The sequence below is a fragment of the Bombina bombina genome, chromosome 3, assembly GCF_027579735.1.
Source record: "Bombina bombina isolate aBomBom1 chromosome 3, aBomBom1.pri, whole genome shotgun sequence".
Lineage (NCBI taxonomy): Eukaryota > Metazoa > Chordata > Amphibia > Anura > Bombinatoridae > Bombina > Bombina bombina.
The window spans coordinates 1,180,823,445-1,180,967,623 of NC_069501.1; positions in this window are offsets into that span (position 1 = coordinate 1,180,823,445).

Sequence of the window (144,179 nt, forward strand, 5' to 3'; positions counted from 1 at the left end):
AATCCAGACAATCACATTGTCTGATTTGGAAAGAATTTATTTGCAAACTATGGTGGAAAATAAGTATTTGGTCAATATCAAAAGTTCATCTCAATACTTTGTTATATATCCTTTGATGGCAATGACAGAGGTCAAACGTTTTCTGTAAGTCTTCACAAGGTTGTCACACACTGTTGCTGGTATGTTGGCCCATTCCTGCATGCAGATCTCCTCTAGAGCAGTGATGTTTTGGGGCTGTCGCTGGGCAACACAGACTTTCAACTCCCTCCAAAGGTTTTCTATGGGGTTGAGATCTGGAGACTGGCTAGGCCACTCCAGGACCTTGAAATGCTTCTTACAAAGCCACTCCTTCGTTGCCCGGGTGGTGTGTTTGGGATCATTGTCATGCTGAAAGACCCAGCCAAATTTCATCTTCAATGTCCTAGCTGATGGAAGGAGGTTTGCATGCAAAATCTCACGATACATGGCCCCATTCATTCTTTCATGTACACGGATCAGTCGTCCTGTTCCCTTTGCAGAGAAACAGCCCCAAAGCATGATGTTGCCACCCCCATGCTTCACAGTAGGTATGGTGTTCTCTCTCCTCCAAACACGACAAGTTGTGTTTCTACCAAACAGTTCTACTTTGGTTTCATCTGACCATATGACATTCTCCCATTCTGCTTCTGGATCATCCAAATGCTCTCTAGCATACTTCAGATGGGCCCGGACATGTACTGGCTTAAGCAGGGGGACACGTCTGGCACTGCAGGATCTGAGTCCCTGGCGGCGTAGTGTGTTACTGATGGTAGCCTTTGTTACGTTGGTCCCAGCTCTCTGCAGGTCATTCACTAAGTGCCCCCGTATGGTTCTGGGATGTTTGCTCACCATTCTTGTGATCATTTTGACCCCACAGGATGAGATCTTGCGTGGAGCCCCAGATCGAGGGAGATTATCAGTGGTCTTCCATTTTCTAATTATTGCTCCCACAGTTGATTTCTTCTCACCAAGCTGCTTGCCTATTGCAGATTCAGTCTTCCCAGCCTGGTGCAGGTCTACAATTTTGTTTCTGGTGTCCTTTGACAGCTCTTTGGTCTTCACCATAGTGGAGTTTTGAGTTTGACTGTTTGAGGTTGTGGACAGGTGTCTTTTATACTGATAACAAGTTCAAACAGGTGCCGTTAATACAGGTAATGAGTGGAGGACAGAGGAGTCTCTTAAAGAAGAAGATACAGGTCTGTGAGAGCCAGAAATCTTGCTTGTTTGTAGGTGACCAAATACTTATTTTCCACCATAAAATGCAAATAAATTCTTTCCAAATCAGACAATGTGATTGTCTGGATTTGTTTCCACATTTTGTCTCTCATAGTTGAGGTATACCTATGATGAAAATTACAGGCCTCTCTCACCTTCTTAAGAGGGAGAACTTGCACAATTGGTGGCTGACTAAATACTTTTTTTCCCCACTGTATATATATATATCCAATGGAGAATGAGAATATCCAGCCGTGAGTACAGTTTAAAAGTTCTTCCTTTATTTGTATGATCCTTAAAAGCAATAACACTCTGCAAACAACATATAAAAATAGGCGAAAAGATGAGGTCTTGCGCATTTCTGCCCGCAGACCACTGATCTGTCAATGTAACAGCTCAAATTTATACTTTAGTGATTAGGTCAATTAAAATCACATTTGCCTAATTATAGTACCGTGTTAACCCGTTGTTATCTACTGCTATGATCAGTGTATTTGCTGTTTGCTCTAAAACGGGTTATAGAGTGTATGTGCCATTTCTCCGGCAAATGGGAGTCTGTACTGGGTGTGCTACCTTATTCTCTATTCTGCGACTACTACTACTATATATACTGTATACCTAGTTTAACAGATAGCCTGAAATTTGGGGAATTATATTCTCTCTACCCCTACAAGTTATGCACATTTTATTCCCACATTTAGGACCCTATCTATAATCAACTGTCAGTGAATTTTATTACATATTAAATTTGTGGAATGATAATGAATTAATTGCAAATAAGAATTCACTAACTGTATTGTCTTGATGATGTTGAAGTGTAAAACCTATTATTTTAGTTTACAGGAATACTTCTAGAATAGTTGTGAAATAGTTATTTACATTTTTCATGCTTATATTTATTATATTTAAAAGAGATTTCTTTTTGAGTACCCCTATAGGTATAGGGTAGGCAATGTGGGGAGAAATAAAATGAAAGAGTTCGTTCCCAGAAGCTGATAAGGTCAAATCTGGAGTTGAACCCATAAGGTGTATTTGTTTTTAATCGAAACATCCAATATACTTCTCTTTTATTTAGGATTTTATCCATGTCTCCCCCCTAGAATTCAATGTCACTTTTTCTATAATAGTCCACCTCAATGACTTTGTGTTTCTACCATGTTCTTCTATAAAGTGTTTGGCCACTGGGAGGAGTTTGTCCTCTCTTTTTCTGCTTTTCTCTGTGTCTACAGTAATGCTGGAGAGATGCTCTCTTATGCGGGTTCTTATCTCTCTTAAGGTTTTTCCAACATACTGTAGATCACAGAGGTTGCATTCTAGGAGGTATACAACCCCTTTCTCTCTACAATTCAGACATCTTTTTATTTCAAAAATCTCCCCAGTCCTAACTGAGCAAAAAGTGTTCCCTGTATCTGCATGCTTACATGCTTTACATTCGCTAAAGACACATTTGTGTAGCCCTTTTATATGTAGCCAAGAAGATTACCTATTGGCGACTTTAGGAACTGTAGGAGATACGCTATTGCCTATTGTTCTGCCCCTTCTATATGAGAAGAGACATCTTTTTGTGCTATTTTCGCTAGGCTGTTGTCTGCTCTTAATATTGGTAAATGTTTTTTTATTTTTCCACAAATTTTATTATATTGTGGTGAGTATTGAGTGACAAAATTGATACTATCTTGGTCTTTAACACATTTTGATTTATTGTGAGGAGTTTTAGTTTTTATCAATTCTGTCTGGTCCATAGTGGACACTGCTAGACAGGCATTTTTTATAACTTGTCTATTGTATCCCCTATCATTCAAGTGACCATCTAAGCGTACAGCTTCTTTAATGTAATCTGACTGATCTGTACAATTTCGTTTTACTCTCATATGCTGGCCTTTTGCTATAGCTTTGAATGTTTCCTTAGGGTGGTTGCTGTTTGCATGCAAAATCGCATTTTTTCAAATGGGTTTTCTATATAGTGTAGTTTCCTGAAGACTCACCAGAAACACGGGCCCACAAGCTCTGTTTCGAGCTTGATAAATGGGCCCCATGGACTCCACAAGACCTCTGAACTTGTACTGTGGTATTTAGAATGAAGACATTAGCAGCAGATCCTTTAAGTCCTGCAAGTTGCGAGGTGGGGCCTCCATGGATCGGATTTTTGATTCCAGCACATCCCACAGATGCTCAATTGGATTGAGATCTGGGGAATTTGGAGGCCAAGGCAAAACCTTGAACCCTTTGTTATGTTCCTAAAACCATTCCTGAACAATTTTTGCAGTGTGGCAGGGTGCATTATCTGGCTGAAAGAGGCTGCTGTCATCACGGAACACCATTGCCATGAAGAGGTGTACGTGGTTTGCAACAATCTCTAGGTAGGTAGTACATGTCAAAGTAACATCCACATGAATGCCAGGACCCAAGTTTTCCCAGCAGAACATTGCCCAGAGCATAACACTGTCTCCTCCGGCCTGCCTTCTTCCCATAGTGCATACTGCTGCCATTTCTTCCCCAGGTAAATTACGCACATGCACCTGGTCCTCCACCTAATCTAAAAGAAAACATAATTCATCAGACCAGGCATCATTCTTCCATTGCTCCATGGTCCAGTTCTGATGCTCACGTCCCCATTGAAGGTGCTTTCAGCAGTGGACAGGGGTCATCATGGGCACTCTGACCGGTCTGCGGCTACGCAGCCCCATACGCAGCAAACTGCGATGCACTGTGTTGTGACACCTTTTATCATGGCCAGCATTACTTTTTTCAACAATTTCAGCTACAGTAGCTCTCCTGTGTGTTTAGACCAGAAGGGCTAGCCTTCTCTCCCCACATTCATCAATAAGCCTTGAGCGTCCATGACCCTGATGCCGGTTGACCAGTTGTCCTTCTTTGCACCACTTTTGGTAGGTACTAACCACTGCATACCGGGTACACCCCACAAAGCTTGCAATTTTAGTGATGCTCTGACCCAGTTGTCTAACCCAGTGTTTCTCATTCAAGTACCCCCAACATGCCAGGTTTTCATTATAGCTGAACCAGTGCACCAGGCATTGATTTTGTCTCTGTGGGCAGAAGAGGTGGTAACAGAGAGGACAAACTCAATGAAAAAGAGGTGTTTTGAATTTTGAATTTGTATACTAGAATTCCCAAAGGCTTAAACTCCCGTATGGATGTAGATTTGTTTATTAGAAACTAATTATTTGTTACTATAAGTATAACATTTCCTTTTGATACTTGTTTGCTTAAAAAAATCTATAATGTGTAATGTATTAGATAAAAAAAATGTTGCTGATCTGAATAGCTATAAACAGATTGTATACACTGTATCTTTATTAACACACTAGAATTAGTAACCAAAACAAATTACAAGGTGTTTCTCTTTAAAGTGAAGGTAAATTTTGATGAATTAGTGCCCAGTTTTTAATAATCCTATTAAAAACAAGGGTACTTTAATTAATCAAAATTGACATTTAACTTAAAATTTACCTTTTAATCCTGAGAGCCGCTCCAGCGATTCCTCCAATCATGGCTTTCGCCCAGGGGGATCATGGCCTGAGGCAACGCCGTGATTGGAGGAAGCCGGATTCGTCATTTTGGACCCGCAAAGAGGGCTTGCGACGGGCGGAGGAAGCGCTGCAGCTGCTCTCAGGATTAAAAGGTACGTTTTTGAAGAAAAGTATTATAAATTGTTGGATACAACAATGTTTATTCTGTCTGTAGAGAAAAAACAATATACTTGAGGGAGGATATTTTTAGATCAGAAAAAATAAAATAGATTTATTTTTGAAAAACAAATTTCAAAGATATGAAACACTTTGACATTGTAATATAAAATGTTTAATTATGCATAGCAAAAAAAATTATTATTTAAATGCCCCTATTCCCCTTATTTAAACCCTGAAATCTGTGGGAACTTCCTTCTCCTGACTTTATGAGCAGTACAAAAGCAGATTTATATTGCTTCCTTATATCATGAGTATATGCCCTGAAGCTAAATCTGCCAGGGACTCACCAAAAATGTGGTGTTCGAGCTATTAGTTATCTTACTCCATCTCTATGGAACACTCCCCAACACTGTGAAAGAAGCCCCTTCCTTGAACAATTTTAAACAAAAATGTTATTCACGCAATCCTTTCAAGACTAAAATCTCTAACTTAAAACCCTTGACCCTTATGTAGATGAACCATGTATATAGCAGGAGGAAAGCATTATATATGTTTTAAATTTTTAAATTTATATTTATATATATATAAGAAATTCCCACAAAGTGCACTTCAGAAATAAATCCACAGCAGCCTTGGGTGCTATTCAAAAGCCAATGTACAAAGAAGAACAGAAAACACTCCAAAGGTCTTGCATAAGATAGTCACTTTATTAGTGAACGTTTTCGGGCCCAAAATGACCCGTCCTCAGACTTACAAAGTCTTTGTAAGTCTGAGGACGGGTCATTTTGGGCCCGAAAACATTCACTAATAAAGTGACTATCTTATGCAAGACCTTTGGAGTGCTTTCTGTTCTTCTTTGTTTATATATATATATATATATATATATATATATATATATATATATATATATATATATATATATATATATTACTAATGGAGAATGAGAATATCCAGCCGTGAGTACAGTTTAAAAGAAACACGGGGCATCAAGCTCCATTCGGAGCTTGATAGATAGGCCCCTGTATGTGAGTCTACCTCTGTGGAGATGTCTTCTAACTGTTCCCTTTGTAGACTTAGTAGTGTTTCTCTAGTACATGAATCCAAAAAGTCTAGATGGACCTCTGGTATTGACTTAATGCTATCAACTTACACATCTAAAGTGTCCACTGTGTTTGTATATTGTGAGAAATGTTTCTTAAGGGTTAAATTTTGAACCATTCTATTTACATCAACTATCGTGTTGAAAAGATTAAAATTAGTTGTTGGTACAAAATTCAATCCATAACTCAGAACCCTTTCTTGTGGTATGGTTAATGGGGTGTCTGACAAGTTAATCACTAGTGATACCCCATCTACTTCATGTTCTTTTTTGCTCTTAGCTGGTATCTGTTTAGTTTCATGTAGTTGTTTCCCCCCCCCCCCCCCAAAGTCTTTGTTGTAATGGGTACTACCGGATTCTGTGCTTGTACTGGGGCTGGTACTAAAAAAGCCTGATCAAACTTGGTCCTAGCAGTGTCAACATCAGTATGTGTTTTTCGTGCGCTGTTGGTGGAGTATTTGTTAATATATTTATTTTGACTTGTTTTCTTTCTGGCTCCTTGAAACTCTATATATATATATACAGGGCTCAACATTTCTACTTGTCCACTAGCCATTGGCGAGTAGAAATTGCACTGTGGCGAGTAGTGAAAGATACTGAGGCCGAATTATCAAATGTCTGTCGGACCTGATCCGACAGTGCGGATCATGTCCGACAGACATCGCTGAATGCGGAGAGCAATACGCTCTCCATATTCAGCATTGCAACAACAGCTCACAAGAGCTGCTGGTGCAACGCCACCCCCTGCAGATTCGCAGCCAATGGGCCATCACCAGGGAGGTGTCAATCAACCCGATCTTACTCGATGCTCAGAGCAGGCAGACAGGGTTATGGAGCAGCGGTCTTTAGATCGCTGCTTCATAACTGCTGTTTCTGGCGAGTCTGAAGACTCGCCAGAAACACGGGCCCACAAGCTCCATCTGGAGCTTGATAAATGGGCCTCAATGAGTGAATGTTAAATCAGCATCTATACACTGCCAAAAGGACAGCAAATATATATTATGACTTAATTTGTTATAGTTTAAAATAATAAATATTAAACAATAATGTTTTTCAAAATGGCTAAATATATGCAAAGAGGAGGTTGAGTAGTGTGTGTGGTGTGAGCAGGTGATGGGTGGGATCAGTGGCAAGTAATATTTTGCCCTGGCTAGTAGCTTAGGATTTTAAATTTTGATATATATAAATAAGGACTGCACTCTCTGGATTTCAAAAAGTAAAAACCAGTTTAATATGTGACGTTTTGGGGACTTGCTCCCCTTCCTCAGGCAAATAAGTGAAACATTCTCACAAACATTTAAAACCCATAAACCCCTCTCCTTGTGCAAAATTGCACCAAACTGGTTGTCATGGTTACACAGTAACAACAAAGTACATCAAATCATATAACTGTGTTGTGTATAAAGTATAATGTGTATATATACAAATTAATCTCTATGTAGCAAAACCATTATCACTGTGTATAAAGATCTATAATTTAGCACATATTGAACATTGGATCTCATATCCGTAGTGAAATGCTGGGTCAATCATAAAGTGAGTGAAACAATCCATACCCTTAATTTAATGTACTATGTATCCTATTGTCTCATAACTATCTTTGTTACAAAATGAACTGCAGGATGTATCAAATAATAGCAAATAAATAAATAAAACAGTGTCAACTTACTTAAACAGACTGTATAGTATCTGTGCAGCCCTCTCACAGCTCCTACAGAAAGCACTTTATTGCAGTTGTTGTCTCTAAAGGCTGTGCTACAAAATATTTGTCCGTACCATTCTCATTTGATTCACTATTTAAAGTAACACGTGAAGTCAAAGTGAAGTTTCTGTTCTATTACATTTAAAATATAAAATGGTGAATACCAAATACTTTTGTCAATTTTCCTTTAGTTTAGTTTTCCTAAAAAAGTGATACCAATACTTACATCCACATCTGTATGTATGTATATACAGTACATATTTACATATATACACATTTATATACACATACACATTATTATTATTATTTATTATTGTCGGTTATTTGAAGAGCGCCAACAGATTCCGCAGCGCTAATACATATTTATACATCTATATATACATTATAGGGCTTTTCAGTCAAATACCTTGTGCTCGTTTTTTTTCAACCCTTACACTTTATGCGAACCTTTCCCTCGCGCTAACCTGACAAGCGCAAATTTAGTTTGCTCTCGAGAAAAAAACATTTACTTAAAACTTGTAATACTCACGCAAATTAGCGAAGTCAGGCTAATGCTTATCGTGTCCCGCCCTAACGATAGCTCGACACTTGTAATCTAGCCCTACTTTGGTTTATTAATATTACATTTCATTGGGCAGTTGTTGCATTTGCATTCAACAAATACAGATGTATATATAGATATTTTATATCTACACTACATGCCAGAGAGAGGAAATTATTATGAAATATTGGATATGACAATGTTTATTCTGTCTCAGGAGATTAAACTATATAATTGAGGAAGGATATTTTGAGATAAAAAAAAAATGTTTTGGAAAAACAAATTTCAAGGATATGAAACACTTTTACATTGTAATATAAAATGTTTAATTATCCATAGCAAAAAATGTATTATTTAATTGCTTTTAGTCCCCTTGATTAAACCATGAAATCTGTGGGAACTTCATTATCCTGACTTCATGAGCAGTACAAAAGTAGATTTATATTGCTTCCTCATATCGTGAGTATTTGTTCTGAAGCTAAATGTGCCAGGGACCCACCAAAAATGTGATGTTGGAGCTATTAGCTCTCTCACGCCATCTCTATGGAACACTCCCCAGCACTGCGAAAGAAGCCCCTTCCTTGAACAATTTTAACCGAAGGCATTATTCACGCAAGTCTTTCAAAACTGAAAATTCTAAATTAAATCACTTAACCGTTATGTAAATGTTATTAAAAGGGTCTAGCTTTAAGTACAAAAATGCATCTAGTTAGACTAAAATAGAGTGGCGTCTAAAAAGACTAAATATATAGTTATAGGCTGACAAGTTACCAAATGTGATACAAAACTAATGCTGGTTTAAAAAGGAGGCTAAAGATGCAGTATCAGATAACAAAAAGCTGGATTAATTACATATAATGTGCATGACAAAAATATAAATAAAAATTTACATTTAATCAAAAAATAAAAACATATAAATAATACACAAAAATAATACAAAAACTCCTATATCGTTGGTGATCACAATGGATAAAACAATATATAAAAAAATTCATATGCATATAATTTCTAAAAAGTCCATGTTCGTTAAGATTAAAACAGGTCCAAATGTTATCACCATAAAGTTGAATAAGTTAATTCAGGGTTGTTCCTAGTCGTGTGTGTAATCCGGTCCTTTGCCAGGTCTCAATCCGCTTTTCCTTCCCGCAGTCTTTGGTAGTGAGACCAAACAACGGATCGTCTCAATGGACACAAAAAGCGGTAAAGCGTTTCTTCTTCTTATCCCTGTAAGGCAAAACTACGGAACTCGCCCAGGAACAATTGCAGCACAAACAGAGTAACGCATTTTGGCTTTGATGCCTTTTTCAAAGTTTGAAAAAGGCATCAAAGCCGAAACGCGTTACACGTTACACGTTTTATTGTACAGTTCTCATGTGCCAATATATATACATAAAATAATGGTGCAGTTTAAATCTGCTTGGCCTGCATTTTTTTTTATATATGTTGGTTTGTCACTAAATAAGACCTATAGTAAGGGTTAAATGTGTAAAGCATCTGGAAACTCCCAAACAGCTATGAACAGGTAAGTAAATGGCTTAGCAGTTAAGGGGTTAAGCTATTTCTGTAAGGTATGCTAAACCAAACTTTGGATTTGTATTTAAAAAAGGAAGAATGACCATCTTCCATTGGTTAAAGCACCCCATCCAAACTTGAGTGTGCTTATGACAGTATATTTAAGTTGTATATAAAAGCCAGGGAGTCTCATTCTATTATAAAGAGAGAAGCAGGAATGATTCAGCCCATAAAGGCAAAGTATTATAGTGTTAGAAGTCCAAACCAGTCATCATTGGGACACCATGCAAGTTGATCACTGGCTATGCAGAATATGGATGTAAAGAAACAAAGGTTCTTCGCGGTTGATGAGCAAAACCAATTTTTTATTATGCCATGTTAAAACACGGGTACCGCAACCCCAGAACCCATCCAAACAAGCAGGCGCAGCATTGAATGGCTTACATGTTTCGACTTACATAACCGTAATCATAGCCTACAATGCATTGCCTCTCCTATGTTTAAAAAGACTTAATTTACTCCTGATAGGTTAAAATTATACACGCCTACTAATTTAGTGTCCAATCATATTCTAACATTCTACTCTTATGTCAAAACAACTGAGAAATATCATATACCATTTGATATTATTACAAAAGATAAAAGTGTATATAACTTGTCAAAATAAGAATTAGAAGCACATTTGTTGATTACAGACATAGAGCATAGTCAGAGGTACTATGGATAATATCTTAAATCCATGGTAGCGTTTTCTAAGATTAAAGCAAGCCTCGTAGTAGGGCTAACTATATATGACATAGGTAACTCATGAGTGTCCTATGCCACAATAATATTCCATGAGCTAGATAGATGAACATTAGATGAAATAGGATATTAAACAATAATAATGCATAATAAATAATATTAAACACTACTCCTAGATCTGATTAGGGTGGTGACAATACATACGTGTGGACTTAATCTGTAGGACAAACTATAGATGTATTTCCAAACAGTACTCACCATGTTCACATAAGGGGAACATACAGAATACATGATACAATATACAATATACAAATACTAATACTCAAAACTCCTATGTTGATAACCCAACACGTACAAAAATAGGTTTAACAGCACATTCCCATTGTACAATACATGAAGGGGCAAAAGTATATAATAAGCATACATGTTTTCTTGTGGTAAACCTACTATATAGGTCTCCTAAAGCTGAATGAAACACTTTAATTGCTACATACTGCCACTTCTGATGGTATCCTTAGTCACCTATAGTGCTTACAGTGACAGTACTGTGTATGAGACAAAGATACACCCATCATTTGAATTTGATGACATGACTGACATGGCAGATTGGAATACTGTTCTCACTGAGTGCTCTATTAGGCTGTTAAATATTTTAATTAGAGTTAAAGTAAAGGGCCAAACTCAAGCCTGACATTGTAACAAAACAGGAAGAACTGAAACCCTTTGAAAATAACTCTAAGTATCCCACTCACAAGAAAAAAATGGATGAGTTTATTGCAAAAGTAGATGGAGAACAGGCATCCATCAAGGGCAAAAAAATCATTAGGGATAAAGAAGATTATGACCAAAACAGGGTGTACAACTGGGTGTCGCCAACAACGTAAAAAAATAAAAATAAATATCAGAAGAATTTCAGCAAATTCCAGTTCCAACAAGGTCATAATATTGCTGAAAATATCTCTAAATCCATACTCAAAAAGAATAACAAAAGAGGAGTAGTTTTCAGCACATCAGAAGGAGATTCCACAGATGCTGAAAACGTCAACACCAGCTACTCTACAATTTCTACCTCTTCTCTCTCTTCTTCTTCTCCTCCTCCTTCTTCTCCCTCTTCTTGCTTGTCTACTTCTTTTTTACAGGAAAGTTTGGGGGAAGAGTCGGAGGAATGCATACCGGTGGTCCATCCAAAGACCCGCAAGACCCCCCAACAAGAAGAAGATGAAGATGGAGAAAAAAGAGGCAAAGAAAAACAAAAGAAGAAGAAAAAGGAACATTAACAGCCAACAATTGTCCACCATCAGACACTTTCAGCATTATTAATCTGTCAAAACATAAACTGACTGATTATGAAAGATCTGTATTGTCCAAAGGTTTGGGGTTTGCCCCCTCAAACACATTTTCCAGTTTTGTCAGTCTGCTGGATGTTAACAAATTCATCAGAAAACTAGCTTTAAAAAGGTCTTTTCCCCTTACTCCAAAAACAGATGATGAATTTGAGCATACAGAGAATGCTGACTCTGATAAAGATTTTCATATCACTCCCTACTTGCCTTTTTCTGCTGCTTGCGCTATAACTACTCTTAATCAATTGTATAGTGATGCCTCTGACCTTTCCCCTAAGCCACTACAAAAACCTAAAAAAACTAGATCTGACTTTTATCTCATTCAACATAGAGGTGCTATGTTAAATGCTTTTCAAAAAGCTGTACTGGATGACATCTTGACCTTAGAAGCTGACATTAGTGGCAGTGCTCCCGCCTTTAACCGGAAATATAAAGAATGCATGGTAATAAAGTATCTGCAAAATAATCATGACATTGTCATAAAAAATTCAGACAAGGGCGGCAGCATTGTCATTATGGACAAGAATTTTTATTTCAAAGAAGCCTATAGACAGCTCTCTGACAGTAACACTTACTGTAAATTACCTACTAACCCCACTTATACATTTAAAAAGGAACTCTTAACGCTGGTTTAAGAGGGCATATCTTTGGCTATTCTCAGCTCCAATTATCTCCATACCGGTTATCCCGATCTTCTATCATGTGACAAAAGTGCACAAGGACTGTGAGTGTCCTCCGGATAGACCAATAGTTCCTGGCATTGGCTCCCTATTTGGACCTATGGGAGCATGGCTAGATGCCATTTTACAACCCATTGCCAAGAAACAGTTGAACTACCTGGAGGACAGCTCACATTTACTCAGTAGCTTAGAACACATCAAATGGCAAGATCATTTCTCTTGGAGGGTAGTGGACATTTCTTCATTGTACACCTGTATCACACAGTCCTTGGGAGTCCAAATCATTGAATCTTTCTTAGTTAAGGAGTTTTATATGACATTATCATACACTACATAGGAGACACATTGAGGTATCTCCTTTCACATAACTTTTTGTTTAATCAAGAGTTTTACCAGCAAATCTGTGGCACGGCGATGGGGGCAAAATTTGCTCCATCGTTTGCCAACCTGTATGTAGCCTGGTGCGAGCTCACATACATTTGTAATCCGACGAATCCCTGGTGTGAGGATATTATATTTTTTGCTTGGTATATAGATGACTTGCTTTTTATAGCAAAAAAAAAACACTTAATGATTCCTCATACTAGGAATTCATGATATATTTAAATGATAACTATATCGGCCTCAAGTTCACGGGCACCTACAGTAGAACTGAGGTCAATTTCTTGGATTTGACTCTGCAAATACAGAACAATCTTGTATATGTACAAAAACCTACAGGAAACCAACCGCTGGAAATACAATTCTGCATGCCACATGACAGCATCCCAAACACCTTGTACCGGCTATACCCAAGGGACAGTTTATCAGACTCAGGAGGAACACTAAATCAGATGAAGTCTATGAACAACAGGCTATAGAACTTGAAAATAGACTAGTCAACAGGGGATATAACAAAAACAATCTAGCTAAGTGCCGTAAAGAGGTGAAAATGTCTAATATTTGTCCCAACCAAAGACAACATAAAGAGTTAAAAAACTATCGCCTAGATTTAGAGTTTTGTTGATAAAAACTTGCGGAGCTAACACTCCTTTTTTTTCCAGCGCACCCTTAAGCCAACGCTGGTATTACGAGTTTTCTGAATGGCTGCGTAAGCCTCAGAAAAGTGAGCGTTGAGACAAATTTAGCTCCACTTCAACCCTCAATACCAGCGTTGCTTACAGTAGCGGTAAGCTGGAAAAACGTGCTTGTGCACGATTTTCCCATAGGATACAATGGGGCTGAGCTGGCTGAAAAAAAACCTAACACCTGCAAAAAAGCAGCGTTCAGCTCCTAACGCAGCCCCATTGTTTCCTATGGGGAAACACTTTCAAAGTCTACACCTAACACCCTAACATGAACCCCTAGTCTAAACACCCCTAATATTACACTTATTAACCCATAATCTGCCGCCCCTACTATCGCTGACACCTGCATTATACTATTAACCCCTAATCTGCTGCCCCCAACATCGCTGACACCTACATTACATTTATTAACCCCTAATCTTCCGCCCCCCACGTCGCCGCCACCTACCTACACTTATTAACCCCTAATCTGCCGACCGGATATCGCCGCCACTATAATAAATGTATTAACCCCTAAACCACCGCAATCCCGCCTCGCAAACACTATAATTTTTTTATTAAGCCCTAATCTGCACCCCCCAACGTCGCCACTACTATAATAAAGTTATTAACCCCTAAACCTAAGTCTAACCCTAACACCCCCTAAGTTAAATATAATTTAAATCAATCTAAATAAATTTACTATAATTAAATAAATTATTCCTATTTAAAAATAAATACTTACCTATAAAATAAACCCTAATACAGGTGGCCCTCGTTTTACAACGGTTCAATTTACACCGTTTCAGAATAACAACCTTTTTTTCCAGTCATGTGACTGCTATTGAAAAGCATTGAGAAGCAGTGCATTTATTAAAATAGCCAGTAGGTGGAGCTGTCTGCTTGTGTTGCAGCAAAGCCAAGCAAGCTGAAATTAATCAGTTTAACCAGACCTGAGCTATCGAGCAGATTTCAAAGGAACAAGATCTTCCTGTCTATAAATCAGTCCAGATTGGAATGCATAGAAAGAACTGTTTGCAGAAAAATGCAAGTGAAGTCTGTGTTGTGTGATTATTTTATTAGGTTTATAATGCTGTTTAGCAAATGTTTTTGTTCATTTAACTTAGTTTAATTATATATTCTGTGTTGTGCGATTATTTTATTAGGTTTATAATGCTGTTTAGCATTTAAAGTCTTCATTTCAAAGCTTTAAAAAGAAATGTATTAGGTGTTACTTATGACAATTTTGAGAGGGGTCTGGAACCTATCTCCCTCACTTCCCATTGACTTACATTATAAACGGGGATTCAATTTACAACGGTTTTGATTTACAACCATTCCTTCTGGAACCTAACCCCGGCGTAAACTGAGGGCTACCTGTATAGCTACAATATAACTATTAGTTACATTGTAGCTATTTTAGGATTTATATTTATTTTACAGGCAACTTTGTATTTATTTTAACTAGGTTCAATAGCTATTAAATAGTTAATAACTATTTAATAGCTACCTAGCTAAAATAATTTCAAAATTACCTGTAAAATAAATCCTAACCTAAGTTACAAATACACCTAACACTACACTATCAATAAATTCATTAAATAAATTAACTACAATGATCTAAACTAAAATACAATTACATAAACTAAACTATATTACAAAAAACAAACAAACACTAAATTACAAAAAATAAAAAATTTTACAAGAATTTTAATCTAATTACACCTAATCTAAGCCCCCTAATAAAATAAAAAAGCCCCCCAAAATAATAAAATTCCCTACCCTATACTAAATTACAAAAGTAATCAGCTCTTTTACCAGCCCTTAAAAGGGCTTTTTGCGGGCATTGCCCCAAAGTTATCAGCTCTTTTACCTGTAAAATAAAATACAAAACCCCCCCAACATTACAACCCACCACCCACACACCCCTACTCTAAAACCCACCCGATCCCCCCTTAAAAAAACCTAACACTACCCCATTGAAGATCACCCTACCTTGAGCCGTGTTCACCCAGCCGGGCACCGATGGGCCACAAGAGGACATCCGGAGCGGCAGAAGTCTTCATCCGATCGGGGCAGAAGGAAAAATCCGATTGGCTGATGTAATCAGCCAATCGGATTGAAGTTCAATCCGATTGGATGATTTTATCAGCCAATAGAATTGACCTCGCATTCTATTGGTTGATCCAATCAGCCAATCGGATTGAACTTCAATCCGATTGGCTGATTACATCAGCCAATCAGATTTTTCCTACCTTAATTCTGATTGGCTGATAGAATTCGAGGGACGCCATCTTGGATGACGTCATTTAAAGGAACCTTCATTCGTCGTTAGTCCTCGGGAAGAAGAGGATGCTCCGCGTCGGATGTCTTGAAGATGGACCCGCTCCGCGCCGGATGGATGAAGATAGAAGATGCCGCTTGGATGAAGACTTCTGCTGGATGGAGGACCTCTTCTGCCCTGATCGGATGAAGACTTTTGCAGCTCCGGATGTCCTATTCTGGCCCATCAGTGCCCGGCTGGGTGAACACGGCTCAAGGTAGGGGGATCTTCAATGGAGTAGTGTTAGGTTTTTTTAAGGGGGATCGGGTGGGTTTTAGTAGGGGTGTGTGGGTGGTGGGTTGTAATGTTGGGGGGTATTTGTATTTTATTTTACAGGTAAAAGAGCTGATTACTTTGGGGCAATGCCCCGCAAAAAGCCCTTTTAAGGGCTGGTAAAAGAGCTGATTACTTTTTTAATTTAGTATAGGGTAGGGAATTTTATAATTTTGGGGGGCTTTTTTATTTTATTAGGGGGCTTAGATTAGGTGTAATTAGATTAAAATTCTTGTAATATTTTTTTAGTTTTTGTAATTTAGTGTTTGTTTTTTTTGTACTATAGTTTAGTTTATTTAATTGTATTTTAGTTTAGATCATTGTAGTTTATTTAATTCATTTATTGATAGTGTAGTGTTAGGTGTATTTGTAACTTAGGTTAGGATTTATTTTACAGGTAATTTTGTAATTATTTTAACTAGGTAGCTATTAAATAGTTATTAACTATTTAATAGCTATTGAACCTAGTTAAAATAAATACAAAGTTGCCTGTAAAATAAATATAAATCCTAAAATAGCTACAATGTAACTAATAGTTATATTGTAGCTATATTAGGGTTTATTTTATAGGTAAGTATTTATTTTTAAATAGGAATAATTTATTTAATTATAGTAAATTTATTTTGTTTTATTTAAATTATATTTAACTTATGGGTGTTATGGTTAGGGTTAGACTTAGGTTTAGGGGTTAATAACTTTATTATAGTAGCGGCGACGTTGGGGGTGGCAGATTAGGGGTTAATAATTGTAGGTAGGTTGCGGCAATGTTGGGGGGGGGGCAGATTAGGGGTTAATAAAATTTATTATAGTGTTTGCGAGGCGGGATTGAGGCGGTTTAGGGGTTAATACATTTATTATAGTGGCGTCGATGTCCGGTCGGCAGATTAGGGGTTAATAAGTGTAGGTAGGTGGCGGCGATGTTGGGGGGGCAGATTAGGGGTAAATAAATATAATATAGGTGTCGGCGATGTTAGGGACAGCAGATTAGGGGTTCATAGCTATAATGTAGGTGGTGGCAGTGTCCGGTCGGCAGATTAGGGGTTAAATAATTTTATTATAGTGTTTGCAATGTGGGGGGGGCCTCGGTTTAGGGGTTCATAGGTAGTTTATGGGTGTTAGTGTACTTTGTAGCACTGTAGTTAAGAGCTTTATGTTCCGGCGTTAGCCCATAAAACTCTTAACTACTGACTTTTTTATGCAGTTGGAGTCTTGGAGGTAGAGGCTGTACCGCTCACTTCTTCCAAGACTCATAATACCGGCGTTAGGCAAATCCCATTAAAAAAATAGGATACACAATTGACGTAAGGAGATTTGCGGTATGGAAAAGTCGCGGAAGAAAAGTGAGCGGTACGCCTGTACCTGCCATACTCGTAATAGCAGCGGGCGTTAAAAAGCAGCATTAGGACCCCTTAACGCTGCTTTTTAAGGCTAACGCAGAACTCTAAATCTAGTTGAATGATTTTACAGACTCAGTGGTTTTCACAACTGAGTACACCACTCAGTATGATAGAATCGTTAAGATACTTAAAAAACATATGCATAATTTGTTGGGGGATGATATTTTGAAACCTTTTGTTAAAAATTGCAGATTTGTCCCAAAAAATCCCAGAACCTTAGCTCAGTCACTATCTCCAAGTATGGTCAAAAACAACACTTCACTGACAGAATCTAAGTGGTTAACACACAAAGGTAATTTTGGATGTGGCAGTAGAAACTGCAACACTTGTACTACTATTTTAAGAGGTGATTCTTTTGAATCAAGTGTCACCAATCAAAAATTTGAGATTGGGTTCTATGCAAACTGTGGTACTCAATGGGTTGTCTACATGCTAACCTGCAATTTGTGCAAAAGTCAATATATAGGACAAACCTCTAGAGAGTTTAGAAAAAGAGTGGGGGAAAAACGTCAGAGATGTTAAAAACCATGTAAAAGAATCGGCAGTAGCAAGCCATTTTTATGGCAAACATTTTACGAACCAAGCTGACATATCTGCACAAGTTATAGACCTAGCTAGAGCACCTGTGAGGGGAGGGAACACAAGCAAAATACTTTATAAGAAATAATTATTTTGGATTCTTAAATTAAGAACAAGAATAAAAAAAATTCAAAACAAATATATGTAATTATAAAAAGAATGCTAAAGATGTCCAGTCTCTCTGTATGCGCTTTGTACTATCCGTCAGTACAAATAAGCGGGACAGGGCGTAGAACTCACACACACATAAAAGCTCTGCTCAATGCTTTTAACTTCATCCAGTTTTTATGTCATGCCTAATACCGAACCTTGAGTCTGACAAAAACTTAACTTTCACCAAGCTGCTTGATTTACATGCTATGGTATAATATAGTTAATGCTCCATTCACAATATGTATCTCTTCGTTCTCAAAAACATCCAGTCTGCCTGGTTAGCATAAGCTCTGTGTGGAAACCGGTCTGTGTAACGATTGGTGGATTTGGTGGGTGTGTGTGAGGACCGCCCCTCCAATCAGGATCAGGTTGTGATGCTGCAATGTTCCGTGCTCACTGCGTTCGGCCCCAAATATTAGAGAGTGGTAGAAAGAATGCGGAGTACCGGGGCAGCGTATTTTTAAAAAACTTAGCTTTATTGTATCCATTTAACAGTTCATATTCGGCAAACAGTAGAGACGTACCAGGGAACCAAACAAGCTCCCCAGCAATGTGCAAATAACGGCTGACGCATTTCGGCTTTATGCCATACACAAGCCAACTAAAAGTAACTTAGACACTGCACTCAATTAAAAACCCATAGCACTTGCTGATAGGACACTGGTCAACCAATCCCAATTGCTTAGGATAATTAACTGATTCATGACCAGCTATATGCACTATCCATTCATGTTCAAACCTAATGCATAGCCTTATAGATATCTCAGTACTTCTAAGCAATCCTTGTCAATTCTTTTTTGTAATATATAAACACTGCACAACATCTATCTAAATTTACCGCAGTCTATAAGTCAGCTGATGACCGTCTACATTTTTGCAAAGCCCTGAGAATCTCCATCATGCCTTCAGGACCAACAGCATCACTTCAGAGGGGCTTCCCCCAGACACCAGGAAGGTGGGACTCAGGCCCTTCGGAACCCCGTTGGATCAAGCTCACCTATCCATATGGGGGCAGATGGTGTTACACATGACACCAGGGACACTACATAGGGGCCTGCCCTCTCTCGCCTACTGAGATACTTGTTGATCTGCAAAGGACACAAGTCATATATTATCATTATTTGCATTTATAATTAAGGGCTTGGGAAATGGGTAACTTCCCTCACTGTTATTGTAACCCTTTTTTTCTCTGTTGCTGTTGTTTACCTGACAGGTTGCACCTGATCAGTCTAGCTTGGTTGGGGAACATTGTTAATTTTACTTGCACCTTAGCTCTGAATATAGCAATGGTTTTGTTTAACATACTACTAGAGGTAAAGAACTGTTCTTTCACCTTAATATTTTGTTGGTGCACTGTTTATTTTAAACAACTGTCCTTTTGCACATTGTATCTGACATACGTTGGTCTGCCACTATTAGAATATACAACGCCCTCCCTGGGGCATTAACTATAAATACCCCCACCTCATACGAATGTATTTGTACATTTTGTTCCTACCCTTACAGGGATAATGGATAGGCCCCAATCACGGCAACCACGCCCATTGACACTAATTACAATTAATGCTAAGGGCTTGAACAGCCCAGAGAAGCGATCGGTAGCTTTCAACCAACTACATGAAAACTCGGGGGATATTGTTTATGTGCAGGAAACTCACTTCAAAAAAGGAATACCTCCCGAATCAGGACCAACACACACTCCTAAAACTGATCTGTAGTAAATTATTGGAACATAACAGAGGTATCATATTTTTAGGAGGGGACCTGAATTTATCCTTAGACCTCTTGTTAGACACATCCTCAGGGAGGTCAAGTACATCAACAAGAGTCATCAGGGCTGCCAATACCCAGCTAAACCAGCTAAGGCTACACGACATATGGAGAACCCTGAACCCAGATTCCCGGGACTACACCTTTTATTCCTTCCCACATCACACCTACTCTAGAATCGACTATCTTTTTACGGACCAAATAGGTCTGTCATTGGTTAGTGATTCCACGATACTACCGACCACATGGTCAGACCATGCACCAGTGAAATGAACAATTGATTGCCCTGACACACCCATACTTCCATTCATATGGAAATTGGATGACTCCCTAATAGACAACCCTTTGATCAAGCAGGATATTGATAAAACACTGGGCCACTACTTCTTGGAGAATACCTCTGAGGACATATCTTCCACCACACTGTGGGAGGCACCTAAATGCCTAGTACGGGGGGAATTTGTCAAACACAAAGCCAGGGACCAGAAGAACGATAGGCAGTACCTAAACTTCAAACTTGCTCAAATTAAGTTCTGGGAATCGGAACACAAAAACCCCCCACTGTCATCTGATGTGCTGGGCTCATTAACACAAGCTAGGAACAATCTTCACACACATCTCACAAAGGAATACCAGCGCAAATCTGCATTATTGAATCAGAAATATTTTGACCTAAATGATAAAGCAGGCGCCTCATTAGCAAAAGCTCTGAGACGCAAACAATTAAGTACACATATACACGTTATATCGGACACGCAGGGACGGGGACACAAAGACAGCAAGAATATTGCAGAGACCCTTAGACAATTTTATGAGCAGCTGTACAACTTACAAAATGATAGTACCCAGGAAGACATACATAACTTCTTATCTGACTTACACTTACCTACCCTTGACATAGGAAGCTTGGAAGACATGGAGACCCCACTTACAGCGGGGGAAATTAAATCAGCCATTGGTAGCATGCCCAGCAGTAAGAGCCCCGGACCTGATGGACTGGGTATAAAATACTATAAAATTTACATGCATCATATAATACCCCCTCTACTGTCCTTATTTAATTCGCTTGTGAGACATGGAGGTTTTTCGGAGCAAATGCTTGAGGCACACATCACAGTGCTCCCCAAACAAGGGAAGACCCCCGATAGATCAGGGAACCTACGCCCTATCTCACTACTAAACACAGACATCAAGATATTTGCAAAGATATTGCCTACTAGAATCAATAGGTCTCTCCCAAAATTGATACATCCGAATAAGGTCGGCTTTGTGTCCGGAAGGGAGGCAAAAGATAACACCTTGAAAGCCCTACAATTAATTACATACACCCAACAGAATAAAATTCCCATGGCCCTCGTCTCTACGGATGCAGAAAAAGCTTTTGATAGGGTTCATTGGCAATTTTTAAGAGCGATTCTGGGTCAAATGAAATTCTGCAACACTATAATAAATCACATATTCTAACTTTAAAAACCCTCAGCTAGGGTCAAGGTGAATGGCCTCCTATCAGACAAATTTTACATTCAGAACGGGACCCGTCAGTGCTGTCCACTTTCCCCAATCCTTTTTTGCCCTCTCCATAGAAGCATTAACACAAAAAATACGTCTTGACAAGCAGGTCACGGGGATACACATTGGGTGTTCAGAACAAAAACTAGCCCTATACGCGGACAACATTCTGCTTACACTTACAAATATAGACACCTCAATACCTAGATCACTTGCTATACTCGGGGAATATGGGAGGGTCTCTAACTTCCACTTAAATGTCTCTAAGTCAGAGTTGTTAAACATTTCTTATGACCCAATTGTCCTCTCCCAGATGCTCCCTCAGTGCCTCCTGCAAAAACAAACCAAGATGAAGTATCTCAGGATCTACCTATCCCCAGATCCACAAGTAGTATTTCAGGATAACTACAAAGCACTTGAGGGAAGGAGAAGTGGCGGATCTCTCCAGCTGGAGGAACAAATCAATCTCCTGGCTGGGATGGATCAACGTAGTAAAAATGAACATTCTACCAAGACTCTTATACCTCTTACAAACAACTCCTATACCACTCCCAATAAACTACCTAAACAAAATACAGGCACTTATAGAACAATACATTTGGAGGGAGGTCAAACCCAGGGTGGCCAGGCGCACACTTTACTTACCCAGGGACAGAGGGGGTCTGTGAGTACCAGACATCAAGTCGTACAAGCAGGAAATTGTTCTGCATAGACTTCTAGACTGGTGTCATAATGACCCAAACAAGGAGTGCGCTCAAATAGGCCGCGCCTTCATAGGAACAAACAAAGCGGGGATGGCTGCATGGCTTAGCGCAGAACACAGACCCAAGGTCACTTCACAACACCCTTTGTTGCTAGACTTCTTCTTTCACTGGGACAGGATCTTAAACACTTCACCAAACATTTCAACCATACACTCGCCCCTGACACCGGTGTACAACAACCCCGACATACCATGGCACCTTAAAGACATAGAACGGAGCCAAACAGTACAAATTAAAGACAGTACATGTTTAACCTTACTACAAGATAGCAAATGAAAATCATTAAAAGCAATACAAGAAGAGACCTCTAATATCACCATAACTTGGTTTCAGCACAACCAACTTCTCCATTTTCTGAACACTCACAGACATAACCATTGCTTTACAAGACAGGTAGCACCTTTCGAAAAACTATGTGTACAGGAAACATGCACGAAACATACCATTTCCGTCCTATACAAACTATCATTATTGGAGGATTCATAAACACTTCCCTCTTATGCAAGAGCATGGGAAAAGGAACATCACACAGACATAACAATCCAAGACTGGCAGACAGCCTTCATGACCACTAAAAATGCCTCATATCTACAAGAGTACAAGAATCAAGTTATAAATTTCTGTCTAGATGGTACTTAACACCTAGCAGATTAAAACACATATATAAAACAACGTCTGGAAAATGTTGGAGGGAATTTGGGGGGGGAGGGATCCTGCACACACATATCGTGGGACTGCCCCAAATTGGACACCTTCTGGGTCGACACCCTTACTCACATTAAGAAAACAATAGGGGTGACTTTACTCAATGACCCCAAGACTCTGTTTTTCCTGTCTCTCCCCAGGGTCGAGAGCCGGTCACACAAGGCACTGATGCTAATTATGCTGAACAGTACCAAACTTCTAATCCCGAAACACTGGGAATCACAGACAGTCCCGACTCTGGCTGAGTTGGGACAGCAAGTGGACACCCTGTTACATCTGGAAAGATACCATCACTCACGGGTAGGGACTTTAGATATTCATGAATACATGGTAGAGGCTTAGTCACAGAGCAAAATCTAGATTACACAACCAAGAGCAGCACTGGGTCGTTTCATATGAGGTTAGGCCAAGAGGGATGACGCACGGAACAGGTTACACACATGATATCTCGTTCTGTTGTTTCCTTACCCCCTTTTGACATGACTGTTTGGCATGATCATGGCAACCCGATCAGTCTTATAATGCTCTATAATGTAATGTCGGAACTTTCCCTGCTCGCAATGCAAGGGGACACTGCAGTCGGACAACCTCTTTATTTCTTCTCGTTATCATTATTGTATGTATAATTTGTTAACAGACATTGCAAACATATAATCTGTTTATGAATGTATAGTCATTGAGCAATATTGTATCTGGAACTGTTCTTTGCATTTCTAATGGAATTGTTCTTTACAAACTATTTGCATTCAATAAAGCTTTTGAAACAATTCTTTTTTTATTTTTTATTTAGATCCCTTTTCACTGTGGTAAGCTAATATTATACTAATATTTCAATGTGCTTAAATTTTCTTAAGTACATGCTAACCTAACCACCTTATAGTTCTATATACTAGTGAAAAGATATTGTTTTATGAAGAGAGAGGAATTTATGATTTTTGCTGATGAATACTGATATAGATTACTCTGCTACCAAAAATTGATCAGATCAAACTCTGAGTTCAGTCCCATTGGGATCCTTGTTTTTAGACGAAATATCCAGAAAGTTTCTCTTTCTGCCAGAAGCTCATCCCTAATTCCACCCCTCTTTTTAGTTTTTACCTGTTCAATTATGGTCCATCTAAAGCTATCAGCTCTTTTATCATGGGCCATGTTAAAATGTTTAATAAGAGGTGTGGTGAGGGTACCCTGCTTTATATCTGAGAGATGTTCCTTCATTCTTGTCCTGGCCTCTCTGGAGGTGAGGCCTATATTCTGTAGTTGGCATTCCACACAGGTGATTAAGTACACCACATATGTGGAACGACAGTTTAAACAGAATTTTTTTGAGAACATCTCTCCTGTCACTGTCGATTGAAAATGATCCCCCAAAAGTACTTTTTTCACAAGCCTTGCAGGCTGTGTAGTTACATTTAAAAGTGCCATTGAACCTTAACCAAGTGGTACCACTTTCTGAAGGGGCTTGCCTTAATTCTGTGGGGCTGCTATGTTTCCTATAGACTTGCTCCTTCTATATGCAGACCTGCAACCTATTTTTGTTATATCTTTGAGGTCATCATCTGCTGTAAGCATGTCAAAATGTGATTTTACTACTCTGCACACTTCATGGTACTGTTTGGAGTAATCAGTTATAAACATGATGTTATTATTCCCCTCTTATATTTGTGAACCCGCCTTAGCTTTTTTAGCTTTTCCGAGGTTCTGTTTTCCAGCAGATCCTCCCTTTTTTTTTTTTAAATAATTTTTTTATTGAAGTTAAAGTATAGATCAACAAACAAGATTCGCCCTGAGGTCAATGTTACATCAGAGTAAGTAATACATTATCTATAAACTGACATTATTAGAAAAAGAAAGACAAAATACACATGTAACAAGATAATTACATATCAAATCTTAACACGAAGATAAACAAAAGTTTAGGCGAGGTGGAATATAACTTCATTTTATGTTATATTATTAACAAATGATCTCCACAGTACTGTAAAAAACAATCGATAGATTATCTGAGTAAAAGGTATCAGGCTGTGGAGAATTAGCTTATGTGTCAGTCACTCTTGGGCTGAGATATATAGGGGGGAGGGGATATTCAGCGGATAAGCACCGCTATACATATAGGGGAGATGGTGGAGAGGTGGAGGGCGGAGCCTTATATGAGTATAAGTAGTTTAAGGTACGTGATAGGAACTTAGCAGTGTTCAAGTGGAGGGACCCCAGGACTGTCTAGACAAGATTACATCTAGTAAATCATAGAGCAGATTAGGGTATTCTCTGTCATTAAGTTTCCCCTCAAATAATATGATTATATCTATAAGGTTGAGGGAATACTAGCTAGTAAAGGAGCGTTATCAGGGCTTAGAATGACTTAGCACTGTCATCACGGTAAGACTTATAAACTATGGGCCAGGAGATTAGGGGAGTATGTTGGTTTTGACCATAATAAAGTTATGCAAGAGGGGGATATTAGGAGGTGTGGGATATAGGGGACTTCTGGGGGAGCTCCTCTCCTGGGGAAATGCTAGCTATAAGCGATGTGGGAAAAAGGAGTAGGGGTATGACCCGCAGGCAGCAAGTACCAGCGGGAAAGGGAGGAGAGGAGCTCAACTGGAGCAGAAAATTTGTGCTACCAATAAATTCTACTTAGGGGGTATACCCTTATTGGCAGGGAACATGTGTGGGCCAAGCAGAGAGAGTTCCCCTATATGGGGGGAGATGAGAGTATCTCTGAAAATACCTAGAACATGGATAACAATATAAGATAAACATAAATAACAAGGCTCAGTGTCATAGACATAAGAAAGCCACGTGAACTTAAAATATTGATAATTACATATCCCTTTGGGATCACTGCGATTCAGGAAGTGTGATACATAGCAGAATCATTTAACAGCAAGTGAATAGGCACAGTTATACCTTCCACACAATCTATGAACTTAAGTAAAAGCTATAGGTTCCAGATGACACGCAGCAACTCAGAAGCCAAAAAATGTGTTTGCAGTAGTCTAAAATAGTTGTGTGCTTAATAACTTGTACTGAGACATTATACGATAGCAACCTGTGGAATCTTTTGACCTAATTAACAACTTTAGTTGCAAAGAGAAACTAGCACATGGCATGTTAACTGGACTGGGCCATAATTCTGAGTAGAGAAGCTATCTACAAATGGTTTAAATAAACCTGCTTTTAGTGTAATATAATAGAAGGGAGTAGTAGTAAATGTACTAGAATTATGCGGCTATAATGAAGGGACATCTGTAAGTAAAATGTAGATGTGCATATTATGAGCTTATCACCAGGTTAGCCAATACAGTGTTATTCTAGACAATTGAAGCTGAGTCCCTAGGCTTAGGTGTACTGCGCAAAAATAGTGTCAGCATGAATGAAGCTAAGACTTGCTGAAAGTAGTGTGAACATTAGTGGCCTAAACCTCTCTCATCCAGATATAGTAAAGGCAAATTCCTGTATGATAACTAAAATATATAATGTAAAAGGGGGCCTACTCAGCTTGCATAAGGATATGTAAATGTAGACATTTAAACCAGTTCACCCTGCTAACAAAAGCAGTACAATCAGATATGCTGTGTGTAGATCAGGGCCATGAGGAGTATATTAATTACGCCAGCAGGCATTTCTAATATATGCAACTGTTGTATTTCAATAGTTATAAACTTGATATTGCAAAGTTGGATCTGAACTACAAACAGATGGGATAGTAATGCAAACATTAACAATGAGCAGATGTAAATAGTTATAAGCTTGATATGTCAATGTTGGATCTGGGCTGCAAACAGATGTACTAAAAATACATAAATTAACATTGAACAGAGCTTTTAAAGAGCCCAGGTATACTAATCTTCTGTTGGTCAGCATAAGAGCCTGACCAGAAATATTGAGGCTAGTATGCTTCCCACACTGTCAGCATTATGTTTATGACTTATATATAACATCTAAGTAATAATCTCCATATATAAAAAAGTTAACATAGGCCATCAGATAGATGTGAACTATAACAAAGTAAATCTCAATACACCAAAAACATTTCACTGAAATAATTAGCTAAAGTCATGTAGGGCTCTGGGAGCAATGGACCTGAAATGGAATAGACTGTCCTCCATTATGTGGCCTGGAGATTTCTGGCTAACCCACACCACATGTGTCCAACTTGTGCCCCATATCGTAGCCTCGACAAGATTTGAGCATCATACTATCACAGTCAACCTTAACAGGCTAGAAACTAAAACTTATAGCTAGACATGTCTCAAATCTAAGCTAAGCTAAAGTGAAGTATAGTGTCCGGGGTGATGAGATAGTCCTTAATAAACCCCATATGTCAAAGACCATCAAAAAGGCTGGGTATGTGCAACTAATGTCCCAGACTCATATCTAGGTATTAAGCCAGTGTATTCCTAGTAGAATGTGGAGAGCTGCACGGGACTTTGGGACCTTACCCAATTCCTCTTCTGGTAGCGCTAATCTTGAGACGGCTAAAACAGGAGCCAAGTGAGCGCCTTGCCTGTTTTACACTTTTACAGGCTGTGGTAGGTGATATCTCGCTAAAGATGTACATTGTGCTGTCTGTAGTGCTGTCAGGCTCACCCGGTTTGATGCATTGCATCACGGCTCTCAAAGCAAAGAGCGACATTGTTGCATGAAGATAGGAGGCATTACTGATATCCAGTGTGAACGGCTCTGAGACAGTGGGTAAGCTACTAGCTCCATCGAACTGCAAGGTATCAAGAGACCCACTGAAGCCGGGGATCAAGTTCTCCAATAATAGGTGAGAGCCGCCTGCTTGCAGCGGGATAGTAGCCAGTCGTGATGTTCCGATCCCAGCCCTCCGCTCCTTTCTGACCGGTTCAAGTGAAATTGGGTTCCCCTCACCTGCCAGGCTCCCATCTGCTCCCAAATGTGACTCCCGTGCAGAAGATTCTATGCATGTTCATGGCAGTCCCAGCCCAGAACTTGGCTCTCTGTTGTTCATCTGTGAGGCCTCATCACTCCCGTCGGGATCGACAGGAGCCGCCATTTTAGATGTAGAATTAGTGACTACGCCACGTTGCTCTTTAAGTATGAGTACCAGACTCTGGAAGTTGGCGTCCAGTTGCTGGGTCAATTTCTGTAACGATTCTCTCACCAGCTCAGTGAAGTCTGCCATGTCTAGTAATGTAGCCTAGGATCCAATATAGTATGTGGTATAGCTCCGTATCCCCGCTGCCACATGGAGCTATCTTGAAGATTTTCACTGCTTAGGAGTCAGAATAGGCACTTAAAATGTATTAAATAGAGTTGTATGGAGGTTGCTCTCCCCCTTATGATAGAGGTATTCTAGAGAAAGGTTCAAAAGCAGAAATTAAATGTTTTATATGCTATATGTTGAAAGATTTTGCAGGAGCTCGAGATGTAAACGTCCTATCTTTTCTGTAGTTGGCTCCGCCAGCAGATCCTCTCTTTTAAGTTTATTAACAGCTCCCTTAGCCTGCTCAATGGTCTTACTTTTATAACCCCTCTCCCTTAATTTATTTGTGAGATGTTTGGCCTGCTCTTGGTAAACGCTCTCCTTAGAGCAGTTGCATTTTAGGCGAATGAATTACCCTTTTGCAACTGCCTTGAGGCAGGGAGTTGCCAGAAATTGGTTTATAATATACTTTTGTCTCGATGGATTCTCCATGTATCCCTTTCAGAGTGACATCTAAGAAATCAATCTCCTGTTTATTGTGTTCTGAAGTGAAGCTGATTCCAACAGTATTATTATCAAGACCTTGGATCACACATCATCACCTCTCCATATAAACAGGAGATCATCTATATAGCGCTTGTACCACACAATACTTCCCCTGTGGGGGTTCCCATCTCCATAGATGTGGAACAGCTCCCTCCGACCCATAAACAGGTTGGCGTAAGAGGGGGCAAACTTCGCCCCATAGCTGTTCGTCCACAAATGTGGTGTACTTAATCAGCTATGTGGAATGTCAACTACAGTATGTAGGCCTCACCTCCAGAGAGGCCAGGACAAGAATGAAGAAACATCTCTCAGATATAAAGCAGGGTACCCTGACCACACCACTTATTAGACATTTTACCATGGCCCACAATAAAAGAGCTGATAGCTTTAAATGGACCATAATTGATCAGGTAAAAACTAAGAAGAGGGGTGAAGGTAATGTGCTCTTAAACTATGTGTGTACGTGTTGGGTTATCAACATAGGAGTTTTGAGTATTTGTATATTGTATATTGTATCATGTATTCTGTATGCTCCCCTTATGTGAACATGGTGAGTACTGTTTGGAAATACATCTATAGTTTGTCCTATAGATTAAGTCCACACTTATGTATTGTCACCACCCTAATCAGATCTAGGAGTAGTGTTTAACATTATTTATTATGCATTATTTATTGTTTATCATCCTATTTCATCTAATGCTCATCTATCTAGATCATGGAATATTATTGTGGCATAGGACACTCATGAGTTACCTATGTTATATATAGTTAGCCCTACTACAAGACTTGCTGTAATCTTAGAAAACGCTATCATGGATTTAAGATATTATCCATAGTATCTCCGACTATGTTCTATGTCTGTAATCAACAAATGTGCTTCTAATTGTTATTTTGACAAGTTATATACACTTTTATCTTTTGTAATAATATCAAATGGTATAATGTATATTGTAGTTGTTTTGACATAAGAGTAGAATGTTAGAATATGATTGGACACTAAATTAGTAGGTGTGTAGAATTTTAAGCTATGAGGAGTAGATTGAGTCTTTTTAAACATAGGAGAGGCAATGCATTGTAGGCTATGATTATGGCTATGTAAGCTGAAACGCGTAAGCCATTTAATGCTGCGCCTGCTTGTTTGGATGTGTTCTGGGGTTGTGGTACCCATGTTTTAACATGGCATAATAAAAAATTGATTTTACTTATCAACCATGAAGAACCTTTGTTTCTTTTCATCCTAATTTAATCCCAGCCGGTTCTTCAAAGCTATTGGTTGCTGAGCCTAGCGGAGCAGGTATCTGGAAAATACAGCATGAGTGATTGGCTGCAGCCATACCATATGCGAAGGAGGAGTCTGAGCTTTCCCCAGGTTGACGAGGACGCCCGCCATAATCGTAGCTGGTTACGGGTCAGCACAGACGCTGACAACAGAAGGAGGATCTCAGAGGGATCCACGGCTGTACAGACAGACACAGGGACCGTACTGTGGTCTTAAGGTACCAGCATTGGGACAGTGGCAAGTAGACTATTGGGCAGCAGGCTTTTACACATATTTCCCACAGAGACTGTAACACTGTAGATACCTTGTTACTTTGTTCGATACAATACTGCAATTAGTATAATGGACTGTTTGGTTACTTGACTGCATATTTATCTAAGCAGAATATGGCCATATTGTGTGATTAAGATCTCAGCTTAAATATAAAATAATGGGTGACTTTTGCAGGCATTTTTTACAGCACTTAAAAATGTTTTGTTCATTTGCAAATGGATTTGCACCAATACCCACTATTTTGTGTCTGTGTGTGTGTGTGTTTGTATATATATATATATATGTATATATACTGTATATATATATATATATATATATATATATATATATATATATATATATATATATATATATATATATATATCTATATATATATATATTGTGGAAAGGCCACTGCAAATACGGTCAGGCAACTGTATTTTGTATGAAACTTTTCTTTAATAAAAGTAAAAGAGTATTTTTCCAAAGTCAGGGTATACTTCCCCTTTAAATGAAAAATGCTTTTCAGCAGCAACAGAAAATACAAAACAAAAAGGCCTACTCCGGTTAGGAGACTGACTAACAGTAGTTTCCATAACAGCTACTCTGGCCCCAGTGAAAAACTAACAAGCATTCACAGCTTTTACAAAACAAAAAGTTTTCTCACCAGACCTTTTACTTCCATGCAGACAGGTCCTTTACAGGTCTCCACATGCACCATCCAAGTGCAGCCTGATATTGAGACTCCTACCTGCTTTCTCAGAGCTATGATATAGCCCTGGGCCTAATTAACAAGGAACCGGTGTACTAGCTAACAGAAAAAAATTAACCACTTAACAACCGGGACAGATTGCTCTTTGTAACCTCCGAATGATATACACATGGTCCTGTACCCTGTCACATATTCCCCTCCCCAGCTTAACACAGGCGTGTGAAGTGGCTACCGACGTCAGGGCATGTGCCCTCGAAAGGGCATCAGCATTTCCATGAAGAAGACCCGCTCTGTGTATCACCACAAAAGTAAAAGATTGTAATGACAAGAACCACCTGGTGATTCTTGAGTTCTTGTCCCTGTTGGTGTGCATCCACTTTAATGGGGTATGATCAGTGACAAGGGTAAATCGCCTGCCCAATAGATGATAACGGAGTGTTTCCAAAGCCCACTTAATCACTAAGCACTCCTTCTCTATCGTAGCATAGCGCTGTTCCCGGGGCAACAGTTTCCTGCTCAGATAGAGAACAGGATGTTCCTCATCCCCAACATATTGAGAGAGTACGGCACCTAAACCAACCCCAGACACATATGTCTGGAGGAAGAATTCCTTACTAGAGTCAGGAGCCACAAGGATAGGCTCTCTACAAAGTGCTGCACGTAGATCAGCAAAAGATTCTTCAGCTTTGCTGTCCCATCTTACAGTGTCTGGGCTCCTTGCTTTAGTAAGGTCAGTGAGGGGAGCTGCCCTTGTGGCAAAATGGGGAATGAACCTCTGGTAGTAGCCTATGATACCTAGAAAGGCTCTGACTTGCTTCTTCCTCAGTGGCCTTGGCCAGTGCTGTATAGCTTCTATCTTGTTAAGTTGGGGCTTTACTATTCCTCTACCAACCACATATCCCAAGTATTTAGCCTCAGCCAAACCGATAGTACATTTAGAAGGGTTGGCTGTCAGCCCTGCCTTTCTAAATGTGTCCAACACTGCCTGCACTTTTTTTAGATAGGAATCCCAGTCTGAGCTATGAATGATCACATCATCCAGATATGCAGCAGCATACATGGCATGAGGTCTAAGCAACTTGTCCATCAACCTTTGAAAGGTTGCTGGGGCTCCATGGAGGCCAAAAGGCATTATTTTATATTGAAATAGCTCATCGGTCATAGCAAATGCAGTTTTCTCTCTGGCCTCCTCTGGCCTGGTTCTGTGATAATGTTATGTGTAATTTCTTAAGTTCTACCAGGTATTGGGGAAAAACATCCCTATTCCTCTCAACTAAGCTTCTTCTGCTTGCTGAGGGGTCAGTTCAACGGAAACTGATACTGATTGCTCTGGGGTTAGAGAATCTGCCTGTGTTTCCCCTCTGCTACTGTACAGGCTTCCCTATCCTTCCATGGCTTAGGGACGTTTACATGAAGCACTGCCTCCTTCTTATGGCGGTCTGGCTGACTAACTCTATATTTCACTGGGTTTATCTGATCTAAAATTTCATATGGCCCCTGCCAATGCCCCAGAAGCTTACTTTCGGCAGTTGGGACTAGAACCATTACCCGGTCGCCCCTGTTGAACTGTCTTAATTTAGCACTCTGGTCATAGAAGAGTTTTTGGGTACCCTGAGCCTGTTCCAGGTGCTGTCGAACAAAAGGAACAATTCGAGCCAAACGCTCTCGGATTTGTTCCACATGTTGCACCGTATTAGTTCCTGGGACACCTTGTTCCTCCCAAGTTTCTTTCAGTATATCTAGAATACCACAGGGGTGCCTACCATACAGTAACTCAAACGGGGAAAAACCTGTGGAGCTTTGGGGAATCTCTCGGACAGCAAATAACAAGTAGGGAAGCAGTAAGTCCCAATCTCTTCCATCCCTGCTAACCACTTTTCTTAACATCCCTTTTAGAGTACGGCTAAATCTTTCTACTAGTCCATCGGTTTGGGGATGGTACATTTAAGTTCTTAGGGGATGTATGTTAAACAGCTGGCATAACTCCTTCATAATACATGAGACAAATGGCCTACCCTGGTCTGTAAGTATTTGCTTTGGTATGCCAACCCAGGAAAAAACCTGAACCAGTTCCTTTGCTATAATTTTGGCATTTGCCTTACGTAGAGGAATAGCCTCCGGATACCGGGTTGCATAATCGAGTATAACTAAAATGTACTGGTGACCTCAAGCAGATTTTTCCAATGGGCCCACTAGGTCCATGCCAATCCTCCCAAACGACACATCTATTATGGGGAGAGATATGAGTGGGGCCTTTAACTTGGGCTTTGGTGATGACAATTGGCACTCTGGACAAGAGGAACAAAACCTTTTATTCTCCCCATATACGCATGGCCAAAAGAATCTCCTGAGAACCCGTTCTTGAGTTTTTCCACCCCCAGATGTCCCCCTAAGAGGTGAGAGTGGGAAAAATCAAGCACTTTCCTGGTATAGGAGGAAGGCACAACTAGTTGTTTAATCTCTTGACCATCGTCATAGGTTACCCTGTAAAGGAGATAATTTTTTAGGATACAAAAGGGATATGTATCTTTTGTGTGGCCCTCTACGAGTACACTGTTTACCTCCACCACTCTGCTTCTAGCATTCTGTAACAATGAATCACCTGCCTGGTCTCGCTCAAAACTATCACCGGCAGTATCCAATATTCTTCGATCACTTACACCAGCCTCACTATCATGGTCTTTGTCAGGTTCTCTTTGTATAACCTCTACAACATCTTTGTTATATTGTGTGGCCACACCTTTAGTGAACCGTTTTTTCCCTTCATTTAAAAACACTTTGTTTACAGCTTTATTAATTTTCAACCTACTCTCTCTGCATTTCCATCTGGTTTTACCTCTTTTCGGGTTATCAACATATAAGTCAGGGTGAGTGAAAGTAAAAATCTCATCAATACCAATACCTTCTTGATAACCCACAGGTTCCTCCTGTTTAGAAGTTATTGTGCAAGACTTTGACTCTCTGGTTTGAGCCATTTCCGGGCCAGATGAATTAGATCGAACATCTGTGACCTGGGAGCCTTCCCGTCATTAAATTGCCATTTATAGAAGCGCTGAGCTCTTACAGTCACTGTCCCCCCCAACTGGGCAAGAATTTCAGCCTTTATTTTTTTGTAATCTGCAGCAGCCTCCTCTTCCAGGTCATAATAAGCTTTTTGTGCTTCTCCAAGGAGGAAAGGAAAAATTATACCGGTCTTCTGCTCTGGAGGCCAAGCTTCACGGGTGGCTGTTCGTTCAAACGCGAGTAGGTAGGTCTCCACATCATCATTTGGAGTCATTTTCTGCAGACAGCTGCTTGCTTGTATCCTGCTTACCCCTCCAGCTTGCGCAGGTACGCTTTGGGTACTAAGGCGTTTCAGGATCTCTTTCTGTGTGTCACTTAAAGCTCCAATTTGTCTAGCTAGGAGCCTGATAATTTCCTGTTGTGCTGCTACAGAAGCTGCAGCTTGCCTGTTAGTCTCCTGCTGCGCTGAAGTAGCCTGTAGCAGGGCCTTTACAATATCCTCAGTCAGTTAAGCCAGTGCAACACCAATCCCACCGTTGCCACCATTTGTGGAAAGGCCATTGCAAATAAAGTCAGGCAACTGTATTTTGTATGAAACTTTTCTTTAATAAAAGTAAAACAGTCTTTTTCCAGAGTCAGGGTATACTTCCCCTTCAAATGAAAAATGCTTTTCAGCAGCAACAGAAAATACAAAACAAAAAGGCCTACTCCTGTTAGGAGACTGGCCCCAGTGAAAAACAAATACATATATATATATATGTATATGGCATATATAATTTTATTGTCCCGTAAACTTTGGTAGAAGTGCTTTATGTCAGATATATGTCTGTGTGTTCTTCTGATGTTGAAATTCATGCTGGTGGTAATGATGTAGTTATTTCAAATGAGGTTAATCGGTTTAAGATGCTCAGCAGAGACGCAGCCCAGATTGTCATTTGCTTCAGCAAAGTGATGACAATTTGTTCAGCAATTATTCTGTGAATTGTATGTAAAGGGCATGGAATCATACAGGGAGTTATATGATTGAAGTAATAAAGGGTTTAGTTTGTTCTAAAGTAGGTTATTTTTTGTATCCAGAGAACTTATTTTGATGTGGAGTTTAAAATTATTTCTGACTGACATTGCAGGAGCTTTTTAAGTGTGAGATTGGAACTTAAAGAGAAAGCATTAAGAGACAGATTACAAGTGGCATGCAGTACGATTTTTTTTTACTTGCATGCTAACTGCATATATTATAGGTCAAAAGTAAAAAAATTGCGTGAGAGACCGAAAGACGCTGCGCACTAACCTGAGGACTTTGGATATCACGTTATCTTCTTCACCCCATACACTTCAATGGAATGGGCTTGAAAAAAAACCTTAGCACTTATCGCGGAGCACTTACCAGAAACTGTGCTAAACCCGAAGGTAGTTAGGAATATATATAATTTGTTTGTAAATATATATACAGTATATCTATACCTATATACCTGTATGAATATATAGGTGTTCTATATATATATATATATATATATATATATATACAGTATATATATTATAGAGCAGGAAAAGAACACTCTCACTTAAATGGCATCCAGCAGGGTGCAGGCAAAAAATTACGTAGAAGAGAAGGAGCATGCACCCACTGGATTTTTTTAAAAAAGGTGCTTTATTTAGCACAAAAAAATTGACGTTTCGGGGATCAATCACCCCTTCATCAGACCAGTATATATATATATATATATATATATACACACACATATACTTATATATACAGTATATATACACACACACATATACTTATATATACAGTATATATACACACACACATATACTTATATATACAGTATATATACACACACACATATACTTATATATACAGTATATATACACACAGCTCTGGAAAAAATTAAGAGACCATTGAAAAACCACCAGTTCCTCTGGTTTTACTATTTATAGTTATGTGTTTGAGTAAAATATTTTTTTTTGTTTTATTCCATAGTATCCCTCTGGCATTGTGATCACAACTATGACAAGGAAGCCAAGTCCACAAACGCATTTTGTCATATCATTTGTGCCTAACCTGTGCCTGCTAAAATCAGTTTTAGTTAACATATCATTTTTATTTATTGCGAAATACTGCCAAATTAACTCAATATGTAATTTAAATCTAAAAAACTTTATAAATGTATCACTGTATTCCTTGGTATTTCAATGAAAAGTAATGACTAGAAACCCGTAAAAGAATAGGAAAAAAAAATAAACCTGCTTGATTCAGATAGAGCATATCATTCTTAGACACTTTTTATATAGCTTCTATTTTCAAATGTGCTTTGTTCTCTTGGTATCCCTTGTTTAAAAAGAATACACACATATCCTGCATGAGTGGGAGCTAGCTGCTGATTGGTACCTGTGCACATTTGTCTCCTGTGATTGGCTAACTAAATGTGTTCAGCTAGCTGCCAGTAGTGCAATGCTGTTCTTCAGCAATGGATAAAAAGAGAATGATGCAAATTTAATAATCAAAGTAAATTTGAAAGTTGTTTAAAATTGTATGTTCTATCCAAATCATGAAATAAAATGTTGGGGTTTTCTGTCTCTTTAAATATAATTGAACACACAGTCTTCCCATGCTTATAGGAAACTCAGATTACAGTACCAATAAAGAAATGATCTAAATTGCTTTCAATATGTGTTAGGCTCATCTTTGAAATATTAGAGGATTAACAAAAATCTGACATAATTTGGAGAGAAAAAAATCTAAAAAATTAATTTTCTCATAGCTATGGTTCATTGAATTTGATTGCCTTCATTAGTTAAATTTAAAATCTGTAAAACCACTGAAAAGTGTATGCAACGTCAACTCTCTCGGATGTTTATTTTTAAACACCTAAGCTTCATAATTCACTTACAAAGTCAGAGACATTAAGAACAACTAATGATCCCAGAATGTTTCGTTACACTGGTTCATGAGGAACACTCTTTTTGTTATAGAACTGCTATATTTGTAGTTTTGTCACATTTTAATGCGTTAACATAATAGCTCTATTTAAATAAAGAAAAGAAGTTTAAAATGTCCAGGTTTTTCAATACACTTTACATTCTATGTTCACAAATACAATGATGAGTCAAGGTTTTATGATGATGTGATAGAAAAAAAAGTAATTTACTGTAATTATGCAAAAAAACACAAGGTTATCTCAGTTCTATATCCATTAAATATATCATTAATGTGACTGAAGTGAAATGTATGTTAAATGTTAATGGACAATAAAAGTAGATATTGTGTCAATAAATATACTTTGTCCTTTCCTGAAGGATGTTCTTCATAAAAAAAAGGATGTATTTATGTATGGAGTCATGACATTCATAGTTACCTAGGAAACACCAAATAACTTATAAGGATGCAACTCACATAAATATTGTTTATTAAACACTGCAAATAAATTATGAATAGCTTATTTTAGAAGCAAATTAAATAACTATATCATGAAGTTCACATAATTTATATCTTCCATATTATTGCTTAGTAAATAGTGTAGAATAGTCTTCAAACTTTCAAAAGGAGAAATGTGCCCGTTGCCTTAAAATACCATAAATATTCCTCTGTTGGAAAGGCTGTCACTCATAGATCTGGTAGCAAGGTACTGTTTTTCTCTATATGACATTCTTTCTAGTTGGAGAAAAAAAGAGTGTTTTTACTCTGCTGTAAATGTGTTTATAGAAAACCGAGAGATACATGTTATTAAAATTCAGAGCACTTGGGGCGGAGTCTAGCCACGCTGGAAGATGGCTGTGTTCTGAAAGGGCTCCCATCTCCTGACCTGGCTGTAAGCTTTTAGGACGACATGTAAAACTTACCCAATCCCTCAAACCTTCCCAATACATCACTGATAATACAAAGACTTGGAGGAAGGCTTTCCTGATCTCGGAACTAACCGGAATACAACGGGTCATAGAAAGGCCTTTTCACTCAAACTTCTAACAACATGCAACTTCAGGAGGATCACTAGAGTACAGCGGTTTCCAACACCTCATCATACCTCATTCGCAAAAACAACAGTGATCTGTCCTCCATGCAGTGGTGGCTGGTGAATTTTTAAGATGGTGGTGCACAAGACCCCGCCCCTTTGAGAAAGCCACACCCCTTTGAAAAAGCCACGTCCCTTTGAAAAAGCCACACCCCTTTGAGAAAGCCCTTTGAGAGACCCTCAACAAGATTCCCAGTACCGGCACTGGTCACACAGCCCCACAGCATGATGGAACATCCACCAAATTTTGCTGTGTGGGTAGCAAGTGTTTGTCTTTGACCGCTCTGTTCTTTTGCCGCCATGCATAACACCCCTTGTTATGACCAAATAACTCAATCTTTGTTTCATGAGTCCACAGCACCTTCTTCCAAAAGGAAGCTGGCTTGTCTAAATGTGCATTTGCATACCTCAAGCGACTCTGTTTGTGACATATGTGCAGAAAAGGCTTCTTCCACATCACTCTCTCATACAGCTTCTCCTTGTGCAAAGTGCTCTGAATTGTTTAACGCTGCACAGTGACACCATCTGCAGCAATATGATGTTGTAGGTCTTTGGAGGTGATCTCTGGGCTGTTTTTGACCGTTCTCACCCTCCTTTGCCTTTGCCTCTCTGATATTTTACTTGGCCTGCCACTTCTGGCCTTAACAAGAACTGTGCCTGTGGTCTTCCATATCCTCACCATGCTCACTATGTTCCTCACAGTGGACACTGACAGCTTAAATCTAAGCAATAGCTTTTTGTAGCCTTCCTCTAAACCATGATGTTGAACAATCTTTGTTTTCAGCTCATTTGAGAGTTGTTTTGAGGCCCCCATGTTGCCACTCTTCAGAGGAGAGTCATAGAGAACAACTTGCAATTGGCCATCTTAAATACCTTTTCTCATGATTGGATGCACCTGTCTATGAAGTTGAAGGCTTAATGGGCTCACCAAACCAATTTTGTGTTCCAATTAATCAGTGCTAGGTAGTTACAGGTATTCAAATCAACAAAATGACAAGGGTGCCCAAATGTATGCACCTGTCTAATTTTGTTTTGATGCATATTGCACATTTCCTGTTAATCCAATAAACCTCATTTCACCACTGAAATTGTACTGTGTCCTTTATTTATTTGATAAATCAAAATGAAATTACTGATCCAAATAGCCAATCATTTATAAATGAAAATCATGGAAATTGTCAAGGGTGCCTAAACTTTTGCATACAACTGTATATGATTTCATGCACTCAAACTGTATTAAAGTAATGTACTCAGATATGAAATATATTTTTATTTAATGTAATATCAATTATATATATATATATATATATATATATATATATATATATATATATATATATATATATATATATATATATATATATATACTATGCTTCAATATAGCTCACAGACAGGATATCTAAAAAATATACAAAGGGAACATTTGTTAAAGTTTAAGCTTCAAAAGATTCTTTACTTCATCGCTTAGTGAGATTAGATCTCTACAAACAAGATAACTATGTTACCTAGATCAGGAGGCCCTCTGGGGTGACAGAGAAACAATTCTGTACTTTAGTTCAGATATGCTCAGAATCTTCAGGAAAATAATTTAAACTTGTATGATATACAAATGATGGGACAAAGAATAATTTTGAAGGTCTGAATCCACATATACGTCTGGAAAGGTTTTCTAGCTCAGATGCAAGCATATAGAAGACAACATTTCAAATGAAATGACTTGTGCCTAATTTTCTTATAGTTTAATATACTCCTATACTTTATTAAGGAATGACTTCAAATATGGAATATATTTATATTAAAGTGGGATAATAAGCAAATATAAATATTGTTATAATAAATTAATCACTAAAGAATTCTAATTAAATGCAATGTAATATCAGAATATGAAATGATTAATCTATGGAATTCAAATACTTAATAGTTAATAGTATAGCTGATTATTAGTATCATACTGAAAGTATTAAATTACAATCCTTTTAAGTCTCACAATATTTAATGAATCATCGCGTTCATCATGTCCTCCAAGTGCAAGCTCAAATTCTCCGCAAAATAGAATACAATTAATAATTTTGGAAAGAACATAACGATTAGTGGTTGCTTGATCATTGTGTTTTTAACATTCAAACAATATGCACTGACAAGTTGTTGGCGAATATCCACCCTTCCTAGCAAATTATACTCTAATGGGGAGTATAAATGTGATTGGTAGCAATTATGTTTATTTATTTTTTGAGTTAAATGTGATAAATCTGCGACACCATAACTCACCCAACTTGAATCGTCACTTTGTTTTTCAAACAGGAGACAATAAAAACAAGATCCTGTTTGCAAAATGACTATTAAGTTAATCTCTTAAGATATCAGTAGGAAGTATATATATATATATATATATATATATATATATAATGTATATTATAATATTTAATATTATGACCAGGTCTAATATTTAAATATACAAGAATCCATACTCTTCAGTATACCCATGTCTAGTCTTAAAATATACATGCTCAGATAAATTATATAATAACATATATATTAACCAAATGATTAATTAAAGCTGAGAAATAATAAGTATATTGAAAGTACATTTATGAAAATATATATATTCCTGGATTTAAAGAACCTTCCACTTTATAGAGAAATAAAACCACATTTCAATTATTGTTGCCCCCCAGTGTTCAATATTAGGCAATGCAGCCAAAGGGTATTTGGTTGTGAGGAGAGCTACAATTTCAGTAGCCAATGAGAGCTAACAGTGTACACAGACTATTTCCTGGACTGATTTAGAAATGAAGGTGGAGTTTGTCACAGACAAAAACACTATGCAAAGAAGGGAAGACACACCAAAAAACACACTTTGGTTTTGGGGCCTGACTTTGAACAACTCTCTTTTGGAAAGAGAGATATACCTCTGTGTTTGTGATACCCTGTTTGCAAATTAGTGATACTTGGCTTCACATATGAGTGACTTTTGGAAAAGCTGAAACTCAGAAATATTTGTATCTGGTATTAATGTATTAGCAGTTTAATGTCTTTATATTTTAAATAATGTTATAATTTAATAATTTATAGCAATGATATTTTTTATTGCGAGTTAAATTGAAGCTGCATTTAAAGGTGTAATGTATAGTTATAATTGATATTTCATAGACCTGTGTAGTCCATAAATAATTATATTAGTGCTAAGTAAATTTATTATTAAGAGAAAAGGATTTAGTATTTTCATTTTCATTACGTTAAACCAAAGCTACTGTGATATATTTTAAAAATTGCATATATTATTGTGGTTAGATTTATTTAATTTGATATTAATTGGTATATGTTGAATTGATTGTCGACGTTGTGTGAAATCTCTGGTTTATGAATTACTATAAGACTATTTTAGGCCAAATAGTGAATTATATCTTTCTGGAAATTCCATTAGGCTTATTGAATTTGAACTAAGACTCTTAGTATAATCTAAGTATTTATTTGCTAATTTTGCTACTAACTTAGTAATCCATATTTTGGCATCTACTGTATTAATTGGAGATATTGCTGATGATAATTTTATGATTGTTATTAATTATTAATAAATAAATATAATAATATAATTGGTGTCAACATTAAGATAAATACACCAACATTTTACTTTCTACAAAAGAAGATTCTATTACACTAGTGCTTAATAATTTACTTCAAAGGTAAACATTAAAACAGAATGTTGATAACTCAAGTACAAGTTTTGTAAATTAAGTCAATCCGCCTGTCTTTTTTTGAGGCAAATAAATCAATAACATTTTCGTTGAATTTAGGCATGTCATTTATCAATTGTTTTTCAATTGTGAAGCATGGCTAGAGCGGTCAGTCTTTCCTCAGTCATGGTGCTCCTTTGAAATGTCTTAACTCGTTTTAAAGTTGAGAAACATCTCTCAGCCTCAGCAGTTGTCACAGAAATAGTCGAAATAATTTGCAACAGTTTGTAGGTCTCCGAGATAGTACTGTCCAAGTTATTTTCTATTACAAACTGTAGAAGACTAATGGCACCATTCATATTTCTGAAATCTGGTCTTCTGTAAATTACTCCTAGTTCAGTTTTCAGGCGATCTTTCTGTAATATGTGATAAACAGCTGATGTTTGGTCAAGAAGCTGATTTGGAAAAATATTCTCGTAATCCGCAAATTTTTCAGCTTGGAGGAGAGAAACAGCCGAGTAGTGAGTTATAAAAGAAAATCTATCTTTTACTTGATTCGTGATAACATCGCATATCTCTTTAGCTGCCACAGTCTAAGTAATGTGAATATTTTCTCTCTTCCTTTTCCTTGATGTTTCCTCTGTTTCTGATATCGTCATGGTCACTGTGTCCATTCTTTTCCTTTTGTTTTCCATTGTCTGCTGGAAAGTATTAACATGTTTTCGAATAAGTGCCGCATCTGTTAGTGTTTTCTGAAGTTGGTTGTATAACATATCTACATGTGGCATAATATTGTGAAAAACTGTAAGCCAAAACACAAATACCGAGTCTTGTAACATACGCCGAATAGCCCCTGCTTAATTTATTGCTATTTCTTTTTTCGATGTTGACTCTATTTTTTCCATGCATTCAATTAACTGTTCCCTGTTTTCAAACACTGTATTGACGGTTCGACTCTTGAAATTCCACCTGGTGGCTGAACCATGAGGTATCCTTCTTCTAACAGTTTCATCTAGAATAGCTATCCTTTGTGGCGAGTTACTAAAAAAGTTAGTAATGTCACTTAGGTCTGAAAAAAAAATACTCGAACTTGTTGATTCTGACTGCTTGCTTGGCTGACAATCAAATTGAGCTGATGTGCGTAGCAATGCACAAAATGTGCATTCTTGTAGGTATGTTTAATTATAGCCTGAACACCTGGATGCTGACCAGTCATCACGCTTGCACCGTCGTAACTCTGAGATATCAATTTCTCTGGGTTGTCTAGAACTTTTTCCAAAGTAGCTTGAATACATGTAGCTATAGATTCTGCATCATGTCCAGCTGGATTAGTGAATTCCCAGAATCTCTCAACCGGTTGTCCGTTACCTATAATGTATCGCAAAACAACAACCAATTGGAAGGCAGATGAAACATCAGTAGTTTCATCTGCTATCATTGCTACAAAACTTGCATTTGAGATTTCCTTTTTTATTTGGTTCTGACCAACAGTAAGCATACAGTCTAATAAATCGTTTTGAATTTCTTTTGACGTTCCTTTAAAAACAGTGGCACTAGCGAGATGTTCTTTTAGAGATGCATCAAGTTGTGCTGAGAAGTTTATAAGACCTCGGAAAATTACTGAATTTAATTAATCATCACGTTCATCATGTCCTCAAAGTGCAAGCTCAAATGCGCCGCAAAATAAAATACAATGAATTATTTTGGGAAGAACATAACAATTTTTCGTTACTTGCTCGTTATGTTTTTTAATATTCAAACGATATGCACTGTCAAGTTGTTGCCGAATATCAACCCTTCCTAGCAAATTGAACTCTAATGTGGAGTTCAAATGTGATTGGGAGCAATTATGTTTATTTATTTTTTGAGTTTAATGTGATAAATTGGCGACACTATAACTCACCCAGCTTGAATCACCACTTTGTTTTGCAAACAGGAGACAATAAAAACAAAAGAGCCTGTTAGATAATTCACAGCCACAAATCCATGGATATTTATTATATACCTCGGGTTTGAATTCTCTTTTGAACTCTCTAGTTTTACATTTTGTCACCTGGATAAGTTTAAGCCTAGGTGTTGGCCTGAGCATTTTAATTTAAATTTTCTTTCCATGGGCAAAGTTGAAAAATGTAATTGCTTTAGCTCAGACATACTAATTTTACTAAGTGCCATCTTAACTGTTAGTTTACACACAAAGAACAGTCCTTTGCTGTTATAAAATATATAACTTGTAGGTAAGTAGCTCTGCGGCTGTTATAAAATATACAACTAGAACTAATAGGTAAGTAGTTTTGTGGTTGTTATCTAATATATAACTTGTAGGTAAGTAGCTTTGCAGCTGTTATAAAATATATAACTAGTAGGCAAGTAGTTTTGCGGTTGTTATCAAATATATAACTTGTAGGTAAGTAGCTCTGCAGCTGTTATAAAATATACAACTAGAACTAATAGGTTAGTAGTTTTGCGGTTGTTATCTAATATATAACTTGTAGGTAAATAGCTTTACAGCTGTATAAAATACACAACTAGAACTAATAGGCAAGTAGTTTTGCGGTTGTTATCTAATATATAATTTGTAGGTAAGTAGCTTTGCAACTGTTATAAAATATACAACTTGTAGGAAAATAGTTTTGCGGTTGTTATCTATAACTTGTAGGTAATATAAATCTGATAATATAATTATAATAATTATACAGTTATATAGCTCAGTAGGGATAAAATAAAAAATATAAAATATGCAGGTTTACTGCCTATATAGTAGCAGCAGCACAGCAGTTATTTTTTTATTTTTTTAAAAAAAATCTTTTCAATTTGTTGGCAAAACTTTCTTCTAATTGCAGTCTGCTAATTCGCAAATTCCTCCACTACCTACTCTAATCGGTATCCGCTAATTCTAACTACTAAGTCTTTTCTTGTTTGGGCAGCCTCAGCTGTTATAAAATATACAACTAGAACTTGCAGGTAAGTAGTTTTACGCTTGTTATCAAATATATAACTTTTAGGTAATTAGCTTTGCAGCTGTTATAAAATATACAAATTTTAGGTAAGTAGTTTTGCGGTTGTTATCAAATATATAACTTGTAGGTAAGTAGCTGTGAAGCTGTTATAAAATATACAACTTGTAGGTAAGTAGCTTTGAAGCTGTTATATAAAATATACAACTAGTAGGCAAGTAGTTTTGCGGGTGTTATCAAATATATAACTTGTAGGTAAGTAGCTGTGAAGCTGTTATAAAATATACAACTTGTAGGTAAGTAGTCTTACGGTTGTTATGAAATATATAACTTGCAGGTAATTAGCTTTGCTGCTGTTATAAAATATACAACTAGAACTTATAGGTAAGTAGTTTTGCGGTTGTTATCTAATATATAACTTGTAGGCAATTAGCTTTGCAGCTGTTATAAAATATTCAACTTGTAGGTAAGTAGTTTTACGGTTGTTATCAAATATATAACTTGTAGGTAATTAGCTTTGCAGCTGTTATAAAATATACAACTTGTAGGTAAGCAGTTTTGTGGTTGTTATCAAATATATAACTTGTAGGTAATTAGCTGTGAAGCTGTTATAAAATATACAACTAGAACTAATAGGTAAGTAGTTTTGCGGTTGTTATCTAATATATAACTTGTAGGTAAGTAGCTGTGAAGCTGTTATAAAACATGCAACTAGAACAAATAGGTAAGTAGTTTTGCTGTTGTTATCTAATATATAACTTGTAGGTAAGTAGCTGGGAAGCTGTTATGAAATATATGTAAACCAAAAAAAAAAGTCAAGCGCTAAACCACTCCTACTATGCCTGACTAGAATAACTACCTCCTACCTATGTAGTTTAAATGACAAATCAAACAAACAATAGTAAGTCTGGCGCTTAAAGCAGTAGGAAATATAGATAGATCTCAAGATTTATGTATGTATTTTCCTTATACACAAAACCAAATATCTTCTTGAAAATTATTTTAAACAATAAATTAATGTATATATTAACAAATTTTATTTCTAGGGATACAATATAATATTAAAAAATCACATTAAATTCAATCGTTCCAACTACATTCACACTTACATACACACTACACTATGCAGTTCAATTATTGCACAATTAATTATAAAACATCAGTACAGATTAAAAGTATCCAATTTCATAAAAATATTCAATTTAATGGCACATATATAAAAACGTTTAAAAGTGTCCCATGCTTGATTTTCCAGTGTAATAAATCTCTGGCTGTCAGTAGCCCCTGATTAAGAAACCGTTCTGGTATATCAAAGGCAGCTTAATCACCTTATAATAAGTTCTCGTTAGCGCCGTCAGCAGACTCCCAGTCTATGGGTAGAACAGTGAGGCTCTCTTACCTCTGTAGCCGTGTCTCTGTGTCAGTTTCGTTACCTGACTCGACACTCCGGCTTCTCTGTCTCCTCTGTCTGCGGCTCTCACACTCCGTAGGTGACGTCACCCGGTATCTGGATTTCACAGGTGACTGTTACTTGCGCAAGTATTTGGTGAGTTATTTTGTATGTCCTCTGCTCTTAGTACATCGCGTACGCAGAGTCTGACAATCCTCCTGGTTCAGGGTCTTTGTTCAGAGACAATCTTGTAAGTAATTTCAAATAGCAGGACAGACCTTCCTTCTATGAAGACTCCTGGATGAGGACTTCGCGGACTGGATGAAGATCGAAGAGCCCGCCTGGATGAAGACTTCTTGCCGCATGGATGATAACTTCTCTGGCTGGATGGATCCTTCAAGCGGGACTTCAAGAACTGTAAGTGGATCATCGGGGTTAGTGTTATTTTTAAGTTTTTTTTGGGTGGGGTTTATTTTTAGTTTAGGGTCTGGGCATGTAAAAGACCTAAATGCCCTTATAAGGGCAATGCCCATACAAATGCCCTTTTTAGTTTTTTTAGATAGTTATTTTATTTGGGGGGTTAGTTGTGGGGGTGGTGGGTTTTACTGATGCTGGGGGTGTTTGTATTTTTTTTACAGGTAAAGGAGCTGATATCTTTGGGGCAATATCCCACAAAAGGCCCTTTTAAGGGCCTTTGGTAGTTTATTGTAGGCTAGGTTTTTTTATTTGGGGGGGGGGGGCTTTTTTATTTTGATAGGGCTATTAGATAAGGTGTAATTCTTTTTTATTTTTGATAATTTGTTTCTTATTTTTTGTAATTTAGTGTTTGTTTTTTATGTAATTTAGTTATTTTTATTTTTAGTAATTTTAGTGTTTATTTTTTTTTGTAAAGTTAGGTTTTAGTGTAAGGCATGTTTATTTCACATGTAAGTTTGTATTTAGTTTAAAATAGGTATTACTTAGTTAATAATTGTAACTTTAGTTTAGCTGTATTTTAATTATGTTAAAGTTAGGGGGTGTTAGGCTTAGGGTTACGTTAGGGTTAGGGTTACGTTAGGATTAGGGTTAGGTTTAGGGGTTAATTAATTTATTTAGTGGTAGTCATGTGGGAGGCCAGAGGTTTAGGGGTTAATAACTTTAGTATAGTGGTGGCGACATCAGGAGCGACAGATTAGGGGTTAATTGTTTTATGTAGGTGGCGGCGATGTTGGGGGCAACAGATTAGAGGTTAATAACTGTATGTAGGTGGCGGCGATGTTGGGGGTGGCAAATTAGGGGTTAATAACTGTATGTAGGTGGTGGCGATGTTGGGGGTGACAGATTAGGGGTGTTTAGACTCAGGGTTTTATTTTCCCCATAGACATCAATGTGGCTGCGTTATGAAGCTTTTCATTCCGCGTTCGCAGGTGTTAGACATTTTTTTTGCCGGCTCTCCCCATTGATGTCTATGGGGAAATCGTGCACGAGCACATAACAGCAGCATTTGATTTTGGTGCGGTGCTCAACGCAACCATATCGCCCGCACAAGCCTGCTTTTTTAAAACTCGTAATACCAGCGCTATAGGGAGGTGAAATTCCCTCCCTTTAGCGCTCAAAACTCGTAATCTAGCTGATTGTTAATTTAACCCAAAACATTAAAATATGCTTCAACTTGAAGGGTAACTATGTAATAAATTTGTGCCTCACTGTTTCCCCACTGTTTCCGAATGGAGCTTGATGTCCCTTGTTTCTGGCGAGCCTGCAGGCTCGCCAGAAATAGCAGTTATGAAGCAGAGGTCATAAAGACCGCTGCTCCATAACCTGTCCGCCTGCTCTGAGCAGGCGGACAGACATTGCCGGAAATCAACCCGATCAAGTACGATCGGGTTGATTGACACCCCCCTGCTTTCAGCCTATTGGCCGCGAGTCTGCAGGGGGTGGAGTTGCACCAGCAGCTCTTGTGAGCTGCTGGTGCAATGCTGAATACGGCGAGCGTATTGCTCGCCGTATTTAGCGAGGTCTGGCGGACCTGATCAGCACTGTTGGACCTTGATAAATAGAGGCCCTTATCTCCCCCTTACCCCCACCAAAAAAGTCACAAGAATTCATAACCTGCCAAATTCAAACAAATAAAATGGCGGCCAATAGAAAAAATGTTATCACGCTATTTCAAATAAAACATGACTGTTAACTTCCCCCAAAAGTTAGGTTAAAATTATCTCATAATTTATTCACAAATGCAGCACTGCTTCCCTCCAAATCTTCTTCCCTTATGTGCGACAAACAAAATGGCAGCCAATATTAAAAAAAATCTATTTGAAATGAATAACCAGTTTTAACTTTTCCCAAAATTTTAAATGAATTCCCCCACTTACTCGCACATACACACATATTTATCAAAGGTATGTCGGACTTGATCTGACAGTGCGGATCAGGTCCGACATACCTCACTGAATGCGGAGAGCAATACGCTCTCCGTATTCAGCATTGCACCAGCAGCTCTTGTGAGCTGCTGGTGCAACGCCGCCCCCTGCCAATCGGCCGCCAGCAGGGGGGTGTCAATCAACCCAATCGTACTCGATCGGGTTGAATTCCGGCGATGTCTGTCCACCTGCTCAGAGCAGACGGACTGCGTTATGGAACAGCGGTCTTTAGACCGTTGCTTTATAACTGCTGTTTCTGGCGAGTCTGAAGACAAAGCTATTGTGTTACAGCTTTGTCTTCGCCAGCACTAAATAAACCTATTAACCTCTAAACCATCAACCCCCCACATTGCCAACACTAAATAAACCTATAAGCCCCTAAACCGCCGTCCCCCCGACACCAACACTAAATAAACCTATCAACCCCTTAACCGCTATCGCCCCACATTGCCAACATTAAATAAAGCTATTAAGCTATAAACCACCGCCCCCCCCACATCGCCAATACTAAATAAACCTATTAATCCCTAAACCGCTGCCCCCCCACATCGCCAACACTAAATAAACATATTAGCCCCTAAACCGCCATCCCCCCACATCGCCAACACTAAATAAAGCTATTAACCTCTAAACTGCCGTCCCCCCACATCACAACTACCTAAATTAAAATGTAACCCCTAAACCACTGCCCCCCCACATCACAAACACTAAATAAACGTATTAACCTCTAAACCGCTGTCCCCCCACATCTCAATTACCTAAATTAAACTATTAACCCCTAAACCGCTATCCCCCCACATCAAAACTACCTAAATTAAACTATTAACCCCTAATCCTAACACCCTCTAACTTTAACATAATTAAAATACACCTAAATTAAAGTTACAATATTACTAACTACCTTGTTAAAATAAATACAAAGTTACCTGTGAAATAAAAATAAAACCTAGGCTTAAATTAAAAAAAAAATTACTTGTATAAAAAAATTTATAATACAAAAAATAAAAAACCTAACGTTACTAAAAATAATAAAACCTAACATTACAAAAAAAAACAAACTACAATTACAAAAAATAATAAACACTAAAATTAAAAAAATTAAAAAAAACTACCATTGCAAACAATAACAAACAAAATTATCCAAAATAATAAAAATTATTCCTATTCTAATACCCCCATTTAAAAAAAGAAATACCCATCCCAAAATAAAAAAAACATAATCTATAAATAAACTACCAATAGCCCTTAAAATGACCCTTTGTAGGGCATTGCCCTAAAGTTAACAGCTCTTTTGCCAATACAATAATCCACATACAGGTGGCCCTCGTTTTACACCATTTCAGAATAACAACCTTTTTTTCCAGTCATGTGACTGCTATTGGAAAACATTGAGAAGCAGTGCATTTATTAAAATAGCCAGTAGCTGTCCACTTGTGTTGCAGCAAAGCCAAGCAAGCTGAAATTAATCAGTTTAACCAGACCTGAGCTATCGAGCAGATTTCAAAGGAACAAGATCTTCCTGTCTATAAATCAGTCCAGATTGGAATGCATAGAAAGAACTGTTTGCAGAAAAATGCAAGTGAAGTCTGTGTTGTGTGATTATTTTATAGGGTTATAATGCTGTTTAGCAAATGTTTTTGTTCATTTAACTTAGTTTAATTATATATTCTGTGTTGTGTGATTATTTTATTAGGTTTATAATGCTGTTTAGCATTTAAAGTCTTCATTTCAAAGCTTTCAAAATAATGTATTAGGTGTTACTTATGACAATTTTGAGAGGGGCCTGGAACTTATCTCCCTCACTTCCCATTGACTTACATTATAAACTGGGTTTCAATTTACAACGGTTTCGATTTTCAACCATTCCTTCTGGAACCTAACCCCAGCGTAAACTGAGGGCTACCTGTACTTCCTAACATTACCACCCCCGAAAATAAAAAAACCTAACTAAAAAAAAAGTTAATCTACCCTTTGCCCCGAAAATGCATTTGTATGGGCATTGCCCTTAAAAGGACATTCAGCTCTTTTTCAGCCCACTAAAAATAAAAAAGCCCTAATCTAAAAAAAAAAAACACACCAAAAAAAAAAAAACTAACGCTAACCCCAAAATCGGTACTCACCATTGATGAAGTACAGAAATCCATCTTCTTCCCAGCGCCCAAACATCTTCATCCAGGCAGCTCCATCTTCATCCATCACGCATTAATCTTCTATCTTCATGGCGGAGGCGGAGCGGTCGGTGGATGCATGGAGGCGGAGCAGAGGCGGAAGTCCATCGGTCCAACACAGAGGTCCTATTCAAGTGATCATCTGCCACACACTAAAGATTGAATGCAAGGTACCCTTTTTATATTGGGGTATCCTTGCATTCCTCAGACAATAGGTTGAGAGCTGCTTAAATCCTATTGGCTGTTCAAATCGCATGAAGAGGAACTCAGTGCCAGACCGATGGACCTCTGCCTCTGTGCATCCCCCATCCTCTCTGCCTCCGCCATGAAGATAGAAGATGAACCCACGATGGATGAAGTTGGAGTCGCCTGGATGAAGATGGAGTCGCCTGGATGAAGATGTTTGACTGCTGGGATGAAGATGGATCGCCAGACTTCATCAATGGTAAGTAACGATTTTTGGGTTAGTGCTAGATTTTTTTGGTGGGGGGGTTTAAGGATTAGGGCTTTTTTTATTATTAATGGGCTGAAAAAACAGCTGAATGTTCTTTTAAGGGCAATGCCCATACAAATGCCTTTTTCGGGGCAATGGGTAGATTAGGTTTTTTTTGGTTAGGTTTTTTTATTTGGGGGGTTGTAATGTTAGGGAGTATTTGGTTTATTTTATTGGCAAAAAGATGTTAACTTTAGGACAATGCCCTAAAAAAGGCCCTTTTAAGGGCTATTTGTAGTTTATTTATAGATTAGGTTTTTTTTTTTGTTTTTTTTAAATGGGGGTATTAGAATAGAAATAATTTTCATTATTTTGAATAATTTTGTTTGTTATTTTTTGTAATGGTAGTTTTTTATTTTTTGTAATTTTTTTATTTTTTATTTTTGTAATTGTAGTTTTTTCTGTTTGTAATGTTAGGTTTTATTATTTTTAGTAATGTTAGGTTTTTTTATTTTTTGTATTTTTTTTTAAAACTAGTAATGTTAGGGTTTTTAGTTTAAGCTTAGGTTTTATTTTTATTTCACGGGTATGTTTTTATTTATTTTAAAGTAGTTAGTAAATAGTAATATTGTAACTAGCTTAGGTTTTAATTTTATTTCACAAGTTTGTATTTATTTTAACTAGACTGTTAGTAACTTTAATTTAGGTGTATTTTAATTATATTAACGTAAGGGTTTTTTAGGTAGTTGCGATGTGGGTGGACAGCGGTTTAGAGGTTAATAGTTTTATTTAGTGTTTGCGATATGGGGGAACCACTGTTTAGAGGTTAATAGGTTTATTTAGTGTTGGCGATGTGGGGGATGGCGGTTTAGAGGTTAATAATTTATTTAGTGTTTGCGATGTGGGGGGACAGTGGTTTAAGGGTTAATAGCTTTATTTAGGGCGTCGCAATGTGGGGGGATGGCGGTTTAGGGGTTAATTAGGTTTATTTAGTGTGGGCGATGTTGGGGGCGCCGGTTTCGGGGTTAATGGGTTTATTTAGTGTTGGTGATGTGTGGGGAAGGCGGTTTAGAAGTTAATACGTTTATTTAGTGTTGGCGATGTGGGGGAACAGCAGTTTAGAGGTTAATAGGTTTATTTAGTGTTGGCGATGTGGGGGGCGGCGGTTTAGGAGTTATTAGGTTTATTTAGTGTTGGCGATGTGGGGGGATGGTGGTTTTTAGAATTAGATTAGATGAATATGAATAAAGAATGGAACCGAAAATTCAGCATTTTTTTAATTCATTTTTGGGACCTTTCGGGATTGTAGTTATGGTGCTGATTCGGAAATCCGGATTAATCCGAATCTCTGAATCAGACAAAATTTGTCCGAAAATGAAATTCGGCTGAAATGAATTGCACATGTCTACCTGTAACTGCCTTTCTACAATGTAACCTTAATCATTCTGAATTTGCTGTGCTGGCGCTCCCTCTCTCTGTCTTCACTATACGGGCTCTTCATGCAGCACAGCATCTAATGCCCCAATGGGCACTTCACTGTGGAAACAACACTCCCCTCTCTTACTCCAGCATACAGAATAGCGCACTTATTCACTCTGAATTTGCTGTGGTGGCGCTCCCTCTCTCTGTCTTCACTATACAGGCTCTTCATGCAACACAGCATCTAATGCCCCTATGGGCACTTCACTGTGCAAACAACACTCCCCTCTCTTACTCCAGCATACAGAATAGCTCACTCTGAATTTGCTGTGCTGGCGTTCCCTCTCTCTGTCTTCACTGTACTGGCCAGGGGAAGGCTGGCAACTTTTGGGTCAGGGGCAAGTACAACCCAGTAGCCCTGTAAACCAACTCGGTAACCTTTCAAATTTTATTTTAGATACTTAAGAAAACAGGGAAAGTGAACGAAATACTTAAGAAACCATAAAGTAAGGAGGTTTAAAAAAGAATGTTAATCTCTAGTTCTGCAAACCCCCCTTTTATGTTGTTTTATTTGTTACAGTTCTTGTGCAGAATATATGCATCCATCCTGCTCAGGCAGTAAAGCAATGCACACATGACAAATAATGCTGCTGATAAAGTAATGGGCAGAATTATAAAAAAATGTTTATCCTTTCACAATGCAGTAGCCCAAGCTGAGATATTGCTGTTTACCATACACTGATATGGCTTAGCCCAAGGCTCCAGAAAAGATTCTGCAGATCAGGGGAGACTGCTGACCTACGGTGGTTCTGGGGAGAGAAGCATCTCAATTGTTGCCCTGCTAGTCTGTTCTTGTTGGCATTATGCCTAGTAATTGTTTTAAATAAAAGCAACCAGTGAGGGTCCTGTTAATTTCTCCAACCCAAATGTTGTGTGCGTTTATTCTGGGGAGGGTTTGGGAGGGACTGGAGTGGGGGTTCCTTCCCCCTTCACCTGGAGGAGCGACCATAGGCCTTTAATCCCTTATTCATCCCTGGAAAAGAAGGAAGAAAATTAGCCAAATTCTCTCGTGTGTGCTTTGTCTCTCTGTCCAAAATCAGCCATCTTCAGCAGGAGGAAGAGATGACTAGTCACTGGTGTGCACTATTACATGCCATTCAAAAGCTATATGGAAGTACCCTTTGATTAGGCCAAAAGCCTTGTCTAGGCTACAAATGTTTATCTGGGGGAAGGGATTTCATACATGAACTAGGCCTGGTGTTTTGTACACTTTGCTTTAAATAAATAGCTATGTGAATATTCTCTAAGTTATGTCACCACAAGAGGTAGATATCCCTCCATTAACCCCTTAATGACCGAGGACGTGCAGGGTACGTCCTCAAAAAAAGGCAGTTAATGCCTGAGAACGTACCCTGCACGTCCTCGGTTTGGAAAGCAGTTGGAAGCGATCCTGCTCGCTTCCAGCTGCTTTCCGGTTATTGCAGTGATGCCTCGATATCGAGGCATCCTGCAATAACCATTTGTAGCCATCCGGTGCAGAGAGAGCCACTCTGTGGCCCTCTCTGCACCGGACATTAACGGCTACGTTCGTTGGTGGGTGGGAGCCGGTGTGGGAGGTGGGTGGCGGCCATCGATGGCCTTTGTGATGCGGAGGGGGGCGGGATCGGGGGCGGGGACGACCGGGGGGACGCGCACGGACGCGCACGCGTGCACGGGGAGGCCGGGCGGGCGCGTGCACGGGGAGGGAGCGGGTGGGAACCACTACGCTACAGAAAATGTTTTTGTGAGAAGTGGGGATCAAAGGGGTTAATATGGTTATTTTGGTGATCGGTTTGGCTGGTGGGGTATTGGACTGTGGGGGGGAAGCTACACTACAGAAACTAATAGTTAAACATTAAAAAAAAAACATTTTTATTTGCAAACTGGGTACTGGCAGACAGCTGCCAGTACCCAAGATGGCCCCAATAAGGCAGAGGGGGAGGGTTAGGGAGCTATTTTGGGGGGATCAGGGAGGTTGGGGGCTAAGGGGGGACCCTACATAGCAGCATATGTAAATATGCTTAAAAATTTTTTTTTTTTTTTTTTTTTTTTTTATACCTTTTATTTTAGTACTGGCAGACTTTCTGCCAGTACTTAAGATGGCGGGGACAATTGTGGGGTGGGGGAGGGAAGAGTGCTGTTTGGGAGGGATCAGGGGGTGGGATGTGTCAGGTGGGAGTCTGATCTCTACACTAAAGCTAAAATTAACCCTGCAAGCTCCCTACAAACTACCTAATTAACCCCTTCACTGCTGGCCATAATACACATGTGATGCGCAGCAGCATTTAGCGGCCTTATAATTACCAAAAAGCAACGCCAAAGCCATATATGTCTGCTATTTATGAACAAAGGGGATCCCAGAGAAGCATTTAAAACCATTTGTGCCATAATTGCACAAGCTGTTTGTAAATAATTTTAGTGAAAAACCTAAAGTTTGAAAAAGTGAACAATTTTTTTTTATTTGATTGCTTTTGGCGGTGAAATGGTGGCATGAAATATACCAAAATGGGCCTAGATCAATACTTGGGGTTGTCTACTACACTACACTAGAGCTAAAATTAACCCTAGAAGCTTCCTACATGCTCCCTAATTAACCCATTCACTGCTGGGCATAATACACGGTTGGTGCGCAGTGGCATTTAGCAGCCTTCTAATTACCAAAAAGCAAAGCCAAAGCCATATATGTCTGCTATTTATGAACAAAGGGGATCCCAGAGAAGCATTTACAACCATTTATTCCATAATTTCATGAGTTGTTTGTAAATAATTTCAGTGAGAAACCTAAAGTTTGTTAAAAAATTTGTGAAAAAGTAAAATAATTTTTTTATTTGATCGCATTCGGCGGTGAAATGGTGCCATGAAATATACCAAAATGGGCCTAGATCAATACTTTGGGATGTCTTCTAAAAAAAAATATATACATGTCAATGGATATTCAGAGATTCCTGAAAGATATTAGTATCCCAATGTAACTAGCGCTAATTTTGAAAAAAAGTGGTTTGGAAATGGCAAAGTGCTACTTGTACTTATAGCCCTATAACTTGCAAAAAAAGTAAAGAACATGTAAACATTGGGTATTTCTAAACTCAGGACAAAATTTAGAAACTATTTAGCATGGGTGTTTTTTGGTGGTTGTAGATGTGTAACAGATTTTGGGGGTCAAAGTTAGAAAAAGTGTGTTTTTTTCCATTTTTTCCTCATATTTTATAATATGTGTGGGTACAGTAAATGAGTAAGAGGAAAATTACAGCTAAACACAAACACCGCAAAAAATGTAAAAATAGCCTTGGTCCCAAACGGACAGAACATGGAAAAGTGCTGTGGTCATTAAGGGGTTAAAATGTGCAATGTTTCATACTGATCACCCAATTTTTTTCTTTCATGATTCAGATACAACATGCAATTTTAATCAACTTTCTAATTTACACCTCTTATCAAATTGTCTTCGTTCTCTTGGTATCTTTATTTACAAAAGCAGGAATGTAAGCTTACGAGCCAGCCCATCTTTGGTTCAGCACCTGGGTAGCGCTTGCTGATTGGTGGCTAAAGGTAGCCACCAATCAGCAAATGCTATCCATGGTGCTGAACCAAAAATGGGCTGGCTCGCAAACTTACATTCCCTCTTTTTTAAATAAAGATACCAAGAGAATGAAGAAAATGTGATAATAAGTATTCACACACCACTGTAATCAGGATGCTAGTCCCAGGACTTGCAAGGGGATGTGCATCTAGTATTTGGAGGCACATTTATGTTATTTTCCTATTTAGTTTAAGGAAGTTTACTATGAAATATCATGAGATTTTAGTTAAATCTCATGTGAACACAGCAAAGTAATGCATGACCTCATCACTGTTGATGCTGATAGGCTATTTTTTTTTTTTTTTTTTACTACTTGCAGCTGGGCAGCAGCAGAAGTATAACTGTTAACAGAGCACTTACTCTGGTGAGCTGAAGAAATTGTGGGGTAAAATATCTTCCCTTTTTTAAAGAGATGTTTAGATGATATTTTCATGTCAGCTTTTTACAGTTATACTGCATCACTTTCAAGTGATTAAGCATATGAGTATTATGTCCCTTTAACTGCAAAGGACTTTAATGCACTTATATATATGTCTTATTTGTGTACATATGTACGTATGTGCTTATATGTGTATAAATGTCCTTAAAAACATATATTTTTACATATAAATAAATTTATACACATGTAAATTCATATGTACACACATAATTATTATTATTATTATCAGTTATTTGTAGAGCGTCAACAGATTACACAGCGCTATAAACAAATGCGGAGTACAACAAAACATTTATAGGGATCAAACGGGTAGAGGGCCCTGCCAAAAATCACACTGTTGAAGTCAGCTCTTAAGAAGGTGATCTACAAACAGCTGGACTCTTGGGCTTAATGATAACAAAGTCCGGAGCTGCAGTTTAACATTTCTTGTTTCTTTATTATTCGTTTTAAAATGGTTACATGTACAATTACAAAACATGCCCTTAGTATCCAAAGCTTACGCGTTTTGGCTGGAACGCCATACTCTTGGGCTTACATGCTAAGGGGGTTCATGGGATAGCAATGGAGGAGAGGAACTGGTATAAAGAAAGGTTAGTGTAGGTTGTATGCATCCCTGAACAGTAGAGTCTTTAGGGAGTGTTTGAAGCTTTCAAAACTAGGGGAGAGTCTTGTGGAGCGAGGCAGAGAGTTCTACAAGATGGAAGCCAGTCTGGAGAAGTCTTGTAAACGGGATTATGAGGAGGTAACAAGAGAGGAGGAGAGTGGGAGGTCATGAGAAGAGCGAAGGGGATGGGAGGGAGAGTATCTGGAGACAAGGTCTGAGATATAGGGGGGAGCAGTGCAGTTGAGGGCTTTGTATGTCAGAGTGAGAATTTAGTGTTTGATCCTAGAGGCAAGAGGAAGCCAGTGAAGAGATTGGCAGAGAGGTGCAGCAGATGAAGAGCGAAGTGTAAGGAAGATGAGCCTGGCAGAGGCATTCATTATGGATTGGATTGTAAAGGTGCTAGACAGCAGCTAGGGAGTCCAGAGAGGACAGAGTTGCAGTAATCGAGGCAAAAAATTATGAGAGAGTGGATTAAAATCTTAGTTGTGTCTTGTGTAAGGAAATGTCTAGACATGTATATGTATCTCAATCTTAAAGTCCTTTATATAGGTATAGATATATACAGATATATATAGGAATATCTATTTATAAATGCATAGAATAAATTCTGCTATGTGCAGAATGTTGGAATGTGAAATATTTACAGTAAATATATCATTAAAACCTTTATTAAATATAATTATTGCATAAATATGCTTTTATATGCTTTTATATGTTTGTTAATATATATATATATATATATACACATAATAAATACATATGTACACACATATAAACATATATATATTTATATATATATATATATATATATATATATACACACATATAAATACATATGTACACACATATAAACATATATATATTTATATATATATATATATATACACACATATAAATACATATGTACACACATATAAACATATATATATTTATATATATATATATATATATATATATATACACACATATAAATACATATGTACACACATATAAACATATATATATATATTTATATATATATATATATATATATATACACACATATAAATACATATGTACACACATATAAACATATATATATATATATATATATATATATATATACACATATAAATACATATGTACACACATATAAACATATATATATTTATATATATATATATACACATACATACATACATATTCATGTTTAGACATGTAAGTATGTATCTGTGTGTTAAAGTCCTTTTGCCTGACTTTTTTTCTAAACACCTGAGACCTCATATCTTTGAGCGCTTATAACTTTTTTGTGCAATATTTTTTAAACAATAATTTATTAGATAGTGTTATTATGAGTGTAAGTGTACTTTGTAATGCTTTTTTGACGCGTTTTGTGACACTTTTTTGTTTTGTGTAACAGTTAACTAGAACTTTGAGGACGCTCTAACCTGACGAGCCTTAACTTGAATTGCGCTCAAGTGATCACATTTACTTTCAACTTGTAATACGAGAGATAAACCCGATGTGTGCAAACACCCACAATAAACCTTGTAATCTGGCCATTATTGTTTATTTAAATGGCTGCATGAGTAGTAGTAAGATAAAGGGTTAAGAAAATATTCATCTCTGTATGTTTAAAAAAAAAATCTAGGATAACAGCAATTCTCCAACAGACCTAGGACAAATTCATTAGTTTGGACGGCTGTGGATAGATTAACTTTGCACTTTCCTTTAAAATGAAAAAGTAAAATCCCATATTTTTATTAATGTTCAATCTTTGTTATAAGTATTCAATCCTGTTTGCGAAAAACATTTACTGGTCTGGTGAGCTACAACACTTCATAAACCATTACATGGAGATGAGTTGGTACTTAAGGTAATGTGCAAAAAAAAAGAAATCATATTATTATTGATAAAAAGCTTAATTTTGGATTCCTAACCTAAGTTGTACTGAAAAAAGGGCTTTATTATTACTCACTTGAAAATACATTTTCAATCAAATACATCAAACTGATCTTAATCTGTAGGTAAATATTCCATTTCTGCACATATTGGCAAAAAACAAAAAAAGAGATGAGATTTTCTCACATTTACGATTGCTGACAGTGTTTTTATTTGATCCACTAGAATTACCTACAGCACATCTTCACAAGTATCTTGGAACTGTAAATAGAAAAAATTACAAGATAACAGATGCATTTTTGAGAACATTAAAAATAAACTCTAAAAGGCTCATTTTATATAGTGTTCAAAAACAAAGCGGAAAAACGAAATTAAAAAGCTGAAGCACAAATACATTGCAACTTTTGTAGTTGGTTTTCAAAAGATGATTTGCATTTAAATTATATATTTTTTTTAGATGAAAGGAACACGGTTATTCTGTCATTTATAAGAATCTAAATGTACTGTCTGCCAATGCTGATTGGTTGAAGTTCTTCTTGTTAAAGGACATGAAATACCTTGTAAAACAAATTAACCCCCCATTTTTACTGCAGTTGTTTTTCAATAGCCATACCCCATCCACCCTTTGCATTATCTGTCAATCTAGGCTTTCGTTTGCAGACAATGTCAGCCACTGTTGTAAAGTTAGTTTAAACTGAATTGTTATCAGATAAGCCAATTTGGGACAAATATGTAGCAGGGATACAGCATTGATAAATCAGCAGATGAAATTCAAAGTCTGAGAGTTAAAGGGATACTAAACCCAATTTTTTTTCTGTCATGATTTAGATAGAGAATTCAATTTTAAAAAACATTAAAATTTACTTCTATTAGCTAATTTGCTTAATTTTTTAGATATCCTTTGTTGAAGAAAGGGCAATGCACATGGGTGAGCCAATCACACAAGGTCTCTATGTGTAGTAACCAATCGGCAGCTACTGAGCCTATTTAGATATGCTTTTCAGCAAATAATATGAAGATAATGAAGCAAATTAGATAATAGAAGTAAATTAGAAAGTTGTTTAAAATGGCATCCTCTTTCAAAATTATAAAAGAAAAAAATTGGGTTTTATGTCCCTTTAACCCCTTAATGACCACAGCACTTTTCCATTTTCTGTCCGTTTGGGACCAAGGCTATTTTTACATTTTTGCGGTGTTTGTGTTTAGCTGTAATTTTCCTCTTACTCATTTACTGTTCCCACACATATTATATACCGTTTTTCTCGCCATTAAATGGACTTTCTAAAGATACCATTATTTTCATCATATCTTATAATTTACTATAAAAATTTTTATAAAATATGAGGAAAAATTGAAAAAAAATACACTTTTTCTAACTTTGACCCCCAAAATCTGTTACACATCTACAACCACCAAAAAACACCCATGCTAAATAGTTTCTAAATTTTGTCCTGAGTTTAGAAATACCCAATGTTTACATGTTCTTTGCTTTTTTTTGCAAGTTATAGGGCCATAAATACAAATAGCACTTTGCTATTTCCAAACCATTTTTTTTTTCAAAATTAGCGCTAGTTACATTAGAACACTGATATCTTTCAGGAATCTCTGAATATCCATTGACATGTATATATTTTTTTTTAGTAGACATCCCAAAGTATTGATCTAGGCCAATTTTGGTATATTTCATGCCACTATTTCACCGCCAAATGCGATCAAATAAAAAAAATTGTTCACTTTTTCACAAATTTTTTCACAAACTTTAGGATTCTCACTGAAATTATTTACAAACAGCTTGTGCAATTATGGCACAAATGGTTGTAAATTCTTCTCTGGGATCCCCTTTGTTCAGAAATAGCAGACTTATATGGCTTTGGTGTTGCTTTTTGGTAATTAGAATGCCACTAAATGCCACTGCGCACCACACGTGTATTATGCCCAGCAGTGAAGGGGTTAATTAGGGAGTTAATTAGGGAGCATGTAGGGAGCTTTTTGGGGTAATTTTAGCTTCAGTGTAGTGTAGTAGACAACCCCAAGTATTGATCTAGGCCCATTTTGTTATATTTAATGCCACCATTTCACCGCCAAATGCGATCAAATTAAAAAAAACGTTAAATTTTTCACAATTTTAGGTTTCTCACTGAAATCATTTACAAACAGCTTGTGCAATTATGGCACAAATGGTTGTAAATGCTTCTCTGGGATCCCCTTTGTTCAGAAATAGCAGACATATATAATATCATATTTAGTGTAGAGCTCAGCCTCCCACCTGAAACATCAGACCCCCTGATCCCTCCCAAACAGCTCTCTTCCCTCCCCCACCCCACAATTGTCCCCGCCATCTTAAGTACTGGCAGAAAGTCTGCCAGTACTAAAATAAAAGCTATATTTGTTGTTTTTTTGTGTTTTTAAAAAGCATATTTACATATGCTGCTGTGTACTATCCCCCCCTTAGCCCCCAACCTCACTGATCCCCCCCAAACAGCTCTATAACCCTCCCACTCTAACTTAATATGCGCCATCTTGGGTACTGGCAGCTGTCTTCCAGTACCCAGTTTAGAAGAAAATATGGGGTTTTTTTTTATTTTTATTAAAATTTTCTGTAGTGTAGCTTCCCCCCACACAAAACCAACCCCCCACCCCTCCACGATCTATTTTTGTGCTTTTGCACAAACAAGATTTGGCCATTTTTTCCTAGCAATATTTTCCGTAGTGTAGCGGTTCCCACCCGCTCCCGCCCCGTGCACGCGCCCACCCGCCAACCTCCGTGCACGTGCGCGCTCCCGCGCGCCCCCGCGCGCGCCCCCTAACGGCCCCGCCTCCGATCCCGCCCCCCTTGATGTCAGAGGATACACCGATGGCCGCCCACCCGCCTCCCAAGTCGGCTCCCACCCACCAACGATACCGGCCATCGATGTCCGGTGCAGGGAGGGCCACAGAGTGGCTCTCTCTGCATCGGATGGCCATGTAAAGTTATTGCAGGATGCCTCCATATCGAGGCATCACTGCAATAACCGGAAAGCAGCTGGAAGCGAGCAGGATCGCTTCCAGCTGCTTTCCACACCGAGGACGTGCAGGGTACGTCCTCAGGCGTTAACTGCCTTTTTTTTTGAGGACGTACCCTGCACGTCCTCGGTCATTAAGGGGTTAAATTACATCAAAAGGGGGTAAAATAAATAATGAAAGTATATTGCAAAGTTGTTTCATTATGCATAACTAAACATTTTATATAACAATCTAAAAGTGTTTGCTGTCCCTTTAATTCTCATTGGTTGATAGGTAATTCTGGGTAATACACACTGAGCATTAGGGGAAGTACCTATAATTCAAGGATCATTAGTAGGAAATACACAACTGAAACAGATTTTCATGAATTTGTTATTTAAAGGGACACTGAACCCAAACTTTTTCTTTCTTGGTTCAGATAGAGCATACCTGGGTTGTTCTTGCTGATTGGTGGATAAATTGATCCACCAATAAAAAGTGCTGCCAAGGGTTATGAACCAAAAACAAGCTTAGATGCCTTCTTTTTCAAATAAGGATAGCAAGAGAATGAAGAAAAATTGATAATAGGAGTAAATTAGAAAGTCGCTTAAAATTGCATGCTCTATCTGAATCATGAAAGAAAAAAGTTGGGTTCAGTGTCCCTTTAAGCGGAAAATGCCTATGTGTTTAAATATTTCTCTTTCATATGGGTAACATAAAATACAGTGTATTTCTAATATAATGTTTTTACTTTCTCAATGGGGTCATCTTTACTTAAGTCATAGGGCTTATGGAGTACAGTAGTAACAATACACGGTGCCACTCTTGGGTATAGTAAAGAATCAACCCATATACAGCCAAACATGACTTCTCTTTTTCTTGGAGCTTGGAGACTTGGCAGCCCAGGGGAAGCGTGGTGAGCTGAATAAAGGTGAACTTACACAGCTTGCAGCATGCACTGAAGATCCGTAAGTGAAATCCTCCAAAGGAAACCGCTACCATGTAGCGGAGTGGTAAAATTAGTAACACAGTAATCCTCAAAGAATAGCTCGGAGTGCCGTAGCCTATACAGTGGATCAGTCCGCAATACGATATGAGGAAGAAGGAAAACTGCAGGCACTACTACCAAAACTTTAGTCAATAAAAATTCAAATTTATTCAAAATGAGTAAAAAGTTAAAGCAGACATGGCAGGCAAAAGGTATGCAGGACAATCTGACGCATTTCACGCCCCCTACAGGCGCTTACTCATAGACTAAGGTCTCCGTAGAAACCTGGTCTATTTATACGATGTGAACCACATTATTAACCGCTTCATCCCCATCATACAAAGAGAGAGGTTAAAAACAAAGTGCATACAACTGGACACAGGATGTTTAAAATCAAATGGCTCAATCCTACTACAAACATTAGAAGAGACCCAAAATTACCTTAGACAGTGATAATATATATATTACGAAGTATTAAATGTTAAACATGAACAACATGACTATTATCACATATATTTTAAATATTTGACCATCTAAGATATTTGACCATTTTCAATATTGCCTGTGCACTCATCTCTTCACACCTGATAACAGTAAATAGAGGTCAAATATATAAGAGCGCACGAGTTATGGAGACTCAATATTATGTGCACAAACACAGAACCAATTTCAAAATCAATATTTACAAGGTGAATATATATAAACCTCCTCATTTTCACACTGGCATGAACAGATTTATCAAATGTGACAAAGTGCTAAAATATTAGCTATTTAGTTATCAATAAAAAAAATTATGTCACATTCTCTGTTCATACCAGATGGATAAAGGGTTTGTAGTTTGAGGATCCAGTATAATTCTTTCTTTTCCAAAATGTTTACTTTATCCCCTCCCCTAGGGGGAGTTTAGCCACATCAATGACCTGTAATGACAAACTGGCAATGTGTGTAAAGTGGAAGTTATTAAAATGATTGGCTACAGTTGAATCCTTGTTGTTATTTTTAACATCCCTAACATGTTCATTATACCTAGTTCTGACCATTCTTGTAGTTTTACCAACATATTGACAGAGGCAAATATTGCATGTCAACAGATAGACAACATACTGCGAACTACAATTTGCATAAAAATTAGTGTCAAAAATCCTACCTGTTACTTGACTGATAAACTGATTTCCCAAACACATATTGTGACATGCATAACAAATTCTACTTCCACATTTAAAGGTTCCTGTTTTGTTCAACCATGTAACTGGTTTATTATAGTCTTTATTTATTACCTGACTTGGTGACATTTGTGCAAGGGTCCTTGATTTTTTTGGGACAAATTTGCAATTCTTGATATGGGGTTGTAAGGTGTCATCTGCCGACAATATCTGTAGATGCTTTTTCAATATATTTACTACCTCATTATACTGTTGGTTAAATTCTGTGGTAAAAACTATAGAATCCTCATACTTTGTATGACCCTTATGTGTGTTTGTATTTTGCAATGATGTATCTCTCAACTCCGATTTTGCTTTTTTAATTTTTTTCTCTACAGGGTTCTAAATTGTTGTACCTATACCCCCGTTCCATTAATCTATTTCTAAGCTCTAATGACTGTTGATCATATACTGTGTCACTTTTAGTGTTCCTTCTAAGCCTTAAAAATTGAGACTTGGGGATGGATTTAATGAGGTGTTCCGGGTGCTGGGAAGTTGCATGTAGGATTGTGTTTCCTGCAGCCGGTTTACGATAAATTTTGGTAATAATCTCATTTTCACCGGCACATAGATTGAGATCTAAATAGTTGACCTGGTCCCCACTGTATGCTCCCGTGAACCTTAGCCCCAAATCATTGTTGTTACAATAGGCTAAGAAATTACTGAAATGTATATCATCCACAGGATTTTTGACAATGAGGAGCAGATCATCTATATACCGCACAAATAATTCTTTCCTATTCTGCCATGGATTGTGGGGAGTGTACACATATAGCTGTTCCCACCAAGCCACAAAAATATTTGCAAAGGAGGGCGCAAATTTTGTGCCCATGGCGGTTCCACGTTTGGAGAAAAAATTCATTGTTGAACATAAAATAATTATGTGACAGAAAGAAACTCAGTATTCCACAGACATATTCTATCTGTTCAGAGGGTAATTTAGATTCTCTTTTCATAAAGAATTCCACCACCTGTATACCTAGATGTTGAGGAATCGAGGTATATAAAGAGACAATGTCCATAGTGACCCAAGTATAACCTGGCTGCCAAACAAAATGATCAGGTGTAAGCAGAAGATGTGAAGTGTACCTCAGGTAGGATAGCTGAGATTTAGCATATGGCTGCAAAATACAGTCTAACCACTAAGCTAATAGCTCAAAAAGTGAGCCTATACCAGCCACTATAGACCTACCTGGGGGACACTCAACACTCTTGTGTATTTTCGGTACATGGTGAAAGATAGGACAGATGGGATTCTGAGGTACCGATGTGTCCATATCTTGTTCTTTGAAAATGCCCAACGCAATGCCTTCCTTAATAATTTTTCTCAGTGTTTCCTGAAAGATCTTGGTTGGATTAAATTGTAATTTCTTATATACCATGTTGTCTGACAGTTGTCTATATGCTTCTTTAAAATACAAATCTTTATCCGTGACTACAATACTACCCCCCTTATCTGAATTGCGTATCACAATATTTAGTCTCATCCTGTATGAGATTGTATTTAGAAATATTGACTACATTCATTCCAATATCCACATTTTCAACAATGTCCGAACAATGAGTATCATTTATTAATGTCCCTTTTTCTTTTTGTTCTTTGCTTCTCCTTTTGTTTTTCCATCTTCTTCTTTTTCTTTTTGCGATACCCTTCTGGTTTTTGGACGTACTACCAATGGGGGATTCTCCTAAAAAAAGGGAAGAAGAGGGAGAGGGGGGAGGGGAGGAGGAAAGGGAAGAAAGAGAGGATGACATAGTGTAGCATTCTTGTAGTTGGTAAAACTACAAGAATGGTCAGAACTAGGTATAATGAACATGTTAGGGATGTTAAAAATTACAACAAAGATTCAACTGTAGCCAATCATTTTAATAACTTCCACTTTACACACATTGCCAGTTTGTCATTACTAGGGGAGGGGATACAGCCCAAATTTTGGAAAAGAAAGAATTATACTGGATCCTCAAACTACAAACCCTTTATCCATCTGGTATGAACAGAGAATGTGACATCATTTTTTTTTATTGATAACTAAATAGCTAATATTTTAGCACTTTGTCACATTTGATAAATCTGTTCATGCCAGTGTGAAAATGAGGAAGTTTATATATATTCACCTTGTAAATATTGATTTTGAAATTGGTTCTGTGTTTGTGCATATAATATTGAGTCTCAATAACTTGTGCGCTCTTATATATTTGACCTCTATTTACTGTTATCAGGTGTGAAGAGATGAGTGCACAGGCAATATTGAAAATGGTCAAATATCTTAGATGGTCAAATATTTAAAAATATATGTGATATTAGTCATGTTGTTCATGTTTAACATTTAATACTTCGTAATATATATATTATCACTGTCTAAGGTAATTTTGGGTCTCTTCTAATGTTTGTAGTAGGATTGAGCCATTTGATTTTAAACATCCTGTGTCCAGTTGTATGCACTTTGTTTTAAACCTCTCTCTTTGTATGATGGGGATGAAGTGGTTAATACTGTGGTTCACATCGTATAAATAGACCAGGTTTCTACAGAGACCTTAGTCTATGAGTAAGCGCCTGTAGGGGGCGTGAAATGCGTCAGATTGTCCTGCATACCTTTTGCCTGCCATGTCTGCTTAAACTTTTTACTCATTTTGAATACATTTGAATTTTTATTGACTAAAGTTTTGGTAGTAGTCCTGCCGTTTCCCTTCTTCCTCGAAGTGTGTTGAGCTATTGCTGGATTCTAATTGGTTGGGAGCTCTGCCCTGCTGCTACCCCTTTAGGGTAAAGCCCCTGGTTTCCAGAGTAAAACCAGGGAATATCCTGTAAATAACTGTTCTAATCGTATTAGTAGTCTCAAATAAATATTTCATGCATATTTCCAAGAGAAACAGCAGCGAACCACTAAAGTATTGAAAAATGTACCTCCTCATGGTATTGCTGGTAGGTTTGATTTTTATTAAGTGTCATTTATAGTGACAGAAAACTATTTGCAGATGTAAAGATGCAATCTGCTAAGTAATTGCTAAAATCATGTTCTGTATAACATATTTACTCACTCTGACAGCTCTCCCAAGCTTTCAGAGGTTTGATGTTGGAAGTTATTTATTTTTTTACTATAGGATAATATGTACCAATTTTAAAAGAGTCAAGATCTCTTAGTAACTCTGATCTGGATATAAAAGTGACAGTAACATCAAAAATATACTGTTATAGTTCAGACAGAACATGCAATTTGAAACAACTTTCCAGTTGACTTTTATTTTCAAATGTGTTTTGTTCTCTTGGTATCTTTTGTTGAAACGCATACTTAGGTAGGTTTAGGAGCAACATTGCTAGGAGCTAGTTGGTGATTGATGGCTGCATATATATGCCTCTTGTTTGTAATTGGCTCACCAAATGTGTGTTTAACTAGCCCCCAGTAATGCACTGCTGCTTCTTCAACAAAGGATACCAAAAGAATGAAGCAAATTTAATAATAGAAGTAAATTGTACAGTTGTTTAAATTTGCAGGCTTTATCTGAATCATAAAAAATTGATGTTGTTTGCTGTCCCTTTTATTTTTTTTGACAAACAAATAATAGATATTGCCATTTTGGTTGATTTATAATTACAATCAATCAGAGAATCAATTTGAAAAACACCCAATGTGGGTTTTAATATTTCTGGTGTTTTGATATTTTTTTACTTCCAGATTGGTAAGCACATAATAAACAAAGGGAAAACTATAAGACAGGGGAATTTTCTAGGTTTTTTTTTTTTTTTTTTTGCAAGGATTTTAAGATATTGTCATGAAAGTGAAAGATATTTGAGAAAAAGTAACAAATCCAGTATTGATGGTAAATGCCTAATCTGTTTGAACTCACTTTTTTACTATTTTGTCTAAACAATAATATTAATTAAATGGCCATTATAGTAGAAAAATGACATGGAGCATGCAATTTAAATACTAGCAACCCTCCAGTGCTATTAATCCCTTTGCAGTAGTTGCGCAGCCCAGCGTGACTGCTGCTGCTGATTGGTGCAGCAGAAGTTTTGCACTAGCTGTTCTCAGCAGGTCACATGACATCCCATTAACATCTTTGTGGGGGTTAAACACGTTGTGTTGCAGAATCTAATGTTAAAATAACACTAGAATGGCCCGTTTAATCCAAAATGTACAATCAGTAATTTGATATCAAAAGTCAAAATTAAATGCATGATTCAGACACAGCAAGTAATTTTAAGACTTTTAATTGCACTTCTGTTTCCTAATTTACTTTGTTCTTTTGGTATCCTTCGTTGAAAAGAATATGTACATATCCTACACTACTGGAATCTAGCAGGTGATTGGTGGCAACAAACATTTGTCTCTGGTCATTGGCTCACTGTTTGTGTTTAGTTAGCACCCAGTAGTGCATTGCTGCTCTGGAGTTGGCTTTAACTATGTGTTTAATCTCTTTGCCAGTGTTAAACCCACAGTTTTACACAAAAAATAGTGCAGTGCTATAATAAAATGCTCTAACATATTAGATCTTTTTTTCATTTTGCACTTTCATATCGCTTTTATTTTATAAAGTACGTTTAAACATGTTCTTCATCTCAGTTTTAAATTAATATTTAATTTTTCATAGTTAATCCCTTTGCAACATTCATAGTAATTGGACTATAGTTAGGTCTGTGTTACCAGGGGACAAGTCGGGCGGGAACGCATGGTAACGGAGTTCCTGCACTATTGTTGCAGGAGGCACTAAGTTCCCTCTGGATAGAGAACAGAAACCCTTCAGTAAACACTGCTGTTGTTGGTGGGATGAGCTGGAACACAGTCTGGTTAGAGGGATAGTGAGATCCTCTAGTAATGGTCAGTAACACTTCCTACAATACACTAAATGCAAGCCTGTCAGCGGTCCTGCTGTGTGATCACCCCGCACTGTGTGGAACACGTGGTGCTTACATTTCTGTGTGGCTTGCTCTTGGGTTATTTATCTCCCCTTAGCAGAAATAGGACTATTGCACCTTAAGTGGGTAAGACTCTGTGACAGAAGAGGATTCTCAGGCCCAAAGATAACTATTTAACGCCTCATTGGATTTAATTTGCTTTCATTAAGTGTATAACTGTTATACATATAAATACAGTGTGTGTGTATAAAACAATATTAATTGTGAGGGGGAGTGGAAGTCTTGGTGAGTTCCCACACGACACATTTTATTAAAAGGGGCATGCAAGTTAAGGTTAAACTTTTATGATTTAAAGGGACAGTCTACATCTTAGTAGACTTGTGCGCGGCGGAAAAATTATTTTCAGTTTGTTTCAGATCGATTTGGATGTTTTCGAATTTCTTTTTTGGATCGTTTCGAATTCGAGTACATTCGAATGTATTCGTTTCGGATTAATTCGGATTCGAATAAATTCGGATGTATTCGGTTCGGATTTGATTCGGAAGTTCGGTATGTGTTAGGTGGGATGTGCTGTGTATTAGACTAGTATTATGTACTGTATTATTAGGTGTAACCCATAGCAGAGCGATATAACCTAATATACTGTACAATACTAGTGTAATTGTGATTAGTCCATGGCCATCCGATTGTAACGAATAAAAACAAACTAATTTGGATTTATTCGTTAGTTTCGGTGCTACGGTAATTCGGAAATTCGAATCGATCCGAAGCTCAGAATTTGACAAATTTGTACGAATTTTAATTTGGAACGAAATGAAACGCACATGTCTACATCTTAGTAACCTTAGTTATCTTATTTCAATCTGTAGATGACTACTTTAGATATTCTAGGTATACTGTTTAGCCAAAAATAAATATTTATTACATTTTGAAGATTATCAATATATTTATTATAAATATAGATAGGGTCTGATACAGCTCTAGTATTTGCAGTAGGACAGTCATTTTCATAGCATCCATTCTGCCTAGCAGTAATACATTTTTATGATGCCATTTATATAGCTCAGTTTGGGTATTACGTAATAATGTGTGGTAATTTTAGGATTTCTGTGAATTTTTGTCCTGAGAGATATAAACTCCTAGGTGTGTTACAGACCTTCTTTTACTTTTAAATTTATAGTCACATGCTTAGTAACAATTCCAATGTTTGTAAGAAAGTTTTACATTGCACACACTCCTGAGCCTATCTAGGTATCGTCTCACGGAGAGGAGCTACGTTTTATCAACCGTTGCCAATATTAAGAAATACTTTTGACAATAGAAGTACGTTTGAACTTATTTTTTTTTAAAATTTCACACAAGATGTTTCTACAAAACGCTCTATTTCAACAATATGATTTTATTAAGTTCTCCACATACAACTGCTGGGAGAGTTCTCACCTAATAGAAGTTGTTAGTTGATAAAAAATAAATAAAATCTGCTTAGGGTTTTGTACAAATCATATCTTTATGATAGACGTGCACAGACACAAATAATTCCTTTTTCAGAAGTTTGTTTTCATCCCATATTCTTTAATGGGGTTGTTTTGAATTCACTAACAAATAAAAAAATATTCTTCAGCTTTTTTATGTAACACTTACTAAGTAGGGGTTGATCAATGATTTCTCTACAAATCCATATAGACTTTAAAGAGACAAAATGTCAAAATGAAACCTTCATTATGTAGCAGACCATTGGGAACGACTTTCCAATTTACTTCAATTATCTAGTTTGCTTTGTTCTCTTGGTATCCTTTGTTGAGAAGCATACATAGGTAGGCTCAGGAGTAACAAAGCATTGCTGGAACTTAATTGCTGATTGGTGGCTGCACTTATATGTCTCTTATTATTGTCTCACCTGATGTAGTCAGCTAGCTCCCAGTAGTGCATTGTTGCTCCTTCAACAAACCAAGCCAAGAGAATAAGCTAATTTGATTATAGACGTAAATTGGAATGCTGTTTAAAATTGCATGCGCTTTCTTAAACATGAAAGAAAAAGTTTGGGTTTTATGTCCCTTTAAACGGATTGGATAGGCCATGACATTTTAAGCAACTTTCCAATACATTATTTTCAATTTCGCTTAGTTTTCTTGATATCCTTTGTTAAAAAGTGTTCCTAGGTGAGCTCAGGGGCTTGCACATCTCTAGCCAAGTGCCAACAGTGTTTGCAACAATGTTTATAGCAATGTTATACATTGCAAATACTGCTGCCATAGACAGTTAAATATACTGTATATGCATGTTCCTAAACTCTTTTCAGTCTTTACTCTTCAGCAAAAGATACCAAAAGAACAAAGCAAATTTGATAACAGAAGTAAATTGAAAAGTTGGTTAGAATTGCATGCTCTGAGGCAGCAGGGGGCACGCTTAACTGCAGAATAACCTGAACCCCCTATACGTTATGGCATATAGTTTCAGTTAATAGGGGCATACCTGGTTTCCCTTGATCAGACAGTTCCATTTATATAATCTAACAAACCCTATCTATTTTGTTGATGATCCATCATAAACAGTGAATAATTAATTTGTGCTGCTCTTTTATAAGCTACACATCTCTAACATGGAGCCGCTGTGTATCTTTATCTTACCTCCTCTCATCTATGCTCCCACACATATAAGTAAGAGGTTAGTGTCACTGGCTGGCTAGGGACACTCAGAACCTAAACACATAAAAGATTCCCTGTTGAGAATTTTGTTCTGAGTCAACTATGTTATCACTATTATATCTTCTACCTTTTAGTATATAGCTGTACCCCACTATAATATAGTACAGTTCAAGAGTGACCTTTGAGGCTAGCTAGTTTCTTGTTTGTTTTTTATTGCTACCTATTGCATTATATCATTTATCAGAACCTAGACAATCTTAAGCTAACCAAAGGGCCTAGGTCTTCGCTGTAACTACCATACAACAAGTTTTCTAATTATATCAGTGGCCCGAGAGTGGCTAGCACAGTAGTTACCACAAATCTGAAATCCCTCATATAAAAAAAAATTGTATTTGTCTTGTTTTCTAAACATAGTAATACTCCTTTCTGTGAATTCAGGATGTTCATATCTCTGGAATATGCTTTCTATGTCTATTATTACTGTGACAAGACAATTGTTATTTACTGTGTATTACTAAAAACCTCAATAAAAAGAAAATTTGATTAAAATTGCATGCTCTGTCTGAATCATGAACGTTGATTTATTACTGTCTCTTAAAGCGACAATTTAGTTAAAATTAAACTCTATTAAATAGTATTTTATTCAAATTTTATCATGGACACAATAACATATGTCCATTAACAACAATAACAACAATTTACAATACAGGTAGTTAGATGCATAGAAAGAATACATGTTGAGGAGTTGTTACCAACCTTCGTATAGTCACAGGTAAAGTAATGTGTACAGATATTTAGTGTGAGTAAATAAATCAGGAACATATAGAGGTGGTTCTTGTGGTATCAACCTAAGTTACAATATCATAATAGTAATATATTGGTTTCTAAGAACACATCTCAAGAAAACATTTAAGAGGCTAGAGTATCAAACCACCTTGTCAATGAACATATTACAATGAAATCTCGTTTTAAATGAGATAGGTATAACTCCCAGAGTATAAAGGACCACTCTTGGGCCATAATTAGAACATATAGCACAGGGGAGGGGCTTTAAAGATATATATGGTCAAGCTTGGACCTCTGATAAAATAAACTAAATAGGTTCACATTAGAGACTCTGAAATAGTGTAGAGTAATAGTTTAATTGGTTGCATGATGGAATAGAATAAGATGGCTGAACTCCCAAATATAGAGAGTAAGTGTCTCTCAAACCCTGTTATAGAGCAAAAGAGTCACCTTTCAGTCATGGTAAAGGGGGGAGTATGTGATGTATGGCTGCATCATTGTTTTGTAAAGTAACTCTGGAGAGCAAGTTAACAAGTATAATATTGAGTAAGGAGAGAGTGTAGGATCACAACATAAGCCTGTATGTGCACATCACTTTACTAAGATAATAAATGTAGAATATAGATGTGGGGAGACACAACAACAACAAAAAGGACAACAAGCATCACCAGCTATAACAACAATATGTAAACTTGTTAGTAATAATAATAATAAAGTCTGAAAGTAGGAAATAAATCTTATAGTATTAAATCTTATTGACCTACACATTGAAAAATTATTGCTGGAGTAAATACATTACACAACCTGGTGACAATCTCCTGTATAGGAAGGGAGAAAAAAAAAGATAATCTGGCTTATCATACTAAAATAAGACATTAAGGGAACAGTAGTACTGCAGGTATCTAAATGGGTAAGCAGTTCTAAATAGAGAGCAGTTCTCCTATGCACATTGAAAAGGCAAACCGTTCTATTACCCTATGCCGCAAGCTAGGAACATTGATACAAGTGCAGCTTCTGCAACCCATATGGCCACTCTGTGGAGATCTGAGATTTCAGGGAGCAATAGCCTGTTACCGAGGCAGGGCGGTAGAGATTGTTCGGGTGATACATTGCTTACCCCACATTTGATACAAAACTGATAGCTCCCATGTAGTTGCCGTTATCCTCTGTTTCTGAAGAAGCATTGGGGATGGTATAGGGCTTAACAAGCTGTGAGGCAACTAGTAGCTTCAACTTGCGTTCAGACCGAGATCCCCTAGTGACCGGCCGTATCGCCAAGGGGTCAGGGTTACATGTTCCAGGTTTAGGCTGGCAATCGGGGTAAGCTCCTAAGATCGACATGTTGTCTGATGGTATCGCCCATTGTGAGTGCATTCCGGGATCATGGTGCTACAGATCTGGCATGTCAAGCTTATCTGGATCGACAGTAGGACCTTCTGTGTCTTGTAGGCTATTAGGAGTGGAAGCCGACTTGCGAGGTATGTCTTCTACAGTTACATCCCCCCGCTGGAGTCTTACAAGGAAATTGAAGTGCCTCTCCATTTTTTGGCTACTATTTGTAGTAAAGCAGCGTTAGTAGTCTCCATTGTTGAGTAATTTTGTGCTCTCAGTAGTTTCTGTAGATTTGCACCTCACTCTCTTCCAATTTTCGGGGGTTCAACCTATATAATGTAGTATATGGTTTGCATCATAGTAAAACTGCTTTACTCAAGTATCCAGATGCAGCAGTAGAAAGAGCAATGATTCAACAGATCACAAGCTACTAAACCCGGGAAGGCCGGGGAGGGTGCCATGAATGCCAGAGTAGGCCGCCGCTTTGGTTCACGTTGGGCTAGATCTGGTCCCAGATGTTTTTATTAAGCAATCTTGGTACTATTTGAAGCAGGATTGGCTTAGGTAGCCAGATCTTGTGGTTGTAAGGTGGGATGTTGAGGTGTATCTGAAATAACCGGTGGATTATTAATGGAGATCTGGGATCTTCATATTTTGCGACCTATCATGGTTGCTTCCTAGCCACGCCCCCCAAATGAAACTTTTATGATTCTGATAGGGCATGCAATTTTAAACAACTTTCCATTCTCTTGGTATTCTTTGTTGATAGCTAAACCTAGCTAAGCTCATATGCTAATTTGTAAGCTGTTGAAGGCCACCTCTTATCTCAGGGCATTGAGACAGTTTTTCACAGTTTTTCCAGCAAAATAAGTGCATACAAGGGCTGGGATTAAACACACTTATTAATGTCACTTAATGAGTGGCATTACATTTTCCTAATAGGTAGATATGATAACTACAACACAAGTCACAATTCAGCTACTGTATGAGGAAGTCAATGTGGATTTTTTCATAGTTTTGCATTAATTTAGATCACTCAAAGGATCCTATTTTTACTGAAAATAATTTTACTACTTAGTAAAAACTGTTTAAACTGCTTTGTCCCACGCTCTCTAGACATGCCAAAAAGCGACATCTGTAACCTTGGTTTTCAAATGCTGCAAATGACCTAAACCAGAATTTGCTGGTAACAGAATTTGCTTTCTGGCTCCCAAGGAAGCATGGGACAAGCATGATTTTCATGCAAAAACAAGAGGAGATTAATACCCTGTTAAAGGGACCAAATATGTCGTGTTACACAATATTTTCCACTGTGTTTCTGATTCCTGTTTAAACATAATACAATATGATCATTTTATTAGTAACATTAATAGTTTATATTAAATAATAAGGGCCAGATTATAAGTGGAGCACAAAATATTGCTTTCACTAAGTGCACACAAAAGTGCACTGGTATTACAGGTGAGGTGCAATTGCACAGAAGCATTGTGCTCATGAGAGCGTGCGTCCAATGACCACACATCTAGGCATTATTACCTAATTAACTAAATAAAAATAAAACACGGACACAGAGTATGGGTGAAAAAGGCAGCAGCCCGCATTTATTAAAATAAATGAAGAAAAAACTTTATTAAAATACAGAAACTTCATTTAAAGGTGCATGCCCTAAACAAATAAAGATGTGCCTTCCACTGGCTCTCAGCCAGGCACGCCCCCATATAAATCTCTCCCCATATCTGAGGAGGTACCCACAATAATATTCCACTTTTTAGGCTAGCACCCCGCCACAGCTGCGACAACCACTTACCAAAACCAAAGGGGGAGGGAGGGAGGGACGCTTCTTTCCACAGGTCCTCTTCGATCAACGCTGAAGAAAAAGTGAGCAACGGCTCACGCAGACACGCCCCTCTACGCCTTGAGTGAGGTCACTGGCCCCTCCTCTCACAGGCGCTCGACGGGGCCTCATTGACCACACATCTACGCATTATTACCTAATTAACTAAATAAAAATAAAACACGGACACAGAGTATGGGTGAAAAAGGCCGCAGCCCGCATTTATTAAAATAAATGAAGAAAAAACTTTATTAAAATACAGAAACTTCATTTAAAGGTGCATGCCCTAAACAAACAAAGACGTGCCTTCCACTGGCTCTCAGCCAGGCACACCCCCATATAAATCTCTCCCCATATCTGAGGAGGTACCCACAATAATATTCCACTTTTTAGGCTAGCACCCCGCCACTGCACGAATTACAATCGTGCACCAACCCACAGGGCTAAGGCCTTTTTCACACCTTCGCTTAGATTAAAATTAAATAAATGAAGACCAATCTCGTTAAGGTGAACACCATCATTCAAAAAGAAACATCTCCCCGTTTCACCTTCGAATTCAACATGACGGATTGCACAACCACCCAATTTTGACACAAAGCTAGAAATCGTCCTGTTAACCTTCTTTCTAGAGCAGTCCAATTTCCGAAAATCCCATGCAGATCTCCAACTAAGCCTGCATTCTATATCCGACCAAACAATCGTAATTTGAGGAAATAATTCCCTTAATCTAATGATATCCCACTTAATCAATTCTATTAACTTTTTTTGCGGCATGAAACCAAGGTCATTGCCCCCGGCATGAATGACTAGAATATCGGGAGGGTGAAAAAGCCTAGCCCAGCTAATAATATGCCCTATCAATTGGTCCCACCTCAAACCCCTAATACCAAACCATTTAATGAATACATTCTCAACTGAACAACAAAGTTGAGACCCCGCATCTTTACATGAAGCTGCTTTTCTCGCCCAGTAAATATAGGAGTGACCAACGATCCAGCAATGCGGAGCACCTGCTGAAACAAAAAACTAACACACTAAGTCTGGCCTAACATATAACTTGAAACAACCAGACTTCCACCTTCCAATCCTCTTAACCACACCTTCATTCAGACCTAGCATGCTCGCTTCTGTAGCTGCCCCAATCCTAAAGGAGTGGCATCCAGATTCTTTACTATCCCCTCCAATAAGCACTAAAGCTTTCTTCAACACCGCTTCAAATTGAAAACGGGATAAACATGTTCCATCCTCGTGTATTAAAAAAGATCTACCTTTTAAACAATTCCTAAACTGCAAAAATTCTTGAACTGCCGTAACTGGGCAGCACACCCCACTAATCCTTTTTAATCTAACCCAACAACCCCTACCTTCTTGATCAGTTTTTGGTCTTCTCAACCATAACAAAACTTCTTGAGAATTCAACACAACCTCATTTAAATCAAAACCACCATGAGTCCCACGATTAGGAGAAACCAATTCAGACACTCTAAAAGCTCCGAAATAGGCTAATACAAAAGCTACCTTAAATAATGACACTTCAAAGTCAGAAAAACAAACTGTATGTAAAACTAAAACTGATCTTTCCAAAATTGAAAAGACCAATGGACGCCTCCTATCAAAAACAACCTTATTCTTTAACAAACTTTTAACTGCCATGCGGATACAAAATAACTTTGATAAGTCTTCCCAACCTAACATTTTAAACAAGAAAGATAAAGCCGACATGTTACGCTTTATCATAGATTTAGAATTTTTTTTTACCCTCCACACCTCAATCCAATCCAAAAGTAAATACACATCATCCACCTGATTATCTTTCTCCACCAATTTATTAAGCCATTGAACCCAAACAGCCACATAAGCCATCCAAGTCCTAGGAGCTAAGGCTCCCCTTACCATATTCAGCACTCTAGAAAATTCAGGTACCACATTTCTTCCGGGCATGTAGCACCCACCATGTCTGCATCTGGAACTGCCTCTCGAAATCTCTGCCACTGAAAACGAGAAAGAGCATCAGCCCCTATATTCTCCTTTCCCGGCACATGAACAGCTCTAAAGTACACATTATGCTTCAAACATTCGAAAACAAACATTCTGATCAAACCAATAACCGGTTTAGAACTAGAAGACAAACGGTTGATGGCAAAAACCACGCCCATGTTATCAGAATGAAAAACCACCTTTCTGTTTTCAAACTCTCCGCCCCAGATCTTCAAAGCAACCACTAAAGGGAACAACTACAGAAAAACTAGGTTTTTAGTCAGGCCAGCAGACGCCCAAACACTGGGCCAAGGGCCAGAACACCATTTGTTACCAAACAAGGCACCAAAACTATGTGCACCAGAAGCATCTGTAAACAAATGCAATTCACTGTTCAACACTTCTGCAGACTGAATTAATGAGTTCCCATTGAATTCCTTTAAAAAGGCCTTCCAAACCCGTAGATCCTCCTTAACCTGAGCAGACAAACGGATCCGAAAATGAGGGATTTTAATCTCAACCGTTGACAAAGACAACCTCCTACAGAAAATTCTGCCAACAGGGATAATTCTACAAGCAAAATTCAGCTTACCCACCAAAGATTGAATTTCCCTCAAAGAAAGCTTCTTCCTCTTCAGAGCTGAATCCACAGAAGATAATAAATCTTTCACCTTGTCCTCAGGAAGCCTACATTCCATCCTAACAGAATCAATGCAAATACCCAAAAAACTAATCACAGAAGAGGTGCCTTCTGATTTGTCTGAAGCAATAGGGATACCAAAATCCTCAGCCATAGTCAAAAAGGAATTCATAAGCACCTGACACGAATTCTTGCCAAACGGCCCCACAAAAAGAAAGTCGTCCAAATAATGGATCACTGATGACAACCCAGAAGCCTGTTTCACCACCCATTCCAAGAAGCAACTACATTTTTCAAACAAGGAACAAGAAATGGAACAACCCATAGGTAAACACAAATCTACAAAATAGGAACCATCCACAAAACAGCCCAATAAATGATGGCACGCGGGATGCACTGGCAACAACCTAAAAGCAGATTCAATATCAACCTTGGCCATCAAAGCGTAAGAACCAGCTTCCTTAACCAAAGACAAAGCTTTATCAAAGGACACATATCTTACCATAGACAACTCAGGTTCAATTCCATCATTTACCGAAAAACCTTTCGGAAAGGACAAATGGTGAATAAGCCTAAATTCATTCAGAACCTTCTTTGGAACAACACCCAAGGGGGACACCCTTAAATTATCAAATGGAGGAACACAAAATGGGCCAGCCATTTTGCCAAAAGAAACCTCTTTCCGAATTTTACGCAAAACCACCTCAGGAAAATCCCTTGCAGATTTAAGATTACCAGAGAAAACAGACTCAATATCCTTAACAAAAGGAATAAAGAAGCCATTATTGAAACCATTAAACAAAATATCCGCATCAGAAGCCATACCGCTCCTCCTACCGTACAATCTTAACCAAGGCTCCATCTTTTTTAATTTCACTGGAGTCTTGGCCTTGAATGACACTATCAACTTTTGTTGAAGCTTTAGCCCTCTTGAAACACTTGCTGCTGGAATGAATTCCTCCACAAAAGGAACATTCGTGCTTGTATTTACAAGTCAATCCAAATTTGCACATCCCTTCATTAAACTGAAAGCAGAGGCCTTTTCTAAAGGCCACTGCTGATGCAGCTGACGAGGAGGAACTTGGAACTCCTCCCGAACCTCGAAAGGGCTGCCCAGACCTTAGCGGAGTCATGAGTTCCTACCAGATACCCATATCCCAGTCTTCCCAAAGCATCTCCGGCCGAACCGCCAAACACTGACGGAACTGCTCGTCGCACTTCCACCAAGCTAAACCCCCATACGTACGGCAAGCACTTGCTATTTCGTCTAGGTAACAGAAAAGAGAAGAACACAATTCAGGATTCCTTTCACCAATAACACTGGCTAAAATACAAAAAGCCCTAGACCAATTGGACAAAGTTTTAGGAATCTTTCTAAATTTTCTTTTCCTATCATCATCTTCCTTCTTACCCGACTCACTTTTAGAATCCTCCTTGCTATCAAAACTTTGCTCAACAGGAAGGAGCGAGAATATTTCAACGAACTCTCGTCTCCATATCCTCTCTTTAACATCCTTAGCAAGATGAATACCCAAAGGGCCAACTGAACACAAGCACGGACGCCTCAATGCTTGATCAGAAACCCTAGCCTGACTAACCATCAAGGAATCCCCAGATGGTAAAGAAACCGTCTGATCTAATAAACTTCCACCGGATGTCGAATTTTGCGCAACCCAGGCACCAATCGGGCCCGAGGGGCCACTAACATTTGTCCTCGCACTGTTAACTATACTAACATTAGCCTGAGAACTGTTCTCCATTTGAGAAACTAAGTCCTTCAAACCTCTCAATAAAACCTCACACCTGTCGTCAGCCACACTCACACTCACACCTGGAAACACACTACTACTCGCACCTACATCAAATGAAGATTTGGATAACTCCTTAGATGTACCTGACTCTTTCCTTGCATCCGGGCGGATAGATTCATTTCCATGTCTTGGAACCACTCTATCTTTGTGACTCCTTCTCTCCCGAGATCTAGATCTCCTATGTCTCACTCTCTCCCTTGACTGACTGTCTTTTGTACCCCAGACAGATGTTCCTGACTCCTGTTTTTTTCTGACACTAATAGGCGACCGAGATCTTACCCGACGCCATGCTATTGGAATCCTGGGCCTTCTCTCCTGACTCTTCCATTCTCCTGACTTGACCTGTGACCGAGAGGATGCGTAATCCCTGTTATCTACAATTCTATTACTAACAGATTCAGTATTATCCCTGTGGCTCCTGACCAAAATATTCCTATCCCTAATATCTCTACACTCAGCTAAAGGAGAATTCCTACCCATTGGACTACTAGAAAACCCCCCAACTTCTCCTGGAACTAAAGCTTTAATCAATTGATTTAATATATCAATACTCCCTACCTGCTCCGCAGTAACCGGTCCTGAACAAGATGGGCGTTGCTCCTCATCCTCCTCACCAAAGTCGCTGTACTGCTCCTCTATCCACAGCGAATCACCTTCTTCATGGCCGCTCCGACGAGCAACGTCAGCCTGTCCAGAATTGCCGCACCTATCCTGCAAAACAGCTGGGGAAAAAGAAATATTACCCTGCCTACAGGCATCCCCTCTAAAATCATTAAAACTTTGGTTAACTCCACTATCTTTTACCCTGCTAAATTGATTACCTCCCCTCTTAACCACATAATCCCCCAAACTACCAATCTTCTGAAAACCTGCATCTAAACTAGCATCCTGTGACACGGTGTAAACAGGTCCCTCCAAATTATCCAGATGCTTTGTCTTTCTAACAGCTTTTTTACCCTGCCCTTTGGTGTTGTGCTCCTGAAAATTTAATTCTCTTCTTGCTGTACTAAATTCCTGCTTTTCACTCGACCTAGCCATAGGCCTAACGCCCGTTGAGCTCCTTTTTCTTTCTGACATTAATAAAGCCCCACTGGCACCTTCCATGAGGGCCGTATGCTCCCTCAAATATGTCCTACCAGGCCCAGAGGCCGTAAAAGTTTCCTGTAATGCTGCACCTCTTAGGCCTACCATAGCCGTTACCTCGTCCCTAATTGGCGCCAAATTTGAATAAGCCTCCTCTTCTGAATCCTCACCTACTGCTCCCATGGCCGCCTCATTCTCCTCATTGCTGCCTCCGAGTTGCCCCACTTCACCTGCAAAATAAATTGTATTACCTACACCAGGCTCCTCCACCGGCAACCGTGACACTTCCGGAACGCTGCTGACTCTGGCCCTGCTCCGACGCTTCTCACCGACTCCCTGCTTCCTTGCGACGGTGCCGACCTGCACCGCCCGTTGACCAGGAACACCTCCCGCTGACGAAGTCTTCACCGACCTTCTTCCTCTGCTGCCGGAATCCCAACGTTTTGCTCCAGACGGACTGAGCCTCTCAGGCGGGCGGGACCTGCGGACAGGCCTGGAAGATCCTCCACCCGCCGTAGCTGCACCTCCGGAACCAACGTCCTCATCAGAAACGAGTCTTCGCTGGATCCATTCGATGCCCTTCGACTTCAGCAGCTCCTGGACCGTCCCAAGGATTGATTGCAGATCAGCCATGGTGAGTAGAAATTTCTTCACAGGAACGCTTCTTTCCACAGTTCCTCTTCGATCAACGCTGAAGAAAAAGTGAGCAACGGCTCACGCAGACACGCCCCTCTACGCCTTGAGTGAGGTCACTGGCCCCTCCTCTCACAGGCGCTCAACGGGGCCTCATTGCTTCATGCTGATAGTCACGGCATGAGAAGTAGCGCAGCGAAGGCGGTAAGTCGCGCATCGATGTGCAGTAAATATAAATATAAATGTATATGCTTATATACATACTTATTTATGTGTTAATATGTGTATATACACACATAAATACTGTATATATGTATATAAGCATATATCCAGGTATGGTTTGCACACTTTCAAGATTTTTTCAGAGGTAGTCAGAAATGTCCATATTTCACAGATGACTCCAACTCATATAACTTGTTGGGGCTGAAACGTTGAAAATAAATGTTCTTGAAAAGACAAGTTATATGAGTTGGAGTCATCTGTGAAATATATAAGCATATATATTTAAAGGGAACACAGAGTTCCCATAGACCACAATGTAAAGGCACTTTTCAGTGATGTTTTTTTTCTCTAAGCGCCGCAGACTTTAGCCCCCAAAAACTGCTAATTGGTTAATTTTCTGAGCGCTAATTGCTACCAGCTACGCGTAATGGCTGGTTATTTATCGAGCCTGCAAATGGGCAAATTTGCCCATTTGCGGGCACAATAATTTAGTGTTCCACTTGTAATCTTGCTCTAAATAAGTAGAAAATACAGGGCCAGATTACGTGTGGAGGGCAAACGTTTTAGGTTTATCGCGGGGTTTTGCACTTTTCGGGCTTACCACTGGTATTACGAGTTTGAAAGTAAATGCGATCGCTTGAGTGCAATTGTGATTTATGCTAGAATGATTACTGTGACATCAAGCTCTGGTTAACTGTTTCGCGAAACAAAAAAGTCTCACAAAATACATCAAAAATACATTTAAAAATACACTTACACTTATAAAATCACCATCTAATAAAAATTAGTTTAAAAAAAATATTGCGCAAAAAAGTTATAAGGGCTCAAAGCTATGAGATCTCAGGTAAATACACATATTAACACATAAATATATATGTAGATAAGCATATATATATATTTACACCTAACACTCTAACATGTAGACTACAATGTAAAGGCACTTTTAAGTGCAGTTTTTTTTTCTAACACCCCACAGCCGCCAACTTTAGCCCACTAAACTGCTAAGAGGTTAATTTTCTGAGCGCTAATTGCTACAAGCTACTTGTAATGGTTGGTTATTTATTGCACGCCCGCAAATGGGCAAATTTGCTCTTTGCGGGCACTATAATTTTGCACTCCACTTGTAATCTAGCCATAAATAAATAAAAAATAAAGGGCGAGAAAACGTGTGGAGCGCAAACATTTGAGGTTTATCTTGGGGTTTTGCGCTCCTTGGGCTTCCCGCTGGTATTATGAGTTGAATGTAAACACAATTCATTGAGATACATACTTTTACATGTCTAGACATGTATATGTTTGTATATATAATGTAGCCACCAATCAGCAAGTGCTACTCGGGGTCTGAAACAAAAATTGTCTGGCTCCCAAGCTTACATTCCTGCTTTTTCAAATAAAGATATCAACAGAATGAAGATAAATTGATAATAGGAGTAAATTAGAAAGTTGCTTAAAATTGTATGCTTTTTCTGAATCATGAAAGAAAATAAATTGGTTTTCATATCCCTTTAATGTGTATTTTTTCATAGTTTAAAATTAAGTTAAAAGATCAGGTTCAGAATATAAAAGTGGGAAAGGGGGAGTTATTGTGTAGAGGTGAGAAAAAAAGAGGTTGATTGGAAATTACAATATGCAGAAGAAGATGTGAATGGAATTTTTTTTTTAAATAAAGAATTTATAGGCAGCAATACCATCAACATTGGCCTAGATTTAGAGTTGGGCGGTAGCCGTCAAAACCAGCATTAGAGGCTCCTAACGCTGGTTTTGGGCTACCGCTGGTATTTAGACTCAGTCATAAAAGGTCTAACACTCACTTTCCCTTACGTCAATTGCGTATCCTATCTTTTCAATGGGATCTTTCTAACGCCGGTATTTAGAGTCGTGGCTGAAGTGAGCGTTAGAAATCTAACGACAAAACTCCAGCCGCAGAAAAAAAACAGTAGTTAAGAGCTTTCTGGGCTAACGCCGGTTTATAAAGCTCTTAACTACTGTGCTCTAAAGTACACTAACACCCATAAACTACCTATGTACCCCTAAACCGAGGCCCCCCACATCGCTGCCACTCTATTAAAAAATTTTAACCCCTAATCTGCTGACCGCACACCGCTGCCACCTACATTATCCCTATGAACCCCTAATCTGCTGCCCCTAACACCGCCAACCCCTATATTATATTTATTAACCCCTAATCTGCCCCCCTCAACGTCGCCTCCACCTGCCTACACTTATTAACCCCTAATCTGCCGAGCGGACCGCACCGCTACTATAATAAAGTTATTAACCCCTAATCCGCCTCACTCCCGCCTCAATAACCCTATAATAAATAGTATTAACCCCTAATCTGCCCTCCCTAACATCGCCGACACCTAACTTCAATTATTAACCCCTAATCTGCCGACCGAATCTCGCCGCTACTGTAATAAATGGATTAACCCCTAAAGCTAAGTCTAACCCTAACACTAAAACCCCCTAACTTAAATATAATTTAAATCTAACGAAATAAATTAACTCTTATTAAATAAATTATTCTTATTTAAAAATAAATACTTACCTGTAAAATAAACCCTAATATAGCTACAATATAAATTATAATTATATTATAGGTATTTTAGGATTTATATTTATTTTACAGGTAACTTTGTATTTATTTTAACCAGGTACAATAGCTATTAAATAGTTAAGAACTATTTAATAGCTAAAATAATTACAAAATTACCTGTAAAATAAATCCTAACCTAAGTTACAATTAAACCTAACACTACACTATCAATAAATAAATTAAATACAATTCCTACAAATAAATAAATTAAATAAACTAACTAAAGTACAAAAAATAAAAAAGAACTAAGTTACAAAAAATAAAAAAATATTTACAAACATTAGAAAAATATTACAACCATTTTAAACTAATTACACCTACTCTAAGCCCCCTAATAAAATAACAAAGACCCCCAAAATAAAAAAATGCCCTACCCTATTCTAAATTACAAAAGTTCAAAGCTCTTTTACCTTACCAGCCCTTAAAAGGGCCCTTTGCTGGGCATGCCCCAAAGAATTCAGCTCTTTTGCCTGTAAAAATAAACATACAATACCCCCCCAACATTACAACCCACCACCCACATACCCCTAATCTAACCCAAACCCCCCTTAAATAAACCTAACACTAAGCCCCTGAAGATCTTCCTACCTTGTCTTCACTATGCCAGGTATCACCGATCGTTCCAGGCTCCGAAATCTTCATCCAAGCCCAAGCGGGGGCTAGACATCCATCATCCGGCTGAAGTCTTCTATCAAGCGACGGCTGAAGAAGTCCAGAAGAGGCTCCAAAGTCTTCATCCTATCCGGGAAGAAGAGTAGATCCGGACCGGCAACCATCTTCTTCCAAGCGGCATCTTCTATCTTCATCCAATGAGGACCGGCTCCATCTTGAAGACCTCCACCACGGACCCATCTTCTTCTTCCGACGACTTCCCGACGAATGACGGTTCCTTTAAGGGACGTCATCCAAGATGGCGTCCCTCGAATTCCGATTGGCTGATAGGATTCTATCAGCCAATCGGAATTAAGGTAGGAAAATTCTGATTGGCTGATGGAATCAGCCAATCAGAATCAAGTTCAATCCGATTGGCTGATCCGATCAGCCAATCAGATTGAGCTCGCATTCTATTGGCTGATTGAACTTGATTCTGATTGGCTGATTACTTCAGCCAATCAGAATTTTCCTACCTTAATTCCGATTGGCTGATAGAATCCTATCAGCCAATCGGAATTCGAGGGACGCCAACTTGGATGACGTCATTTAAAGGAACCGTCATTCGTCGGGAAGTCGTCGGAAGAAGAAGATGGGTCCGCGGTGGAGGTCTTCAAGATGGAGCCGGTCCTCATCGGATGAAGATAGAAGATGCCGCTTGGAAGAAGATGGTTGCCGGTCCGGATCTACTCTTCTTCCCGGATAGGATGAAGACTTTGGAGCCTCTTCTGGACTTCTCGCTTGATAGAAGACTTCAGCCGGATGATGGATGTCTAGCCCCCGCTTGGGCTTGGATGAAGATTTCGGAGCCTGGAACGATCGGTGATACCTGGCAGGGTGAAGACAAGGTAGGAAGATCTTCAGGGGCTTAGTGTTAGGTTTATTTAAGGGGGGTTTGGGTTAGATTAGGGGTATGTGGGTGGTGGGTTGTAATGTTGGGGGGGGTATTGTATGTTTTTTTTTACAGGCAAAAGAGCTGAATTCTTTGGGGCATGCCCCGCAAAGGGCCCTTTTAAGGGCTGGTAAGGTAAAAGAGCTTTGAACTTTTGTAATTTAGAATAGGGTAGGGCATTTTTTTATTTTGGGGGTCATTGTTATTTTATTAGGGGGCTTAGAGTAGGTGTAATTAGTTTAAAATTGTTGTAATTTTTTTCTAATGTTTGTAAATATTTTTTTATTTTTTGTAACTTAGTTCTTTTTTATTTTTTGTACTTTAGTTAGTTTATTTAATTGTATTTATTTGTAGGAATTGTATTTAATTTATTTATTGATAGTGTAGTGTTAGGTTTAATTGTAGATAATTGTAGGTAGTTTATTTAATTAATTTATTGATAGTGTAGTGTTAGGTTTAATTGTAACTTAGGTTAGGATTTATTTTACAGGTAATTTTGTAATTATTTTAACTAGGTAGCTATTAAATAGTTATTAACTATTTAATAGCTATTGTACCTGGTTAAAATAAATACAAAGTTGCCTGTAAAATAAATATTAATCCTAAAATAGCTACAATGTAATTATAATTTATATTGTAGCTATATTAGGGTTTATTTTACAGGTAAGTATTTAGATTTAAATAGGAATAATTTATTTAATAAGAGTTCATTTATTTCGTTAGATTTAAATTATATTTAATTTAGGGGGGTGTTAGGGTTAAAGTTAGACTTAGCTTTAGGGGTTAATAAATTTATTATCGTAGCGGTGAGCTCCTGTCGGCAGATTAGGGGTTAATACTTGAAGTTAGGTGTCGGCAATGTTAGGGAGGGCAGATTAGGGGTTAATACTATTTATTATAGGGTTATTGAGGCAGGAGTGAGGCGGATTAGGGGTTAATACATTTATTATAGTAGCGCTCAGGTCCGGTCAGCAGATTAGGGGTTAATAAGTGTTGTTAGGTGGAGGCGACGTTGGGGGCAGCAGATTCGGGGTTAATAAATATAATATAGGGGTCGGCGATGTAAGGGCAGCAGATTAGGGGTACATAGGGATAATGTAGGTGGCAGGGGTGTATGGAGCGGCAGATTAGGGGTTAAAAATATAATGCAGGGGTCAGCGATAGTGGGGGCGGGAGATTAGGGGTTAATAAGTGTAAGGTTAGGGGTGTTTAGACTCGGGGTACATGTTAGAGTGTTAGGTGCAGACGTAGGAAGTGTTTCCCCATAGCAAACAATGGGGCTGCGTTAGGAGCTGAACGCGGCTTTTTTGCAGGTGTTAGGTTTTTTTTCAGCTCAAACAGCCCCATTGTTTTCTATGGGGGAATCGTGCACGAGCACGTTTTTGAAGCTGGCCGCGTCCGTAAGCACCGCTGGTATCGAGAGTTGCAGTGGCGTTAAATTATGCTCTACGCTCCCTTTTTGGAGCCTAACGCACTGAAAACCCAGCCATTCTGTGAACTCTAAATACCAGCGGTATTTAAAAGGTGCAGGGGAAAAAAAGCATGCGTAGCTAACGCACCCCTTTGGCCTCCAAACTCTAAATCTAGGCGATTGAGAGTAACTGAGACTTACCACCAGCATCCATGAAGGAAGTGATTGAACTATCCAAGTATCCTTTCTTCCTAATGATTGATCTTTTTTTCAAGGTCTAACAGCTTTTTCCCACATGGAAAGAGTCTGTTTTGTGTTGAAAGTGCTGTTTTACATATACATAAAGAATCTGAGATTTTCATTTCACAGTGAGTAACAGTGATTCTTAAATTAAAAATTAAATGATTATATTTCATAAGCAAAGGATTAAGTAGAAACATTTGATGAGGAAAATAAAAAAAAGATATGCCTTTTCTAGATGTTTGGTAACACTGTTCTTTAATGCTGCCAAATAATTTGGCACACACTATGCCAGTGATGTCTCTGTGGTCAGTCTTAAAAAGGAGCACTGAGTTGTCATAGTTACACCACTAAATATAAAATGTCAATATGCAGTCTCTACAACTTACCGCTGTGCATAATAAATATGCGTCTCACAAACCCTACATCAATCCTCTCAGCAAATTGGCGCTATTTCTAGTCAGTCCCAAATCCTATATGTTTTCTACTTTTTAAATTTCTTAAAATCATAAAAGAGGAAGAAAATATATAGCTGTATAATTTGATAGAAAAAAGTTGCTTGAGAAAAAGCATCATACCTGCTAAATAATACGTTTTGGAACTAAAATTCTGCTTATTTTAACATAAAAATTGTCATCCAGCCAATTACTCAAACAAGATCTATCTTGACCTTACATAAGGCTAGATTACGAGTTGTGCGTTAGGGTAAAAAAGCAGCGTTAAGAGGACCTAACGCTGCTTTTTTTTACGCCCGCTGGTATTAAGAGTCTTGCAAGTTTAGGGTGACCGCACACTTCTTTGGCCTTACCGCAAAACAACTTACGTAAACTTTGTAAAGTCTTTTTTCTATGGGACTTCCATAGCGCTGATATTACGAGCCTTGCACTACAACGCTGTAGCATAAAACTCATAACTAAAGTGCTAAAAAGTACACTAACACCCATAAACTACCTATTAAACCCCTAAACCGAGGCCCTCCCGCATCGCAAATACTAAAATGAACATTTTAACCCCTAATCTGCTGCTCCGGACACCGCCACCACCTACATTATATTTATGAACCACTAATCTGCTGCCCCCAACATCGCCGACACCTACATTATATTTATTAACCCCTAATCTGCCGCCCCCAATGTCGCCGCCACCTACCTACACTTATTAACCCCTAATCTGCCACCCCCAACGTTGCCGCCACTATAATAAACATATTAACCCATAAACCGCCACACTCCCGCCTCACAAACATTAGTTAAATATTATTAACCCCTAATCTGCCGCCCCCAACGTCACCGCCACTATATTAAAGTTATTAACCCCTAAACCTAACACCCACTAACTTAAATATAATTTAAATAAATCTAAATAAATATTCCTATCATTAACTAAATTATTCCTATTTAAAACTAAATACTTACCTATAAAATAAACCCTAAGCTAGCTACAATATAACTAATTGTTACATTGTAGCTATCCTAGGGTTTATTTTTATTTTACAGGCAAGTTTGTATTTATTTTAACTAGGTAGAATAGTTATTAAATAGTTATTAACAATTTACTAACTACCTAGCTAAAATAAATACAAAAGTACCTGTAAAATAAAACCTAACCTAAGTTACACTAACACCTAACACTACACTACAATTAAATAAATTAACTAAATTAAACACAATTAGTTCAAATAAATTAGCTAAAGTACAAAAAAAATACACTAAATTACAGAAAATAATAAACAAATTACAGAAAAAAAGCCCCCCCAAAATAAAAAAAACCCTAGCTTAAACTAAACTACCAATAGCCCTTAAAAGGGCCTTTTGTGGGGCATTGCCCCAAAGAAATCAGCTTCTTTTACCTGTAATAACTATTTAATAGCTATTGTACCTAGTTAAAATAAATACAAAGTTGCCTGTAAAATAAAAATAAACCCTAAGATAGCTACAATGTAACTATTAGTTATTTTGTAGCTAGCTTAGGGTTTAATTTATAAGTAAGTTTTTAGTTTTAAATAGGAATTATTTAGTTAATGATAGGAATATTTATTTAGATTTATTTAAATTATATTTAAGTTAGTGGGTGTTAGGTTTAGGGTTAGACTTAGGTTTAGGGGTTAATAACTTTAATATAGTGGCGGCGATGTTGGGGGCGGCAGATTAGGGGTTAATAAATGTAGGTAGGTGGCTGCGATGTTAGGGATGGCAGATTAGGGGTTAATAATATTTAACTAATGTTTGTGAGGCGGGAGTGTGGCGGTTTATGGGTTAATATGTTTATTATAGTGGCGGCAACGTTGGGGGTGGCAGATTAGGGGTTAATAAGTGTAGGTAGGTGGCGGCGACATTGGGGGTGGCAGATTAGGAGTTAATATAAATAATGTAGGTGGCGGCGATGTTGGGGGCAGCAGATTAGGGGTTCATAAGTATAATGTAGGTGGCAGCGGTGTCCAGAGCGGCAGATTAGGGGTTAATAAGTATAATGTAAGTGTTGGCGATGTCGGGGTGGCAGATTAAGGGTTAATAAGTGTAAAATTAGGGGTGTTTAGACTCGGGGTTCAAGTTAGGGTGTTAGGTGTAAACATAAATTTTATTTCCCCATAGGAATCAATGGGACTGCGTTAGTGAGTTTTACGCTGCTTTTTTGCAGGTGTTAGACTTTTTTTCAGCCGGCTCCCCCCGTTGATTCCTATGGGGAAATCGTGAACAAGCACATTACACCAGCTCTCTGCTGACTGCAGCGCTGGTATTGGAGTGCGGTAATGAGCAAAATTTTACTCTACGCTCACTTCTTGTCTTTTAACGACGGGTTTCTGAAAACTCGTAATACCAGCGCTGCAGGTAAGTGAGCGGTGAGGGAAAACTGCTCGTTAGCAGCGCATAGCCTCTAACGCAAACCTCGTAATCTAGGTGATAAGATATAAAAGTTTATTTAAAGTTTAAATAAATCAAAACTTTAATAAAAACTTTACAAACTTTAAAACAGTTAACAATTGAACCTTATTAACCCTTTAGACTATGACTTCCCCAAAAGACCAGAGCATTTGTAGCATTCTTGCCATCACTACATTTAAACAGAAATAGAACCTTGTTTTTTTTTTACCTATCAAAACTATATATTTTTTTTACTAGACAACCCAAAGTATTGATCTTAGCTAATTTTGGTATATTTCATGCCACCATTTCACCGCCAAATGCGATCAAATTATTTACAAACTGCTTGTGCAATCATGGCACAAATGAATGTAAAAGCTTCTTTGGGATCCCCTTTGCTCAGAAATAGCAGACATACATGACTTTGCCATTGCTTTTTGGTAATTGCAGCTGCGCACCACACTTTTATTAGTCCCAGCAGTGAAGGGGTTATCTAGGTAGCTTGTAAGGTTAATTTTAGCTTTAGTGTAGGGGTTAGCCTCCCACCTGACACTTCCCACCCCCGATCTCTTCCTGATCCCTCTCAAACAGCTCTCCCCCCCACACTGGTCACCCCCATCTTAGGTACTGGCAGTCTGCCAGTATGAAAATGTAAGGTATCCAGTTATCTATGCATTTTATTTAATATAATATTAATAATAATAATAATAATAATAATAATAATAATAATAATAAACTTTTTCTTTAGTGTAGCTGCCCCCCTCATTACCCTACCCCTGCCCCCTCTCCCTCCTCCCTCCTTCCCCCTCCCTGCCACTCTAAGCCTTTTTGATGTAGCGTAATGGTCTCACCTGCTCCCGCCCCCCTCCAACGATGGGCCGCCCACCTGCCTCCCTCCTAACCCTCCCACATCACCAACGATTGGTCCCAAGACATTAAGGGGTTAAAGGGACATAACACTAAATAATCTTTGATGTATTCCAAGCAAAGATTAACCTGAGAATTATATGCAGATATATTGATTAAATTATATGAGTTTATATAATATTGAAAAAATAAGTGTAAAGTTTTAGCAAAATGTGAAAAGCTAACAGTTTTAAGAATTAAATTACAGGACAAACGTGTGATATGAAAATATATCGCAAAGTTTTTTCTATCTATATATAATTAATTATTTTATATTACAATCTCAAAGTGTTAAATGTCCTAAACACCCCCTTTAATGGAGCTTGCTGAGCTGTTATAGTGCTCCTCACCAATTTCATGTAAGTCATGCCCCAATTAACCTATTGCTCCTGTTACCTACTGTGAGGTCCCCAATAACCCTTCTGCAGATGCACTTTAACATCAGGCAAGTCCCCCCTACTGATGTAAAATATCTATTACAAATAGAGAAGGAAGAAATAAGTCTCTGTGCCATTCAGGTTCTCAGAATGAAACCACTTTTTTCTTTTTTCCTTCCTAGATTTGCTCCCACCAGGCCCTTGATCTAACCATACCCCCCCCCCCAACATTGAGTCGTATTATCCCTCCTTTAATTCTCTCTCATCCATTTAATTCCTTTGAGTCTTGCTCTAATTTCTCACCCCCTATCCAAAACCAGCTAACACCTATCTTTCTGTGACACAAGGGCCAGCTCAACCATGGGACCAAGTGGGTCCAACAGACCCCTGCAGCACATGACAAGGGGCAGCACTTCAGTGACTGAGTCAGTTACTGCCAAACCTAGACCACTCCTGTTCTCTGTCTCTGTGGGGGGAGTTGCAGACTCCCAGCAGCATAACCTCATCATGCAAAAAGACACCGAACCAGTCAGGGGCAAAATTCAAGTTAGTTCAAGTGAATCTCTTCCCTAACTTCCTTCCCACTTTTTGCACAACAGTGCATACAAATTGGTTGCATGCGGGCTAAGTAATGTCAGTGGCCAGGCTAGTAGGTTGATATGCTAATCAGTAATATTACTACTGGGGGGCGTCATTGGATTCTTGGAACCAGGATACACAATATCTTGAGCTGGCCCTGTCTGACACCAATCCCACAGTAAACCCCTTGTAATTACAAGACATTTCTATTTTCAAGATGACTTTCTTAACTACAAGTTTAGGATACATTTTACACATCTGTTCTAAATAACATATTTATCCTCACTGTGACGGAGAATGTGTACCTGTCATCTTGTCATATTACTTAAAGGCACATGAAACCCAACATTTTTTGTTCCTGGTTCATATAGAACATACAATTTGAAACAACTTTCCAATTTACTTCTATTATCAAATGTCCTTCATTCTCTTGTTCCAATACTTTGTATATACCATTTGCTTTTAAATCACTTTTAAAAATGTTTAATTTGAAAAAATGTATAGTTATATATATATACAGTATATATAAATAAATATATATATATACATATATAGTCCAACCTGGTTTAGCACTCTTGAAGTTATCGCTGTGGGCCAGGGTGCAGAGCAAATGTTTCAATAAAGTCCGAAAGAAAGCCATATATATTAGCTGGTGCCCACGCATGGATTTTGTGATTTGTAAAAATAGAGAAAACCCAACCACTCGCAATGACGTGTGCCTCACTTGTGTGCCTGTTCGGGCTGCACCCTCGCTGACATGAACTTCGTGAGTTTTCATTAATTCTCAATGTTTCTTGTACATGGGCACCAATCAGCTAAATTGTGGGTGGAGAGTCCATCCAGCACATCAAAAATATGTTATTATTATCCTGTTTACAATTACTTTAATATTAAATTGTAATTATATATTATGACTCAATTGTCAGATGAGAAAAAAGAGTATTAATGTTTTTAGTGATATCCATATCTTGAAAACTACTGACGTTAGGAGCAAGAAATTTGGCATGTACTTTATAATAAAGATTTTGTTTTTTGAGATATATATATATCCTCATAAATCACCCCCTCTTTTTACCCCCCTTAAGTGTATTTTAAGTAAATGGTAAAACACGTGTTTATTTTTGAAGGAGAATGTAAATACTAATTTTCACGTCTGTAACATCTTTGGTTTTTGAGATATATCTCCTCATAAAACAACCCCCCCCTTTCACCCCCCTTAAAGGGACATAATACTCATATGCTAAATCACTTGAAACTGATGCAGTATAACTGTAAAAATCTGACAGGAAAATATCACCTGAGCATCTCTATGTAAAAAAGGAAGATATTTTTTTATTTCACTTTATATTCCTAATTATTACACACGGTTCCACAAGTGCGCCCCCTATCTTTTTTGTATTGTTGAAAAATAGAAAATCCTTTACTTACATAGGGAGTGCTTTAGGTAGGGCTCCTTGATGCGTGCATGTCGCCGTAATTCCAAACAGCGTGGAAACCTGCATAAGCCGTCAGACAAACTGCTTCACTTGTTTCACCCTTGCGTCACTAAGGGCTTCCTCAGGCACGATCAATTGATGCCAGTTGCACTGATTCAGCTCAATTTATAACTCCGCTAACAGGTGAAATTTAACTTAAGTTGCTCTAACAAACATAAAACTAAAAATACAAACAAACACCAAAATGCATAGTGTATAATACAGTGAAATTCATGACCCATTAGTACCTGCTGTCAGTGATTTGATTTAGGCATTATTACAAGGGTATTACTTATATTACATTTACAGACTCCATAATGCGCATTAGTAAATCCTCATATACATTTAGAAGAACACATTACATACACAGTTTTATATTTGAAAATACCATATTATACTAAGAAGTTAAGCATATCCCAAACAATGTATACGGTATTATATTGCTTATATATAAATATATACAAATATACCACCGACAAACTAGTAGGCAATAGATTAGTACTTGATATTATGGGGCATATTTATCAAGTTCCGTATGGAGCTTGATGCACCGTGTTTCCAGCGAGCCTTCATGCTTGCTGGAAACAGAAGTTATGAAGCAGCGGTCTTTAGCTGTCTGCATTTATCGATGTGCAGCAGACATGATCCGCTATATCGGATCATGTCCTCTCGCACCATCATAAATAGGCCCCTATATATACATTTTATCATTTTAAAATAATATATTGGAGTAGTTGAAAAATAGTAAGGGAAATACTGAATATTCATAAACCAAGTGTATCTAAAAGTTAACTTTCAGAAAAGGGGCATAATTTAATTCTTCATTTAACCCTATCAGTTGTAGTGTATTTAAATTAAAGATCCATTTGCATTCTGATTTGAGGAGAAGATTATCCCAGTTTCCTCCTCTCTCAGTTCTAAACCCATGAATTTTAGATCTTGATCACTACTGTTATGTGTTTAAAAAAAATGCCTGGCTACTCCACTATCCTTAATTCTTTCATTGAGGATATCCCTTCTGTGCTCCTTCATACGCTCTCTAAACTCCCTGTACTTTTTACCCACATAGTAACGTAGGCAAGAACAGAAAGCAACATAGACAACCCCCTCACTACAACAAGTAATGTGGCCTTTAACTTTATGAGGATGACCAAGAGCATCGATCATATATTGACCTCTAAACAAATGTTTGCACATTTTACATTTGCCACATTTAAAGCAACCTTCTTTTGTTTATTGTTTCCCAAAACATTCATTGTTGCCTTTATAATAACTGTGTACCAATTTATCCTATAGGGAGGGGCACGTCTAGTTGTCATCAATGGGTATTCCCCAAATATTTTTTGGATCTCTGTATCTGCAGTCAGAATATTCTAGTGTTTACATAGAAGGGTTCTTATCTCCTCCCACTTCGCATTGTATGTGGTAATAAATTGCTCTTTTGTAACTTTTTTTTAATTACTTTAGTGGAGTAACTCCTTACTGAAAATCTCTGTCTCAAATCATCAGCATATTCTTTGAAAGTAGACTCTGATGAACAGTTCCTTTTTTGCCTTAAGTATTGGCCTATGGGGATAGCAATGATTTGGTGTCTTGGATGGTGACTGGTAATAAAGTGTTGGCTGAAGTACTTTTTCTAAAGGTGTGGGCAGAGTTATAAGTTGAGCTGAATCAGTGCTTTAACTTCAGATCATCAATTGGATGGCTTTATATTTACTTTTGCTCTTATTAATTTGAATACATATTTAATGAATTGCACCTGCTAACATCAGCTCATGTATGTTCTTTGATACATGGTAGCTCTTGTGGTTTTTTAAGTGGCTGAATATGGGGTTGCTGGGTAAGGTTTACTAATATTTTCTTTTTCTAGTTACATTTTCAATAAACTTCTGTGCCACGTGTGTGTGTGTATATATATATATATGTGTGTGTGTGTGTATACAGTATATATATATATGTGTGTGTATACAGTATATATATATATATATATTAATATAATATGCATATAACTCCTATAGAATGTAGGATTAGGTGTGTCTATCTATATGTGCAACAAAGGTCTACATTCTAAGGAAGGATGTGATTATTGACACAGGTGGTGGACAAATGTTAAGTTATAAAATAACACCAAAGAGACAAGGTCTTTGCATATGCAAAGTGATTTACTGTTCCCAATTATGTCAGCTTGTCCCAAGTAAAGAAAAGATCTCAGTATATAAGCAGGGCAGCTGAGAGGGAGTGGGACAGTTGGGAGGGAAGGTTGATAGGTATACACACATACACTGACAATCTACACACACACACATAGTCATTCTAGAAAGGAAGAAAGGGTTGTGGTAAGGGCACACACACACATAGACACACCCTAGAATAACTGATAGATAGGACACATTGTGTGTTTGGGAGTATGAGTGGAAACATCTTTATGTAACTATCTCCTTAACCTTTCTGTAATTTCAGCATAATAGGGAACAAAGTCTCTACAAAATCCTGTCATTCCAAGAGACTGTCTTAAACATCTTTCATCTGTGAAAAAGGGGATCTTTCCAATGAATTCTACTCACTACTCATTCATGCTGCGTCCTGATCTCCCAATAGTTACATACAAAAATTAAACCAGCTTTTCCTAACTATCTTATTGGGATTCAGTTTCAAGACAGCTTCTTTGAACAATTGTGACATCTCATCAGGGCCGCCACTAGAAATTTTGGGGCCCCTGACTTAACCATTGATCAGGGCCCCCCCCCCCCTCCTTTGACATGTGCAATTTTTGACCAAGTGACTAAAACGTATATGCACTTTATTCTTAAGTGTCTATTTAAACTTGGAAATGTAAAGTTAGTAACATACACTGAAACACACACAAACACTCACACATAAGGATTCACATATAGACACTAGCAAACACGCATAGAAACTCAGACACAGACACCCAAACAGACACTTAGCACATGTTTACATTGACCTGACAAGTAATGAGGTAAACTACAGTTTTGTAAAAAAAAAAAAGGAGATTTAGAAAACAAAATATGGAGTTTTGGTTATCTTTTTGTAAAGGAAGATGCCAACTAAATGATGACAACAGCATGCAGTGGCTGAAAGGAAGGGCCCTGAATTGCCTAAACAATAATTTAAAGGTTAAATGGTAGATTGGTGACTTCCGGAAAGTCTCAAAGTCTGTAGAAAGATGTGAATAATCAGTAGTAAGGTCAAAATGTCCTAAAAAGGAACAGACAATGGACACACACACACACAAACTCAAACTTGCACACACACCCAAGGAAACACCAACAGAGACATCCTCAGAAAACGCACAAAGACATACACACACACACACACACACAGACACACCCACAGAAAACACACAAAGACATACACACACACAGAGAGACAACCACATAAAACACAGAAAGGCATACATACACACACCCTCACTGAGACATCCACAGAAAACACACAAAGACATACACACACCCGCACAGAGAAACCCACAGAAAATACACACCCTCACAGAGACATCAACAGAAAACACAGGCATACATACACACACACACCCTCACAGAGACATCCACAGAAAACACAGACATACACACCCACCCTCACAGAGGCATCCAGAGAAAATACACAAAGACAAACACACGCCCACCCTCACAGAGACACCCATAGAAAAAGCTCAAAGACATATGCACACACCCTCACAGACATCCACAGAAAATGCACAAAGACATACACACCCACCCTCAAAGAGATACCAACAGAAAAAAATACATACACACTCATAGAGACACAAACCAAAGCACAAAGACATAAACACAGACACCCACAGAAACACCCACAGGAGGAAACATTTATGCACCTTGCATCCCCTAAATCAACAGTGTGTGACATGCATGATAAATAAAAATGCAGAAATTAAGAGATCACTTTTTAAAGAATCATATTTGTAAATGTGCAAACAAAAATAATTCTGTGAATTCAAAATTGTACATTAATGATCTGGGTAGATGGCTAGATGAAGAAAAGTACTTTTAAAAGTTTGACATATGTTTGTTTGATATTTTCCCCAACCAAGAGCACCACTTCAAATATAGTGTTCAAATGTTCCCATCTGTCAGCTGTACTTGTGGATTTTGAAAATGCTGTACTCTATATGGTCTTGGTGGAACCATAAGCTGTGGTACTCATACCATTAGATCTGGTTAAATGCAGGATTTAAGCTTGTTGGTATGCATTTCAAAATTAAGTCAGCTGTAGTGTAAACTGAACAGTTTTAAGTTAACCTGTCTTATTTCCAATACTGAGCAATCTTAGTCTGAGAGTATAACATGTTATGCAGATGTAAAAATCTTAGATAAAATGCCTCCTTTTATCTGGAAAGTCCTTGCATAAAGGGGCAGTAAACTGGAATGTAATATATATAATTTGTGTATTGAGGAGGAAACATTTCTGCATGGTTTTAAATATAGAATTTCTACAGCATTGTCAAATAATCATAAATACACTGCTGCTAAAAAAAATGTGTTTTTATGGACCCCTGGCCCCACCATACAACTACTACCACACTGGAGTTACAATCTTAAATTGCACAAAGAAATAAAAAACATTTGCTAAGTAATTCCTACCTCCTCTGCAAATGAAAGTGATCAGCCGTCTGACTCAGGCACACACTGTACAAACAAAGTGCCAAGTCTGTCTCACGCTGTGCATAGTGGTTTAGTGCACACTCAGAAATCCTCTCAAATGCTAATACTTTACTCCTTGTAATAACATTTCCCATGCTCAATTAGCACTCTGCTGTAGTACCCACTGGTGGCTGCCAAAAATTAAAAATTTTTTTTTTTTTTTTTAGTTCTTGCCTCATGGGGCCCCCCTAGCCCATTGGGCCCCTGACAGGAGTCACCCCTGTCACCACCTGATGGCGGCCCTGCATCTCATGCACATATTTTACATGTTCCTCCATAGAAGGAGAACAGAATATCATCCACATATTGAATAACTCGTTCTGACTTTGAAAAGCTATCAATTACTTCTTTCATATGAGCATGAAAAATTGCAGGACTATCTTTATAGCCTTGAGGTAAAACCTTCCAAATAAATAGAACACCTAGCCAACTGAATGCAATACGATACTGACATCTGGGATATAGTCCTATAGCCCAGTATACATTATTCACATAAATCACAGTAAACAATTTCATATCTGGTGTTATTTTTGCAATCATTTCTGGATAAGCAGCTACTACAGGGGCCATACTTTTTGCATGTCTATTCAGCACTGTAGTCAATTGTTAACTGGTACGATCCATCATGCTTAGCTACAGGCCATACAGGATTGTTACACACAGAAGCAAACCTTACTATTGTTCCTTGTGTTTCTAGTTGTTTTATCAGTTGAATAGCTTCACTAGGTACAGGATACTGTTTCTGAGCTGTGGATGACTCCCTTCCAGTAAAACCATTGTCTGCATATTACATCCTGATATTTCTCCATAAGATCATCACATAGAGGCGGGTCCCATGAACCTATTACATCCCCCAATTGCTTCACTTTTGCTGTTGCTAACTCCATAGGAGGGCGACATACAAGCTCTGAAATTTTTACTCCTTCCATTTTCCACAGTTTTAAAATCTACAATCTTCCAAACAAACATCTGCTCCAATTATATCCTGATTTACACAAACAACATCACATTTCCATGTCTCCCCTCCAATCTCAATTTCCACCTCACTTACAAAAGGGATCTCTATGGAATGTCCTGTAATGCCTTTTATTCTAATCTTCTCATCACTTGGATTTACATGTTTTCTAAAACTTACAGCTGCCCCACTATCTAACAGCACCTGTACTCAAGTTTCCCCCAATTAAACATCAACAGTAGGTCACCCCTAGTGATCTAGTGTTAAATCAGTAAAAAAAAAAAAACTTACAAAAAGAGGTGAGGGGTGCTTGGATTTCCTAGCAATCAAAATATATTTTTGGGTGAGTCACTTTTTGTTTCCTTTTTTTTATAGTTTGTTTTCATTTCATCTCAACATATAATACAGACACATATCTAAAAAAGGCAGAGATTATAATTGTCATCTCTGCCGAACTTTTAACCACAACATACATTAAATAAGGAAAAAAATTATTATCAGCAGTAGTTACTATCAAACACCCCTAATCTTACACTTATTAACCCCTAATCTGCCGCCCCCAACATCGTCGTCACCTGCATTATAATTATTAACCCATAATCTGCCGCTCCGGACACCGCCGCCACCTACATTATACTTATGAACCCCTAATCTGCTGCCCCCAACAATCGCCGACACCTACATTATACTTATTAACCCCTAATCTGATGCCCCCAGCATCGCCAAACGCTACATTACATTTAATAACCCCTAATCTGCCGCCCCCAATGTCGCCGCAACCTACTACATTTATTAACCCCTAATCTGCTGCCCACAACGTCGCCGCCACTATAATAAATATATTAACCCCTAAACTTAAAGTTTAACCCTAACCCTAACACTTAAATATAATTTAAATAAATATAAATAAAATTACTATTATTAACTTAATAATTCCTATTTAAAACTAAATACTTACCTATAAAATAAACCCTAAGCTAGCTACAATATAACTAATAGCTACATTGTAGCTATCTCAGGGTTTATTTTTATTTTGTAGGCAACTTTGTATTTATTTTAACTAGGTAGAATAGTTATTAAATAGTTATTAACTATTTAATTAATACCTAATTAAAATAAAGACAAATTTACCTGTAAAATAAAAACTAACCTAAGCTACAATTACACACTAAAGTACAGAAAGAAAAAAAACTAAATTACAGAAAATAATAAAATAATTACAATTTTTTAAAACTAATTACACCTAATCTAATCCCTCTTATAAAATAAAAAAGCCCCCCCAAAATAAAAAAAAATCTCTACCCTATACTAAATTACAAATAGCCCTTAAAAGGGCTTTTTGCGGGGCATTGCCCCAAAGTAATCAGCTCTTTTACCTGTAAAAAAAAATACAATACCCCCCAACATTAAAACCCACCACCCACACACCCAACCCTACTCTAAAACCCACCCAATCCCCCCTTAATAAAACCTAACACTAACCCCCTGAAGATCACCCTACCTTGAGAAGTCTTCACCCAGCCAGGCAGAAGTGGTCCTCCAGATGGTCCGAAGTCTTCATCCTATTCGGGCAGAAGAGGTCCTCCAGACGGCCAGAAGTCTTCATCCAGGCGGCATCTTCTATCTTCATCCATCCGGATCGGAGCGGGTCCATCTTCAAGACATCTGATGCGGAGCATCCTCTTCTTTCCGACGACTAACACTAAATGACGGTACCTTTAAGTGACATCATCCAAGATGGCGTCCCTTCAATTCCGATTGGCTGATCGAATTTTATCAGCCAATCGGAATTAAGGTAAAAAAATCCTATTGGCTGATACAATCAGCCAATAGGATTGAGCTTGCATTCTATTGGCTGTTCCAAACAGCCAATAGAATGCGAGCTCAATCCTTTTGGTTGATTGATTTTTTCTACCTTAATTCCGATTGGCTGATAGAATTCTATCAGCCAATGAGAACTGAAGGGACGCCATCTTGGATGACGTCACTTAAAGGTACCGTCATTTAGTGTTAGTCGTCGGAAAGAAGAGGATGCTGCTTTTTAAGGCTAACGCAAAACTCGTAATCTAGCCGTATATTTGTTTATAAAATCATTAGATATACGTAGAAATATTTATTAATGAATAAATAGAACATATTCCGTTAGAACATTGAAAAATTAAATATTCATATTTTCATGCCGGGAATGCGCATATTACAGTATGGATCATGTATGCGCATATTACCAACAAACATTGGAATAGGACATATTTATATAGTCATGTCGGGTTTGCACTAATGAGAATATGTCATGATGTTTGCGCGTGTTTTTTTTTTTCAACTTTCTCCATTAACTTCTATGGGGGAATGCAAAAATTATACAGTACTTTAAGTGCGATTTGGGTTATCACTGAAGAAAAAAACAGTTTACTTTAATACGAGCATTATCCAACTAGCGTAAAAATGAAAATGCTAGCGGAGTTTTCACTATAACAAAAACGCAAAATACTGCTCCACTTGTAATCGAGCCCAAAATGGGCTAAATATTCAAATAAATGGTCCCAATTAATAGAATCAAACAACTTTTCTGCATCTAAGGCGATTGCCTTATCGTCTTTATATATCTCCCCCTTCCCTTTCTCCATGCTATAGTAATCAACTTTCAAAAGCAATCTTCGTAAGTTAGAAAATGAAGACCGGCCTTTTATAAAACCTGTTTGGTCACCATGTATCAAATCTGGCATGATGTTTTGTAACCTTATTGCTATAATGCGAACCAATAACTTATAGTCTGCATTCAACAGCAATATGGGGCAGTATGAATCTAGCTTTTCTATTTTTTTTATCTTTTTTAGGAATAAGGGAAATAAAGGAACTAGTAAAATATTTAGAAATTGGGAGACCTTGAAGAAAATATGCATTAAATAATTTATGAAGGGGGTCAACTACATGTTCACTAACAATTGTATAATATTCGATTGGCAGTGCATCCGGTCCTGCATCTTTGTTACACTTACCTAATTTAATAGTCTTAATTATCTCCTCTTTAGATATTAGTTTATTAAGATCAGTTAGTTCCTTGCACCTGGATTACAAGTTTTGCGTTATGAGTTCTACCTAAAAAGCAAACATTACAGCCTAAAACGACAAGATCTGTAATGCCATCTAAAGTCGGTAGTTATGAGTTTTACACTACAAAGCTGTGAATAAAACTAATAACTAATGTGTTAAAAAGTACACTAACACCCATAAACTACCTATTAACACCTAAACTGAGGCCCTCCCACATGGCAAGCACTATATTAAATTCATTAACCCCTAATCTGCCGCTCCCGACATCGCCGTAACTTTAAAAAAATATTAACCCCTATTCCGCCATTCCCTGACATCCTCACCACTATACTAAAGTTATTAACCCATAAACTGCCACACTCCCGCATCGCAAACACTATTTAAATATTATTAACCCCTTATCTGCCGTCCGCCCACATTGCCCCCACTATCTACAAGCCCACCCACAATGAAATATACTAAACTAAACTATTAACCCCTAAACTGGAAGCCCCCCACATTGAAATAAACTAAATTAAACTATTTACACCTAAACCTAACAACCCCCTAACTTTATATTAAAATTACAATTTCCATATCTTAAATTAAATTAAAACTTACCTGTCAAATTAAAAAAACTAAGTTTAAACTACCAATAAACTAATATAATAATTAAACTAAAATTAAACTAACTACCAATTAACTAAAATTAAACTACACATTAAAAAAATCCTAACACTACTCTAAAAATAACAGAGTATCTAAATACAAAAACAAAAAAATACTAAGTTACAAAAAATAACAAACACTAAATTACAGAAAATAACAAACGAAATTATCCAAAATAAAAAAGAATTACACCTAATCTAATAGCCCATTCAAAATAAAAAAGCCAACACAAAATAACCCCCCCAGCCTACAATAAACTACCAATGGCCCTTAAAAGGGCCTTTTGTGGGGCATTGCCTGAAAGATATCAGCTCTTTTACCTGTAAGAAAAACACAAAGACCCCCCAAAAGTAAAACCTACCACCCAACCAACCCCCCAAAATAAAAAACCTAACTCTAAAAAAACCTAAGATACCCATTGCCCTGAAAAGGGCATTTGTATGGGCATTGCTCTTAAAAGGGCATTTAGCTCTTTTACTGCCCAGACCCTAAACTAAAAAAAACCCACCCAAAAAATCCTTAAAAAAGCCTAACACTAACCCCCTGACGATCCACTTACAGTTTTTGAAGTCCCGCTTGAAAGATCTTCATCCCGGTGTTGAAGTCCTGATCAAGGCGGTGAGAAGTCTTTATCCAGGCGGCCTCTTCAATCTTCATCCCGGCAGTGAAGTCCTGATCCAAGCGGCGAGAAGTCTTCATCCAGGTGGCCTCTGCAATCTTCATCCAGGCGGCATCTTCTATCTTGATCCCAGAGGCGCGGAGTGGGTCCATCCTGAAGACATCCAGCGTGGAGCATTCTCTTCATACAGTAACCGCCGTACACTGAATCTTCAATGCAAGGGACGCGATTCAAGATGGCGTCCCTTGCATTCCTATTGGCTGAAAAATTTGAATCAGCCAATAGGAATTAGGGCTGCTAAAATCCTATTGGCTATTCAAATCAGCCAATAGGATTTTGGAATGGTAGGTTTTTTTATTTTTTGGAATGGTAGTTTTTTTTTATTTTTTGGAATGGTAGGTTTTAGTGTAAGGCAGGTTAGGTTTTATTTCACAGCCTAGTTTGTATTTATTTTAGCTAGGTAGTTAGTAAATAGTTAATAACTATTTACTAACTAGTCTACCTAGTTAAAATAAATATAAACTTACCTGTGAAATAAAAATAAAACCTAAGCTAGCTACAATGTATAACTATTAGTTATATTGTAGCTACCTTAGGTTTTATTTCACAGGTAAGTATTTAGTTTTAATAGGAATAATTTAGTTAATAATTTAATTTAGATCTAATTTCATTATGTTAAAGTTAGGGAGTGTTAGGGTTAGTGTTATGTTAATTTAGATCTAATTTCATTATGTTAAAGTTAGGGGGTATTAGGGTTAGTGTTAGGATTAGGGTTAGGGTTACATTTAGGGGTTAATATAGTTTAATTTAGGTTGTTGCGATGTGGGGGGCTGGTGGTTTAGGGGTTAATAGGTTTATTTAGTTAATAATTGTAAGTTTAATTTAGCTCTATTTTAATTATTTTAAAGTTAGGGGGTGTTAGGGTTAGGGTTACGTTAGGGTTACGTTAGGGTTGGGGTTAATAGATTAATTTAGGTTGTTGCGATGTGGGTGGCTGGCGGTTTAGGGGTTAATAGGTTTATTTTGTGGTAGTGATGTGGCAGGCCAGAGGTTTAGGGGTTAATAACTTTATTTAGCTGCGGCGATGTTGGGGAGCTGTGGAATAGGGGTTAATAACTGTAATATAGTTGCAGCGATGCTGGGGTGCGGCGAAACAGGGGTTAATAACGTTAGTATAGTGGCGGCGATATCGGGAGCGGCAGATTAGGGGTTAATAACTGTAGGCAGGCGTCGGCGATGTCAGGGGCAGCAGATTAGGGGGTGTTTAGACTTGGCGTTTATGTTAGGTTTAAACTGTATTTTTTTCCCCCATAGACATCAATGGGGCTGCTTTACAGAGCTTTTGTTTCCGCGATCGTAGGTGTTAGATTTTTTTTTTTGCCCGGTTCTCCCCTTTGATGTCTATGAGGAAAGTGTACACGAGCACGTCAAAACACCGCTTGTTTTTGGTGCGGTATGGAGCTCAAAATCTCCATATTGCCCGCGTAAGTCGGTTTTTTTTAAACTTGTAATGGCAGCGTTATAGGGGGTTAAATAACGCAACTTTTGTTGCATCCTTTACTTTCCCTATAGCGCTCAAAACTTGTAATTTAGGTGTTGGTTTTTAACTGTGGAAGAATACAAGCATTCCAAAAATTCTTGTTATTAGAAGTGTTAATCTCCTTAGGTAAAAATATCTGTTTATAGTACTTTAAAAATTCAATACCAATATCGGCAGTGTGTTAATCTCTTTTTTACCCCTTGAATCATGGTAATAATATTAAAGCCTCTAGCCTGATTAATTAAATTAGAGAGGCATTTGCCTATTTTGCCCCATGTCTAATCTAGCATTAGAGCTTCCATTTTGTTCTAGAAAGATTTATCTTTTTTTTGCTTGAGCATAATTCTGCCATTTATTGACAGAGGATTCACGTACATATAAATTATAAGCATTAGTCAATTAGTTAGATAACTGTGTATTCCGTACCTTATTTTCTTTTACGTACATTAAATAAATAAGCTTTTATTTCCTTTCTAAGGACTGCTTTGGATGCTTCCTAGTAAATTTCTTGGCTTTTGACAGAATTTTTATTTTGGAATACAAAACTTTTCCAAGTGCAGGCGTACCTCAGAAATATTACGTGTTTGATTCCAGAGCACCGCAATAAATCGAATATAGCAATAAAGTTAGTCACAGTATTTTTTTTTTTGCTTCCCAGTGCATATAAAAGCTATATTTACACTACACTATAGTCTATTAAGTGTACAATAGCATTATGTCTAAAAACACAATGTACATACCTTAATTAAATGCTAATCATCATCTGAGCCTTCAGGGGAGCGTAATCTTTTTGTTGTGGTTTGTAAATATATGTGTGTATATATGTGTATTCATGTGTATTCATGTGTTTATATATGTAAAAATGGCGCCAAATGGCTTGACACAGGGTTGCCATAAACCTTCAATTGGTAAAAAGAGCAATTTTTGCAAAGCGCAATAATCCAAATCGCAATAAAATGAGGTATGACTGTAGCTATCAACCAATTTTTAAACAATATTTCAGTATTATAAGTACTTGGGGAATATAAATGAAGGAGTTTTTCTAAGAGTATCTATTGCTATGTGTAATAAAATTGGGGCATGATAAGGATTGATGAAATATCTGCCTCCACATATCCAGTTAACCTTTCACTGACTAAAAATAGTCAATGCGTGATAGAGTTATATGCAATTTTGATTCGCATGTGAAGCCTTTAACGCCCGGATTTTGTAAGCGCCAGATATCTTTTAAGTTTAAGGTGTTTCTAAATACTCTAAATAAGTCGGTTTCATGTTTATTAGTTTTAGTCTTTTTATACAACCGATCTATTGGATATTATTTTATCAAATTAAAGTCGCCAGCTAGTATCAGTCTACTATCTGTAAATTCCATAATTTCCCTTTTCATTTTATCCCAAAACTTCCTATCTAGGCTATTTGGGCCATAATAATTCCTCACACATTCCAGGATACTAACGGCTAGATTACGAGCTTTGCGCTATGAGTGAAAAAGCCTCATAACGCTGCTTTTTCACTATTACGAGTCTTGCAGGTATAACTGTACCGCACACTTTTTTGGCCGTAACGCAACGTAACTACCGCACCTTTCAAAAATCCTTTTTCAATGGGACTTCCATAGTGCTGGTATTACAAGTTTGCCTGTCCGGCCAAAAAGTGAGCGGTACAGCCTATAACTACAAGATCCGTACTGTAAACTCAAAGTCAGTAGTTATGGGTTTTACGTTACAAATCTGTAGCATAAAACTCATAACTAAAGTGTTACAAAGTACACTAACACCCATAAACTACCTATTAACCCCTAAACCGAGGCCCTCCCACATCGCAAACACAAAAATAAAATTATTAACCCCTAAACCGCCGCACTCCCACATCGTAAACACTAGTTAAATATTATTATTATTATTATTAAAATATTAATGCATTTGGCAGTCTTTCACAGCTAGATTTAAAAGTGAGAGGACACTGATGCAAGTCTGTGAAAAGAACTTAAATAAGGGGCAGTCTTCAAAGGCTTAGATACAAGGTAATCACAGAGATAAAAGGTATATTAATTTAACCGTGTTGGTTATGCAAAGCAGGGGAATGGGTAAAAAAGGGATTATCTATCTTTTTAATCAATGACAATTTTGGAGTAGACTGTCCCTTTAAGCATATGCAATGTATTATCCTTAAAGGGACACTGAACCCATTTTTTTTTTCTTTTGTGATTTAGATAGAGCATGCAATTTTAAGCAACTTTCTAATTTACTCCTATTATCAAATTTTCTTCATTCTCTTGGTATCTTTATTTGAAAAGCAAGAATGTAAGTTTAGATGCCGGCCCATTGTGAACAACCTGGGTTGTTCTTGCTGATTGGTGGATAAATTCACACACCAATAAAAAAGGGCTGTCCAGTGTTCTGAACCAAAAATTGTCTGGCTCTTTAGCTTAGATGCCTTCTTTTTCAAATAAAGATAGCAAGAGAACGAAGACAAATTGATAATAAAAGTAAATTAGAAAGTTGCTTAAAATTGCATGCTCTATCTGAATCACAAAAGAAAAAAATTGGGTTCAGTGTCCCTTTAAACACATTAACCAATTAATTCTTATGTACGGTGTTTTTTTATTGTATTAAAACATAACCTTTATTAGTTAATTTACTTTAATAAAATAGCCGGATACAATAATAAGGCTTCAAATGCTTTTTTTATTAAACGAATAAATAGTGGGGCCATCTCTTTCCTTCCATTGGTTGGTTCCACTGAATAGTCCTGAATAAGCAGAATTCTAGTCTCACATATTAAAACTATTTTCTTTCTTCTATAAAATATCAGCAAATCTACTTTATCTTGGTAATTAAGTATCTTAACAATTATTGGCCTTATTACTTTTAAGCCATCTGACCTTTATTTTCCCTGCCCTACCCTATGAGCTCTTTCTATAATGAATTGTTGTCTAGTATTAAGTATTTCTGGTGTCACGTACCTGACTGTTGCTAGAATACCTAATGTTTCTATAGCGGTGTCCTGGTTGTAGTGTGTATTGCGTGGGCCATTGGGGCAATTTCTGACCCTTTCTCATCATTGCTGTATGCTGTGCCTTTTCAAGCGCATCTCTCACATCACTTGGTGCTCATCTTTGCAAGCACACTCACTGTGCTTTTAGCGCAAACTAGCGCCTATTTATAGCAGCCTCTCTCTGACTTCCTTGCCAAAGTATAGATTATCCTTGTGATATCTAGGGTGTGCTTGTTTTTTGGATTGCCTACTGCTGCTGAGCTCTGATTTGCTTTGTGACCTTCTCTTCTGCCTTGCCCTCAGGTACTTTGAACGATTGGACAGTCTACCTGTTTCTGAATCCTGCTTCACCTTGTGACCTTCTCTCCGGCCTTGCCCTCTGGTTCTTTGAAAAATTGGACAGTCTACCTATTGCTGAATCATGCTTTGCCTTGTGACCTTCTCTCCTGCCTTCCTCAGGTACTTTGAAGATTAGTCTGTTTTCCTGCTGCTGTACTTATTTACTTAGTGTCCCTCTGGCTTACCTCATTCCATTAATCCTTCAATCCTCTGTGTCCTGGGATTTTCTTTTATCTTTCCACCCGATGCTGGGATAGAGAAGACTACTGGCCAGGATTGGTCTGATAGAGAAATATCCCATGGACATAACAATTTCTTATAATGTAGGTAACTTTTCTGTTATAAACTTATTCAGATCTTTAAACTCCTCCTGACTCAGGACACCCTACAATCCTCAAGTAATTCCTCCTGGAATGATCATCAAGATCGTCCAGTCTATCTTGTAATTTTTTAAGAGAGGAGTCATGATGTTTTGTATCATGCTCAACTACATTCATTCTGTCCTGCATATTGAATATACGTAACTCTACTGCTTCTATCCTACTATTAAAAAAGGTGTGTTTCATTTGACAGAGCTGCCACATCTTGGTCAACTGTAGGACCATCATTTCATAAATTGCCTTAGCTTACTGTTGGGACTCTATGTCCATTCTTATTTCAGGACTTTCTTCATTAACACTATCTTGAGAAAATACATTAGCTTTGCTCTTCTTTTCTTTTTTAGGTGGTATCACCAAAGATTTAACTTTAACAGAATAAACAAATTTCTCCATATATACAATGATAGATTAAATTAGTTCAAAAAAGTAATGACAGAAAGACTTTAAAACATGCAGCCAACATGCAGATCTTACAAAACAATACAGGCTATAGGGTTAAATGTATAAAATTAACACCTATATAGGTTCAATAAATAGGTTAAAAAATTATATATTATATAGTACACACTCCTCTCTATCGATAATTAAATTAATCAATATGCATATACTGAAGGTTTGTTTAATTGAAATGTATTTAAAAAAAATATATTAATATTTAATAAAAGGATTCAATAATAACATTCATATAAAAATGTTGTGGCCACAACTATGAAAAAGAATTACAAATTCCTTAGCAGGAAATATTACGTGATGTTTCGCTGGTTTTACCAGTTACCACAGTTAAGTAGTCAGCCTGTTACGTTTGTATCCAACAGGAGTGGTAAGAAGTACGCATTTGTATCCAATATGTATGGTGCAGTTGTTCCATGATAGAGTGGTAAAACACCTCTTGGAGAAGCTAAATTAATACAGTACCTTTATCTTTTGATCGCACCGATCGGTATTACCTCCGACAACTAGAGCCTCTGTGTATTTCAATCAGCGTTCGCCAACCGTTACTCCATCTGTTGGATCATGTGGTCTTTAAATGGCCAATCCTTGTGCGGGTTCTGGGATTGGTGGTAAAAAAGTAAATTGTATACAAGTGTGTGGTGAAGTGACACTAGGGGTTACTACATTTATTGCACAATGCAGAGGATGTTATCCGGAGCAGATCCAAAGTGGATTTATTGAATGTTATCCTGGTGGATTAGAGGAATAATTGTGCAACACCTTTAAGTACAGAGGTATAGCTAAGTAGGCATGTGCATTCGTGCCTTTCGGCACTAAACGAATGATGAAGATGGCACCATCAAGCTGCATTGAGCAATTTTTTTAGAGCTGGATTTATTCATTATGCATATTTATTATGCAAATCTTCTATCTTTCCTGTAAAGTCGTAATGTCACAAAATATCACTCAAAAGACCACTTTGCATATCTCATGTCTTTCCTCTAAAATTGCAATTTCACACACAGTATCACTCAATCTTCCAATATACTTCATGTGATTCTTTTTATATGTCATTTTGGTTGATATTAAACTACATTTCTAGATTCACATTCTTATAGTGGAAAATAGAATTAATAGACGACCTGCAGTTTTTCAAAGTGCAAGCCCAAGGCATTTTACCAAGTGAGTTACAAATGTAGCTATTTTTGTATCACTCATAAAAAAATAATGAGATACCATTATATATACCACTATATTCAAGATGCCTGTGATCTGGATTTTATAAAATAACAAGTTACAAACCTCCCAATCATTATGGATCCTGTGGGATTATCACAGGTTGGGAGGATTGTTTTTTTTTTTCTGCCCGCAGTGCCCATAGAAATTTTTAGGGACTTCCAATCTCTGCCCATGACATGAGCCTCACACAGCCTGGCCCCACCCACAACACACCAGTCCCTACATGCCACTCCTACTGCCTACCTTTCCCTGTCATGGCCCAGCCCACAAAGCACCAGCAAGTCACAGCCCAAAAGGATCCCTGTCCCAGAAGCCACTGGGAGGTCTGAAATTACACAGTGGTATAGCTAGTAGAGGGGAGGCAACCTTTCCAATCCATTAGAAGTCAGTGCAAAATCATTGTATACATTGTATTGTAGCTCAAGAGGTTTTTCTTTTAAGCCATTCCAACCCTTTAAAAAAAGCAGCCATTTAAATTAGTAAAATGTCATTAATTATGAAAATACTGTAACAGGAAAATCTAGTTGAACACAAAAAATATGAGAAACTGTTGTTTTACAGGAATTTCAAGGGGATTATCACAGAGTAAAATATGGAGGGTACTTGATGCAATAAAGATGAGGCAACCACATATTATTTACTAAATTATTTTTACTTAACTGTTAAAGGTACATAATTAAAACTTGAATAAGTGCATTTCAGTTTTGAATAGAATCATTTTGGCGACATTCTTCTATTAGCAAAATAATGTTTCTAGTAAAAGTGTTTCAGTGGCATATACACATATGCTGTGCATGCCCCATGCACCCTCATTTACACACCATACACACTAGGAGATGATGACAGGAATGTTCATTTTTAAAGTGACATGAAATACAAAAATGATCCTTTCATGATTCAGACAGAACTTATAATTTTACATCTATTTTGCTTCATTCTCTAGGTATCCTTTGTTTAAGGAGCAGCAATGCACTACTGAACACAACATCAGGGGGCCGATTTAACAATGTGTGGATGGACATGATCTGCTGCAGCAAATTATGTCCTCCGTACATCGATAAATGCTCATAGCATACGCTGTTGGCATTTGTCATTGCACAAGCATTTCTAGTGAAATGCTTGTGCAATGCTGCCCCCTGCACATTTGCGGCCAATTGGCTGCTAGCAGGTGTGTCAATCAACCCGATTAGATCTGATTGCTCTCCGCTGCTTCAGAGGTGGCGGACGAGTTAAGGAGCAGCGGTCTTAACTTCCGCTTCTGGCAGACCTGAAGCGGAGTGGGTCGTGAAGCAGCATTCACTGCTTCATAAATCGACCCCCAGGTGTGCTAATAACCAGAGGCATATGTGTGTAGCGACCAATCAGCAGTTAGCTCCAAGTAGTGCATTGCTACTCCTGAGCCTACCCAGGTATGCTTTAGAACAAAAGATTCCAAGAGAACTAAGCAAATTAGATAATATAAGTTAGTAACAGATTCTAAACGTATTCCTGCTGAAACATAAATAACTTTTACTATAAAGGGACATAAAACCCAAACATTTTCTTTCACGAATCAGATGGAACATACAATTTTAAACAACTTTCCAGTTTGCTCCTATTATCAAATTTTCTATATTTTCTTGTTATGCTTTTTTTAAAAGCAGGACGGTAAGTTCAGGAGTGTGCACGTGCCTGCAGCAATGTTATAAATTAGCAGGAGCACTAGATGGCAGCACTATTTCTAGTCATGTAGTGCTTCAGGTATGTGCACGTTGGCTACCTAGATATCTCTTCAACACAAAATAACATGAATGAAGCAAATTTGATAATAGAAGTAAATTGGGAACTTTTTTTAAAATTGTGTTCTATATCTGAGTCATAAATTAAAATGTTTGGGTTTCATGTCCCTATAGGTTTACTGAAAATCTGCTTATTTTCAAACCTGACAAGCACATGACCGGGATGTCCTTTTTATATCAGATCATTGTGTTTGCAATTAAAGGGATATGAAACCCAAAGTTTTTCTTTCATGATTCAGAGACAGCATACGTTTTTCAACAAGATTCTAATTTACTTCTTTTATCATTTTTTTGTAATTTTCTCAGTATCTTTTGTTTAAAAACAGGGATGTATGCTTAGGAGCCAGCCCATTTCTGGAACACTATATGGCAGCAGTTTTGTAAGAATGTTTCCATATACAAGAGCGCTAGAGGGCAGCACTATTTCCTGCCATGTAGTTCACCAGATGCCTATCTAGGTATCTCTTCAACATGGAAACAAAGCAAATTTTATAGTAAACTGGAAAATTGTATGCTCTGTCTGAATCACAAAATAAAATTTTTGGGTTTCATATCCCTTTAATAGTCTTGAATAATTAACATTTTTAAAGGGATACCGAATAGGGATGGGCGAATGTGTTTATATTCGAAAATGTTAGAACGAATATTATTGTAGAAATTCGATTTACATAATAGAATGTTGCTAAGAACGAATATTCCTAAAAATTCTATTATTGAATGTTATTTACAGTTTTCGAATGTCACTTTCGACTTTGAATGTCACATTCGAATTCAAATGTCACATTCAAATTCGAATGTCACATTTAAATTTGAATATTACATTTATAAAACACAGTTATAGACTAGAAATACTATTTAGATTTCAAATGTCACATTCAAATTCGAATATTACATTTATAAAACACAGTATTAGACTAGAAATACTATTTCAAATTCAAATGTTACATTCAAATTTGAATGTAGCATTCAAATTCGATTATTACATTTATTAAACACAGTTGTAGACCAGAAATACTATTTAGAATTTTATTTGAATGTTACATTCTAATTCGAATGTAGCATTCAAATTCGAATATTGCAGTATTTCTAGTCTAATACTGTTTTTTTAAATGTAATATTCGAATTCTAAATATTATTTCTAATCTACAACTGTGTTTAATTAAACACAGTTGTAGACTAGAAATACAAACACAAAAGGGAGGGAGCGCTAAAAAGCTAAAAAGGCTAAGGTATCTAGAATGAAAAATAAAATAAATACAATTTATTGTACAAACACAATAAAAACAAATCACATTGAAATACAATATAGTTAAAACCTACATGGATCCATGGTTAATCTATGAAAGAAAAAAATGTATAACAATACAGGGTACTAGCACAAATCAGCAATGGAGTGTGTATTTAACAGTGGTTGCAGATGCTATGCAAATATATGGAACACAACGATAAGAGGTTCCCTATCAAATAGTAATAAGCCTACAATAATACAAAGAATAAAGATAAGTCATGGTAACAGACCATGCTAAGTGAAAATGTGTCTATAGATAAATCTGAATATAATTAACAATAAATGCAAATAACAATAAATGCAAATAACAAAGTGTGTCAATAACAATGGTGTACAAATTAACAAATATAACAATGAAAATATCAAAAAGTGTCCACATCCTAACAATCCAATGTGTCCAACAAAAGCATAAAGTGGATAAAAAGTGGTAAAAAATGTGAAAAAACGAAGTCTCCTGAACCTGAAATAAAAAAGAAATACAATAGTGCAATAAAGTTTGTACACTTAACTACTATTAGAAATGAGCTCACCAGTATGTCAACGCGTTTCGGCCTTAGCATAGACTATACTGTGGTGGGTGAACTGGGAGCTTAAATAGGGGTTGTTGTATCCGTTTTTGGCGCCAAACTTTATAGGCTCTGCCCCTTCCTGTTAGGGCAAGTGTCTGCTGGGTATTTTCTGCCTAATTACCTATTGGTGGTGCTAATCTTAACATTCAGTTAGTTGGAGGTCTAATGTATCACTCAAATAGATCATATTATACAATTTCACAATTTGACCCCTTATTTGGTACATCCTTGATATGTTGCCTTTGATATTATTGTTATCTGTATGTATCCGTTACGGTTTCTGGACGTATTTACTTCACTTCCGGTTCCTGTGTGTGCGCACGTGTCTTCAATTCCGGTTTCTGTATTTGTACACGTAGCGCCACTTCCGGTTTCGGTTTGACCGGTTCTATGCTTACGGTATCTTCAATCAAGCACTTCTATTTCTTTGGTGGGAATACATTATCTGCAATTTCACTAGCTATTGGGGGTTCTCTTCCTCCTATGTTAATAACCCCAGAGTGTTAAAAGTCTATTAATTACAATGCTAAAATGAGATGTTCGTGTCATGCTTAGGTTTTGTATAAGTATGAGTAGATCTCTATGCTCATAAATAAAGTGTGTTTTGGGGTGCTGAACAATTTATAACATATGTCAATCGGATATACACATATGTACAGAGAAACTGTGGTCATACAGCCTTACAAGATAATCTACACCATAGTCACACCTATAAAATTTATAAAACATTTTAAAACAGTATAAAACAATTTAAAACAATTTATGATGATTAGGGAATCTTCTGGGAAAGTAAATAATGTTGCTCTAATGTGTATCATAATGCTGATGAAATCGGACTTAGTAATGTACAAAAGTATGTATGATATAGGTTAGACACTTTAAAGCATATGATAACATGTATACCATAATCTCTATACTTTAAAGCATATGAAACATGTATACCATAATCTCTATACAAGTATACAGAGTGGTTGGTTTCTACCATGAATGGTTACTAAGGGGATAACTTGACATCATCAGTGACGTCCCTTCCTTTATATATATAGAGAGAGGAGTCTACAGTTACCAGTATGACCTAATGGTAAATTTGACTAAATATGTGGGGCTGTTAATAAGGGTGTTGGTCCAGTTCATCCCTGTGTATACTGTTACAGGTGTAGCGATTTAAGTTGTCCTTCTATCTGTTGATATGAGATTTGGCACATCTATATGTCCTCTAGACATAATGATGTATATGTCCATAGTTCTGTAATCAATATAATTTTGTAATCGATATAGTTTGGATATAGTTTGTATCTATTAGTGTGGAGTTTGGCACATCAATTGGTCCTCTTTTTGTCTATAGGCATATTAGTTTATATGCCTATAATTCTATCATCCCAATCAGTCTCCTGATGTTTAGGTGGATCCAATGAAAGGGGTTAAGGTGTAAGAATGTGATATTATATTAGTGTGTTCGAAACTCATGCTTTGACCATTAAGCCGGCAGATAAAGGTGGCAGCATAGTCATCATGGATAGAAACAACTATGATGGAGAGTGCAGGAGGATTCAGGAAGATGAGAATACCTATCACAGACTTTGTAGCAACCCAGTAGCGAACTGCAAGAAGGAACTAGATGACCTGCTCATAAAAGCCAAGGAATACTCAACGAGAAGGAGTCTCATTACATCAAAGTGCTACATCCAATCACCCCAGTATTTTATCAATTGCCTAAGATTCACAAATCCCTAGTGAATCCGCCAGGAAGACCCATCATATCAGGGATAGGGTCTCTATCCAACAACCTCTCTGAGTACTTCAACAAATGCCTACAGAAATATGTTACCGAAATATGTTTACACATGAATATAGCCAAAAGAAGATAAACTTCCTGGATTTAACAATCGAAATCATACATGATAAGATTGAAACATCGACCTTCTTCAAGGAGGTCGATTGTAACAACTATATCCATAGCTTGGGTTGCCACCATCCAAGTTGGAAAGCAAATATACCAAAGGGACAACTTCTAAGGATAAGGAAAAATTGTTCGAACCCCAAAAAATGGGAAGAACAGGCCGATGTATTAAAACATGGAAAGAGGCTATGTTAAAGAAATTCTGGAGGAAAAAATAGAGGAAGTTGGCAAAATTAACAGAAATGATCTTATCAAATACAAAACTAGACAAGCGGCTAATTGGGACAAAAATAGCATCAACGTACCCATGATAACAGAGTACAGATACATTATAGAATTTATCATCAGGAAACACTGGACAATATTAAAAGAAGACAATATAATTGGGGAGAAATTGACATCACAGCCAAAGTTTATTATTAGGAAGACTAACAACCTGAGGAACATGATAGCCCCGAGCATCCCAAGGAACAAGAGAAAAAGCACCACTGATCATCAAGGGAAATCAATCAAAGGTTTCTTTCCTTGCCCTAGTTGCAAGGCCTGTAAGAGTGGTCTGAAGATCAGCGAATTTTCCCCATATCACAAAAGAGATAAGTTTAAAATTAAAGACCTCATAAGATGTCACGATAAGGGGATAATATATGTGATAATGTGCACCTGCAGACTTCAATATGTGGGACAAACTTCCACAGCACTTAAAGACAGAATAAGAGAACATATTCTGTGTATTGAGAAGAAAAATACAGAAACACCATTGTATAGGCATTTTGCAACCACACATGGTGGGAACATAAAGGAGTTCAAATATTTTGGAATACAAAAGGTCATCAAAAACTGGAGAGGAGGCGATTTTGAGAAAAGACTACTATACAATGAATCAAAATGGATCTTTATGTTGGATTGTCTCTATCCGAAAGGATTGAATCATAAAGAGGACCTCTCACATCTCCTGTCCCTAAGAAAAGAATAAAGTAATCCCAGTCAAGCATTTGGACTAGGCTCATAAAATGACCGCATGTGTCTTCACACTAGCCATCCATATTGACCCTTTAGGACAAATTAAAGGACTGTTGTATACCACTCACATTCGCAAAAGAGATCCAAAATTTAGGAATCCATTACCTTATAATTGTATTTGTCCAATAAGTGCAGTACTGACTGTCCATTTATTATTGTTTATTATCTGCAGATATCCTATGTATGAGTTTCGCACACTAATATAATATCACATTCTTACACCTTAACCTCTTTCATTGGATCCACCTACACATCAGGAGACTGATTGGGACGATAGAATTATAGGCATATAAACTAATATGCCTATAGACAAAAGGAGGACCAATTGATGTGCCAAACTCCACACTAATAGATACAAACTATATCCAAACTATGTTGATTACAAAATTATATTCATTACAGAACTATAGACATATACATCATTATGTCTAGAGGACATATAGATGTACCAAATCTCATACCAACAGATAGAAGGACAACTTAAATCGCTACACCTCTTTCAAATTGACCATAACAGTATACACAGGGATGAACTGGACCAACAACCTTATTAACAGCCCCACATATTTAGTCAAATTTACCCCATATGCTTTACTCTTTTCCTAAAAATTTACCATTAGGTCATACTAGTAACTGTAGACTCCTCTCTCTCTCTCTCTCTCTCTCTCTCTCTCTATATATATATATATATATATATATATATATATATATATACAGGAAGGGACGTCACTGATGATGTCAAGTTATCCCCTTAGTAGCCATTCATGGTAGAAACCAACCACTTTGTATACTTGTATAGAGATTATGGTATACATGTTTCATATGCTTTAAAGTATAGAGATTATGGTATACACGTTATCATATGCTTTAAAGTGTCTAACCTATATTATACAGACTTTTGTACATTACTAAGTCCAATTTCATCAGCATTATGATACACATTAGAGCGACATTATTTACAGAAGTTTCCCTAATCATCATAAATTGTTTTAAATTGTTTTATACTGTTTTAAAATGTTTTATAAATTTTATAGGTGTGACTATGGTGTAGATTATCTTGTAATACTGTATGACCACAGTTTCTCTGTACATATGTGTATATCCGATTGACATATGTTATAAATTGTTCAGCACCCCAAAACACACTTTATTTATGAGCATAGTGATCTACTCATACTTATGCAATACCTAAGCATGACACGAACATCACATTTTAGCATTGTAATTAATAGACTTTTAACACTCTGGGGTTATTATTAACATTTGAGGAATCGAACCCCCAATAGCTAGTGAAATTGCAGATAATGTATGCCACCAAAGAAATAGAAGTGCTTGATTGAAGATACCATAAGCATAGAACCGGTCAAACCAAAACCGGAAGTGGCGCTACGTGTACAAATACAGAAACCAGAAGTGAAGACACGTGCGCACACACAGGAACCGGAAGTGACGTAAATACGTCCAGAAACCAGATTGGATACATACAGATAACAATAATATCAAAGGCAACATATCAAGGATGTACCAAATAAGGGGTCAAATTGTGAAAGTGTATAATACGATCTATTTGATTGACATATTAGACCTCCAACTAACTGAATGTTAAGATTAGCACCACCAATAGGTAATTAGGCAGAAAATACCCAGCAGACACTTGCCCTAACAGGAAAGGGCGGAACCTAAAAAGTTTGGCGTCAAAAACGGATACAAAACCCCTATTTAAGCTCCCAGTTCACCCACCACAGTATAGTCTTGAAAAAGGCCTATGATAAGGCCGAAATGCGTTGACATACTGGTGAGCTCATTTCTAATAGTAGTTAAGTGTACAAACTTTATTGCATTATTGTATTTCTTTTTTAATTCAGGTTCAGGAGACTTTATTTTTTCACATTTTTTACCACTTTTTATCCACTTTATTTACCACCTATTTCAAATAGGATTCATTACTAATTTTTACTTTTTCACCTTGCAATTTGAATTTTCTATTTTGATATTTTTATATTTTGCTTTTGTTTTTATCAATATTTTCACCGGTTTTGCTATTTGGATCACAGTGCTTTGATGTGATTTTTTATTTTTTATTTCCCACATTGAAGATGGATTAATGGGACTATTCTAACAGTTGGACACATTGGATTGTTAGGAATTGGACACTTTTTGATATTTTCATTGTTATATTTGTTAATTTGTACACCATTGTTATTGACACACTTTGCTATTTGCATTTATTGTTATTTGCATTTATTGTTCATTATATTCAGATGTATCTATAGACACATTTTCACTTAGCATGGTCTGTTACCACGACTTATCTTTATTCTTTGTATTATTGTAGGCTTATTACTATTTGATAGGGAACCTCTTATCGTTGTGTTCCATATATTTGCATAGCATCTGCAACCACTGTTATATACACACTCCATTGCTGATTTGTGCTAGTACCCTGTATTGTTATACATTTTTTTCTTTCATAGATTAACCATGGATCCATGTAGGTTTTAACTATATTGTATTTCAATGTGATTTGTTTTTATCGTGCTTGTACAATAAATTGTATTTATTTTATTTTTCATTTTAGATACCTTAGCCTTTTTAGCTTTTTAGCGCTCTCCTCCCTTTTGTGTTTATATGTGCTCTTTGAAGTTTACTAGGGGAATTCTCGGTAGTGAGTTTAAGGCTTAGACACTAGCGCTTTGTTCTCCACACACACTTTAGTAGACTAGAAATACTATTTAAAATTTGAATATTACATTCAAATTCGAATGTCACATTCGAATTTGAATATTACATTAAAAAACACAGTATTAGACTAGAAATACTATTTAGAATTCGAATGTGACATTCAAATTCGAATGTCACATTCGAATTCGAATATTACATTTAAAAAACACACGCCTAGATTTAGAGTTCTGCGGCCAAAGGGGTGCGTTAGCTACGCGTGCTTTTTCCCCCCCGCACCTTTTAAATACCGCTGGTATTTAGAAGTCACAGAAGGGCTGCGTTAGGCTCCAAAAAGGAAGCGTACAGGCATATTTACCGCCACTGCAACTCTAAATACCAGCGGTGCTTATGGACGCGGCCAGCTTCAAAAACGTGCTCGTGCACGATTTCCCCATAGGAAACAATGGGGCAGTTTGAGCTGAAAAAAAACCTAACACCTGCAAAAAAGTAGCGTTCAGCTCCTAACGCAGCCCCATTATTTCCTATGGGGAAACACTTCCTAAGTCTGCACCTAACACCCTAACATGAACCCCGAGTCTAAACACCCCTAACCTTACACTTATTAACCCCTAATCTGCCGACCCCGCTATCGCTGACCCCTGCATATTATTATTAACCCCTAATCTGCCGCTCCCTACACCGCCGCAACCTACATTATCCCTATGTACCCCTAATCTGCTGCCCCTAACACCACCGACCCCTATATTATGTTTATTAACCCCTAATCTGCCCCCCCCCAACGTCGCCGCCACCTACCTACAATTATTAACCCCTAATCTGCCGACCGGACCTCACCGCTACTATAATAAAGTTATTAACCCCTAATCTGCCTCACTCCCGCCTCAATAACCCTATAATAAATAGTATTAACCCCTAATCTGCCCTCCCTAACATCACCGACACCTAACTTCAAGTATTAACCCCTAATCTGCTGACTGGACCTCACCGCTACTCTAATAAATTTATTAACCCCTAAAGCTAAGTCTAACCCTAACACTAACACCCCCCCTAAGTTAAATATAATTTTTATCTAACGAAATAAATTATTTCTTATTAAATAAATTATTCCTATTTAAAGCTAAATACTTACCTGTAAAATAAACCCTAATATAGCTACAATTTAAATTATAACTATATTGTAGCTATTTTAGGATTTATATTTATTTTACAGGCAACTTTGTATTTATTTTAACCAGGTACAATAGCTATTAAATAGTTAAGAACTATTTAATAGCTACCTAGTTAAAATAATTACAAAATTACCTGTAAAGTAAATCCTAACCTAAGTTACAATTAAACCTAACACTACACTATCAATAAATTAATTACATACAAATACCTACAAATAAATACAATTAAATAAACTAACTAAAGTACAAAAAATAAAAAAAGAACTAAGTTACAAAAAATAAAAAAATAATTTACAAACATTATAAAAATATTACAACAATTTTAAGCTAATTACACCTACTCTAAGCCCCCTAATAAAATAACAAAGTCCCCCAAAATAAAAAAATGCCCTACCCTATTCTAAAATAAAAATTGAAAAGCTCTTTTACCTTACCAGCCCTTAAAAGGGCCTTTTGCGGGGCATGCCCCAAAGAATTCTGCTCTTTTGCCTGTAAAAAAAAACATACAATACCCCCCCAACATTACAACCCACCACCCACATACGTTTCAACTAGGGAAAGCGCTCAGACTGTAGCTGTGTCTGTTCACACTCACGTGACACTCTTCACGCTCTTCACGTAGTGAACACACACTAGACGTCCGATGACGTATCCTGTTTCACTCACAATGCTCCGGTGCAAGGGAAGCTGGGCGCTCCATCAACGCTCAAAGGAAAATACAATAAGCAAAATCTTCCAGCGCACCCGGCAGCAGTGAGACTTAGTCACAAAAAACACCAAGCAATTGAAATAAATGAATACCTGTTTATTGGGAAAGTCCTTCACATATACAATGATGCACAATGTTGTCCCACAGGTAGGATAGCAAAACAGCAAAAGACAGGCAGCAAGGTAGAAAAATATATATAAACTGGTCAGACGCGTTTCCTTGTATTACATCCTCAGTGACCATACTTACTACCCATGATACACTGCCTTAAATACAAGTGAGCTGTTAACTCACAGCAATCAATTAGTCAATTAAAGTGAACTTGATACTATAAGGCAGGTAAGCATAAGCAAAGTATGTATTTTAAACTTCAAATTTATTTGTCCTGTCATAAATACTCAAATGAACAATTAAATTAAAAGACATAATAAATATTCTAAATGTAAAGATATAACATGTTTAATTAAATACCAATATAAGTATTAAACTGAGTGATAATAGTAATAAAAATAAAATTAATTATTAAATAATGTCTTTTAATCTGAAAAAATTGTCAAAAATCACTAAAAATGTATTTCAACAATTATGTCGAAATAAGTGAACATTGTAAAAATAAACTAAATTATACTATTGATCTACAAAAAGTTTTACATCCCAATCAAAGTTTAGACCTGCTGGCACCCTGGTGCCCAACTGAAAAATCCAGTAAACTTCTCTTTTACTGAGAGCAATACCTCTATTGCCACCTCTTGGATGCCTAGGAATCAGTTGGATCGCCTGGAATGTCAGCAGTGAGCTGTCAGAGTGGTGATATTTTTTGAAATGCAGGGAAATAGGCGTAGTGGAATCTGGATCATCAATTGAGCGTAAATGCTCTAAAAAGCGATCTTTTAACGCACGAGTCGTTTGTCCTACATATTGCCTATAGCACCCCCTACAGGTCAAAAGGTATATAACGTAGCAGGAATTGCACGTCATATGTTCACGAATTTCAAATATCTTTTGATAATTCGTAGATGTAAAAGTAGTACCAAAAGATGCAAAAGCACAAGACTTACACCTTTTACTTCCACATTTATAAAACCCAGGTTTAATAGAGAGCCAGTTTTTTTGAGTTTGTTGACGTGGTAACATAGAGGGAGACAGCATGTTTCCCAAGGTTTGTGCCTTACGGGACACAAAGCAAATACCCTCCCTAACAATATCTACCAAACTTTCATCAGTGGTCAATATGGGGAGAGCTTTCCTGATTATGTCACAAATCTTGCCATATTCCATACTGTAGGAAGTAATAAATTTTAGTTTATTAAATTTGTCTGAAGCCTTAAATTTGCCTGACACAAATAAATCTGTTCTGTCTAATTGATCAACATCACTTTTAGTTTGGAGTAAGGCTGTGCGTGAATAACCTCTCATGACTAATCTGTCGGTCAAATCACTAGAGTGTTTTTCATAACTAGTTGAGCTTGTACAATTACGTTTAATTCTCATGTATTGACTTTTAGGAATGGATTTGATAGTATGATATGGATGACATGATTTGGCATTCAAAATTGTATTTCCAGCCATTGGTTTTCTGAACAACTCAATCTCTATGCAGGATTTTTGAACATTTGAATGTAATTCAATATCCAAAAAAGGAATTGAATGTGTACTAATTTCCATGGTGAACTGTAAATTAAGTGAGTTGTTCTGTAAGTATTCGAGAAACGGGTCAAGGAGGTCTCTAGGACCTTTCCAAATCAACAAAATATCGTCGATATAGCGACCAAAATAATGGATATAATCCCTGAAGGGGTTCCCATCTCCATAGACGTGGGACAGCTCCCACCAACCCAAATATAGGTTGGCATAGGAGGGGGCAAATTTGGCCCCCATCGCCGTCCCACGCCTCTGGAGATAGAAATCCCCCTCAAACAGAAAATAATTATGGGTCAGCAAATAGTCAACTGAGACCTCAATGAACCGCTTCAATGCAACATCATATGTAGAAAAATTGTCCAAAAAGAATTTGATAGCCAAGGCTCCCTTGTCGTGAGGAATACAAGTATATAAAGAGACCACGTCAATAGTAACGAACATATAGTCCTCCTGCCAAACTAGGCTCTCAATTTGTCTGATAACATCAGACGTGTCTCTTATATAACTCATAAGGCTCAAGACAAAAGGTTTTAAATACCCATCTATCAATTCAGAAAGTGGCTCATTCAATGAGCCTATTCCTGCCACTATGGGTCTGCCAGGTGGACTGGTGGCGTGTTTGTGAACCTTCGGCAAATAATGAAATATAGCCGAAACAGGGTGCTCAGTATATAAGAAGTCAAAATTAGCCTGTTTAATAATGCCATCACTCATGGCTTGCTCCAAAATAATCTTCAATGCTGATTTAAAATAAAATACAGGATTACTTTTGAGTTTCTCATATACCGAGACATCCAAAAGTTGTCTGTAAGCTTCACTTAAATAATCTTGACGATTAAGAACCACCACCTTACCACCTTTGTCAGAATTACGTATGACAAGTTCATGCTTATTTTTTAATTCTTAAATAGATTGAAATTGTGCTTTTGACAGATTAGCTCTATGGTGTTGTTTCTCACTTTCAGTTAAACTTAGTTTTTTCAATTCTTGTTCGACAGTTTTTTGAAAGACTTCTATGGAATTGGATCTAGATTTAACTGGATAAAACTTTGATTTACCCTTCATTTTTGTTATATCCTGGGTAGCCCCAACAGGATAAGGGTTAAATACCAAGTTTTCTCTATCCAATTCCATTAAGTCCAAAATAGAGCATTCCTCAGAAAAATCTAGACCACATCTAATGGGAACTGGTCTCTCCTCTACCACCACACCCTGAGTATCTTCAGTGACTCCCAAAAAATATTTTTTGAGAACAAGCGATCTCACAAATCTATTGAGATCTACCACCGTATTAAAAAGATCAAAGTGTGTGGTAGGAGAGAAACCAAGACCCAGAGATAAAACCTCAATTTGTGTTTTAGTTAAAACACAAGAAGAAAGATTAATAACATTATTAAGATTCATGCATATTTCTGGAACTGCGTTGCTCTCCTCCTCTGTGGGTACCGCCTGGGCTTGGGTATCTGATCCTGACTTGAACTTCCCTGACCTTCCTCGTCCCCCTCTGCGTATTTTTTTCGGCGTGCAGTGGACTTCTGTTGGTCCTTCCCGTTTTTTGACTGTGAAACATTGCCTGTGTTTAATGCAAAAGATGATAGTCCTTCCGTGACAGTAGAGGCTTCAACAGATGTCTCAATGTCAGAGGAGTCATAGTCATATTCAGTGTCAGTATCTGCAAATCTCACTTTTTTATTATCAGAACCTCTGCCCTTATAGGAACTTCTGTATCTCCTTCTTATGTTTGTCACTGTCCATTTATATACTTTATTTGACTCATAGTCCTGTTTATCTCTCATTATTTTCTGTTTTTTAAAATTCCAAAGATTAATCTTAAAATCAGAAATGACCTGTTGCAATTTATTATCATATTTTGCAAAATCTGGATTATCAGAAAGTGGACGTAAATATGACTGTAATTTCTGTTTTTCATCACTCAATTCTTGACGCAAAGATTTTTTATATTCTATAAGTAGATCAATGAGTGCTAAAGAACACTCTGTAAGAATATTATTCCATTTATCAATGAAACCTTGATCTGACACTTGGAAAGAGGGAAATTTTCTGATTCTAAGCCCTCGTGGTATTCGCATTGCTTTTTTATACATCTGGAAGCTTTTAATATCCATCTCAATTCTTGTATCACCACCCACATACCCCTAATCTAGCCCAAACCCCCCTTAAATAAACCTAACACTAAGCCCCTGAAGATCTCCCTACCTTATCTTCACCACGCCGGGTTTCACCGATCCATCCAGAAGAGGCTCCAAAGTCTTCATCCAAGCCCAAGCAGGGGCTGAAGAGGTCCATCATCGGGCTGAAGAGGTCCATCATTCGGCTGAAGTCTTGATCCAAGCGGGGGCTAAAGAGGTCCATCATCCGGCTGAAGTCTTCTATCAAGCGGCATCTTCAATCTTCTTTCTTCCGGATCCATCTTCATCCCGCCGACGCGGAACATCCATCCTGGCCGACGACTTCCCGATGAATGACGGTTCCTTTAAATTACATCATCCAAGATGGCGTCCCTCGAATTCCGATTGTTTGATAGGATTCTATCAGCCAATCGGAATTAAGGTAGGAAAATTCTGATTGGCTGATGGAATCAGCCAATCAGATTCAAATTCAATCCGATTGGCTGATCCAATCAGCCAATCAGATTGAGCTCGCATTCTATTGGCTGATCAGAACAGCCAATAGAATGCGAGCTCAATCTGATTGGCTGATTGGATCAGCCAATCGGATTGAACTTGAATCTGATTGGCTGATTCCATCAGCCAATCAGAATTTTCCTACCTTAATTCCGATTGGCTAATAGAATCCTATCAGCCAATCGGAATTCGAGGGACGCCATCTTGGATGACGTCCCTTAAAGGAACCATCATTTGTCGGGAAGTCGTCGGCCAGGATGGATGTTCCGCGTCGGCGGGATGAAGATGGATCCGGAAGAAAGAAGATTGAAGATGCTGCTTGATAGAAGACTTCAGCCGGATGATGGACCTCTTCAGCCCCCGCTTGGATCAAGACTTCAGCCGGATGATGGACCTCTTCAGTCCGATGATGGACCTCTTCAGCCCCCGCTTGGGCTTGGATGAAGACTTCGGAGTCTCTTCTGGACGGATCGGTGATACCCAGCGTGGTGAAGATAAGGTAGGGAGATCTTCAGGGGCTTAGTGTTAGGTTTATTTAAGGGGAGTTTGGGTTAGATTAGGGGTATGTGGGTGGTGGGTTGTAATGTTGGGGGGGTATTGTATGTTTTTTTTTCAGGCAAAAGAGCAGAATTCTTTGGGGCATGCCCCGCAAAAGGCCTTTTTAAGGGCTGGTAAGGTAAAAGAGCTTTTCAATTTTTATTTTGGAATAGGGTAGGGCATTTTTTATTTTGGGGGGCTTTGTTATTTTATTAGGGGGCTTAGAGTAGGTGTAATTAGCTTAAAATTGTTGTAATATTTTTATAATGTTTGTAAATAATTTTTTTATTTTTTTTAACTTAGTTATTTTTTTATTTTTTGTACATTAGTTAGTTTATTTAATTGTATGTAATTGTAGGTAATTTATTTAATTAGTTTATTGATAGTGTAGTGTTAGGTTTAATTGTAACTTAGGTTAGGATTTACTTTACAGGTAATTTTGTAATTATTTTAACTAGGTAGCTATTAAATTGTTCTTAACTATTTAATAGCTATTGTACCTGGTTAAAATAAATACAAAGTTGCCTGTAAAATAAATATAAATCCTAAAATAGCTACAATATAGTTATAATTTATATTGTAGCTATATTAGGGTTTATTTTACAGGTAAGTCTTTAGCTTTAAATAGGAATAATTTATTTAATAAGAAATAATTTATTTCGTTAGATAAAAATTATATTTAACTTAGGGGGGTGTTAGTGTTAGGGTTAGACTTAGCTTTAGGGGTTAATAAATTTATTAGAGTAGCGGTGAGGTCCGGTCGGCAGATTAGGGGTTAATACTTGAAGTTAGTTGTCGGTGATGTTAGGGAGGGCAGATTAGGGGTTAATACTTTAGAGCACAGTAGTTAAGAGCTTTATGAACCGGCGTTAGCCCAGAAAGCTCTTAACTCCTGGCTTTTCTCTGCGGCTGGAGTCTTGTCGTTAGATTTCTAACGCTCACTTCAGCCAAGACTCTAAATACCGGCGTTAGAAAGATCCCATTGAAAAAATAGGATACGCAAATGGCGTAGGGGGATCTGCAGTATGGAAAAGTTGCGGCTGCAAAGTGAGCGTTAGACCCTTTCCTGACTGACTCTAAATACCAGCGGGCGGCCAAAACCAGCGTTAGGAGCCCCTAATGCTGGTTTTGACGGCTAACGCAGAACTCTAAATCTAGGCGACAGTATTAGACTAGAAATACTGCAATATTCGAATTTGAATGCTACATTCGAATTTGAATGTAACATTCGAATTCTAAATAGTATTTCTAGTCTACAACTGTGTTTAATAAATGTAATATTCGAATTTGAATGTCACATTGGAATTTGAATATTACATTAAAAAAACACAGTATTAGACTAGAAATACTATTTCGAATTTGAATGTTACATTAGATTACATTTATTAAAGGGACACTGAACCCAAAAAAAATTATTTTGTGATTCAGATAGAGCATGAAATTTTAAGCATCTTTCAAATTTACTCCTATTATCAAATTTTCTTCATTCTCTTGGTATCTTTATTTGAAATGCAAGAATTAGAATATAAGTTTAGATGCCGGCCCATTTTTGTTGAGCAACCTAGGTTGTCCTTGCTGATTGGTGGATAAATTCATCCAATAAAAAAGTGCTGTCCAGAGTTCTGAATCTAAAAAAAAAGCTTAGATGCTTTCTTTTTCAAATAAAGATTGCAAGAGAACGAAGAAAAATTGATAATAGGTGTAAATAAGAAAGTTGCTTAAAATAGCATGCTCTATCTATATCATGACATAAAAAAATTGGATTCAGTGTCTCTTTAAGCACAGTTGTAGACTAGAAATACTATTTTGAATTCAAATGTTACACTCGAATTCGAATGTCACATTCGAATTCGAATATTACATTTAAAAAACACATGTAGTACATGGAGCCCTTAGACTAGAAATACTATTTCAAATTTGAATGTGACATTAGAATTCAAATGTAGCATTCAAATTTGAATATTACATTTATTTAACACAGTTGTAGACTAGAAATGCTATTTAGAATTTGAATGTTACATTCAAATTCAAATGTAGCATTCAAATTCGAATATTGCAGTATTTCTAATCTAATACTGTGTTTTTTAAATGTAATATTCGAAATTCGAATGTGACATTCAAATTTGAATGTAACATTAGAATTCTAAATAGTATTTCTAGTCTACAACTGTGTTTAATTAAACACAGTTGTAGACTAGAAATACTATTTAAAATTTGAATGTTACATTTGAATTCGAATGTCACATTCGAATTTAAATATTACATTAAAAAAAACACAGTATTAGACAAGAAATACTATTTCGAATTCGAATGTGACATTAGTATTTGAATGTAGCATTCAAATTCGAATATTACATTTATTAAACACAGTTGTAGATTAGAAATACTATTTTGAATTCAAATGTTACACTCAAATTCGAATGTCACATTCAATTTAGAATATTACATTTAAAAAACACAGTATTTGACTAGAAATACTATTTTGAATTAGAATGTGACATTCAAATTCGAATGTAGCATTCAAATTCGAATATTACATTTATCAAACACAGTTGTAGACTAGAAATACTATTTTGAATTTGAATGTGACATTCGAATGTGACATTCGAATTCGAATGTCACATTCGTATTCAAATATTACATTTCAAAATTGAATTAATAAATAGCTAAACATTCTATTATTCAAACGAATGTTTTCAAATTTTATTGAAAAATTTGAAAATGAAAATTCGAAAATAGAATGTTAGAATGTTATATAAACATTCGACATTCGATTTGAACAAACAAATGTATCAAAATTCTTTTAAAATTTTTAATTTTTAGAAACATTCGCCCATTCCTAATACCGAACCCACATTTTTTCTTTCATGATTCAGATAGTGCATGCAATTTTAAGCAACTTTCAAATTTAATCCTATTATCAATTTTTCTTTGTTCTCTTGGTTTTTTTTATTTGAAAAGGCAGGAATGTAAGCTTAGGAGCAGGACCATTTTTGTTTCAGCACCCTAGGTAGCGTTAGCAGATGATGGCTACATTTAGATACCAATCAGCAAGTGCTACCCAGGTGCTGAACCAAAGATGGGCCGGCTCCTAAACTTACATTACTCATTTTTCAAATAAAGATACCAAGTGAACAAAGAAAAATTCATAATAGGAGTAAATTAGAAAGTTGCTTAAAAATGCACGCTCTATCTGAGTCATGAAAGAAAAAAATTGTTTCAGTATCCCTTTAAAGATAGCAATTGGGAATACACTTTTTGAGAACCAGTTTATTTGTGAGCATTTTTTTAGTTTAAAACTGGCTTGTGCTATTTTTTTATTTTTTATTTTATTGTTCAGAATCATTTAAAAAAAAAAAAAAAGTATTTTTCACAAAACACTAACATTGAAAGCAAACATATGCCAGAGATGTCAAGGCTGTTGAAATAAAAATCCCAAAAATATAACGAAAGTCTGTTGAAAAATTATCAAAATGTCCTTAATGTAATAGCAGATGTTATTATGCCAAATATTTATTTGAAATACTTTTGATACAACATATGGGTTATTGTGGGGTTTTCAAACTCAGTGAAATGGCTTTGAATTTGTGAACACAGTGAAAAGACATATGAGAGGGGTTTACAAAGTTACTGGTCCTTGTTTATGTAGAATTGAAAACAATTAATCATTTCAGCTGCTCTGTGTAGAAATGCTGGATTGGGGAAAAACTTTAGGGACTTTCTAATGCTGAAACAATGACATGCCTTAATTTAGTGTGTACTGTTTACATTAATGACCCTAGATAACTAGGAGATAGATTAGTCAGTACTGATTGTGGTTGGTGCATTACTTTGTGCTCTTACTCATGTAACCAGTTTCACATTAGAATTTATTGTTTAAAAGGTTTGCCAAAACATGGGCCAGATTACAACAAGTGCTGATTTAAAAGTTAATGCACAAGAGAAAGACTCAGGAGAACTAACTTTAGGACTTTGGATATAAAAACTGCACTAACCCCTCCCCATAGACTTCTATGGCTTGTGCTAACCCGTTACTGCGCTAGACGAACTTAAGCCGAAGGTGCGTTAGGAATACTTTACATCCCTATGTTCTTCACATATAAGAAAATGTTCATTTTATTTGAAACAAATATTTCTATATATATATATGATTATTTTTGTAGAATATATATCTATACCTATATATTTATATGAATATATATATATATATATATAGAGAGAGATATTGTACACACACACACATATATATATATATATATATATATATATAATATATATTTTTAAAAATAAAAAGACCTTTTTATTCAAAGTGAAGAAAGAAGTATTCTATTCAAAACACATTAAAGTACGGTTAAACTTGAATACAGATGATACTGCATATTTCAAGGTTTTTGACTGGGATGGGTTTGTGTATGTATGTATGTATGTATGTATGTGTGTATTTTCTATTCCCTGTTTTAACATTGGCCGAGTCTGGGTTTACACGCATTTGCTTTATTCATTCTGAGCAGTGCAACAGGATGTTATGAAGGTTGGTGTGTGCCATTTTCTGTTTGATGTATTATATATATATATATATATATATATATATATATATATATATATATATATATATATATATATATACACACACACACATTGGATATAGCATTTCCCTTTTAACCCTGTTAAAACCTTTTTAACAACATTAAAATGATATTATATTTATTTAAATAGTGTATATATATATATTTATTATTATTATTATTATTATTATTATTATTATCACCATCAGTTATTTGCAGAGCTTAAACAGATTCCATAGAGTGTAATAGTTTATTTTAAGATTTTTTTGATGTGGTTTATGTTTTTTAACCCTTTCAGGTCATCACAGTTTTGACTTGCATACCCCAAATTACCTAAAAAAAACTAACTTTACCTGATAAAAAAAACCAACTTAATGTTAACTGAAAAATACCTAACATTACATAAAAAAAAAAAAACCTTGACCATCACAGAGAATACAAAAACCCTACCATTACAGAAAAACAAAAACAAATGACAAACAATAAAAAAACTAAAGCCCCACTTAAAAAAAAAAACAAAATAAAAAAAACTATACTAACACTAAACTATAGCAATAGCCCTTAAAAGGGCTTTTTTTTTAGAGCATTACCCTAAAGTGATTTAGCTATTTAAAAAAAACACCAAAAAAACACTACACCATTCTACGTGGGGGTGGTAGTGGTCTTTCCTCATCCTTCTTCTTATCTTCGAATCTTCAGTCACCGGCATCCTCTTCATGCGGTTGTGGTGGTTTAGGGGTTAATAGTGTAGTGGGGTAGTTTCAGATGTGGGTGTGGTGGTTTAGGGTTTAATATAGTAGTTTAGTGCAACTATTCCCTCTAGCCAAAAAGTTTGAGCGTTAAATGTGTTTGAGTGATCACATTTACTTTCAATTTGTAATATGAGTGGACATTGCTGCTCCATGCTGCCCATAGAAAACATGGGGAGTGTAAATGATGTAATTTAAACAGCGCGCCACTTGTAATATAGGTTTGAGTGTACAGAACAGTGTAATCTTGCAATCACTTTTACGTTGCTCGCGCTAACGATAGTGCTCCACTTGCAATCTGGCCCTTAGAATGGAATGCACTAATTAGTGTGTTAACCAAAAGAGCAATACTCAACAATATTTATCATGGGGAACAAAACAAACTTCTTATAATTTCAGTGAAAAAATTAAGCAGTATGGGTTCCTCTTGCTATTTTTAGATTCATTTGAAATCTGGTCCTATGCAAAGGTTTTAAACACATAGGTAAACTCCTGCTCAGGAGCTGTAAGCATTTCAGATCAAGAGCAGAGCACAGCTGGTGATTTACAGGACGTGTCTCTACCGCTCCTGATTAATTCACTGGTGGTTTATTGCTCCAAGGCAGCAATGCTTATAGCTAATTATCAGGACTATACCTGTGTGTAGCCACTTTTGTTTAGTAATGGAACGATTACATGGTCTAAATATTATAATAACAATAACAACAATAATAACAATAATAACTACTTATATAGCACTTTTCTCCAGGTTGGACTCAAAGGGCTTTTCACAAGGAACATTTACATAAGAGGGTTAGAAGTTACAGTGCTGGGGAGAGTGTTCCATAGAAATGGAGCAGTATGGCTAAAAGCTCAACATGTTCGGTAAATTCTTGGCACATTTAGCTTAAGGGCATATACTGAGCTTAAGGGCATGTACTGAGCTTAAGGGCATATACTGAGTTTAAGGGCATGTACTGAGTTTAAGGGCATATACTGAGCTTAAGGGCATGTACTGAGCTTAAGGGCATGTACTGAGTTTAAGGGCATGTACTGAGCTTAAGGGCATGTACTGAGTTTAAGGGCATATACTGAGCTTAAGGGCATATACTGAGCTTAAGGGCATGTACTGAGTTTAAGGGCATGTACTGAGTTTAAGGGCATGTACTGAGCTTAAGGGCATGTACTGAGCTTAAGGGCATGTACTGAGTTTAAGGGCATGTACTGAGTTTAAGGGCATGTACTGAGCTTAAGGGCATGTACTGAGTTTAAGGGCATGTACTGAGTTTAAGGGCATGTACTGAGCTTAAGGGCATTTACTGAGTTTAAGGGCATGTACTGAGTTTAAGGGCATGTACTGAGCTTAAGGGCATTTACTGAGTTTAAGGGCATGTACTGAGTTTAAGGGCATGTACTGAGCTTAAGGGCATGTACTGAGCTTAAGGGCATGTACTGAGTTTAAGGGCATGTACTGAGTTTAAGGGCATGTACTGAGCTTAAGGGCATGTACTGAGTTTAAGGGCATGTACTGAGCTTAAGGGCATGTACTGAGTTTAAGGGCATGTACTGAGTTTAAGGGCATGTACTGAGCTTAAGAGCATGTACTGAGTTTAAGGGCATGTACTGAGCTTAAGGGCATGTACTGAGTTTAAGGGCATGTACTGAGTTTAAGGGCATATACTGAGCTTAAGGGCATGTACTGAGCTTAAGGGCATATACTGAGTTTAAGGGCATATACTGATCTTAAGGGCATATACTGAGCTTAAGGGCATGTACTGAGCTTAAGGGCATGTACTGATTGAAGAGAGCAAGTTGGGACACAAGGCACTAGTAATTATCTTAGGCAGCTTGGTCCCTGATAGTGCAGAGCTTTGTAGGATATCAGGCCTGTGTTGAATAGTGTCATTTTATTGGCAGCCAGTGCAGGGAGTGGAGGATGGGTGTCATATGACAAAATTTGGCTTGCCAGTTAGCATCTTTGCTGCCGTATTTTGTATCCACTGATGACAAGGAAGTAGTTTTTTTTTAGGCCGTAATACAATGCAATATTCAAAATTCAATATCACCAAAGCTTGGATGATCGTGGAAAGATCTTATGCAGAAATCAGGTGCCTGGTTCTGGCTATATTCTTTAAATGAAAGAATGAGACTTGGACTGTGGCTGATATATGATGTTTCAGGGAAAGTTCAGTGACCAAACATAACACCAAGATTTCTTAATAGATTTGAGGTTTGTAGTTTTGATCCTCCACATTCTAGACCATTTTTTTATATTGTTGCTGCTTAGATATCATATTCTTTCTACCCATCACAGGTCTGTAATTCTTATGCCGTCAGGATCCAGAGAGTGCTTTTTTTAAGAGAGGACAGAGAACTGCTTTTTTAGTGATGCTGGAAAGGTCCCTCTCTGCAGAGAGCACCAAGTAATTTTGGTGAAGATTGGTGCAATGAGGTCAATGCATCCTTTTCAAAGGCACATTGGGCCAGGATCCAGATGGCAGGTTATGCCGTGCAGCTTTTTTATTGTATGTATGATGTTTTCATCAATGTAATCAAAGCTTGTCCAGTATAATAAGGAATTGTTTTGGGTCTTCTAAGTTCTGTGAGAGTGTTAGTTGATTATAGGATGCTAGAACGAATAATTGACACTTTTTTTTCGGCAAAGAAGACACCATATTCCTTACATTTTGATTGAATAAAATTTGAGACACTATTTAGGTAAGCTGGATTGTACAGATTTTCAACTGTGAGAAAAAGTTATTCTGGTCAACTTTTTGCTTTTGTGATTTCTTAAGAGAGGAAATCTGACTTTTTCTGGGTGACTTCTTTTTGGTAAGCATTTGTGTGTCCTGCCAGTTTCAATTTATTGTCCACTGTGTGGGGATTTTCTCCATCTCCGTTCAAGAGCATGCCCTCTCTTTTTAATCTCTCTGATGATACCGTAAAACCACAGAGCCTTATGATGAGTAATAAGGAGTCAAGTGCGTATTGGGGTAATGGAGTCCAGGGCATTCTTCACATTCATATTGTAGTGTTCTACCAGAGAGTTGACATTGTCACAGCTGTTTAACAAATATGTAAAATAGAGTTTAGACGTGAGAATCTGAGGGTTTACACCCTTTAGTGGTAGAGGTCATCACCAGGAACAGGGGTATTTGAAGGACTAGTTATAGAGCAGTTAATAAAATGGTGGTCAGACAACATAACTGAGATTTTTAGTTCAAGGTCTAGTTTGTAACTGCTCTATTGGGTAGCAGAGAGAACAGATTGGGTAAAATTCAGTAAATTCATCATTTAAAGTAGGTATTGTCCAAACTGTGAAAAATTGTTATCCATCCATGCATTGAAATCCCTCAGTATAAGCTATCTGTGGCATTCTAAAAGTAATGCAGCTACCAGCTCTATTAATTCATGCAAGAATTGCTTTCCATCTCCAGGTGGGCAATAGATCAGGAGAATTTTAAGCCTGTGTCATGATCCAGCCTAGAATTGAACCAGGGACATGTTTCTATTTCTGCTGCTGTACTTTCCCAGCCTGCTGACTTACCTCTTCACCACCAGATGGCTTGGTCACAGCCTGAGAATATTGGTTTTCTGTTTGCTGTAACTTTGTCTCTCTGGCTCCATCTGCCTACCAGCTGTAACAAATCATATAATCAGCAGCCTGCTATATTAGGCAAGTTTGCTTTCAGTTCTGGGCCTTGACATTGAGTGTTGCACTCTGACAGAGCCCCTGCACCAGATTTCTGTTTGAATTCAGCTTTGTTGGATTTTCTGGTGCCTAATTACTGCTTCATTTTGAGACAACTCTTCTGGATTTTCCCTTGGCACTGTGTTTCATTTCTGGACTGATTTCCTAGCAATTGACCCTGGCTAATTCTCTATTATTTCCTAAGGACTGCCTCAGAGTTCCAGTCTACAGCCTATGCAAGTATCCTGCCTGTTATTACAAAGACCTGCATTCCTGCCTGTTACTACAAAGTTACCAGTCTACAGCCTATGCAAGTATCCTGCCTATTATTACAAAGATCTGCATTCCTGCCTGTTACTACAAAGTTACCAGTCTACAGCCTATGCAAGTATCATGCCTGTTATTACAAAGATCTGCATTCCTGCCTGTTACTACAAAGTTACCAGTCTACAGCCTATGCAAGTATCCTGCCTGTTATTACAAAGATCTGCATTGCTGCCTGTTACTACAAAGTTACCAGTCTACAGCCTATGCAAGTATCCTGCCTGTTATTACAAAGGTCTGCATTTCTGCCTGTTACTACAAAGTTACCAGTCTACAGCCTATGCAAGTATCCTGCCTGTTATTACAAAGATCTGCATTTCTGCCTGTTACTACAAAGTTACCAGTCTACAGCCTATGCAAGTATCCTGCCTGTTATTAAAAAGATCTGCATTCCTACCTGTTACTAAATAGTTCCAGTCTACAGCCTATGCAAGTATTCTGCCTGTTATTACAAAGATCTTCATTCCTGCCTGTTACTACAGAGTTCTAGTTTACAGCCTATGCAAGTATCCTGTTATTACAGTTACCTGATTACAGTATCTTTTCATATCCTGCCTGTTACTGCCAAGTTTTGGTCTACAGCATATCTACGTATCCTGCCTGCTATTGCCAAGATTCTTGTCTACAGTTTATTTACATTTTTGCCTGCTGTAAGACTGTCTAAACCAAGTTACTTTGTAGTCTTTGTCTACAAAGAGACTTTGCCTTTTATCTAGTTTGCATCTCTCTGCATTTCTAATTAACCTATGAATAAAACCTTCACCTTTTTTCCTAAAACCCTTGTACCTGTTTAATTATGCCACAAATGAAAGACTCACACAGACAAAGCACAACTTTAACCCCAGAACCTGACACCTCTGCACAACAGCTTCCAACACCTGAACCTGCTCCCTTAAAGAGTGTGACAGCCTGTTGCATTTCTGGCAGCCATACGTTCAAATGAGGCTAATTTCCCAACTGAAAAGGGCTTAAAGTTTAAGCTTATTTTTAAAAAGATTGATACACCTCCCCCTTTTCTGTTCTGCCTTGGCATTGGATTGTTGAATAATTTGCTGATTCTGCTGTTTCTAGAATTGGGCCTGCATTGACATCAAGCTAAGTTTCTGTGATACACCCTAGGTCTGCTGATTTAATAAGGTGATACAGAATGTCAGTTTTATGTCTTATAGATTACTATCTGTTATTTGTAGAGCACCAACAGATTTCGCATTATAGATCTTGCATTACAGAATACAGTCTTAGTGCAGTATGGGGTCAGTATGTGGTCCATGGGTCAGAATTGTTATTTTTGTTATCAGTGCTCAATCTAGATTTAGAACAAATCATTTTTGCATAGGAATGTCCAAGTTAAAAGTTCCTGGTTCAGATAGTGTAAAACTTTTAAATTTACTTCTGTTAGCTTTATTTTATTTAAAAGCATACCTAGGTAAGCCAAAGATCAGCAATGCAGTACTGGGAGCTAGCTGGTTATTTGTAGCTACACCCCTATGCCTCATTTTAGTGGCTCCCTAGGTCCCAGTAGTACATTGGCCCCCCTTTGCAGTGGCTAAACACATGCGAGCAACAGTGCACTTTAGAGCATTATCTTTTTGCACTTTTATGTCCCTTTAAGTATGTATTTTTCATTATCTGGCAACCCTAGCTGAGAAGTAGGAATTTAGCAGCCCTTTTTGAAGGATTCTTCCAAGCACATTCCACCCAACTACCCATATGGCATAACCCCTATATTATGTGATTTACTTTAAATACTTTTAGAAAGAAGTGGACTTTTAGAAATATAAAAAATAACCTGATTCTGAAACATAACTATACAGCAGTGTATTAAAAAAGAATTCAGTGGAATTGCAAGCATAGCAAGACCACATGATATATAAACTACTTTGATTACAGTATATCCAGTGATAATCATGTGGGTTTCTGAAGTTCTTTTATTTTATTTTCTATGGCACAAATACAATATTTTAACAGCTTTATGGCACCAATGGAAGAAGAGAAAGCATTGTGTTTTTTACATTTTCATTCATCTGCTTGATATTGATATAAACATAAAAGAAAAACTCTTTGTTATCACATAATATTGTTATAAGTCATAATAGTACTAAACAAAAAGGTTATGGCAGCGCTGATACATAGAAAATAAAGATTAAAGAACACACAGTGGATTTTCATCTGAGCTGGAGAAGCTGAAAAGACAGAGATGTATGAGTTTATTTCTTGTGGTTGATTCAGCTGCCTCACTTGTTGTTCATGTTGCTGTTGGAGAATAACACACCCTCTATGGCTCACATTCATAATTCTTGTGAGTAAACGGCAGCCTCCAGAGGTTCATATTGCTGTCATGGGGATAAAGCAGCTGTGTCACCACAACGTTCATATTTTCTTCTTTATTTGAAGTAGCTTTCAGAAAATGTTATATTACTGTCCCATGAGTCAAACAGCTGTCTCACCTGATGTTCACATAAATCCAGCTCTGTGTATTTAACCATTAATTACATTTGTTTTATTTTTATCCATCCAACCAAAACAATAACTAATCAGTGGGTTGCATGTAATAAAGATCATTGCAATGTATATCGTTCTGCATTTGAAAAGGTTTTTACTTTTTAAATTGTAGCAGGGTCTATCTATTACATCCTGTCACAGCCCCATGAGAGTGTTGTGGGCTCTACAATGTAGAATGTCAAAAGTTTGCAACCAAAGTTATAGGCGGGCACTAAGGCTCACAGATACAATTTGTAAATACTGAAAATCTAAAATTTCTCAGTTCAAGATAAAAAATAAAGCGCCAGAGTGGAGCACTATTTAGCGATTTCGCTAGAGCGCTAATTGCGCTAAAAGTAAATGTTTTGCACGTCTCATATTGTTGTGCTCTTATTACGAGTTGAAAGTAAAAAGTTATCACTCTTGCGCTAACCTGACGTGCGCAAATAGCTTACTTCTAGTGCAATTAGAATATTGTACGCACTGTAAAGTATTCCCCATAAAAGTCAATGTAGCAATAAAGTGGAAAAAAACACCCTACTCGCACGCTAGCCCAAACTCATGTTTTCAATGGTGCTAAACTGAAAACATATTCTTAAGGGCACTAACCCAAACGCATATGCTCAAGTGCGCTAACCCAACATGAAATATCAATATTTCACATTCCAATGTTCTTCACATATAAGAATATGTTCTATTTATTCATAAATACATATTTCTACATAAATCTGATGATATTTTGGTACAATATATATCTATACCTATATATATATATATATATATATATATATATATATTATAGGTGGCCCTCATTTTACAACGGTTCAATTTACATCGTTTCAGAATAACAACCTTTTTTTCCAGTCATGTGACTGCTATTGAAAAGCATTGAGAAGCAGTGCATTTATTAAAATAGCCAGTAGATGGAGCTGTCTGCTTGTGTTGCAGCAAAACCAAGCAAGCTGAAATTAATCAGTTTAACCAGACCTGAGCTATCGAGCAGATTTCAAAGGAACAAGATCTTTCTGTCTATAAATTAGTCCAGATTGGAATGCATAGAAAGACCTGTTTGCAGAAAAATGCAAGTGAAGTTTGTGTTGTGTGATTATTTTATTAGGTTTATAATGCTGTTTAGCAAATGTTTTTGTTCATTTAACTTAGTTTAATTATATATTCTGTGTTGTGTGTTTATTTTATTAGGTTTATAATGCTGTTTATCATTTAAAGTCTTCATTTCAAAGCTTTAAAAATAATGTATAAGGTGTGGAACCTACCTCCCTCACTTACCACTGACACATTATAAACTGGGTTTCAATTTACAACGGTTTCGATTTACAACCATTCCTTCTGGAACCTAACCCTGGCGTAAACTGAGGGCTACCTGTATGTATGTATGTATGTATATATGTATATATATATATATATATATATATATATACAGGGAGTGCAGAATTATTAGGCAAGTTGTATTTTTGAGGATTAATTTTATTATTGAACAACAACCATGTTCTCAATGAACCCAAAAAACTCATTAATATCAAAGCTGAATATTTTTGGAAGTAGTTTTTAGTTTGTTTTTAGTTTTAGCTATTTTAGGGGGATATCTGTGTGTGCAGGTGACTATTACTGTGCATAACTATTAGGCAACTTAACAAAAAACAAATATATACCCATTTCAATTATTTATTTTTACCAGTGAAACCAATATAACATCTCAACATTCACAAATATACATTTCTGACATTCAAAAACAAATCAGTGACCAATATAGCCACCTTTCTTTGCAAGGACACTCAAAAGCCTGCCATCCATGGATTCTGTCAGTGTTTTGATCTGTTCACCATCAACATTGCGTGCAGCAGCAACCACAGCCTCCCAGACACTGTTCAGAGAGGTGTACTGTTTTCCCTCCTTGTAAATCTCACATTTGATGATGGACCACAGGTTCTCAATGGGGTTCAGATCAGGTGAACAAGGAGGCCATGTCATTAGATTTTCTTCTTTTATACCCTTTCTTGCCAGCCACGCTGTGGAGTACTTGGACGCGTGTGATGGAGCATTGTCCTGCATGAAAATCATGTTTTTCTTGAAGGATGCAGACTTCTTCCTGTACCACTGCTTGAAGAAGGTGTCTTCCAGAAACTGGCAGTAGGACTGGGAGTTGAGCTTGACTCCATCCTCAACCCGAAAAGGCCCCACAAGCTCATCTTTGATGATACCAGCCCAAACCAGTACTCCACCTCCACCTTGCTGGCGTCTGAGTCGGACTGGAGCTCTCTGCCCTTTACCAATCCAGCCACGGGCCCATCCATCTGGCCCATCAAGACTCACTCTCATTTCATCAGTCCATAAAACCTTAGAAAAATCAGTCTTGAGATATTTCTTGGCCCAGTCTTGACGTTTCAGCTTGTGTGTCTTGTTCAGTGGTGGTCGTCTTTCAGCCATGTCTCTGAGTATTGCACACCTTGTGCTTTTGGGCACTCCAGTGATGTTGCAGCTCTGAAATATGGCCAAACTGGTGGCAAGTGGCATCTTGGCAGCTGCACGCTTGACTTTTCTCAGTTCATGGGCAGTTATTTTGCGCCTTGGTTTTTCCACACGCTTCTTGCGACCCTGTTGACTATTTTGAATGAAACGCTTGATTGTTCGATGATCACGCTTCAGAAGCTTTGCAATTTTAAGAGTGCTGCATCCCTCTGCAAGATATCTCACTATTTTTGACTTTTCTGAGCCTGTCAAGTCCTTCTTTTGACCCATTTTGCCAAAGGAAAAGAAGTTGCCTAATAATTATGCACACCTGATATAGGGTGTTGATGTCATTAGACCACACCCCTTCTCATTACAGAGATGCACATCACCTAATATGCTTAATTGGTAGTAGGCTTTCGAGCCTATACAGCTTGGAGTAAGACAACATGCATAAAGAGGATGATGTGGTCAAAATACTCATTTGCCTAATTCTGCACTCCCTGTATATATATATATATATATATATATATATATATATATATATATATATATATATATATATATGAATATCTATTTAGAAATACTTAGAACATATTCTGCTATGTGCAGGACATTGGAATGTAAATTATTTACAGTAAATACACAGTATAACACTTTATTAAATATGGATATTGCATAAAGATGAATTTTCATGTTTTCATCTTAACTGCAAAGGGATCCAAGACACGCATATATACAGTCATGGCCAAAAATATTGGTACCCCTGCATTTCTGTCAGATCATCCACCACTTCACCCAGAAAATTGTTGCAATTACAAATGTTAAGGCATTCTCATGTTAATTTCTTTTGTTTGTATTGAAAAGAAATTAGCCTTGATAACAAAAAGAAACAAAAAATTATATTTTGTTATAAAATGTTTTTTCGTTCCGCAGTGAGAGAATATCCCTCATTAGTGTCATGCCAACCTATCCTTTTAATTATTTAAAATTACAATAAATACATACAGATTATCACTAAACATTTACGTTTAAATGGTTGCTGCATTTACAAGTTATAGCTGATAGTTTTTTTATAATTTTTTCACTAGTGTAGGACTTTGCAAATGGTTATATCATGTTATGTAGCATTTGGCAATGGGATGACTTGGGGATGTTTGACAAGGCTGATATTTTTTATTTTTTAGAAGAAATCTATGGGTGTACTGTTCAGACATTTCAGGGCTATTTTCCATTCCTACCTGAAGAATTGGGTTAACAGGTTTTGAGAATTTTCACACTATCTTTATCACAAAATGGGATTATAACTAGCCATTTATTCCAGATCTTCACATTCACTTCTTGGTTCTTGCAAACAGCTGCGTAGTTTCTTGTGAAGCAAGAATCATGTATAGTCTTCTAAGCAGGATTCAGTGTTGGCAACTCTGGAGTAAAGCATTTGAGGGAGGTGAAAGAGAGGTTAGTCTGCCAAGTGCCAGTCTCCAGTTCCTGCTTCCAAGCCCTTCAGAGGGTATCTTTCAGACACCAGTATCCAGCTATTTTACTTAAAGGGACAGTCAACACCAGAATTTTTGTTGTTTTAAAAGATAGATAATCCCTTAATTACCCATTCCCCAGTTTTGCATAACCAACACAATTATAATAATACGTCTTACCTCTGTAATTACCTTGTATCTAAGCCTCTCCAGACTGCCCCCTTATTTCAGTTCTTTTGACAGACTTGCATTTTAGCCAATCAGTGTTCACTCCTCAGTAAATTCATGTGCATGAGCTCAATGTTATCTATATGAAACACATTAACTAACACCATCTAGTGTTAAAAAACTGTCAAAATGCATTTAGATTAGAGGCGGCCTTCAAGGTCTAAGAAATTAGCATATAAACTTCCTAGGTTTAGCATTTAACTAAGAATACCAAGAGAACAAAGCAAAATTTGTGATAAAAGTAAAATTGTTTAAAATGACATGCCCTATTTGAATTATAAAAGTTTTTTTGGACTTAACTGTCCCTTTAAACTCTGCAGTGGGTGTCCACCCAGATTCTGTATCCATTCCAGTATTTAGCCTCAAGGGGGCATTTCAGTCTTCGGCCTCAAGGGGGCATTTAAGTCTTTGGCATCAAGTGGGCATTCCTGTCTTCAGCCTCCATTGGGCATTCCCGTCAAGTCTTCAAAAACAGGTTAGGTAAAAGACAGGTTGGGGGCTGGAGTTTAGAGAGTTTTTGGTAGGGAGTTAGGAAGTGGGCTCAGTCAGATGAAGAATTGAGCAAGAAGATGCTGAGGAGGCTCCAGTCTCCAGCTACTGCACCCAAGCTCTGCAGAGGGTGTATGTCAAGTTCTTGTATCCAGTTCCTGTACCCTAGCTCTACAGAGGGTATCTGCCAACTGCCAGCCTCCAGTTCCTGCTTCCAAGCCCTGCTGAGGGTATCTTCAACACACCAGTATCCAGCTATTGTACTCAAACTCTGTAGTGGGTGTCCACCCAGATTCTGTATCCATTCCAGTATTCAGCCTTAAGTGGGCATTTCAGTCTTTGGCCTCAAGTAGGCATTCATGTCTTCAGCCTGAATTGGGCATTTCTGTCTCATTCTCAAGTGTGCATTCCTGTCGCTGCCTCAACTGGGCACTCCAATCTCAGCCTTAGAGTGGGCATTCCTCTTCCAGGCCCTATCATGGGCATTATCTCTGATTCCAGCTCTGGAGTGAGTGCACTTGCTCACCTATCTTGCTTCCAGTATCTGATCCTTCAGTTTCCAGTACAATCCTCTCACCTCACTACCTGTCCCTTCAACCCCATCCACTCACAGCTACTCCCCTCCCTCTCTTCTACCCTTACCCCTATACTCACACACATCTTCAATCTCTCCCTCAGCACTGGTATATTTCCCTCATCTCTTAAACATGTACTGGTCACACCTATCCTCAGAAAACTTTCTCTCGATCCAATCTCCCCTTCCAGCTACCGCCCTATTTCCCTACTCCCTCTTGCCTCAAAGCTTCTTGAAAAGCTAGTATATGCATGTCTATCCCATTTCCTTACATTAAACTCCCTCCTTGACCCACTGCAATCTGGATTTCACCCCCTATACTCCACAGAGACAGCAATTGTTAAGGTTACCAATGACCTACTTACATAAAAATCCAAAG